The sequence below is a fragment of the Delphinus delphis genome, chromosome 4 (genome assembly GCF_949987515.2).
Source record: "Delphinus delphis chromosome 4, mDelDel1.2, whole genome shotgun sequence".
Lineage (NCBI taxonomy): Eukaryota > Metazoa > Chordata > Mammalia > Artiodactyla > Delphinidae > Delphinus > Delphinus delphis.
In genome coordinates, this window is record NC_082686.1 from 96,257,010 (window position 1) to 96,401,188 (window position 144,179).

Genomic DNA, 144,179 nt, shown 5'->3' on the forward strand with positions numbered 1-144,179 from the left:
ACAAAAATAAGCTCAAAATGGATTAAAGACCTAAATGTAAGGCCAGAAACTATCAAACTCTTAGAGGAAAACATAGGCAGGACACTCTATGACATAAATCACAGCAAGGTCCTTTTTGACCCACCTCCTAGAGAAATGGAAATAAAAACAAAAATAAACAAATGGGACCTAATGAAACTTAAAAGCTTTTGTGCAGCAAAGGAAACCATAAAGAAGACCAAAAGACAACCCTCAGAATGGGAGAAAATATTTGCAAATGTAGCAACTGACAAAGGATTAATCTCCAAAATTTATAAGCAGCTCATGCAGCTTAATAACAAAAAAACAAACAACCCAATCCAAAAATGGGCAGAAGACCTACATAGACATTTCTCCAAAGAAGATATACAGACTGCCAACAAACACATGAAAGAATGCTCAACATCACTAATCATTAGAGAAATGCAAATCAAAACTACAATGAGATACCATCTCACACCAGTCAGAATGGCCATCATCAAAAAATCTAGAAGCAATAAATGCTGGAGAGGGTGTGGAGAAAAGGGAACCCTCCTACACTGTTGGTGGGAATGTAAATTGATACAGCCACTGTGGAGAACAGTATGGAGGTTCCTTAAAAAACTACAACTAGAACTACCATATGACCCAGCAATCCCACTCCTGGGCATATACCCTGAGAAAACCATAATTCAAAAAGAGTCATGTACCAAAATGTTCATTGCAGCTCTATTTACAATAGCCCGGAGATGGAAACAACCTAAGTGTCCATCATCGGATGAATGGATAAAGAAGATGTGACACATATATACAATGGAATATTACTCAGCCATAAAAAGAAACAAAATTGAGCTATTTGTAATGAGGTGGGTAGACCTAGAGTCTGTCATACAGAGTGAAGTAAGTCAGAAAGAGAGAGACAAATACCATATGCTAACACATATATATGGAATTTAAGAAAAAAAAATGTTATGAAAAACCTAGGGGTGAAACAGGAATAAAGACACAGACTTACTAGAAAATGGACTTGAGGCTATGGGGAGGGGGAAGGGTGTGACAAAGCGAGAGAGAGGCATGGACATATATACACTACCAAACGTAAGGTAGATAGCTAGTGGGAAGCAGCCGCATAGCACAGGGAGATCAGCTCGGTGCTTTGTGACCGCCTGGAGGGGTGGGATAGGGAGGGTGGGAGGGAGGAAGACGCAAGCGGGAAGAGATATAGGAACATATGTATATATATAACTGATTCATTTTGTTGTGAAGCTGAAACTAACATACCATTGTAAAGCAATTATACTCCAATAAAGATGTTAAAATGAAAAAAAAAAACAATATGGAGTTACCTTTTATAATTCTTTTTTTCCGGTAGCTTAGTTTCTTCCAAGTTCAATGGTCTCCTTCTGATTTTTTCCTTTTTTTCTTCTTTGAGATGGCATGGGAGTCCGGGAGTGGACAGCTTGCAGTGTCCTTGTGGTGGAGGAGTTGGGGGAGGGATCTTGGAGAGTACTGAGGGGCCACATACTGCCCTTTGGTTCTCCTGATGCCTCTTCAGGCTGGAGGCTCTGTTGGCTTCCCATGTGGACACCATCCTATGGTCTGCTCACCCAGAGTCCCCACCTGCTGACTCAACATCTGACACAGCAGAGCCCCTGAGGTTTGGCTGTCCCTTCCCTGGCTTAGGTGGCCCTCACTATAGCCCTTGACCACAGAGTTATTTTTGCCCTGGCATTGGTGACCCACCCTAACAAGCTTCTCAGGCAGAGTCTCTGCTACTCTAATGTTGCCTAAGGGGAGGCAGGCACCTCCTTCCACACCACGCTGGGTTCCTCAGGAAAGCTAACTCAGGCTCTCTCTCTCTGCCTGGCCTCTTGGCACTCCGAGGTTGTTCGAGGGCACCCTGCTGGAAAGTCTTCTTCCAGGAAACCACACGAGATGTGCGGCAAGCGTGCTTCTGTGCTTAGCTTCCCCTCTACTCATCTAACACTGTTCTCCTCTCCGGGACCCTAGAGCACTCTGGGCGCTCCCAGAATCAAAAGCTAGGCCACTCTCTTCCTGCCTTGCTGGGACTTTCCTGATATACAACCGTGAGCAGGTCCTCCAGTCCTGGCTCTTGTTATGCTAACCAACAGAGATGATCTGCAATTAAGTTATACATTCTCTCTCCACAAAGTCTAGTTTTAAGGATAAAAGTCTCAACTAAGTAGATGAAAAAAGGAAGTGTGGGACTCAAAGCCAGACCACCCTAGTCTCTTTGGTGATGGGAGTTCTCACACACGTTCCATTCCTGTGGCCATGAGCCTCATGACTCTGCTGCTGAGGGGTCATAAGTGGCTGCTGGCTTTATAGCTTCACATTTTTGTATCACCTCCATCTATTTAAAAAAATATAAAGTTAGCTTTCAGGTTTTGTTTATTACTAAAGTTCTTACTGACTTACTGTCAGTGACTTATCTAATTGTGGTGAGGATACACTGAAAAATAAAGATTGCTTTAGAACTATTTTATAACCTCACTTGTTTTGATACTGACACACTTCTGATCCACCATGCACTTGAAATTATTTCCTCCTGTAGTGCTGAGAGATCTTTTTCTGTAAGATAAGCATCTAAGTATAGAAACAGAATGTAATACGATTAATTTCAAGGACACTTTTTCCATGTAAACAAAAGACTTATAAAGAAAGAATAGGAAATATTCCTTCTTCATCTGTTCTTCCCTTTCTTTGCCCAGAACTTCTATAGTGATTATTTCATGATCTAAGGAAATTGTGAAAACTTCAAATCTACTGAGTTTGTAAAAAACTGGAACCTCTAGCTTAATAAGATTGTGATTCTTTGTTAAAAATATGGAGACTTGGGACTTCCCTGGTGGTCCAGTGGGTAGACTCCACGCTCCCAATGCAGGGGGCCTGGGTTCGATCAATCCCTGGTCGGGAAACTGGATACCACACGCATGCCGCAACTAAGATCCCACATGCCACAACTAAAGATCCCACGTGCCAAAACGAAGACCTGGCACAGCCAAATTTAAAAAAAGATAGCATTAGATATGTTCTTCTGAAATTGTTATGTGCTACTTTATAATGCTTCTAACAATTAACAGAATACTGTATTTGGTATAAGCTTTGAATAAATGAAAGTATTTGCTTCTGGAAATAACTGAGTTGGAAATAACAAACATTTTCCATCAATTTGCATATACTCATATCAATAAAGTATATTATTTTTATAATGGCAATTTCATTCAGTCAGTGACCTTTGGTTCACCTCTTGCTCGTGTATATCATACAAGTAGATAACAGTTTGGAAATGGTAAGATAAGAAAGACAATCAGCAGAGGTTTTTGCTTCTTTCAATACTAGTTTTAATTGTTATTTTCCTTAATTTCCCTAATTTTATTTTATTTTTTTAAAGATTTTTTTTGATGTGGACAATTTTTAAAGTCTTTATGGAATTTGTTACAATATTGATTCTGTTTTATGTTTCGGTTTTTTGGCCGCAAGTCATGTGGGATCTTAGCTCCCCGACCAGGGATCAAACCTGTACCCCCTGCATTGGAAGGCGAAGTCTTAACCACTGGACCACCAGGGAAGTCCCAATTACCCTAATTTTAGAAAGTCTCACTTTCCTTAATATTCCCATTCAAAAATAAGATTACTTTTTTTTTTTTTTTTTGCGGTACGTGGGCCTCTCACTGTTGTGGCCTCTCCCGTTGCGGAGCACAGGCTCCAGATGCGCAGGCTCAGCGGCCATGGCTCACGGGCCCAGCCGCTCCGCGGCATGTGAGATCTTCCTGGACCGGGGCACGAACCCACGTCCCCTGCATCGGCAGGCGGACTCTCAACCACTGCGCCACCAGGGAAGCCCCTACTTATTATCTTATTACATAAAATCTTACTAAGATTTAGAAAGCCATGAACCCTGAAAATAAAAATAATACTAAAATATTATCTCCTGCATTGCAAAGTACCTTAAAAATATCATTTGATCTTAAATAGTGATTTTTAATGGCCATAAAATGCCAAACACGATGAGAATTGTATGCTGGAAACATGGTTCTTGCTTCTGGCTTATAATCTATGACTTTTTTTTTTTAATCAAAAGACCCTTGTTTTTTGCTACATGAGTCCCCTGTTCCTCCCTCTTCACTACTGATATAGCATAAGAACAAGCATGAAAAATAACTGCCAAGGTATAGGAAAGAAAGTAGTCTAGGAAACAGAAGAAATGGCATTTCATCTTCAAACAGGAAAATTAACTTAAAAGGATCATTAAAACAATTGCACTTGTTTGTTGATGGTGATACTTTCTTTGGTACCAAGAACACAGGATAAAAACTCCTCCAGGGAATTTGAATCTAGATTACTTGACCATACCACAAACACTTCTGGAATTGAACACATTTTTGTTATGTGGATATTAATTGTAATGGAATTCGATCCCCCCCAAATTATTTGCATTTCTCTAAATAATAAAAGTATTTCCAACAAAAAAATGACCATGAAAAATGAGAACTACAGTTACTGTGCTCTTATAACTTCATAAAATGTTGAGCTCTTGTGCTGAGTGTCACCATGATTCACGGGTAATATATTTTTACTGCCATTAGAACACTTGCAAAATTAAGGTAGAATTACCTCTGTTGACTGCTATTAGCCAAAGCTCCAGGATCCAGTGCCAAAAATAAATCCTCGTAATGATAGACTTCAACAGTTGTACAAAGCAGGCTTTTAAAGATTGGTTTCTGGAAACTAAATATTACTTGCTGTGACAAAGGGCCTATCATTAATAGATATCTAGCACAGACCATTAAATGGACAGATTCCTTTTAACAATGTAACAATGTTTATAGAATTAGCATAATAACACTAGTGACACTTTTTTTTTCTTAAAGTCTTCTTTTTGGTAAAGAGCCTCTGTAGTTTTACAAATATTACCCCATTCATACTTAAAACATCTAGTTTTTTTTTAGAAGGCAGTAAGAGCATTTGATCAAATCCTCCAAAGGTGCAGTAACTGTACTTCACACATGGCGTATCGTTGATAAAACCAGAAGTGGTCTTGGGTTCCCTGACTCCCCTCCAGTTTACTGCTCTGACTCCTGGCTTGAGCAGTACCCTGTTTCAAAGTAATCTCAGATGTCAATATTTTATCCTGTTTCAAAGCAATATCAGATGTCAATAATGAATCAGTTTTATGAGTGCCACATGACATGAAATATCTTTTTTTGAATTGTGGTTTAATACACATAACATAAAATCTACCATCTTAACCATCTTTAAGTATACAGTTCAGTAGCAACTTTATTCACATTGTTGTGCAACCAAGTCTCCAGAATTCCTTTCATCTTGCAAAACTGAAACTCTATACACATTAAACAACAACTCTCCATTCCCCTTCCCCCAACACCTAGCAATCACCATTCTACTTTCTGTTTCTAGGATTTTGACTATTCTGGGTACCTCATATAAGTAGAATCATATTGTATTTGTTCTTTTGTGATTGGCTTATTTCATTTAGCATAATGTCCTCTAGGTTCATCTGTGTTGTGGCATGTATCAGAATTTCCTTCCTTTTTAAGGCTGAATAAAATTCCATTGTATGTATATATGATCTTTTGTTTATTCATTCATCCACTGAGGGACACTTGGGTTACTTCTATCTTTTGGCTATTTCGAATAATGCAACTGTGAAAATGGGTATGCAAATATCTCCTTAAGACTCTGCTTTCAATTCTTTTGGGTATATACCCAGGAGTGGGATATCTGGATCATAAGGTAATTCTATTTTTACTTTTTTTGAGGAAATTTTATACCTCAATAAAGCTGAAAAAACATTTATAAATACTGAAAGAATATTCCCTCAATTTTTTATGCTATTCTCTAAGCAATGGCTTAGAGACATGATGTGCACTTCTAAAGTTTTCGTCTGGATTATTAACATTTTCTCCATCATCTTATTAAGTCTACAATCAACAAAACATATCGAGCACTGATACAAAGCATTTTCTGATTTCCATGGCGTTCATACTCTCACCACCACTGATTTCAAGCCACCTCCATCTCTGAAGGGACACACAGCAGCATTATACGTTGCTTCCACCATTCTAATAAGTAGATGTAAACAACCTCAAAAGCATACAAAATAGTAAAATGTGGTAAAATAATTAGCAAGTGATAAGTTTTGAGTATGTATTACCTAATTTTAATATAATTGATTCAATAGTGTGTGTACATAACTTGATTTTTAATAACAGCTATGTTTAACAGCAAACTTGAAAAATTCCTACAAATTTAATCATCACTATTGTGAGTTGGTACAAGCTGGCTCCAGCACATCTCTGTTTAGACCACTTCTGCTCTCAGCCATGAACAGAGTCCTTCCCTCCTCCAACAATGTAAGCATTTTGTTTGGGTTTCTAAAACAGTGTATAACTTTAGCCTTTCCTTAAAATCTTTCAAGTAAGTCTCAACTAATTGGTATTCCAAGTCCTTCTAAATCTGGGCCCTGTACACCTAACCACAATGTTCCCACACCTCGTTAACGTGAACCTTGCTGCACTTCCAGTGGAGCCGGGTGCCTCCCAGCCCTGTCTTCACACAGCCCTTGCACATTCTTGACTCTGGGCCCTGCAACCTCTCAGTTTCTCTGGAAAGCCTTCCCCTATCCTCATACAAGTTCAATCCCTCCATTAGGGCCCAGCTCCAATTCCACTGACTCTATGAATTCTCTGGCTACCTCAGTAACTTCTCTTACCACTTTATTATACTTATAGCTTCTACCGTAAGATGCGCCTCTTAGTGAAGTATTATTTTGTACTGATCTTTTATTGTTGTCACATGTTGTTCTTAATTTCCCAATTAGAATGTATTGGAAATGTATAACATCTTCGATTAGAATGTAAGGAAAAGACTCATGTTTTATACCTCCTGAGTATCCTTCCTATATGTATGCATATACTCAAAAATATTCATTGAGCATCTACCATATATCAGGGGCTATGCTAGGCATTAGGGATAAATTTGTAAAAGTCCTTGTAAAGGATCAAGACACAAGTTTATCTTTGCCTACCTCGTTGACAAGGCACACACTAAGAAATAAAAATAATTAATTAGATTAAGTTTGGGGGTAAAGTATATAAATAGAACCACTGAATTCCAGAGCTAGCAGGGATCTTAGACCAGGGAATCTCAATGGGGACAGTGGTACCTCCTCAGGGGTTCTGTGGAACCCAATGGAGGGTTTTGGGTTGTTAGCTTGTTTAGAGAATGCTATGGCATTTCTGGGTGGTTCCAGGGATAGGCAACATCCTGCAATGTGTGGACAGTCATGCTCAACAAAGAATCACATTGTTTCATACACAATTTTAAAGTGTTTTGCTGGGAATTTATGAAGATGAATTATAATTAGCAGAACTTAGAACTGAACTCCACTTTACATGAAGAACTTTCTCTTATATGGTTTTTGGCATACACTGAATTTTCCAGATATTCAACTAGGCTGTAAGTTGAGGGAAAATTGCTTTCTTCCATTCCAAATTTTTTTGAGTTGTTCATCATTCCAAAAATAATCATATCATAATCAGCAATGTCCTTCATGCTATTTGAGTCACAAAATCAACACATCATATCATTCTGCATTCTTAGTCATTATATGTCTACATCTCTCTCTATAAAATCTTACAACATGCTAATCTGTACAATATACTAATTTAGTCCTGATTTCAAAAAGTCGAGTACTTTAAAAACTCAAAAGTATTACATTGACTATAAATAACATTATAATTTAAATATGTTGATATAATAAAGTATTAAATAATGTAAGCACACATAAAAATTAAATAAAACATTTTCAATATAAGTGGGTATAAGCAGCTGACTTTTCATGTATCTTACAGTGTAGTTGTGCTGGAGTATTTGCATGTTAAAATACATATGACTTTTTTAATGTTATTTTCCTTGCTTTTCTCCTTCCTATTACACTTAGGACATTACCTTGGTTTTCTGGAAGTGTGTAAGCAGGTTATATAATCTAGGAATTCCACGTCAGGATGTTAAGGGGTGTTCCAAAATGTCTGTTATGAGAAGGGGGCTTCGGGTCTGATGAGGGTGAGCACAGCAGCTGCAGGACCACACAGACATGAGATCGCTCCAATCACTCCAAGTGTTTTTATCTCTGCTGTGACCCTTGTTTCATTGCTGTGGGGTTTTGCTTGCCCTCCTGCCCTCCTTGAGAGCACCTGCACCCCTGGGATAGGGTCTGTGTTCTCTTGAATCTGAGAGCATTAGGCACACTGAAGTCAGATAGCAACATGCATGATGAGATGGATGTCGAAATCATGGTAACCATAAAGCACAACAGAAATATTGGCAAATAAAGCGAGAGCTTGCCTGACATGTCACCTACGATGTAATTTTAAAGATAGTCATAAGGACAGTATCTTGGAAGGATAATAATGACTAAAGGAAATAATGTCATTGGTGTTGGGTGTAGTTCTAAGAACTGGGGCTCAGACCCCAGGGGAATCAAGCTAAATTTTAGTGCCTCCTGTCCTTGCTTGCTCGTGTCTTCGAACCGTGTCTCCTACAACAGAAGGGAGGTTTTAAAATTCATCACCTAAGGGAAGGTTCTAAATACTTTGTAGCTTTGAGTAGGTTTGGAAAATGATTAGAGACGAAATGCTTGAAAACATGTGTAGGAAGCGTTGAGGGAAAAACAGCCTGGCCCTTATTATTATTCAGCTGACAAATACCACTGCAGCTTCCCCAGGCACCACCCCCTGCCCCCATCACCAACACACACAAACACTTAAACACCTTAGTCACCATTTTGCACAAGCGCTGTTCTGTTTTCATTTCTTTGCAGTGTCCCCCTCTCAGGTTTCCAGTCAAAAATGCAGCAGAGGTTCACCAAAAAATTAATAATCAAATGTACCCAATTTTTATCTAAACAAAATCACCCTTGACACAACAGGGACAACCCCTGACCAAAGATAGGTGCTTCGTGCTATATCCTGGGGTCATAAACCCAGGTGCTCTCAAATGGAAAAAGAAATATGCTTCAGAGCGAAAACAAGCTGCAGCTGGTCTCCGTGTGGATCAACCAGGGACCGTGATTTCGTCCAGTTTCCCCACATGGGGAGGGCCCAGAGGAGACTCTGGGGCAATCAGGGACCAGCCAGAGAGCCAAGACCAGTCAGTCAAGAAGAGGAGAAGTGAATTGCGAATACAAGCAACTGCTGGCATGTCAAGTGATTTTTTCTGGGATGACTTATATATAATAGAAAAATAAGTAATTTTGCCTTTTTGTCCCTAGGGTTAATGCATCAGTTTTTCTTGTTACTAGTTTTTCCTACTTTCTATTCAACTGCTGTTGCCCTTCTAAAGACACACTGTGAGAAACAAGGGTGAGATATGATCGTTTCCATCTATTAGTGCAAAATGGTATTGCTTCTCTATGCCTGCCTCAGCAACCATGGCAACAGCCCTTCTCGCTGGGCATCTGCAGCTAGTGTTTCACCCTATCACTCAGGAGTAAAAGGCTGCCTGTGTCCCTGTTCTCAATTAGAGAAAGCTCCTTCGGATCCAAGTCTTTCCAGCCATGCATTTTGGGACACAACTCCGATTCTGTGGACATTCTGTCTTATTTGGTGAGACGGATGAGCTAGCCATACTCATCAAACTGTGGGAGGTGTGAAGAGAGGGTGACTATGAAATGTAACATTGGAGAAAGCACCTCCATCTTACAAAATGCCAAAGAAATCTGGCAGTTCTGCCCTGGCCTTTGGGACAAACATGCCAGCGTGTTTTTCATAGGATAACACTGACCTCAAGGTGCCAATCTGAGTTTAGAGAAAGGAAATTCTTTGTCCATAAATGCAGGCAGCTAGGGCCAAAAGGGTTATCAATGTTCCTTCAGCAGAACAGAGCCTTAGGACACAAGGATGCCTCGGACTTATTACAAGAATGATGGTGACGGCTAACATTTACTGAGTGCTTACTCTGTTTTAAGCCCTATGCTTTATATTTCTTACACATTATCTCATGTATTCATCGCAACAGACCTGTGAGGCAGGTACTACTATTACTTTCATTTTATAGATGAGGATGCTGAGGCGAGGATACAGTTAGGCTCCCACTGCCAGTAAGAGAACGGGGATTTGAACCCAAGTCTGCCTGGCTTCACAAGCTTCTCACCTTCACACACAGCCTTAGGTGGGAGTTGAGTGGATTGGAGCAGAACTCCCTCCTCCACTCCCCATCTCCACCCCCAGGTCTGAGCCATTGGAATTTCTGGGCCTTTTCCTGGTTATCCAGCCCCTGGTCCTGTCTCCCCAGGTTACTCATCTTTTTCTTGCAATTGAGGTCTCAGTATGCAATTATTAATATTGTGTGGTGACCTGGAGCATAACTGTCTACTCTTTGAAAACACAAGGTGAGCATAAGTTCCTTGAAGTTCTCTGCTAATGATGCTTGGCACTCTTTGGCTAAAGGAACATGAGTCCATAGCTGTCATCTTTCTAGCTCTAGTTGTGGAAGCACTGTGATTTAAGAATGCAGCCAATCTAGCTGGAACTCTACATATCTGAAAGGGTGAGGCTTTCCTTTGCCTGTTTGCTCTGAGCACAGATTCCAAACAGCAGGAATGATGGTTATGTGAAGATGTTGTTCACACACTGAAAGCTGAATGGACACCTGGTTTGCACATTGGCCACGGGAAATCTTGAATATCCTGGCCGGTTACTAGGACTCCCGTTTGCATGAGGCCCCCTTGGGGTCTTGGGAAGTGGGATAGTGAATTTTGGGAAGTTACAAACTCCTAGAACATCAAGATGAGTCTTAAACAAAGATGTGATGAAGGCTGCCTTTGATTTAGGGGGACTGCGGTACCCTGAAATGCAGAGGATGTATCATGTCTTGAATGAAGGAAGGAAAATTGATCCCTGGAGAAGAGTTCAAGGGCAATAGAGGAGAGGTGCGTTATTACTGGCCCACATTTCTCTAGATCTGGGAGATATATCCCAAGTCCCTCAAACAAGTGGGCTACCTTTTGAAGGAGGGCTTAAAGAATGTAATAGCCAGTATAAGACCAGGCCACTGGAAGTTAGGTCAAAAAAACTGTGTTTGCTGGCAGGGGAGAAACTCTTCTATAGCTTTAAGGATTATTGCAGTGAAAGGAGAGAGATGAGAATCATATTCCAGGGACAGGGAAGTAGTAGCCACAAACCCAGGCCACCAAGAGCTGGAACAGGCAACATGAACCACAGCTTCATCTGTTGAGAAAGCTTCAGGAACAAGACCAGGAAGCCTGCCTTATAGCTAATAGGAAAAGGAAGGAAAGCTTGGGGCCTTTGAGTCCAGTGGCTTCCTTGGAAAACTCAAGAGTTTTCATCCCCAAGGAAGCCTGGGAAAATAAGAGTCACCCCATGTTATGGGTTGAATTACATCCCTCCGAAATTTATATGTTGAAGTCTTAACCCCCAGTACCTAAGAACGTGGCTTTCCAGGAGATAGGGCCTAGTAATCAAGTTAAAAGGAGGTCATTAGGATGGGCCCTAATCCAATGACTGGTGTCCTCATAAAAAGGGAATTTGGGACACTGACATGTACACAGGGAGAAGAGCATGTGAACATGAAGGCAGAAATCAGAGTGATGCTCCTACCAGCCAAGGTACAGTAAAGATTGTCAGCGCACCACTGCAGGCTAGGGGAGAGACATGGAACCAATTCTTCCTCACAGCCCTCAGAAGGAACCAAGCCTGCCCAAACCTTGATCTTGGACTTTTAGCCTCCAGAACTGACAATAAATTTCTATTGTTTAAGCCACCCAGTTTGTGAATCTGTTACTGCAGCTGTAGGAAACTAATGCATCCAGTTAAGCCCTCAGAGCACCAGGTACTGGAACATTAATATCAAGGAATGAAAGGGACAGCAGTTCTCACTATCATGATGAGGTTATGCCCCATAAATTGTGTTCTCGGTCCAGGCCGTGTTTTGGTGAATGACTAGAATGTCTTCTCCCCTGAAGTATAAGTGTAAATCCTGTAAAATACTATATACACAAATATTCATTCAATGAACACTTACAGGCACTATTATATGCTCAGCAACCATTATCAGTTTAAAAACATGACTAATAAAATTGGGTCAAACACTCAGTTGTCTCCTTTTTAAAATATTCTGATGAATGGATCCATTGAAGCCTGTCTCCAGCATTGCTGCTCTGGCCAGGCCTCCAGAGGTCAGATAGGGATGGAGAGGGGCACTGACTCAGCACATCTGGATGAACAGCAAGGTTTCACTTATTTCAACAACACTTTATGGTTCCTGTATGGAATACTTAACTGAGAGCACTGAGTGCTACAGGATTTCCCTTTCTAGAGTGGAAATCCTGTATAGAACAATAATCAACATAATCAAGGCCTTTTTTCTTGGCTTTTCCTTAGAGGTGAGATTGGTCCATTTCATGTAATTTTGTTGGATTCCACTAGAGCCTTTGAAATTCTTGTTTCTGAAGAACATTTTCTTTGGTATGTGGTTTAGAAATACAAAGGGGGATGGTGGTTGGACATAAGCCCTAAACAAATCTTTTTATTGTGGATAACTTCAAACATATACTAAAGGAGACAGACTAGAAGGATGATCCTGAGTATACCAATTATGTTGCTACAACAATTACAAACTCGTGCCTACTCTTGTTTCAGGGATGCCGTCCACTTCTCCTTCCCCACACTGTTTTATACTGAAGTAGATGCCAGCTATGATATGATTCCATCCCCAAATATTTCTCTAAAAGAGAAAGACCTTCCAAAAATTACAATGACCCCATTACCACACCTAAAATAGTAAGTCTAAGTGGCATCTATTGCCCAGTCAGTGTTAAGTTTCCCTGACGGTCTCATCATTTTTTTTTTAAGTGTTTTTGTTTTTATTTAATTAATTAATTAATTTTGGCTGCGTTGGGTCTTCGTTGCTGCACGTGGGCTTTCTCTAGTTGTGGTGAGCGGGGGCTGCTCTTTGTTGCGGTGCGCAGGCTTCTCATTGCGGTGGCTTCTCTTGTTGTGGAGCACGGCCTCTAGGCACGCGGGCTTCAGTAGTTGTGGTGCGCGGGCTTCAGTAGTTGTGGTGCTCGGGCTCAGTAGTTGTGGCACAGGGGCTTAGTTGCTCTGAGGCATGTGGGATCTTCCCGGACCTGGGATCAAACCTGCGTCCCCTGCATTGGCAGGTGGATTCTTAATCACTGTGCCACCAGGGAAGTCCCTCTCATCACTTTTTGAAAAGTTGATTTGTTTGAATGAGAATCCAAAAAATGTCCACTTGTTGCATTTAGTTTATGTGCCTTGAGTTTCTATTAAGCTGTAAGTTCTCCTCTCCCTTCTTTTTCTTCGAAATATATTTGTTTAAGAAAACAGGTTATCTCTGTCGAGCCTCCCACAGTCTGGTTTTGCTGACTGCATTCCTGTGGTGTTAATATGTTTCACAGGCCTCTGTATTTCCTGAAACCTTGTTATGAGATTTAGATCCTTGATCTGATTCAGATTCGATATTTCGTCAAAGCTGGTGTTGGATCTCCTACCAGGAGGCACATCATGTTCAGTTCTCTCTCTTCTTGTGATGTTAGTGCTATTGATAGTCAGAGCCTAGATCTTATTTCATTTGAGGTTTGCCAGATGATGATACTTTAAGTCTACTATTCCTTGAGTGTAAGGATACAGCTCATACAGGAAAGGCAGGTTCAAGCTTTATTCTTTTCCAAATATTTAGTTGGTTCACTAACATTCTCCAAAGGTGACCAATGAGATTATTCTTAAAATGTCATTATGACTTTTATAATAAATTTATTTAATGTTTGTCTTAATGCTCAAATTGTTCCATCTTTGGCCAGTTGGTGCTGTTTCAAGCTGGTGTTTGAGTCTTGCACATAAGATTTTTAACTACTTTTGGGAAAAGGGCATAGACACTCTTTCCAGAACTTTCACTCATAGAGCAGTGGTGTCCAAACTTTTTTATTGTTAACTCCCATTATAAAATATTTTCAAGTGTGAATCACCACTGTATGTTTATTTATAAATTATACACATGTACTATTATTTTATATATTATGTGCATAATAACACCCCAAAAAGAAAATGTAAAGGATGAGATAAAGCTGAAATAAATAATGTTTTAAAAATGATGGCCACCTACGAGATCACTGGATATGGCTCTCTCAGCCAGTATCTTGGCAATGGCAGAGCGCTCCACCTTTGTCTGGTGAAAGCCAGCCATCATAAGAGAGACCAGGCTGCTGGCCTCCAATACTGGGGCCTGGAAAGCTCAGCCCAGTTTCCTGCCAAGAGTCTGGCCTTGAGCACAGCTGAGATTCCTAAAGTGTCCTGGCACCCCACCAGGCTCTTTCAATGTCCAACAATCTGGTGAGCAGGCCTGAGTTGGGTAAATGTTCAGAAGAGGAGACACACAGGCTGCCTTCACAGATATGGAAACAGAATCATATTCAACTCTCCGAGAAGGAAAAATTTTAAGTTAGAAAGTATGACTTCCTTTGAGAAAAGGAATCAGCTGATTAAAAAGAATTGATAAAGCAAATTACTGAAAAGTACTTTTTCACTGCCTTCCTATGCTGATAAACAAAGCCAAAGGATAAACAAATATTTATGACTCAGGCTGCTCAACAGAGGACTTTTTTAAGTAATCTGGTTGAGACAAACTCTCAAAGACTCAAAGATTTTGCTCCATCACGAGTAACAGATTTCCTCAGTTGTGCTTTTATGATATTCAGTTTATGAGGACTCTCTTACTGCCAAATTGTTTTGATATTCCACTACATTGCAAACCTTCATGCTTGTCAATAACTCTGAAACATGTTTAGAAATTGTTAAACATTAATAAGTAAGGCTGGTGTTGGAAGTAATGGTGGTTTATGCAAGGAGCCTACTGTTATCTCTTCAAGGTGTCTGAATATAAAATCAACTCTGATATTTACAAAAAGAATCTTTTGTTCTCCAAAACAATTAAAAAAAGTCAGAACAGCATCTGGCTTTTGAAATGGTACCCACATTCCCTGCCTCTCTTTTGTAAAAGTTTAAAAGCAAACCTGGATAAAAGAAAAATTTCTCCTTTGACAGTTTCTAAATTTGAACATGGAATTTTACTCATAATTTGCAATTGTGGCAAAGAAAGTTAAGAGCTGAAAGGACCTGAGAGAGTAAGATCATCTTTAAGAAGAAGCAGAAACTTCCAAATGGTTCATCACCTGAATTTTACTCTAAGTTATTCATTTCTATGAGTTAAGGGTTGCTAACCCTAGAAGAATGCAAATATGTCTAGGAAGCAGAATATAGTACTGCTAACATTTTGGGTGAATCAGTCAGTTTTCCTACTGATTGAAGGGACCAGGCAGAGAGAGGTTGCAAATTTTTTGTGACAATCTCTTCAAGAGATGGGAAATTTTTTCACCTACTGACTTTTTTCTGTACAAACACTTAAGCCCTGTTTTTGTAATGCCAACCACTCTTACTGAAAAATAAAATTTGACCAATTTTAGCATCTATACTAGAGAGCTATCCCAAAAGTTCAGTTCTCAAAGTTGGAAACAAAAGGCCTGAGCTTTTTATTTCATCACAATCACCTTCACCTTCAGGAGGGCTGGCTAGCTCTTCAAGTATGTGATGATAACCCACCACCCTTACTGCCTCGTTTATAAAATACCTCTAAAAATGCTCACCATCACTAATTTATCCAAAAAGGAGACAAGTAAACTACATCATCATGGAAAAATCTGTTCTGTGTGATTTCCCAGCTGGATTAAGTACTTAGAGGCCCTGGGCGGGCAGACAGACGTTGAAAAGACAACTGTGCTCTATTATGTAAACAAGTAAAAACAATTTCAAACTATAAAATACTTGTACGGAATCCAGCAAAGCATTTGTATTTCCCATGATGACCACTTCAATTTATTTTTCAAATATAAAATATCAAATTTTTTTTAAAAAAAGGTTTTTTGTTGCTTCTCTTTTTGCTGATCAGCATGTGCCTCTTCTTCTTCCCCTCAGCTGACCCAGTCCCATGTGTTTTCATCACAGAAGACAACTTGCTATAAAGCTGGATTCGTGTCAGGATTTCAGTTTCTTGGGAATGGGTTTACCAGTTAATAAACAAGTTTGTATTAAGCATTTGCTAATGCCCAGTACTGTGCTGAGTACTGCAGGGAACTCCAAGACTTGTAAGTATGAAGGTGGTATTTCATTCAAAGTGTTTATAACCTGGGAAAGAAAGGTGAGTACGTGAAAATGTCAGTTGTTACACAACATGGATCTGGAATTGAGTACCTGGGAGACACTCTGGAAAAAAGCTGGACTTGTGGGGTTTTTTTTTTAATTACTTAAATTTTATTTTCTGTTTTGAGTAAAAATATTCAAAATTCCAAATTCAAAGTTTCAAAGATCTTCCTCTCTCCCCTATCGTTCAACTCCAAGTTTCCTCCTCAAAGGCAATTGACATTACTGCCTTTTTGTATATTTTTTCAGCGATATCTCATGCATATATAAATAAATGTGAGTAGATATTTTCTCTCCCTTTGGAGTTACAAATTGTAGCTAGTCTGTGCCTTGAAACACAGAGGTAGTACGGTGTAGCAAGCTATCAAAAGCTGAGGCTCTGGGTAGGGGGCTGAGAGCAATAGATGAGGGAGATTAAGAGGTACAAACTTCCAGTTACAAAATAAATGTCATGGGGATGAAATGCACAGCCTGGGGAAGAGAGTCAATAATCATGTAATATCTTTGCATGGTGACAGATGGTGACTAGATTTATTGTGGTGATCATTTTATAATGTACAGGAATACTGAATCACTATGTTGTGCACCAGGAACTAACATAGTGTTGTAGGTCAATTATTCTTCAAGAAACAAACAACCTCACTCACAGAAAAAGAGATTATATTTGCGGTTACCAGAGGTGGAAGATGGGGGGAGGAGGAATTGGAGGAAGGTTGTCAAAAGGTACAAACTTCCAAGTATAAGATAAATAAGTCCTAGGGATGTAATGTACAACATGATTAACATAATTGACACCACTGCATGTTATATATGAAAGTTGTTCAGAGAGTATATCCTAAGAGTTCTCATCAAAAGGGAAAAACATTTCTTTTTCTTTTCTTTTGTATCCTTATGAGATGATGGATGTTCACTGAATATACTGTGGTGATCATTTCACGATGGACCTAAGTCAAACGATCATGCTGTACGCCTGAAACTTATACAGTGCTGCATGCCAACTGTATCTTAATAAACTGGAAGAAAAAAAAAAGCTGAGACTCTGGAGCCTGTGTTCCAGTCTTGGCTCTGTCGTTTTTTACCAGTGTGACCTTGGGCAAAAGTCACTGAGACAGTTCACTGATCTCTAAAATGGAGGAAAGTATGAGTATCTGCCTCTTAAGGTTGTTAAGGATTAAGTGAGCTAAGGTATATTAAATGCTGAGAACACTGCCTAGCATGTAGAAAGCACTGTAACATGTTAGACGTTACTATTTTCACATAATATGTCTTGGAGTTTGTTCCTTATCAGCATAAACAGAGGACTCTTATTTACGATTGCTTAATGTTTCATTGAAGGACACACTATATTGTGCTTGGCCTCGAATGATGAATAATATTTAGAAAATTAGGAAAATAGTGGTGTTACAGGGCATAAGGAGATAGAGAAAAAGTAACAGGTTATCACTATGCACCTTCAATTGGCTAAATTTTATTTATTTATTTGCCGTGCCTTGCAGCTTGCGGGATCTTAGTTCCTGGACCAGGGGTCAAACCCGGGCCCCCTGCAGTGGAAGCTCGGAATCCTAACCCCTAGACTGCCAGGGAATTCCCTAAAATTTAAAAGACTGACCATACAGTGTTGGCAAGGATGCAGGAACAAGCGGAACTCTCTCACACACTGCTGGTCAGTAGGTAACATGGTGTGATCATTTTGGAAAACAGTATGGCAGTCTGGCAATTTCTTATGAAGTTAAACACACATCTGTCACATGAGTCAACCATTGCACTGCCAAGTATTCACTTGAGAGAAATAAAAATATATATATGTTACTGGCAAAGCCCAGTGGGTCCCTGGAGAAAAATAAGATGGTATCTACGGGATAAGGTCTAACCTCTTCTTTTGTGCTTAGTCTAGTTTCACTTGCTTTTGGGGGCCGTGTGTAGTGGCCTTGCGCCTCACACATCGGATAAGGGTTCCCAGCACAGAACTGCTGCTCCTGACACCCCAACTTGGCAAGCTGTGTACAGAAGTGCTGCACACAGCACCTCAATCCAAGACAGTGACTGTGGACCGTGCGCAGACATGCTGCCCCTGCACTTCAGTGTGAGGTGCCGTGAGCCACAGAACCTCGCCCGACCTGCAAGCACTCCAGCCCTCCCTCTGCTCATGAGAACCCCAGAAAGCAACCCAACCAAAGGCCTTTCAGAGAGAACATGGACTTTAGAGCTTGAGCTCACACCTCTCCATTCTTTGAGCAAAGAATAAAGCCTTCCTTTGCTTCTGAACCAAGCTCAGTCTCATTCTACTGGCATGAAGTACACCAGGCACGAGGATCCTTTTGGAGACCTAACTGAAAAGGGTCGGAAACAATTTCTGGCGATCACGAAGGATGGACTGTGGCCTTTTCAGCCACACCTATCCACCAGGCTCCAGGCTCACCCCGGCTCCAGAGGGAGGATGGCAGAGGTTTTGGGAGGTTTGCATAAGGATGACTGACTCTGATCTTTGAGTTCACCCTGATGGGGTAGAATGGCGGCAGCCTTTGGCCAAATTCAGAGCAACTCTGTCCAGCAACCCAATACCCAGGTGTGGTTAAGCACACAGCGTGGCCCCCAGAGTCATCTGGACTGCACCTCCTTGAGGGGATCATACTGTGGCAGTGTTGGGGATTGGAGACTGAAACTCACACGTGTCTGCCCACTGCCTCTGGCTGGCTTCCCATGTTACCAGACAAGACGGAGCCAGGCAGTCTTGCTCACTGTCTCGCCAGTAGTGCCGGCCTCCTGATCCCTGTACAAGGCAGTAGCAGCTGCAACAGGGCTTCTTGCCCTCCTTGCCAACCTCCAGGGGTCAACAATGCATTCTCCATCATCACAGTTTGGTAAAGGAAAGTGGCCTGCCGCGTGAGTCAAGAGGCTAGATGGGGAAAACGCCCAGGTAATAAAGACTGCCTGACAAAACAGAATGAGGGCACAGCATCTGAGTTCAAGAAGAGGCACCAGGGACGCCTGATTATGAAAGGGCCCTGGGTACAAGACCGGTGACTTGACCGTTTCTGGTTAGTGACAGTCTCCCTGAAGTGGGCTGGGAAGCCCCATGAGCTGCTCGCGAGACCAGGAGCCCCATTATCAGGAAGCCCTGTGAGCTGCTGGCAAGAACAGGAAACACCCACCGTCTGACCTCTCTCTGATCTCTTTTCCTTCTAATCTTCCAGACTCCTTCCCCCTACTGCTTGTGAGGCAAGCCTTGGATGAGTCTTTAACAACTGAGGCTCCACGGACACTCCTCCTGGTATCAACCCTCGTGATCTGGTGAGTACCCTGATTGGGGGGGAATCCCTCATGCGTTTAGCTCTCACTTGGCAGGAAGTCTAAAACGCCTTTCCAGCTGAAAGAAGGAAAGACACCCGCCTCAGCTAAGCTGCTCTGGCCTGGAGGCAGTCCCGTCTTCAAGCACCGACTGAAAGTCAAGGGGAACCCCCACATAAGAGCTCACTCCTATTTGGGTCTCTTGAGGAATCCATTAACAGTTTGCTGCTGGTTCCAAATTTCCCAAACTGGAAATCTTATTTGGGTCAAATCTTGTGGCATTTGCGTGCCAATCACTCCAAGAGCCCCGATGGTAGTTGGAAAAAAGTCATAGTAAGGGGTTGAGGGAAGATCCAGAGGGGTTCCTGAATTTGATTAGTGGAATCTTTTAGACCCATGACCCACATGGGCTGACATTTAGAGCCTCCTCAATGTACTCCTAATGGGGAAAGAAAAGGCCATGGTCTTTTAAAAAGCCTGAGAGGAAGCAGACAAAGAATAGAAACAATGTAGGTCATGTTATTTTCAGACCAGGAAGTCAAGGGGTCCCAGATAACAAACACAACTGGGACCACTGAGACAATGGATAAGGGGGTAGAAGGCAAAGGCTAACCAATTATAAAAATATGATCCTAAAGGGAATCCAAGCAGCAGGAAAGACACCTGTCAATTAGAATAAGATAAAGGAAATCAATCAAGAGCCATCAGAAAACCCTTTGACATTCCTAGACTGCCTCAGGGAATGCCTTTGAACATATACTACAACTGACCCTGGGTCATTGGAAGGGAATGCAGACCTGAGGTTGTGTTTCATTTCCCAAAATGCCCCGACATTAGGTGCAAACCTCAGAAACTGGAAATAGAACCAGATACCTCTACCCCTTGCCTGGTTGAGGTTGACTACCAGGCGTTTAATAACTGAGATATAGAGGAAGAAAAGTCAGAAGATAAAAAGGTGTGGAGGCAAGCCCATGTCCTGGCTGTTGCCCTTCAATGTCAACTGGTCACACGGGAATCTGGACTAACTGCCCAGACTCCACTGAGTGACCCCAAGTCCCCACCGAGGGATAACAGGCCAAGGAGACTAGGACCTAATCAGTGCCCGTGTGCCACGTGTAAACAAGAGGGACGCTGGAAGAATGCCCTTGCCACTCCCAAAGGGAGACAGAAATGGCACATCCTGGCCACTACCCTTGAAGACAGATGGTCCAAACAAACGAAGAATGATGGGGCCATGGGGCTCCTAAGCTGGTGCTCCAGCTGGCCCCTGAGGAGCCCTGGCTAACACTGGACATAAGGGGAAAGCCTGACAAATTCTTAGTCGACACCAGTGTCACTTACTTGGTTCTGAAGACCAGATCAGGCAAACTTGATTACAAGAGTTGTAAATTTCTAAGTGAAATAAGTCAAACAGAGATAGACAAATATCATATGATATCACTTATATATGGAATCTTAAAAAATGATACAAATGAACTTATTTACAAAACAGAAATAGACTCACTGACAAAGCAGACTCACTGACAGAAAACAAACTCACTGACTCACTACCAAAGGGGAAGGGGGAAGTAGGGCTTTGGGATTAATATATACACACTACTATATGTAAAACAGACAAACAACAAGGACCTACTATATGGCCTTGTATATACTATATATACTTGAATATATACTATATTCAATATCTTGTAATAACCTATAATGGAAAAGAATCTGAACGAGAATACGTATACATATGCATAACTGAATAACTTTTCCGTACACATGAAACATTGTAAATCAACTATACTTTTTAAAAAATTGCTGGGCTTCCCTGGTGGCGTAGTGGTTGAGAGTCCGCCTGCCGGTGCACGGGACACGGGTTCGTGCCTGGTCCGGGAAGATCCCACATGCCGCGGAGCGGCTGGGCTCGTGAGCCATGGCGGCTGAGCCTGCGCGTCCGGAGCCTGTGCTCCGCAACGGGAGAGGCCACAACAGTGAGAGGCCCGCGTACCGCAAAAAAAAAAAAAAAAAAAAAAATTGTTCACCTGGATGTAGAACTCTAGGCCAACAGTTATTTTCCCTCAAAATTAATAAAATATAATAAAATTAGTTTTAAAAAGAGTTGTAAAATTATGGGGGTAACAGGGAAGGCCCAAGAACAGGCATTCATAGAGCCATTAGACAACCCAGTGGTTACTATAAAAACCTGCCACACACTAAATCCTGCCACTTTACTACCTACAGAAACAGTCCTTGGAACGTGATTGTGTAGAAACAATAGATACAGTCTATGCCAGTTCCCCCAACCTACGAAGCGAGCCTCCCCAAACCCTAAAGAGGAATGGTTCATGGACAGGAGTAGTTTTATGAGGGAGGGAAAAAGGCTGGCAGGATATGCTGTAACCTCCCAGACTCCAGTAATAAAAAGGGTTACAGAAGATAGACAAGCGTCCCTCAAAAATGAGGGGCAGGACAAAAGACACAGGAGGGCTTCGTCATTGCCAAAGCCCCTTAGCAATTCCCAGAAAATAAAAACAGAAGCTGGGTAATAAAAAAAAAGTCTCACCTTTTTTTTTTCCTTTGTGTTTAGTCTGGTTCCACTTGTTCATAGGGAGCCGCGAGCAGAGACCTCACACCCAGCACTTCAGCAGAGTTCCCACTGCAAAACGGCAGCACCCGACACCTCAGCTCCAGCCGTGTGCAGAGACGCTGCGCACGACACCTTAATCCAAGATGGCGGTGGTGGGCTGGGTGCAGAGGAGCTGCACCTGGCACTGATACGAATGAATGCCACGAGCAGCGCATCTGCGCCTGCCCAGTGAGGACTCCCCATCCCACCCCGCCCACCCCATCCCACCCCGCCCACCCCATCCCACCCCGCCCACCCCGCCCACCCCGCCCACCCCGCCCACCCCGCCCCCTCCACTAGATCCCGATAAAGCAGTCACGCCCAGGGCCTGTCCGCCTGTTGGAGAGAGTGAGTGCTGCGGGCCGAGCTCTCATCTCTGCATTCTCTAATCAAAGAAAAAAGCTTCCATTTGCTTCTAAACCGAACTCAGTCTCCTTCTACTGGCACTGGCGACACTGGGCAGGAGGACCCTTGTTGGGGCTTGACTGGGGAGGGTTGGTAACACAAGGACTTGTACGCAAGTGGACATAGCAGCTTTGTTTTCAATTGCCAAAACCTGGAAACAGCCCAGTGTCCATCAATGACTGAGTAGAATAAACAGGTTTTGGTGAATCTATACAGTAGAATACTACTCAGCAATAAAAATGGACAAACTAATGATAAATACAACGTGATTAAGTCTCAAAACAATATTGCAAAAGAGTATATACTGCAGTGAGTTCATTTATATAAAATGCTAGAAAATGCCAACTAATCTATACTAAACAGAAAACAGATTAGTGTTTGATGAGTGGAGGAGTGGGGGTGAATTATAAAAGGAGACTGGAGGGGATGATGAATATGTTTATTAACTTGTGATGACAGTTTCACAGGTATGTACGTGGGTCAAAACCCATTAAATTATGTACTCTAAATATGTGCAGTTTATTGTGATAAAATGTACCTCAATAAAATTGGGGAAGGAAAAAGAAAATAAAATTGTATGTATTCAAAACAAAAGGGTTAGAGCACCCATAACAAGCTAATAGAAAAACTAAAATTTTTTGAATATCCAAATACAGTTCGTTTGAGTATGCATACAAAAATAGCATAATACCAAATAACCTCCAAATCACTTGCATTTAGTTCTATTTCACACTTTCCCTTCCTTGCTCCCATACCCAAACTGAGTATGTTTGTAGGAGAGGAAAAATCTTTCCTTCTACCCTTCTATGGTCTCAGCTGGATCTCTACAAAGACAGGTTAATAGCAGAAAAACAAACAAGTTTGTTAACATCTCACATATGCATGGGAAAAACTTGGGGAAAGAGAAGAGTAACTAGAAGAGGTGGCTTAGAACTCCTGCTTTTATAGCATTTTCAACAAAAAGCAATAAATTTGTAGAGAAATGACAAGACAAAGGAAAGCAGTTTTAGGTTTCCAAGGGTGGCAAACTGTGGGAAGGTAAACATATAGGAGGAAAATAATGGAGTAAGGTTTGTTTGCAGATTCCTTGGGTTGTCTCTGGGCTCATAATTATGAGTCCAGAATCATCTCTAGTAAAGGAGAATTTATATCCTGCCTTTAGGCAGAAAAGGTGGACAGTACAGACAGGTTTTCCTCTGTTTGCTTCTTCTTAATTGCCTTCAGCTCAAAATAAATTTATGTCAAAGAGGGGTATTTAGGGGTGACATATTCTGTTTTCCTCTACCTTCATTACTCAGTTGGGGAATTTTTTTCTTTTAATTGCTTTGTTGAGTCACTTAATATTTACTTATTGAATTAAACTGTTTTTTTTTTCCTTCAGTAGGCGATGGGAAAGAGCTTGATTGGGATGTGTGTGTGTGTGTGTGTGTGTGTGTGTGTGTGTGCGTGCTCTTCGAGGTGGGATGTGTGGAGAGGTGGCTAGTAAGTGGCAGGGATATCTCTATTCAAAGCTTACACCAGTGATTCTCAAAGTTTTTTGGCCTCAGGATCAATTTTGCTCTTAAAATGTATTGGGTGCCTTAAAAAACTTTCGTTCAGGGCTTCCCTGGTGGCGCAGTGGTTGAGAGTCCGCCTGCCGATGCAGGGGACACGGATTTGTGCCCCGGTCCGGGAAGATCCCACATGCCGCAGAGCGGCTGGCCCATGAGCCATGGCCGCTGAGCCTGCGCGTCCGGAGCCTGTGCTCCGCAACGGGAGAGGCCACAACAGTGAGAGGCCCGCGTACCGCAAAAAAAAAAGAACTTTTGTTCAAATGGAATGTATGTCAATATTTACTGTGTTAGAAATTAAAGCAGAATTTCAAAAGCATTTATCAATTCATTTAAAAATAACAATGAACCCATTGCATGTTAATATAAATAAAATATTTTTATAAAAAATATATTTTCAAAAAAAGTTAGTGAGAAGAATGGCACTGTTTTGCATTTTTGCCAATCTCTGTAATGTCTGGCTTAGAAAAAGACAGGTGGATTCTCTTCCTTCTTCATTCAATCTATTGTGACATCACATATCATGTAGCCTCTGGAAAACTCCACATGTCATGTACAGTCATGAGAGCATAGGAGTGAACAAGGCAAATAACATCTTAGCATTGTTAAAGTGAGAATTGTTTTCACTCTAAGGACCTCAGTGAGAGGGTTCGTTTTTTTGTTTTTTATTTTAATTTATTTTATTTATTTACTTTTGGCTGTGTTGGGTCTTCGTTGCTGCGTGCTGTCTTTCTATAGTTGCGGTGAGTGGGCTTCTTATTGCGGTGGCTTCTCTTGTTGCAGAGCATGTGCTGTAGGCGCGTGGGCTCAGTAGTTGTGGCTTGCGGGCTCTAGAGTGCAGGCTCAGTAGTTGTGGCACACAGGCTTAGTTGCTCCACTGCATGTGGGATCTTCCTGGACCAGGGCTCAAACCCATGTCCCCTGCACTGACAGGCGGATTCTTAACCACTGTGCTACCAGGGAAGCTCAGTGAGAGGGTTTTTACCAGCCCCAAAGCTCTTCTCTGGGAGAGACCTTGAGCCCATGTCACTAGGACCACCCTTGTCACAGCATCCAGCTGACACTCTATCCTGTTTTACAAGAGTTACCATTGAAAGAGGGTCAACAATGTTCCCAGTTTTACAAAATATTTACCAGATAAAACAGCTGGAGCCTCAGTAATGTAGGGGAAAGTGGCCAAAAATTACAAGGAATGCTTATGTATCTGATTAATGCTTGTCCTCAGAGCCTTAAAGATGCATCTAAAACTGGATTTTAAAAAATCTTTATTATGGCCAAATTCCTCTGAAAACTGGCCCACTAAATGAAACGCCTGGAGTTGCATAAGCCATCAAGGGAACAGTCCCCTGACCGTATTTTTCTTGAATGGCACAGAATTTCACTGTTTTCGTAGACAACAATAGTTAGTCATTCAGGGCTCTTTTAGGGCAGAACATGGTCTTCCAGTCAGTCGTGCCTGAACCAGTGGGTTAATTTAATGTGATGTGCAGAAACCCGGTATTGTGTGTTAATGATACTGTTCCTCACCACAGAATTTGAGAACTAGTGGTAATTGCGCCTCCAGGAAAGGTCTAACTTCATTTAATGTATAAATTACATAAAGCCTGTTTAAGGAACAAAAAAGTCAGTAGGTTTTTGTTGTGCAGTGGTTCTTGAGGTTAATTGCTTACTTTCTCAGCAAGAAAAAAAAATTAAAAACCATAGTAAAATTCCAATGGCAAAATCCCTCCTTTCCTACACTCAGATTGCTTCTTTTTGCATTCGATCATGTTTACTTTCATCTTTTCAGCGTAGTGCAGAAGATACGTGATAAATAGGTATAGAATGCTATTCTTGAGGGCTTTACTGGAACTCGTGGTACAGTACTTTGTAACTAAAGAATGAGGACAGGAGGGTAAAGGAGCTTGTTTTTAAAATTTAGAACAAATAAATATATGCAAAAGAACTTGCAAAAATATAAATTGTTTTATTGTCAACAAATGTTTATTGAACCCCACTACATGCTCTGTCATCAGTATCATCAAAGGGTGCTGTGCTGGGCAATGTGCAGTGTATGCACAGGTATGAGGTGTCCTCCTACTCTGGCGTAGAGATAACACTTTGGTTGTAGAGATAAGCACTCAAGGTAATATTAGATCAGAACAGAGATGCAACATTGTATTATTATTATTATATTGCATTATTATTATCATATTAGATCAGAGCAGAGGTGTGGCAAAACAGTCAAAAGGCTGAGAGATCCCTTCTGCTATAGATTGCATGTTTGTGTCCTCCCAGAATTCATGTGTTGAACCTAATCTCCAATGTCATGGTGTTTGGAGGTAGGAACTGTGGGAGGTCATTAGGTCGTGAGGGTGGAACTCTCATGAATAAGATTCGTGTCCTATGAGAGACCCCAGAGAGCTCCCTAGCCCCTTTCGCCGTGTACCAACACAGATCAAGATGGCTGTCTATGAACCAGGAAGCAGGTCCTCAACAGGCACTGAATCTGCTGGTACCTTGATCTTGGACTTCCCAGCCTCTAGAACTGTGAGAAATAAATTTGTGTTTATAAGCCCCACAGTCTGTTAAAGCAGCCCAAAGGGACTAAGAAAACTCCTGTCTGGGAGAAGGCTTTGTGGATCTGGTGTGATCTGAGCACTCAAGTTCTAGAAGAATAGAGTCATGTGGTATCACTAACACCAGCAATATTCTTCATGATTTCCTGGCCTGAAACTAAGTTTGCAGTATGTTGAATGTTTGAAATACCTGCTAGTATAAACTTCTTTGTTTCCTACAACCCCACTCCCCAAGATCTAAAGAAGGAGAGAACCAAAGAATTTCCATTGTGAAATTTTTTAATGAGTTAAGTGTAAATGATTCAGAAACATAAGGATTTTATTTCCCTTAAAATAAACAGAGATCCCAGCCCAAGGGGAAACTATGTGGCCAGTGCAGCCTGCTGTTTGCCATGTTCGGGCAGGGTGTGAGGTTGGGAGGACCATTTGACCAGGGCTTCTTTGCGACATGTTGAGCTGACTGCTGTCAAGGACACTTTTTGCTATTGAGCAAACTGATGGTCATTCCCATTTTGCTTGATTAAATAACTATCTTGGGGAAAAAAATTAGACATTGTTAATTAGATATTTCCCTAGAAAAATCTAATGGAGTCAATTCTGTTTTGGTGTTGTGTACTATAGAGTCTATCTTTTACTGCAAAAAGAGGTCTGGCCTTTGTCCTCAGCTGCTGCTTTTTTAAAAAAATTTTTTATTTTATATTGGAGTATAGTTGATTAACAATGTTGTATTAGTTTCAGGTGTACAGCCAAGTGATTCACTTATACATACATATGTAACTATTCTTTTTGAAATTCTTTTCTCATTTAGGTTGTTACATAATATTGAGCAGAGTTCCCTGTGCTATACAGTAGGTCCTTGTTGGTTATCCATTTTAAATATAGCAGTGTATACCTGTCAATCCCAAACTCCCTGACTATCCCCCCCGTCCCCCCGGTAATCGTAAGTTCATTCTCAAAGTCTCTGTCGCTGTTTCTGTTTTGTAAATAAGTTCGTTTGTATCATTTTTTTTTTAGATTCCGCATATAAGCGTGATCATACGATATTTCTCTGTCTGACTTACTTCACTCAGTATGACAATCTCTAGGTCCATCCATGTTGCTGCAAATGGCATTATTTTATTCTTTTGAATGGCTGAGTAATATTCCATTGTGTGTGTGTGTGTATATATATATATATATATATATATATATATATATATACACACACACACACACACACACACACACACACACACACACCCCACATCTTCTGTATCCATTCCTCTGTCAATGGAAATTTAGGTTGCTTCCATTTCTTGGCTATAGTAAACAGTGCTCCAATGAACACTGGGGTGCATGTATCCTTTTAGACCACGTTTTTCTCCAGATACTTGCCCAGGAGTGGGATTGATTGCAGGATCATATGGTAGCTCTATTTTGAGCTTCTTAAGGAAACTCCATACTGTTTTCCATAGTGGTTGCACTAATTTACATTCCCACCAACACTGTAGGAGGGTTCGAAAGAAGGCATACAGATGACCAACAGGCACGCGAAAAGATGTTCAACATCGCTATTAGAGAAATGCAAATCGAAACTATAATGAGATATCACCTCGCACCAGTCAGAATGGCTGTCACAAAAAAATCCACAAACAATAAATGCTGGAGAGGGTGTGGAGAGAAGGGAACCCACCTACGCTGTCCTCAGCTTCTTGACAGGAGAGTCTTTGATAGCCTGGGGGCCAGGCAATTAGTCACAAAGTGAGATAGGATGGGTGTTTTGAGGTGGTATCAGTGGACCTCTTGAGGGGCTGGAACTTGAGGTTACCCACTGGATAAAGACTGGACACCGAGGCTGGGGTAAACTTTCTTGCTTGATGATATTCAATGCGTATTGTCACACATCAATGTCAAGAAAGTGACGGTGTCATGACTCCATGGGAAGAGGAAACAGAAACAGCATTTCGTACTCTCTTAGACTCTGTCCTGTGTACGTCTTCCCTTGCCTGATTCTAATCTGTAGTGTTTAGCTGTATTAAAGGATAACCATAACAGCTTTCAGTGAGTTCTGTGAATTCTTCCAGCAAATTATCAAACCTAAGAGTGGTCTTGGGAACCCCTGAACTTGCAACTTGTGTTAGTAGTGAGATTGGTCTCTCCTGTGGACTGTTTTCTTCTCACTTCTCAGTTGGCTAAACTCTCACAAGTTTAAAGGCACATCTGTATGGCCTGCAAAAATCCCTACCAGCTCGGCTGTGCTGCCTGAAACCCATCAATCCTGACCTATCCTAATAGAGCGCAGGCCAGGATATTTCTCCCAGTATTTTGGTCGGGAGAAATGATATTAAAACAAAGATAAAGGGCAGTTTGGGAAAAGAGGACATATACACAGATAAAGCTGTCCATCAAAGTATTTATCAGAAGAGTGAATAGAGAACTGGTTATATAAATTATGATATTCCATAGAGTGAATATTATTTTTAAAATCAGATAGATACTTTTGTCCTAACATGAAAAGATCTCCCAAACAGTTTATTAAAGTATAAGAGCAAGATGCAAAGAATTAGCCTTTTTTAATTTTAATTTTTTAATTAATAACTCTGAAGCAAAGGGGTAAATGCTTTACTGAAGAAGTAAAGAAGTTTAAACAGTTTTCTTGGGGGGGGGTGTCCTAACTTGGGCATAGGATTTGCTCATTGGGGGACATGGAATTGTGAAACAGAAGGAAGAAAAGTCAGTACAGTGTGTGTTAAACAGGAGGTTACTCTTCACAGTTTACTCCCCTCTGGGGAACTCCTGAGAAAATGTGTAAAACGCCTTCACAGTTGTCAGCTCAAGGGACAGAAGAGGGGAGCATGTAACTGCTGCACGGCCCCCAAGTTCCCCTTGGCCAAGGTTTGTCCAAGGGGGGTGTGAACTTCCTGGCACTTCCCAGGCTTGCACCTGCAGTAGAACTCTGGGCAGCTCCCTTCAGCCTCCCTCACGGTGGCGGCAGAGAAGCTCCAGGGCCAAGAAGCAGAGTTCCTGGGTTCGCCAAGGCAGCGCTGTCCCGTGAGGCCTGCACACACTCGGCTGTCCCAGCAACGCCTGCAGCAAGCTGTGGGCTCGGAGGATGTCAGTCGGGACACAAAGATCTCTGATGTGGAGTAGCATTCTCAGATTAATCCGAATGCTGGACTCCCAGAAGATGTAGAATTTCTGGAATCCCAGGTGCAGTCATGACCTGGGAAGACTCAAAGTCAGAACCGAGACAACTGGGCCGAGGGGAGGCCTTCGGGATTTCTCCCCACCACTTCAGCAACATGCCCCCCACACCCGTTGACGGCGGGGGCTCTCTCCTCTACAACTGTAGCTGATCGTCTTCCTCCCTTTCCCCCCTCTTTCTCCTGCCTCTGAAATTCTTTCATTGCCCGACAACCCATTCTGTATTTAAACATACACGGCCATGAATTTAGGTAGTAGTGGGGGGATTTACATCTCGTTTCCTCAAGGGTTAGCTCCTTGAGGACAAGAGTCATGAACTGTGTTTCTCTGCACCTATCAACACCTGGTAAAGGAACTATGGGTAACAGATGATCAATCCGTACGCGGTTGATTGTGGATGCTGGCCCCATGCTGCCAAGCTCCCAGAGCAGCTAATTTCAAGGCAAATGAATGAGAACAGCAGCACAGCCAGGGGTCATGTGTAACAAAGGGACTAAATGTGCTTGTCCTCATTGAGGCAATGAATAGATGATGAGCCAGCTTGGGTAAGCACATTCTGCTATTGGCCTAAAGTTCATTTTCACAGGGACATTTCTGGTAAAGCCCTGAGCTTAGGACTGCCTAGATAAGAATGCACATTAGCCAGTAGAGAACATGACAATAAAAGTGAAATGGGGAAAATATGCCTCAGAACAAAGAATATGATGTGCTTGCTTTAGGAAGTAAGACTCAAGTCACGAGTTATAGAATAATCAGTACTTTCCCCCTTCTAACCTTAATGTTTAGGTCAGCTTCTAGGGTAGGGGGCTGCAGCAGACCAGTATTCATAGCTCTCCTTCCCTTCCTGGATTGCCCTTTTGAAGCTAGGTGGCCTTGTGACTTGCTTTGGCCAACGAAGTATTCATGGAGGTGATGCATGTCATTCGCAGAAGCATTTAGGAACCGGTGGCCAAGTCTCCAATCTATCTTCGTTTGCTGCAACAGTCATGGGAGCAGGTTTTCAGATAGAGTTGCAACAAAACCGGAGCAGGAAGATGGAGTGCGTACACGTAACCTATACTTACTGAGCCCCAGCTGTGTGCAAATCACTTTTAGATACTGAGGATATGACAGCCTCTACTCTCACGGACTTTCCTGTCTGCAGGGCAGACATCTATTAATATTTTTGACTTATATAAATCAGCATTTAACTCTGGCTGGGACTCATGAAGGGAGGTAGAACGTGTCAAGAGAGCACATCACATGGACATCCTGAGGTCTAATGAGAGAGTTCATTTAACAACAAGTAAGAGTTACCAGTTAAAGAGCATCTGCAGCTGGGGTTCTGAGGCAGAGAAGGGAGTAGTGAATCTGAAGAAGAAAAGGCCAGCATGGCTGGACAAGAGAAAGTGAGGGCACAGTCCACCAGGTTCATGAAACACGTAGAAATCACATTGTATGGCCTGGTGGGCTTTGTTAAAGATTTCAATCTCTTTTTCTAAAACTTATTTGGGTATTCCTGAAACAATTAATGGTCATGTATCACCCTCCTATCATACTTTTCTCCACCCTGGAAGCCCTTGTGGAATGGCATGGAGTTCCTTCTTGCTGAGAGAGATTTAAGCAACTTGAGAGATTGAGCACGTACTCCTGTCCTATGAGGTTCCTGACTGGTGTCTCCCACTCCTCTGTAGCTCCCACCATCCCATCCACCCAGTACCGGGCAGCATTCTTCAGAAGAGACCAGGATCTGCTCTGATTAGATTGGCAAAGAGGGATTTGTTACAGGTACTATATCAGTTATGGAATCATGGGGAAATGGATTCTGAGTTGTGTTTCCAGGAAGACCCTAAAGCCACCCCATATTACTGGGCCACCAAGAAAACTGCTGCCCTGTCACAATGAGGCCACTGCCTGTTGAAACTGGAAGCAGCTGCTACGGCTGCAGACCCAAAACCACACACATCAGGAAATTGGACGTCACGTAACCCGCCCCTCTCCCCATGCACCTCAGCTGCAAATTCAAGGCTTGCACAAATGCAGCGGATCAGCAGAACCTAATCACATCCAGAGCCTAGCTCTGGGGGAGGCTGGGAAAAGGCATTTTAAGTTTGTAGTCTCTGCAGTAGGGAAAACCTGATGGACGGGGTTGAAAGAGATTTTGAGCATGTAATTCATGGTGTTCATCACACCACATATCGAAAGAATCGAAGTGAGATCCCCCTTTTGAAAATCTTCCAATTCTCACATTAGCTCTTTAAAATCCTATACTTATCTAGTGCCACTCTCCTCGTCTTTCTATTATCTTTTCCCCTATCAAGAATAAAGCCACTGTAAAAGTGTTATTACTCCACTTCTTTTGTATTTGGCTAAAGCATGTGCCTTTCTCTCCATCTGTTCCTTGCTTTAGGAACATTAGAAGCTGTAAGAGGGCAGGTTCCTTATCACAGATGAGCTTTGTCAGAACCCAGCACTGCATAAGGTACACATACATGCTTATTATACAAATGTTATTTGTCTCATTAAGTTCCTCTGTAAGGAAGCCGCTCCTGTTTTGAGAACATTTAAAAGGGAGCATAAGTAATGCAGTTGGGATGAGCTGCATTGAGCCTCCAGCTTAAGGACCAGAGGAAGGTAGATCCTTCAGACCTCTCCAGGCCTATATTATTTTCTGTGACTAATTGGACAGTGCTTTTACAACTCTCTAATTTTCTTTGCATTTCCTTTATCTTGGGCTGCTTTCATGATCAGGATATGTCTAGGTAGAACTTTGATTCTCAGAATTCTGTGAGTCTTGATGATCTCCTGGTGCTGGGCACAGGGAAGGTGATATCTAGGTAAGGAGAATGTTGGGAGCATTTAAACCCATCTGGTGACTTTTTGAGCTCAAATGGATACATTCCTTATGCTACAACAGCGGTCCCCAACCTTTTTGGCACCAGGGACTGGTTTCCTGGAAGACAATTTTTCCACAGACGTTGGCGGGGGATGGGGGAGGAGATAGTTGAGGCAGTGATGCGAGGGCTGGGGAGCGGCAGATGAAGCTTCACTCACTGGCACGCCGCTCACCTCCTGCTGTGTGGCCCGGTTCCTAACAGGCCGTGGACCGGTACCGGGGGTACCAGGGACTGGGGGTTGGGGAACCTCTGTGTCACAATTTGCCAATAAGGAGACGGGTTCACTGCAGGAAACAACTAATGACCAACAGCCCTAAAACAGGAGAGAAGATCCCATGGGCAGGCTTGTCACTACATCCTTCGTGATAACTCACTGCATAATAAGGGATGCGTGGGTGGATGATGATATAAGGGACTAAGTATTAGGGGCTGTGGAGAGGCCCGGAAGGTATTGGCTGCACCTAAGATCCTACACTCAAGACTGGTCTCTGTCCTCTGTTATCCTGGGACCCCAGAGGGGCCTTGGGTACAAGTGGAGGGCCTCACAGCAAAGACAAACCATCATTCCTACTTCCTGGTGGTTATTTCTAGATCTTCCCATGAGCATCCGATTAGCCCTAATGGTTGGAATAAATGCCAGCTACCTCATAGTCCTGGTGGTGGTAATGATTATGATCATGATGACATCAGAATCTATTTATTGAGTTCTTGCGATGTCACAGGCACTACAATAAGCATCTGACATGGATCATCTCATCTAATCATCACAAAATACTCTATTATATGTTACTATGATTTCTATTTTACAGAAGACAGCATTGAGCCTTAGAGGGTACAGATGTCCAGGATCACACAAAAAAAGAAGTAGTTGAGAAAAACTAAATGTAATAAGAGTTTATTCAGGCAATATATTCCAACTCTTTTATTCTTTTGTCTACTATTTACATCTGTATTTCTAAATAATACACTTACACTGTCATTTCAACTTTGGTACTATCTATTGTCTTCCTGGTAGGGCAGATGAGAATTTATTTCTGTAAACTTCTACAAATTTCCCCTTTCCACAGTCCTTCAATATGGTTATTCCAGTTTTGTAATATAACATTTACTGTTATATTATTACAGCTATGTAAAAACTGTTCACATCTTAACCATAAAGTATGTCAGAAATGTATATACATTTTTTCCTGTAGTTAATAATAGCTTCATTTTTTAGTAGCAGCTTTATCGAAATAAAATTCACAAAATATAATTCACTCATTTAATGTGTACAATTCACTGGTTTTTAGTAGATCCACAGAGTTGTACAACCTTCACTACATTTAATGCCTTCACATTAAAATTAGGACATTTTAATCTCATCGAAAAGAAACCACTTACCCTTTAACTATCACCTTCCCCTACCCCACTTTCCCTTACCCCTCTCAGCTTTAAGCAATCATTAGTCTACTTTCTGTCTCTATATATTTGCTTATTCTGGATATTTAATATAAATGGAATCTTATATGTGGTCTTTTGTGTCTGACTTCTTTTACCTAACATAATGTTTTCAAGGTTCATCAATGTTCTAGCATATATCAGTACTTCGTTACTTTTTTTAGGACCAAATAATATTCCATTGCATGAAATCACATTTTATTTATCCATTCATCAGTTGATGGACACTTGGATTGCGTTTACTTTTTGGCAGTCTGGCAGTTCCTCAAAACTGTTGACAAACAAATGTTGGTTTGTCTTTGCCTATCTTCTATTCACAGCTCTCGCTTTCTCTCTGGTCCTTTTGTATCTCAGAGCAGTTTTTAAATGCCTATCATTCTTTGATACTCCTTCCTTCAAAGAGTGGATCTCTTTCTTCACCTTGAGTATGGGCTGGACTTAGGGACTCACTTCTAACGAATGGAATACGGTGCGAGGGATGGTGTCATCATCACAGGCATCACAGCTTCCTCCTTGCTTTTACCCACGAATCATGTGCTCTGGCATGTCAGCTGCCAGCTTGTGAGAATATATCAGGCAGCCCTATGAAGAGGCCCACATGGTGTACCTTAGGAGAGGAGGGTACACCGGAACTGCTTTCCTAGCTCGATGGCTTTGCTGTTCTTATGCTAAAGAGTCAAACAATATTGCCTTATGCTTTTTTTTTTTAAAGGAATTTTGCCTTTTTTATTTTAAAATTTATTTATTTATTTATGGCCGTGTTGGTTCTTCGTTTTTGTGCGAGGGCTTTCTCTAGTTGCGGCAAGCGGGGGCCACTCTTCATCGCGGTGCGCCGGCCTCTTACTATCGCGGCCTCTCTTGTTGCGGAGCACAGGCTCCAGACGCGCAGGCTCAGTAATTGTGGCTCACGGGGCTAGTTGCTCGGCGGCATGTGGGATCCTCCCAGACCAGGGCTCGAACCTGTGTCCCCTGCATTGGCAGGCAGATTCTCAACCACTGCGCCACCACGGACGCCCGCCTTATGCTTTTTTGAAATTACCTTTTCTTCCCCTTCTCCCACTTCATCTGGATCTTCTCTTGCCTTTGCTCATAGTATCTCTGTGCTGCTCAATTTAGATTCTACTGCCAGCAGATCCTTCTCCGTGAGGGACTTTGTCCTGGAAAGGAGAGTCAATTGGTTAGTTCTGAGATTTAATAGGGCCCAGACTGTCACGCACCATCTAATCTTTCCTTTGCCTTCACCCTTAGAACCTAGCTCTGGCACTGTTCCCCAAAAACCCAATTAGCTTTCTATGCTGAGTGGGCACATTTAGATTTTAGGGTAAGTACCTTTGGCAGTTTGATTACAAGTCTGATGCCATTCAGTGCCACCAGAAGACCCTTTGCCTGCTTTCGACGTCCTCCTGCCCACTTGCTGATACCCTGTGGGTCTTTCTGCTGTCAGTTAATCGGCCCTTTCCTTGTATTCGAAGTTCACAGGATACCTTACTATTTTTATAGTAGATAATTGTTGTGCGTTTGTTGTGGTGGTGGTTACTGTTAGAGGAATAGGTAGATTCAAAACTACACGATTGCCACTTTAATCTTGCACAGAAATGATCACATTTTTAATCTCTAGAAGTTCCTTTATTCCCTAGATTTCCCCCTTTTTACATCTTCTAATTCTTGGTTTATGGGCCCAAGAACTAAGTATAATAGTGATTTAAAAACTTTTTTTTCTTCTCCTTACTTTGTCCTTATTTTCTCCAAGTTCCCTCTTTCTTAGGGTTTCTACATCTCATTTTCATATCAGAGTCTTTCCTCAACTATCTTGAGGTCTTTGGTCCTCCAAGCACTTGTAGAATGAGGGGCTCTGTGTATATAGGTAGGACTTGTCAATCAGTGGGCTTCTCTGTAATTGCTTGGGCAGCACCAGATTCATTTAGTTGAGGGACTCTACACAGTCAATATCTGCAGGTTTTTTCTCTTGGGCTGGTCAGTTTCCCAGGTAGGTGTGCCCGCACCTGCCTCTATTGGGCGGGGGAAGAGGGTGATTAAGCTTGGTTGCCAGTGTGTTCTTAGAGGAACTAAAGGGGGCTTCAGGAGAGATCTCATGCTTCCGTGCACAGACTTTACTTCACCCCCTATCCAATACGGTACTTGAACCATGACCAGTGTCTCTGAATCCAGAACCTCTGTGTTTCAACAGTTTCTGAAAATAAACTTTCTATCTTTTCCAGGGTGGGGACGAAGACGGTCTCCTGTCTGCCCCGGAGTGAGAAATGAAATTTAATAGTTTAACTTCTTATACTTTTATACTAATCATCCTGTTTTCAGCCCTGCCCATTCCTACCTCTTCCTTCAGAGTTACCTGGTATAATTACTGGTTCACTTACTGAACCTCTGGGGATTCTGAAATTTGAAAAATCTGTTACCCCAAATTTTGCAGGTAATTAACTGTAAAGTCAGGTAAACATACCCTCCTCATGCTCTCTAGATTCCAAAATTTTGTTGGAATCTGTCCAGTTCTCTTTATCCTTACAGATTCATGAAGTGATTGTGTTTTTTTAATTCCTTAATTGTTTAAATGGGGTTCAAAAGGAGCGGAGGTAAACACATGTTTACCTTTGTCATCTTTTTAATAGAAGTTTTGTCATCCTTTTAATACATCCCTTTTCTGCTTAAATTAATTGAGAATAGTAATACTAACTAACGCTAGAAAGATATCTACAATAATATGTTTTCAAGGCAAGAGGTCTGAATAGGGCTGAAGTAAGCCCATCAGACATGTAACTCAAGACACTGCCGCCAGAATGCTTTAGAGCTGAGTGACTGAAGTAAGTTTTTAAAAATTACCTAGGACTTTTACTTTATACTTATTAAAACTTATTTAGACATTCAGGTATGGATTTTTAAAAATCATGTCGTACTTGTACATACATAAGAAGAAAAATAAAAGCAGAAATTGATTAAGGTACTCTTAAAACTTCTTTACATTTAGAGTCCTAGCCTTCTGAATCATGTTTTTTAAATATATTTTTAAAAAATGTTTAATTGTAGTAAAAAAGCCCCACATAATATAAAAGTTGCCATCTTAACCATTTTTAAGTGTGCAGTTCAGTAGTGTTAAATATATTCATATCGCTGTGCAACAGATCACCAGAACTTTTTCATCTTACAAAAGTGAAACTGTACAGATTAGACAACTCCCCATTTCCTCCTCCCCCAAGCCCCTGGCAACCACCGTTCTACTATCTGTTTCTATGAATTTGACTGCTTTATATGCCTCATGTAAGAGGAATCATACAGTATTTGCCTCTTTTATGACTGGCTTTCTTCTCTTATGTCCTCAAGTGTCATTCATGTTGTAGCATGTGTTATGCTTTTTAATAAAGTAAGTTTTGTGGAGAAAGAAAATGCATTTCCCCTTAAGAAGCAACACTGAAAATATGATTCACTCTGAAAACACTGGATCAAAAATTTTAAGGCCTTTGAAAGCATTCCTCAAAAATGCTTTCAAATATACATTAAGCCTGAAGTGAGAGAGTGGCATGGACATATATACACTACCAAACGTAAAATAGATAGCTAGTGGGAAGCAGCCGCATAGCACAGGGAGATCAGCTCGGTGCTTTGTGACCACCTACAGGGGTGGGATAGGGAGGGTGGGAAGGAGGGAGACGCAAGAGGGAAGAGATATGGGGACATATGTATATGTATAGCTGATTCACTTTGTTATAAAGCAGAAACTAACACACCATTGTAAAGCAATTATACTCCAATAAAGATGTTAAAAAAATTAAAATAAAATAAAATATACGTTAAGCCTAAACCTAAGGATGGAAAAGAAAAAAACGTATACCTCACTTTTACAAAAACAAAAATCACTTCAGTGCAAGAGAAATTACATGCCAAATATGTATTATCCTTGGGGTTTCATGGCAAGTAACCTTACCTACTGATAATACAGTAAATATGATACGGTAACTACTCTGTTAAATGCCAGCCATTAGTTTTCCCAGAGGGCTCTTCAGTGAATGCCTCTGATCCTGGGAGGAGAGGCAAAACCCTTGTTTTTAGCTGCTGTAGTCTGGTTATGTTGTGATCTGAAAATTTCCCCAAATTCGGTTTCCAGGATTTACCTTCACAGAGTAAAACCCAGTGCAGAGACAAGGGGGAAGCCATTCTTAAAGCTCGAGTTGGTGTGGGAAGCCTGAGGACTTGCACAAGTTTGTATATAAAGAGAAATACATTTTGAAAAAAATTCTTTTCTAAGCACGCACATGGTAACCTACTGCTTAACCCACTGTATATTAAGAAACATGCAGGTGCTCTCCCCCTTGTTCTCACAAATCTGCCTTTCTCGCACTTGTTCCTTTTCTGGTTCCCTGTTAGCTCTCAGTTGCTTCCTTCTCTTGCCTTCCTCTCCTTTCTGCCTTCCTTGTTCCCTATGGTATTTTGTTTCCTCTCCCGATCACTCAAGTCCTGTGTACTTTCTGACCTTCCCTGGCTCCCTGGTCTTTCCCATCCTGCTCTGTGGTGTACTCATCTGCACATAGAACCCAGCGGGGCCTCACCAGCCGGGTGGAGTTTCACTTGGGGAAATTACCACATCCTGGAGCGCCATCCAGCAGTGTTTTCTTAAGACGTGGGAGATGGAGTCACAGCAACTGGGGGGGGGGGGGGGGAGTAAAAGCATTTACTGTGATGGCTCTCCAAAGAATAGCAGTGTATAAACCTCCCAAAGGTGAAAATGAGTGAAACTGACCATAGAGGTAAGTCTTGGGTGGGAGCCAGGGGACCAGTGAAAGGAAAAGCGCCCCCCGGCGTGACGGTGGGATCAGGATGGGGCAGTCAGGGCAGCAGGTTGTGGCTGGATTCACAAGCTGAAGGTCTCTCTTTCCCACCCACCCTACTGAGGCTCCGTCAGCTACGGGGCTGTGGCTGGGACACCTGTCTGGTTCCATTGCTGTCTGTTCCTGCGTGAACCTGGTGGGCCGGATCCTGCTTCTAGGTTGGAGAAAAAAAAAAAAAGGATGCCCAGTTGTGACTTCTAAAATAGTACTCCGGGTATATGGAACATTCCATCCCCCAAGCAGGGAGGTGGGCTCTGCAAAGTCATTTTGAGGATCCCCTTGTGCAAAATGTTTCTTGAACCATTCTGGAACATTGTAAGACCTATTTTATAGGGAGGAAGCCATGAACATTGTAACTTTAAGAATACCTATTAGGCCCTAGCCTAAGGACAGAATCTAAATTTTATTAACAGAATCTAAAATTCCATTTATAGTTTCATCCCTTTAAGTCCCTTTAAGTCTTGAACCCTCCCTTAAAATGTAAGCAAATCCCCGGAGGGATTCGTAGATTGACCCTTCTGAATCTTGAGCCTCAAATCATCCCAGAACTACCCCTAACCTCCATCCTCCATTCTTGCTCCAGGCAAACCAGAATTCACTCCTAGAGGCAACCCCAGGCTCCTTTAGATCTTCATACCTGGAAGTTTCTGAGCCTGATTTTTCTTCCTGGGACACTTCCCTCTCTCTCCTCTTTTTAGCTACCTCAGTTCTTCAAAACCCAGGCGATGCCACTCATTGTTCAAAGGCTGTGCTCCAAGACAGGCTTGGTCCAACTGTGGGTTCCCTGACTACGTGGGTCTCTCAGTGTAACCATCTTTCCACCAGGTTAAGACTTCAGTGACATGAGCTGTGTCTTGTTTATCATTGAATCTCTTAGCATCGAGAACAGTGAGTTCTGTTTATGGAGTGAATTAATTCTTTACTGCCAATGAGTTTTTATGGGGTGTGGGTGAAGGGCTGCAGCAGAGAAGGTGAGAATGCCACGAGAAAAAGAAACGGTAAGCCAAGAGATGCGACTGGGGTCCCTGGAAGCAGACTCCTCTGGCCCTTTGCAAAACTGTCGCCCAGACAACTCAGAGGCATGCCAAGTGCTCTGACACTCTCTCTCCCGGAAGGTAACTTTAACTGACTGTTGAAATTTTAAAAGTATTGACACATTTAATGCACTTGCCAAAGTGGTGTTTAATGAATTGTATCTCACAATAAAATAGGGCAAAGTTTAAAACTCAGATTTGCTTTGGATTTCTATCTGCTATCATCTGTTAGTTCCAGGATCCTGGGTTGCAGCATTCTTATTTTTATGTTAAACACTACCAGCAAGAAAAACAGAAAGTAAGGGGGAAATAAAGACAGGTGTAGGGAAGTTAGGATTTCACACAGGCTTGACAGACTCTTGTTTTCTTCTGAAATCCTAGAAAACAGAAAACCACAGGAAGATGGCTTATTGAGAAAGACCCCCTTCAACTTGTCCATGAGTCAAACAGGGAACAAGAGTTCCTCAGATGGAGAAACTAAACCCCAGACTTTATTTGTCAACAAATGCATCAGGCGGTCAAAATTCAGGTCCCCCAAAGCTGAAAACAGAAAAGAGAGCAATGACCTTAAAACAACTGCTTTTCGACCCAGCGACGAGACACCGAAACCTAATATGATGAGTCTGTTCTAAACATTTATTTTGTCAAATGCTTTAAATAATTTGCTCATTTTACTTTTTTGTTTTGGCCATGCCATACGGCTTGCGGGACCCCAACCAGGGATTGAACCCGGGCTCCCAGCAGCGGAAGCGTGGAGTCCTAACCACTGGACCGCCAGGGAATTTCCCTCACTTTCCTTTTAAATTATCAAAAGTAATATGTTGCAGAAAGGTTTAGAGAAAAATACCCTATTTCCTTTCATTCTAACACAAATGGTCATTTCTTCAAGATTCTTTTCAGCCTTTTATTCATATACATGCATTTATGGTCAACCAACAAGTCAAACACTGAGCATCTGTGCCAATCACTTTTGTTAGAAGGACAGCCATGAAAAAGAGAACATTTGCGTAAAGAACCAAAAGCAGATATAATTTCAGTGTGATAAGTCATATGAAGACAAAATAGGCTGAGGAGACAGAGAATGATGGGCTGGGGGTGCTATTTTAGATGTGGTTGGAAGGAAGGAGTCTCTGATTCGGTGGCATTTGAGCTGAGATCTGAAAGTCAGCCACGTAGAATGAATGAAGCCAGCTACACAGGTATTTGTGGGAGTAGTTTTCCAGGCAAAGGGATGTGTAAATGCAAAGGCCCAAGATGGGAGTGAGCCTGGAGTGCTTGAGAGCAAGCCAGGAGGCTAGGCATGCTGAAGCAGGATGAGAGATGGAGAGAGGATGAGTAGTAGACCAGTCAGAGAGGTAGCTGGGGCCAAACGGACGTACTTTGTACGGTTATAAGAGCTTATAAAGCCCTCTTGATCTGACACGGAGCTGTGATCCTACATATTATTATACTGCTCAGTTCTCGTATTGTTACGTGATGTTCATATGCTAATTTTGACAGTGGCATAATATTCCATTACATGCCTATGCCAGAATTACTTAAGTTCTTTTTCTGCCCTTTAGTGAATATCTTTGGCTTCCCCTCTCCCCTATTTTCTGCTTCAGTCTGTTTCAGCTAATTAGCACAAATTCCCAGAACAGAGGTTACAAATACAAGGGTTATGAAAATATTGCTAAATCTCTCTCTAAAGTTATGTCACATACAATGCCGTCACTATATTATTAGATTAAATGTATTTTTAAAACACTTTAAACTTTTTATGCAAACATACAAAAGAAGAGAGAACAGTATAAGTCCCCAAGACCACCTCCCTCTAACAATTACCAATCCATGGCCAATCTTGTTTCATTTAAACTTACCCTCATGTCCGTCAGATTATTTGCACCAAATACCAAAAATATCATTTTACCTGTAAGCAGATTGAATGCATTTTTGGAAGTAGAAAATTAAGAAGTCTACCTTTAAAAGAGGGCAGTCAGAAAGTTGTTGATATTTGTTCTAAAGTATGATTTGGAGCTTCAGGAACATGGTTCATGGATACCCACAACCATGATTAAATTAACCGCGCAAGACCAGTCAGCTGGTTACCCCAGCTGGGCAACACCATGCATGGCTTCTCCATTTCCATTTCTCCCCAAGTCCAGTGGCCCCTGGAGTCATGTGAATTCTGTCCTCCGAACAGCTCTGGGACCTCGTTCCTTCTCTCCGCTGCTGTCCTTGCTTTCATCCTCTCTTGCCTGGACCACTGCCACAGCTTTCTCCCTGGTTTCTTTGCTCCTGGTCTTGCTCTGTGGCCAGCCTGTCCTCCACACTGCTACCGGGTGCTCTTTCTAAACCACAGATACTGTGGTGTCTCTCACCGGTTTAAAATCCTTCACTGAGTCTTTCCTGCCTTGAAGAGAAAGTCTATACTCGCAAGCATGGTCTTCAAGGTGTTTGTGATCAGTTGAATATCTCTTCACAACCTCTGCCTTCCCCCCAATCTTATGTTCATCCTCTACTCCTGACGTTTTGACTGACTCTCTCCTGAACTGGCCACATTCCCCTGAAATGGGTACCTGTGCCTAGAAAGACCTTCCCTTGTGGCATCCTCCCTCTGCACCCCTCCCCCATTTATCCCTCTCTCATATCCACCCACCTGGCTGACTTTCACTCACCCTTTAAGGTGCAGTTTATCTACCACGTTCACCTGGAAGCTTCCCAAGACGCACCCACTGGACTTTGGACCCTCTGTGGCTTTCTTGTCTGCTCCATCAGACAGGTAGCTCCTTGGCAACAGGAACTTGTTACCTTGGTTCCCTGTACAGCATCACCCATGTTACAAACATGTAAAAATGTTTTATGAAAGCATCGGGATTCTTGGTTGTAAACAACGGAAACAAGCCCCTACAGGTTTAGCTTGGAAAGGAACCTAATGAGAAGATACTGCTTGGCTCACAGAATCACCTGGAGAAGCAAGAGCTCGGTTCAGCAGTAAAGCCGCCAGAAAAGGCCCCGAGTCACTCCATGGAGCTGCTTACGTGTGGTCACTTTGCACCCTCCATGGAGTGCCAGCCCTCCCTCCTCAGCCAACCTGTAGCAGCTCTGACTCGTCTGTTTTATATAATGAGGTATGACATAAGATATTTTTTAAAGGAAGGGATTTATAGATTAAAAAAAAGAAATATATGGCCTGTAAGGAGATGTTCAGGGGCCTCATAAATTGGTACTCATATTTATACTTAGGTGGTTTGATAAAGATTTGTCATCTTGATTTATTTTGGTTATTGAGGAACTGTAAAATTAGTATTCATTCATTCATTCAGTTATTTGCTCATTCAACAAATGTTTACAAAGTGCCTCTGATGTAAAAGGCATTGCAGAGTCCCATCTTCCTGGGAGGCCTCAGTAACTTTAAGTCACTATGCTCCTGAGAAATGAACCGGGCAGGAATTATAATTTCTATTTTATAGATGAGTAAACCAAGGCTCAGAGAAGTTAAGTGACTTGCTTACCTGATGGACCCATGAGTTGAACCAGGTTTTCCCGTTGTGCTGCCTTGGACTTGCCAATCATATAAATATTACAGAGCGCCCAAGTAGGCTGTGGTCTGAGAAGCGATTTCTGAATCTGTCAACTGGTTGGTTGGTGGACCGCACCCCACCAGCCTGCAAATCTTGTAGCTGCTCAGCCTTGAGACCAAAGAAAAAGCCTGGAGACAACAACAGAGACATCAAAGCTCATTGGTTAAGGGGCATCTTACACAAAGGTCCTGGAGCAACACTCCTTCCATGGATGGCCGGCAGCAGACAGGACATGGCAACAACCTCCACTACTTGGTGGAGAAGGAGGCTACCATTTATAGGGGGACTGATGTCAGGTGGGCTCATCAGTTACCACGGAAACCAGCAGCAGGGGCAGGGGGCAAGCACGGCAGGCAGTTACTGATTAAGCCCTATAATTAAGAGGATTGGAGAGTCATGTGAGTGAAGCAGGGCCTGGTGGAACAGGGGATGGACAGAGAGCAAGAGAACAGCCATCTTGAATGGCCTGACCATACGTAGGTCATTGGTGGTGACCCCTGAGAAACAATTTATTTGGCTAGGCCAGTGTGGCAACCAGAATGTAGAGGGTTAATTGGTAACTGTGGTGAAGAAGTGGGGTCAGCAAATACAAACCATTCTTTCCAAACATTTGACAGTAAAGGAAATGATTGACAGAACAGTGGTTTGAGGAGAAAACAAAGAAGAAGAAGGTTTGCTGAGGCTGGAACTTGAGCATGATTGTGGGTTGAGCCTATGGAGACAAAAAGCTAAAAAACAAAAGAAAGAGCAATAAGATACAATGCAGAGAAAATTTTTTTAAGAACAAAAGTTTTAAAAAGCACCTGCACATAATGGGCTTTGGAGTCGATTGCTCTGGGTTCAAATTCTGCCTCTGCTGCTTACTACTTAACAGTCTCTCTGAGTCTCAGTTTCCAAATCTATGAAATAGTGTACTTGTGACTCTTTGCATTAAGTTTACACAAAGTGCCCTGTACTCACATCCTCCATCCACAGCTCTCCTCACCCAAAATTAGGGTTGCCAGAAAAAATACACACAATATTTGGGACATACTTTTACTAAACAATGATTCCTTGTTTATCTGAAGTTTAAGTTTAATCGGACGTGCTATTTTTATTTTTCCTAAATCTGGCAACCCTACCCAAAACAAAATACCTTGTATCCAATGTACCATAATAAAAATTGAAGGTCGAAATGAAGAGGTAAATGGTAGGTGGATGATGCTGCCTCCTACTGGTAGAATGTGACAACACCAACTATCCCCACAAAGATGTACAGCCTGTAGGTGGTTTTCTTAAAAATAGCAAGCCACCAAGAAAACAAAACAAAACAAAGCAACAAAACAAAACAAAACAAAAATAGCAAGCCACCAGACACACTGTGGAGGAGAGGGGGAATTTTTATTATCCTGCTAATATTTTAGTCTAAATTTACTACTACTGTCATGCCATCATCTTTTCATTTCCACTGGTACTAATATATTTCTTTTTTGCTATGTGGTTGTATACGTTTTGTCAGGGGTAGTAGAGTATTACTGCACATTCAGAATTTATGCTTTCCTATTGGATTCCAGTATACTCTTTGCATGTGTTTTTAACTGTGCATTTTCACTTGCAAAACCTCTTTAAAGTCACTGTCAATACATGCCTATTCATTTTTCCTTACAAAAGTATGATGTGTTTCACATGTGTCTTAAATGTTGACACATTCAGTGGGTAAAGCCCTGGTACATAGTAGGCATTCTATAAAATCATAGCTTTTTATTTTTATTTATTTAACTTTTAAAAATTGTAGTGATGGGCTTCCCTGGTGGCGCAGTGGTTGAGAATCTGCCTGCTAATGCAGGGGACACGGGTTCGAGCCCTGGTCTGGGAAGATCCCACATGCCGTGGAGCAACTAGGCCCGTGAGCCACAACTACTGAGCCTGCGCGTCTGGAGCCTGTGCTCCGCAACAAGAGAGGCCGCAATAGTGAGAGGTGTGCGCACCGCGATGAAGAGTGGCCCCCGCTTGCCACAACTAGAGAAAGCCCTCGCACAGAAATGAAGACCCAACACAGCCCAAAATAAATTAATTAATTAATTAATTATTTTTTAAAAAAAGTAAATCCTATTTTTAAAAAAAAAGTTGTAGTTATATCATGTAGTGTGGTATTATTACAGTGGAACTTGGTAAGGGTGCCACTTAAAAAGTCCCTAATAACGAGGACACATGAGGCTTTCTGAGTGTATTCTCTGGCAGGAGTTGAGAAAATACAAAAGCTCTCCCAGGGACTACTCTCTCCGGATGCGTCAATTGAGGGGTCTAGGAAATGAGCAGCAAGGGTTTCACTCGCTCTCTTTAGCCATCTGAGGCTCATCAGTGGTGACTGCAGTGCTTCCCCTTCCTCACCTGTCTGGTTAGGAGGCCAGTGCCTGGGCATACCCCCAGCATTACATTCACCAAAGATGTTTGTGCATCCTTCCAGCAGCGCTGTCTTAAACGCTGTAATAACAAGTTTACCTCTTTTTTTTTTTTTTTTTTGCGGTACGCGGGCCTCTCCCTGCTGCGGCCTCTCCCGTTGCGGAGCACAGGCTCCGGACGCGCAGGCTCAGCGGCCATGGCTCGTGGGCCCAGCCGCTCCGCGGCATGTGGGATCTTCCCAGACCGGGGCACGAACCTGTGTCCCCTGCATCGGCAGGCGGACTCTCAACCACTGCGCCACCAGGGAAGCCCAAGTTTACCTCTTTGTCCAGGAGCAAAGCTCCATCTACATGCAAGAAGCCCAGGTCAAGCCAGGAAAGAAAAGCCACTGAGTTCCTCAGGCTCCTTTGTAGGAAACGGGTCACTGGAGCGGCCAGTGTTGAGCACTGACCGCAGGAACAGAGGTCAGGTTTTGTCCCCTTCTGAGGTGAGGTTTCACAAGGGACCAGTTCAGGGTTGTTGTCCGTCTTCTCACTTGTCTTATGGTGATCATTATGCATCTTTAATACACTCTGTCATTCACAGCAAATTTTTCTTTATTTTTATAATACAGCTAAGACTATCACTTCAGAAATGGAATTAAGACCCAGGATGGAGAAAAAAACTGTTCCCGCCGAAGTTGGGCAAAAACCCTGTCGACAAGTGTCTAGATTTGAACAACTGTAGACTAACAACAGCGGATGTGAGGGAGCCAGGTCTGTATGGAATTGACCTTGCGCAGAGGCACAGAGGGCCTCCGGGCTGGGATGAGCAGGGAAAGTGCTCGGTCCTCACTTGGTAGTGCTAGGTCTGCAGGGTGGCCCAGACAACTCAGGAAGCGCAGATGCAACGCTGTTTTTTTTTTAAACAAGTTAATTGATTCTTCCTCAAGCTTCAAAGATTTGAGCCGAGTTTAAGAGGGAGGTTTGTTTGTTTTTCCTGAGCAATTTTACTTCTCTACTGATTACCTCTAGCTCCCTGAAACACACCTGTTCCTGCATAGGATGTATACTCATCCATAAAACTGAGCCCTGCTCGGAATTTAAAGGGGCATCTCGTTGTTATTTGTGGAATGAAAACTATCACTACCAGCAATTATTGCTCACACCGTTTTACACAAAAGTGCAACTACTGTTTGTGACACTGTAGCAGGAGTTTGGTTGTGAAGAACCATCTTCCCAACACCACTGTCACCACCTTTTTTAAAAACTCTCTTTTTTCAGATACCTTAAATCAAATCTTGAATCAAATTAGGTGTGTCTACCAACAGAGGTATCAAAAGAACTGCGTTTTGAGTGAGGGGTCCTTGAGTATTTTAATTAAAATCCATGCCATTATATTTGAGACAGATCTCTTACGAGGGAGCTCTAACCATGTCTGTGATTCTCAAATGCCTATGTACATGTCAGAATCTCTTGCAGAACTTGTGGAAATGCAGGCACTTGAGTCCAACCCAAACCCACCGAATTGAAGTCTTTGAGGGTGGGCCCCGGGAATCCTGTTTTTTTCCTTCTTCATGTGTTCAATAGTCTTTCATACTTTATCAAGTTAGGATCGTGGTGAACAAGATGAAGTTGTTAAAGTGCTTTGAATGCTAGTAGAAAGAAAACATATTTTTTTGCCCCCTAAGCATGTTTTTAGAATTTCTTTGGAATGGTGGAAGGTCAGGAATTGCTATGTCTGTAACTCTAGAAGCTCACCATGCAGCATCTGACTGCTGACACTATTTTAACATTCAAGACAGATGTTTAAAAGCAAGCAAGCAAAGACACTTTCACCCCCTGACTTTGGCATTTCCACTCTTAAGTCTTGTTGCTGCAGGAGATAAAGATGACCTTTGAGAATCTTGTTCACAGAGAGTAGCTTCAGTTTTCGTGAGCAATGGAGGAGACTCAGAGAAGATTCTGGTCAGGGTTTGTGTGTCTAAACCTGCACATGTTGGCCCATGTAGGTATAACAGGAACTTTATAAAGTGGTGACACCCAGGTGATCAAGATAAGAAAGAAAAGGTAACGGGCACCCTCAGTCTCAGCGGTCCTGCCAACGGAGTATTCCCCAGACCTTCAGCCTGAGGGTCCAATAGGACAACAGGGTGACGGGCGTCAGGGGGGTTTGCGAAATAAAAGGACCCGTATACACATTACAGTGACGGTGGTAGTAACAGTCCTAGCAGTAGAATTACAATTTCCACTACAATAAAGGAGTTCTTATGAAATCTTATGGAAACACCACCGCATTTTCAGAATGCAGTTATTTGGCAGAAATAGAAAACGTCCCAAGAAATAGGTAAAGTAAATGTCACAATGTCTCCAGTTGTGCGGCTGAGAGAACCCTGCTTTGTGGAAAGTCAGCAAGTCCACCCTCCTTCTATCCGCTTACCAGAGCAACAGGCAGTGGATCCTATTGACTACAAATCACAAATTACACATGCAAATCTGTTTTTTCTTGTGTTCCCTTCTACTTGCTTTGCTGCCTTCTCTTCCAGACTTGGAAGAACTGGATATTTCCTGGAATGATTTCATAGGCAGAACCCTTCATTTACTCATGCAGCAAATGCATCTTGTCAGCAAGTTAAAAATCCTGAGGCTGGGTAGATGCAGACTTACTGCTGATGATGTTCAAGCACAGGGTATGATGAATGCTTCCCTTAAGAGATGGCTCCCCTGGAAGGATCTTTGCAACCCAAACCCTCAGGGGCGAATTATCTGGGTCACCACCCCCTCAAGTGCCCATGGACGAGGATGAGAGTGCTGCCTGTACATGATGTGATGCTGTGTTGAGCTCTTGTATACCTTCTAAGGAGCTGTGTAACCTGCACCTAGCATCGTGCTAAGCCCTGGGACAGAGAAGGGAACAGGCTGACCAAGCCTCTGTTCTCATGGAGTTTAAGTGGAGATAGTAACTGTAGAATTTGCTCACTTTGGGTCTGTTACCTCATCTGTAAATTAGAGGAGCTGGGATAGATAATAATTAAGTTCTTTTCCAATTCCAAAATAGTATTTCTCTCTTCTATTTTCCCATTCCTATTTTTTAAAAAATGATCAAAACAAGATCTTCCAATTAAAAGCAATGATTTAAATAGGACTAGAACCTCAATTAAGTTAGTTTATAGTATATCAAACATTGGATAACATAGAACATAAGATAAAATTTGTCATGCTATTAACCCAGCTGCTTTACTGGGTTATGAATGCTGGGTTATCTAGAATGCTTGCTGGTTTTAGATGCAATTAATACTTTTTCTGTCTTCTTTTTGTCTGAAGTTTCTTATTTCGATCATGTATTTTGATCATTTAAATCTCTGCAAAGATTTCTGTAAAAGCAACAAAATTTATGCCAATGTCTTCTCTATAATCCTTCCCTAGAAAATAGGGGCCAGCTGATGTTTCCTGGTTCACCCTTCCTATAGCTAAGGAAAAACGTTATACATCTCAGAGCTGGCCAGATCCTTTCAAATCCTAGTCCCACTTCTAATTCTCTTTGTGACCATGGACAAAATACTTAACTTTCTGAGCCTCAGTTTTATTATCTCTGAAAAGGGGTGATATCCACCTCAAAAGAAATTATGGTGAGCATTAAATCATTTCTGTAAAGTACCTACTATGTGCTTGACACATTAGTAGGCGCTCAATAATTCTTTCTTTCCCTGTTCCCTCATCCAAAATTACCTTTCTGTGGTTTTTCATGATCAATTTAGTCCCACTGGTTAGCAGCTGGTTATTGTGTACCAGGGTCTCAAATTTAACAAACTGTTACTCAGTCATGAAGAGAAGTATAGATTATTTTCTATGACTAATCTAATCTTTTTTCATGATCCACCATCCTTAAGAAACCAGGAAGTGGAATTTCTGCCCTGGGACCCACTCTAAACTCATCTGGTCCAGGAGAGAGTCTGCACCCTTGTCACTAACGTTTTGTGTCCTTTCCCCTCTCCCCGAGATGTTATCCTCTCTGGAAGGACTTCTGCATCCTCTCCACCAGGAGGGGCTATCTTATCATCCATACTCTGCTTAGCCTTAATGGCAGATGGAGTATAAGGAGAATGAATGGTTTACTGATAAGAAAACGTAAATCAGAGGCATTTCAACATTATTGCACCTGTTACAGTTGCTTAGTGCAAGATTGCAAATGCCTAGGCCCTCCAGTACCATATGCGCTGCAGACAATCATGTACTCTTTCTCCCTGATCCTGGGGGATGCCTCAGGGCAATACATATCCACGCCCCTTTGACTGGCCACGGCATACAAAATGACACCTTTTTATCCCTGGCTTATGATATTATAACTCCTGGAGAATTTGCATTTTAACCTGAGGCTCCTGGACTCCAAAAACCTGAAACAATGGAATAAATAACCAGTGGCAGAAGTTCCAGACCAGTAGTGGACGGTGGAAGAGAGGCTTCTGGACACAGTGGACCTTCCAACACTCTTAACTGGTGCTAAAATTGACTCCAGACATTGAGAAAGCACATTTGTCATGTGTGTGGCTCACCATTCTGTTCTGCCCCCAAAGCAGTGGAAATTATTCCTAAGGGCTGATCTCCCCACACTTGCCCTGTTCTCTCCCAGCTTCCACTCTGTAGCCCTCAGATGTTTCCTGTGTGAAATGGTATCAGAAATGTCAAGCTTCACCCCCCTCACTGTATCCTCCTCCACCCCAAGGTTGCTGAGCTGCTAGTGCCTGATGCTCTCTTACTGGTTCCTCCCCGCAGTGGTTGGATCAGTTGTATGTGATATTCTTGATGTCAAAGTGAGCTTTTCCTCTGTGGTGGCCAGTGCCCTGCTTTGCTTCTACCAATCTTCCTCTGGCCAAAATATAAACAGTGGTTATGCTGGGGGATAGTATTATGGGTGATTTAAATCTTCTTCATGTTTTATTTTCTAAGTCTTTCACACTTCTACCTCTGGCCGAGCTTCTCAGCAATGCTGATCCCAGGAGAAGGTGGATGAGAGAAAGTAGATGGATTGGTAGAAATATTTACTACCATGAAAACAATTCGGTAAAACCACCCCTACTAACAAGTGGATTTTTTTTTTTTTTTTTACACAACGTTTGCTTACGAGCATGGCTTCAGAACTCTGGAGGGACTAGACTTGCTGTGCCTGTACCTGTATGTAGAAGCTCACCGTGCTGGGAGTGGGCAAGAACTGGGTCCTTTTCTCCTCCCTGTTCCCTGGCATCTAACCAGTAGCTGGCCCGGCTTCAATACTCCGTAAACAATGGCTGTATTGATTTTGAAACGAATTCCCTGCTTTGCGGATTAGCGATCAACCTGATCTTTGGGCCATTTTGTAACAGGAGAAGCACTTAAAGCGCTGCCTGAACTTGAGTTGAATTTGTCCTGGAACAGTAAAGTGGGAGGAAACTTGCCTCTGATCCTCCGGACATTCCGAGAAGGGAGCAAGATACAAATGCCTGAGCTTGTGGACTACGCCCTCACGTCAGAAGATGGGGCGTTTGTGGGTAAGTGGAATTTGGAAGAGTCCTTCCCAGGAAAACATGTGAAGGCACCCATGATTGGATAGCTTGGAAATCAACGTTGGCTGTGTTTTCTCTCACCCTGAATTGAAGGAGTGGTTCACTATATCCCAGGTCACATGAAGACGTACCTCCCTCCTGCCTGCCCCAACTTTCACACCCTGCATCTTTACTGAGTTGTCTTTTGGATTTCCTTCCTTCCAGGTCAGTTGCTACTTAGGCTGCAAAACCTTGAAGTACTTGATCTTTCTATTAACAGAAACATCGGTGGCAGTCTCAACAGTATTGCTCAGGGATTAAAAAGTACCTTAACTCTGAAAGTCTTGAAGTTACATTCATGTGGGTTATCACAAAAGAGTGTCAAACTACTGGGTGAGTTAGGAATGGCTAAAGTTTGTATATAACTTTATATTATACGGAATTACAACAAAACATAAACAGTGGTTATGTTGGGGAATAAGATTATGGGTGATTTAAATCTTCTTCATGTTTTATTGATTTTCTAAGTCTTTTACAGTGAGCATGTACTTTCATGATTACAAAAATAATCTTTTAAAACAGCTGACTCTGAAAAGGCCGGGATAGTTTAGGTCTGAGAGAGACACTGTGCAAAATAAGTGTACTACTAAAGCTGTCCATTTTTCTCTTACTTTTGAAAATGGCAGCATTATTTTATGCTTAGTAGTAGGAAGGAATTGGTATTGATAAAAAGAACAGCTTCAGTGACATCTGTAGTTAAAATTGACTCTGCTATAGAGTATCCACATTAAAGAATAGGAAATGAAATGTGTATCTATCCCTTCAACTTCTAGAGCCTGTAAAATCCTTCTCCCTGGCAGTTTGAATAAGTCTAGAATGCTATGACAGCACCAATGCTCAAGGATAGCAGGGGAAGATTCATTAGTTGAAAGATTTTGATCAAAACCATTGATGATCAATGCAGATCCCAGGGAGTGTGTATTTGAAGCCATTGTCAGGTCCGAAGGGGTAGATGGTACAAAGTGGACAGTTATCCCACTGTCTGGGCTTTTGTCAACATAGTGTACATATTGTCTCAGTCTCCCTTCTCCACACCTGCCCCCTCTCCTGCCGACCGCCTTGTAATATGTCAGAATGGGGTTCTGACCTTCTTTGTAGATGCTGCTTTTAGATACTTGTGTGAGCTGAGGACGCTAGACCTTTCCTGCAACAAGGAGATGAGTGGAGGGTTTGAAGACTCCCCGGGGCTGGCCGTGCTCGAGCATCTGGAGGGGCTGGATCTTCACCAGTGCTCGCTGATGGCCGACGACACGATGTGGCTGAGTAGGTACTGCAGAGCCGAGGGAGGACGCTTGGAGCCTTGCCATGTGTTTGCAAACCTGGCAAATTTGAGATGTGCTGTTTATGAAGTTACCAGAAGGACCACATCATAAAAGTTTTGTGAATGCCCCAATATAGTATTAAGTGCCCAGTAATTGTTGGTGAATCTAAACTCCTCCTAGACACATCTGTAAAGGATGGATGTGGCACTTGAGGGAGAAAATTTTTGAATGTATGTGGCTGTTTAGAAACGGATCTGTTACTGTTACAAAGTGGATTACACATAGGGATGTAGAAGGAAAGCCAAAACGGAGGGTGTTGAGTCTTTCTCGCTAATCAAGTGAAGCCGAGGCACTTAGAAACAAATGAAGTTACAGAAAGTCGGTGGGACGGTGCATAACGGGTGTACGTTACAACTTTAGGTCACTACGCTTACTTTCCTACCACAGACATAGTCCTGTGACCTGTCATGTATAAGTGCAGTTTCCCCTAACAAACAGCAAGCGTACGCTTGAGATTATGGATTTTATTCCACCTACAGCCAAAATAAACCTTCAGAATGCATCAAGACTCTGACCATGGCTCACCATCTAGACCTCTGCTACCCTGGTCCAGCCCGCTGTCACCTCATGCCTAGATTATTACAAGAGTCCAGATGGTTTTCCTGCTCCTCTGTCACTCTGACTGCATTCTCTCTTCCTTCCCCGCATTGGCTACTCCAGCCACAGCATGTGTGCTGACGCTCGTGCACACCAGCCGTGCTCTGCTCTCCCTCCGTACTACGGGCTCCTCCTGCGTAGGGATTTTTTTTTTTTTTTCAGTATCTCTCTGTTGCTCATGCACAGGGTCTGGCACATAGTTGGCAGCCAGTAAATGCTTGTTGAGAATGTGATTGATTGAATGAATCAATCAATAAAGGACGAGAAAAAGAATTTTTTGTTGTTTTTAGTACAACTGGGGGAGAAAAACAGTAAAATAGGTCTTTAGGTCTCATATTGATTTTTAGCCCTGCTAAGTTATTTCTTAGACTCTTATCCCTCAATTGGGGAAAATGAGAAGAGTTCAAGGCTTTCATGAAGATTTTAAAGTAGTAAACCATCCCTTTTTGGGCTCCAGGTGGAGACTGTGAAGTGTCACCATCCTCTTATGAATGTCCTACCCGTGGAGACACTCCTGAATTACCAATCCACCAGATTCCAAATAATGAATTTCCCATGCTACAACTGAATAACACGAACGTCCTGTCTCATCTTATTGCTCAGAGGAGGATTAAAGTGCTAGAGGATCTGAATTGTTAACGCTAGTACAACGGAGGGATTAGCCTCTCTTATCTAGATCTGCCACCAACACGGGTAAATGGCCCCAGAAAAGTAATGGTTATTTAATAACTGTAGTGAATTGCATTGTTCTCCTGCTTAAGTTTGAAAAGATGGAATTGAAAATACATCCTGTTTATACCTCATGATGTTAAAGAATTGAACATTCTTTTATCTGATCATTCTCGATAGCTCCAAAGGCATGGAATTACAGGTCATTTAGCCAACAACGTTTGATTGATCATCTAATTGTTCGAGGCACTGTTCTGTGGGCTGAGGGAAATTCACAGGCAGAAGCTTCAATCTGGTGGGGGCAGCAATAAACCAAATACGAGGTGAAGTACAAGGTGCTGGGGGCGTTAGAAGAGGGAGTCACCGCAGCAAGTACCTGCCCTTTTTTCCTTCCCTTCCCCTTCCTTTCTCCTGTCCTTTCGTCTTTCCACTAACATTTGTGCCTCTGGTTTCCAGGCTCTGAGGCACACTCCGGGCACGAAGCAGCCCCTACACACAGAGCTCACCTTTGGGGAGGGAGGGCAGAAGACAAACACATACGCAAACAAATCACGTAACGGGGGTGCTGGGAGGAAAAGAAAATAGGGAGATGTAGTAGTGACCAAAGGGTTACTGTGGGTTTGGTGGCCCTGGAAGATTCTGAGGAGGTGAGCCAGCCCCACAGAGATCCCAGGATACTGCATTTCCCACATTCGAAAGAACTATGGCAAAGGTCTAGAAGCAGGAAAAGCAGCAGGAAGATAGCGAAGCAGGGGTAACACCTGGCACAGCAAGGGCCTTCAGGGCCCCACTCCAGTGCTGCTAGCCACAGATATCTGTTCTGATTTCTTGATTTCATTGCCTTTCTAGTACTTCTGACTTACATTCTGAGAAAAGAATGATCGTATCAAACATTAATTGAGCAATTAGTGTGTGCCAGGCACTGTACCAGGCACTTTACATATACCAAGTCGTTTTATCTTCCCATTGCCTCTGTGAAGTAGTAGTGTTATTCTTATTGAGAAAACTGAGGTTCAGGGAAGTTAAGTAACTTGTCTGAAACCACACAGTTCTTTAGTAGCAAGTCCAGGATTAGAATCACCAGTTCTGTCTCCAAAGTCTTTGCTCTTAACTTCTAGCCTTGAGAGAGGCTTGGAGAAGAGCCCAAGCTGCATACTGGGAAGAATGGCTGGTGTGTATGTGGTGTGTAATTGTGCGTAAGGCAGGGCAGGGGTCAGAGAGGGAAGAGCTGTGCTTGCTGATCAAGAAGACTGTGGGGGCTTCCCTGGTGGCACAGTGGTTGAGAGTCCACCTGCCGATGCAGGGGACACAGGTTCGTGCCCCGGTCCGGGAAGATCCCACATGCCGCGGAGCGGCTGAGCCCGTGAGCCATGGCCGCTGAGCCTGCACGTCCGGAGCCTGTGCTCTGCAACGGGAGAGGCCACGACAATGAGAGGCCCGCATACAGCAAAAAAAAAAAAAAAAAAAGACTGTGGGACCCAAACACCCAGAAGACCCTTTGTGAGATGCTGCCTAAAACATGTCACTGTTGATGTTTTAGTAGCCCAGGTATCCCTTTTCTCTCGAGTTTTCAAGAATTGGACTTATCTGCCAACAGAAAGACGGGCAGCTCTTCTGAAAAACTACTCAGCAGGCTCTGATTTTTACCAGCACTGAAGCCATTGTTAATCAACAACTGTGCTTTGGAAAGTGAGACTTTTACTGCCCTGGGTCAGAGCATTCCCCAAATCCCTGCAGGCGCTGGTACCATAACATCTGAGAGGGGAGGCCTCTCTTTGCCTACAAATGAATGCTCAGCTGTAGGCAACGTAAAGTATTAATTTGTCTTTCTTTCAGGAAATATGCTCTCTTGAAACTGACTTTCAAAGCCACATGAATGATTTCTAGCATTGTAAATTTAAAATTTAAAGTGTACACAGTTGGCCCTTTGTAACCATGGGTTCCAAATCCGTGGATTCAACTGACAGCAAATCAAAAATATTTGGAAAAAAATTTCCGGAAAGTTCCAAAAAGCAAAACTTGAATTTGTCTCATTCAGGCAACAATTTACACAGATAGCATTTACATTGTAATAGGTATTATAAGTAATCTAGAGTTGATTTAAAGTATATGGGAGGATGTGCATAGGCTATACACAAATACTGTGCCATTTTATATAAGGGACCTGAGCTTCCATGGATTTTGGTGTCTGCAGGGTGTCCTGGAAACAATGCCCCTGTGGATACGGAGGGACGGCTGTATAACCAACTCTGAAGGCTCACATTCCTGGTAACTTGTACAGTATAATTTGGAATTGCTGGAAAGGGAGGCGTTTACTAGTGTGTGAGCCTAGCTGGCTGCCTAGCACCTAGTCCCAACAGGGTTTGTTGTCCTCTGTCAGGAATCTTGGCGTGCCTGAAGACCATGGATACAGCCTGGCCTACATCAGGGATTTACTAAATCTGACATTTCTGCCTATGCTGGGGCAAGGGCACTGTCAGCGAGTAGAGGGAGACATTTTGAGGCAAAGGGACTTTGCCCAATTTTCCCAAATATACCACCCAGGCATCCAACACTTTAAGCACATGGTGCCAGGGGTCCTCAACCACATCCAGCTTCAGTGATTCACTGGAGGGACTCACAGATCTCACCGCTGAGATTTATGACAACAAAGGGATACAAAGCAAAATCAGCAAAGGGAAACATGCATGGGGCAGAGTCCAGAGGAAACCAGGCCCAAGCTTGCAAGATTCCTTTCCCAGCAGAGTAACAAGGATGCGCTCCGTTCCTGCAGCACGTTGTGACGTCATGGTCTGAAATGTTTCCTGGGAAGACTCGCCTGAACCTTCAAGTCCAGGGTTTTTAGTGGGGCTTGGTCATGCAGGCACCCTCTACGAAACACATACCAACATTCCAGACTCACAGAAGGAAAGCTAGTGTTCAGCATAAATCATCTTATTTGTACACAAACACTGTAGGCACGACAAACCACCCTGATAAGTTAGGGAATGGTGACGACACTTCCAAGTTCCCAGATGTCAGCCAAGGGCCAACCTTGCCAGCAGGACTTTGTACGGATAGTGGTCTCAGGCCCGCTAGGTTAACTCTGTTTTGTACACATGCGCAAGACTAGTGTGGTTGGATTCTGGTGCTTCCTGGGTAACAGTGAAAACAGAGCCCTTCTCTCTGGCCTTCCCTCAAGGGTTATGTTTGTTGACACTCCCTTAAAAATGAATTGTCCTATGGACCCAAGAGGGCTATTATTAATGAAAAAGAGGCATTCTATTAATAAAAAATAACAAGTAGTTATTTATTAATATCTGTTAATAAAAATAAGTACATATAATTTATCCCAAATTCTAAGAACTCTCTATTTAAGGTATTCTTGCTCTCCTTTTCATCCCAAGTACTCTGTTCGACCCACAGGGTCTTGGTCCTTGCCATGTACTGCTCCCAGCCCTCCCCCAGCACTGCTCATCTCATTGGCCACGTGTCTGGATGGGGAAAAGTAGCAGGATATGTACGTCTCTTAATCTGAGGTCCACGGCTCCTCCCTTAAGAGAGTCAGTCTATAGTTATGCCTGGGCAGGGGGCTGTGAACTCCCTAAAACTGATTCCAATTCTTTTTTTTTTTTTTTTTTTTTTTTTTTTTGATTCCAATTCTTTTGTCGGTGGGGAATGTATGGTACATTTTTCTGGCTCCAAAGCACCTGGGATCAGACATCTGAAAGCAAATCCTGGCTCTAGCTCTCATGACCTGAGGTACTTAACAACTCTGTGCTTCAGTTTCCTTGTCTGTAAATGGAATAATAGGATCATATCTCATAGGGTTATAAGAATTAAACAGGTTATTACATATGAAATTCTTGGAAATGTGCCTGACTCATAGTAAATGCTCAATATATGCCAGTTGTGAATATTATTATGGGGAGAGAGTCTATAAATTTTACTTAAAAAGTAAATTTGGGGACTTCCCTGGCGGTCCAGTGGTTAAGACTCCACACTTCCACTGCAGGGGTGCAGGTTCCATCCCTGGTCAGGGAACTGAGATCCACATACCACACGGTGTGGAAAAAAAAAAAAAAGTAAATTTTATTGTAAAAGCCAGCGGTTGCCTGGAGAACCTCTGGTAAAATCCAGATTCCTTCATGTGATCTAACAGGCCCCCTGGCGGCTCTCCCCCTTGCTCCCTGAACCCAGCCTCAGTTGGCTTCTTTCTGTTCCTTCATATCACCGAGCTCTCTCCTGCATTTGACCTTCCTGTCCTCTAGAATTCCCTACCCCCCAGTCTTTCCTGGGGAGCTCTGATTGCAGGTCTCAGTGTAAATGTCCCCTTTTAAGACAGCCTCTCTCTGAATTAGAAGTCCCTGTATCTTCCTTATAGCCTTTATCAGTATTTATAATTATGTATTTACTTGTGTGGTTTTTTAATGTTGATACTTCTCCCAGACTGTTACCCTCTTGAGGGCAGGGATTGTGTTTATTCTTCACTGCATCCTTCAAAGCACGTTTTTGGTATTAGTTAAGTAAGTCAGTAAGTAGATAGGCAGGTTAGTAGATAGATAGACAGACAGACAGACAGACAAATTTCTCAAAGGGGGCTATAATCCACAAAATGGCTAGGTAAACACACACACACACACACACACACACACACCCCACATTCCACTGCTCAGACTAATGTTGTTAGGAAAATTCCACAAAAAATAAATTTGGGGACAACATGAGATTTCGTAAATATACTTCCTAGATGGAAAATGTTGAATATTTTTAAATAAAATTTTGTTTTTAACTTTGTGTCTTCTGCCATCAGAAGGCACAACTCTTTTCAATTATAGCTACACAATCAATGGATCATAATCAAGTAGATATTACACAAAATTACATCATCTGACATAAATCTTTAGACAGTCCCTGACTTACAGTGGTTTGACTTCACACTTTTCGACTTTAAGGTGGTGTAAAAGCAATACACCAGTAGAAACCATACTTAGAATTTTGAATTTTGATCTTCTCCCGGCCTAGTAATATATACGTGGTGCAATACTCATGCCATCACGAGGGTAAACTTAACAATCGCTCTGTACCCAGACAACCACTCTGTTTTTCACTTTCAGTATGGTATTCAATAAATTACATGAGATATTCAACATTTTAGTATAAAATAGGCTTTGTGTTAGATGACTTTGCCCAACCATGGGCTAATAGAAATGTTCTGAGCATGTTTAAGTAGGCTAGGCAAAGTTATGATGATCAGAAGGTTAGGTGTATTAAACTCATTTTTTACTTAAGATATTTTCAACTTATTGGGACGTAACCCCACTATAAGTCGAGGGAGACCTGTTTAATTCAATTTGAATTAAGAAGTAAATCAACAATAAAAAAAAGAAGTAAATCAAGTAAATACATATTTCTCTGCGTCACTTTGAGAAAATCAAGTTCAATTTCTTATTGATGGGTCTCTGTACCATAGGAGTGGGAGGGTGCTCTTGTTAGATATTATAAAAAGAATATATATCTACCCTTCAAACAGATATTAGTTTTTAGAAAGAAGGAAGAATAGTTTAAAATGTAATTAGTGGCTATACCTCGTGGATAAGTTGCTCTGGTTAATTTTTTTTTTTTTTTTTTGTGGTACACGGGCCTCTCACTGTTGTGGCCTCTCCCATTGCAGAGCACAGGCTACGGACGCGCAGGCTCAACGGCCATGGCTCACGGGCCCAGCTGCTCCGCGGCACGCGGGATCTTCCCGGACCGGGGCACGAACCCGTGTCCCCTGCATCGGCAGGCGGACTCTCAACCACTGCGCCACCAGGGAAGCCCTCTGGTTAATTTTAATGTTAGGGGAAACCAAGAACTAAGCAGAAAATCTTTGAATTTCCTTTAAAAATCTTTCCAATATACACTATTTCTCTTCTTTGTCTCTGTTAACTGCAGTTAAGTAAACACAAATACATTTTGGTGTTTCAGAGTTCTAGGGAGGTTTGGCCTTGTCTCTGAATTTCAGCAGCAACCAGGACATGTAAAGCCAGGACACACTCTGGAAATCGTGACTGTGAAAACTGTTCGTCTCTTTCTCCCTCTTAAATGTGAAGTGAAGGAAAGAAATCCCAGTCAATAGTGAATTCCATTTAATCAAGTTTTTTAAATTTTTATTTATTTATTGGCTGCATTGGGTCTTCATTGCTGCATGTGGGCTTTCTCTAGTTGCAGTAAGCTGGGGCTACTCTTAGTTGCAGTACGCGGGCTTCTCATTGCGGTGGTTTCTCTTGTTGCGGAGCATGGGCTCTAGTCGCACAGGCTTCAGTAGTTGTGGCACGGGGGCTCAGTAGTTGTGGCTCGCGGGCTCTGGAACACAGGCTCAGTAGTTGTGGCGCACGGGCTTAGTTGCTCTGCGGCATGTGGGATCTTCCTTGACCAGGGCTTGAACCCATGTCCCCTGCATTGGCAGACAGATTCTTAACCACTGCGCCACCAGGGAAGTCCCCATTTAATCAAGTTTTACTTTTCTAAAGTTTCCAACATTTCTCCCCAATAAAAATAGACAACATAAATTGAGGCCATGAATTTCAGGCAGGAGAAACGGTCTCTACAACTGTCTTAATCTCACTGATAGAAATATGTTGCCCTAGCCTAGGTTCCTCAAATTCAAGGCTTATGGCCTCTAAGGAAACCTAAATTATTGCTATTCTTATCACTGTCAATTTCAGCTGAAGCCTCCGTTCACCTCCCTGCTCTGGAAATAGTCAGCCTTTCTTGGAATAAGTGTGTTGGCAGCAACCTAAAGCTGCTCCTGGAAATGCTAAAGCTTTCAGCGTCCCTTCAGGTGCTGAGGCTGAGCAGCTGTTCCCTGGTGACAGAGGACGTGGCTCTTCTGGGTTTTACCTACTGGTTCCATCCAAAGCAGTCCTGGCACTCAGAGCCCAGCGCGCCTGCTCTGGCAGTCCAGGACAAGGGAGGTGGAGAAGGCAGCGAGGCCTGGAGCTAAGCCCTCTGCGCATCTTCCCTGCTCCCTGACATCTGCTTAGGAGAGAGCTTGTTAAAACAGACAAGGGCAATTCTGAAACCAAAAAGACAGTGGAGCGTGTTTCATAAAAGGAGATGGAGGAATTTCCCTGGCGGTTCAGTGGTTAGGACTCCACGCTTTCACTCCCGGGGGCGAGGGTTCGACCCCTGGTTGGGGAACTAAAATCCCACAAGCCATAAGGTGCGACCAAACATTAAAAAAAGAAGAAGAAGAAGAAAAAAGAAGAAGATAGACATAGATATGGTGGTGGAAGAAGGAGGATTACCTGATGTAGAATAGAAGGTTGGAACACTGGATGTGGATGGGTGGGGCTCCTTGTCCTTGAGAGGTGTGTGCATGTGTGGATTTTGTTTACGCCTGTACCCACCTTGGCTCAGCTGGGTGCAGTTTTCTGTGTTCACCTACTGTTTCCTGTGGATAAATTATGCATAAGCAAACAAGAAATTTGTGTTATGTTCACACTGTTCTCTGATATTTCAATCTAGTTGGAACAAATATGTTTTCAAAGCAAGTGTTATGGCCAAACACTGTAATTAGAAGATGTGGACAAATCATTGTGATTTTATTTTGCATTTCCCTAATGACGGTGAGCATGTTTTTATGTGTTTATCTGTGTTTATCTGTAAACTGCATATATGCCTTGGTGAAGTGTCTGTTCTAATCTTTTGCCTAATTTAAAACACTGGATAGTTTGTTTTCTTCTTAATGAGAGTTCTTTAGATTTTCTGGATACAAGTCTTTTATCAGATCTATAGCTTGCAAATATTTTCTCTCAGTCTGTAACTTGTCTTCTCAACCCCTTAACAGTATCTTTTGCACAGCACGACTTTCAGTGTTGTTTTTTTTTTTAATATTTATTTATTTGGCTGTGCCGAGTTTTAGTTGCAGCATGTGGGACCTTTGTTGCAGCGTGAGGGAGCTTTTAGTGTGGCATGCGGGATCTAGTTCCCTGACCAGGGATCAAACCTGGCCCTCTGCATTGGGAGTGCGGAGTCTTAACCACTGGACCACCAGGGAAGTCCCAAGACTTTCAGTTTCGATAAAGATCTATTTATCTATTTGCTAATTTGATGGATAGAGCTTTCTGTGTTGCATCTTAGAACTTTTTGCAAAACCCAAGTTCTCAGGGATTTTTCCTAGATCTTCTTCTAAAAGTTTTACATTTATATTTTACATTTTGACTTATTATCCATTTTGAGTATTCTTGTACAAGGCATGAGATATGGGCTGAAAATATTTTTGCATATGACAGCTCAATTATTCAAGCACCATTAATTGAAAAGACTCATTGAATTGCCTTTGCGTTTTTGTCAGAAATCAATTGGCCAGTTTGTGAGGGTCTATTTTTGGTCTGTTCTGTTCCATTGGTCTATGCATCTATTCTTTTACTGATACCATACTGTCTTGATTACTAAAGCTTTATAGTAAGCCTTGAAATCAGGTAGCATGGGCATTCTGACTTTGTTCTTCTTTTTCAAAATCATTTTGATTATTCTAGTTTCTTGACATTACTATATAAATTTTAGCATCAGCTAGTCAATATCTACAAAAAATCCCTCTGGAATTTTGATTGGGATTGCATTGAATCTATAGGTAAATTCAGGGAGAGATGACATTTAACTATATTGAGCACTCCTATCCATGAACACAGTATATCTCTCTTTTTATTTAGGTCCTCTTTGATTTATTGCATTGGTGTTTTGTAGTTTCTACCATGCAGATCCTGCATACACTTTGTTAAATTTATATCTAAGTATTTAATTTTTTGGTGCTATTATAAATGGTACTGGTTTCTAAATTTTGATTCCCAATTGGTCATTGCTAGTATGTAGAAATACAATTGATTTTCATATATTGACATTTTATACTGAGACCTTGTTAAACTCATCTATTAGTTCTATGAGATTTTTGGTAGATGCTGTAGGATTTTCTACGTAGGCAATCATGTCATCTCTAATTAGAGTCAGCTTTATTTCATCCTGTCCAGTCTCTATACCTTTTATTTCTTTTTCTTGGTTATTTAACTGGTTAGGATTTCCAGTACGTGTTGAATGAGGTGAGAGCAGACATCCCTGCCTTGTTCTTGATATTGGGGGGAAAGCACTCAGTCTTTCCCATTAAGTATAATGTTAGCTATAGGTTTTTGTTTGTGTTTTGTAGATGTGCCCTTTATCAGGTAAAGGAATCCTAACCTGGCTAGATTTCTTATAATGAATTGAAGATGTTTTGTTGAGGATGTTTGTGGCTATGTTCACGAGAGGTAATTGCCTACTAGTTTTTTTGTAATATCTTTGTCTGGCTTTGGTATCAGGGTAATAATGACCTCAGAAAATGAGTTGGCAAGTGTTCCTGCCTCTTCTAGTTCCTGGAAAGATTTTGTAGACTTGGTATTATTTTTTCATTAACTTGAAACTTTATAGAATTGACCACTGAACCTGTCTAAACTTGGAGTTTTCTTTGTGAGGAGTTTTAAATTACAAATTCAGTTTAAAAAATAGATATAGCACCATTCAGGTTATCTTTTTCTTCTTGAGTTTTGGTACTTTGTGTCTTCCAAGGAATTGGCCCATTTTACTTAGGTTGAATTTATGGAAATAAAGTTGTTTTCTTATAATCCTGTTAATGTCTCCTAATCATTTTGACTACTTCTTCTGTGACCTCCTTCCTCTTCAACCACCTGCTGGAGAAAATTCTCTGCTTTTAAAGGGCTCCTGTGAGTAGGTTAACCTCGCTTGGGTCTGCGTTTCCTAAACTCAGGTGTGCCATGTAATATAACCCAATCATGGGAACCCATCATATACACAGTCCTAGGAATTAGGGTGGAAATCTTGGGGTCACCTTAGAATTCTGATTACCACAAGAGGTTTATCAATATTACCAATCTTCTCAAAGAATAAGCCTTTGGTTTGTTTTGTTTTCCTGACCTGGACACCATTAAACATATTTAAATTATTTCATTTAAAGTTATTAAAATTTGCTTCTTCAATTTTTTATTTTTTTGGTCTGCATCATATTTTATTAATCATAGCTCCAGCCATTATATATTGTTTCTTAATTTTTACTACCAGGTTTTCTTCCTCAGGTCAAATTTATACTTTTACATTTTGTCAAGGGTATTTTTTGTTCTTTCAATTTTTAGTCAATGATAAGTATTGCTGTGTGTGGCTTTAAGCATTGTCACTTAACTGTTTTGATTATTTCTAATAGAAACTTTAAGAATTTGTTAATCCCTAGTAGTTTGTGTTTTATTCTTTTGTAAATAACAGCATTGGTTTTTTTTCATATAGTAAGCTACAAAAATAGTATTTTCATGACCTATGATACTATTACCCAGATTTTAAAAAATATAACGCATATAAAATACTAAAATATAATAAATAGAGTACTCACATCATTGGAAAATTCAGATAGTATAGGAAAGGTAAAACAATGTCTGAGATTTGCTTTAAAATACTAAAAAACAAACAAACAAAAATTAGGGGAAGGGGACTGGATGAGCCAAGATCAGCGTAATGAAAATAGCGTTGAAGCTGATTGATGGGAACATGGGAGTTCTCACTCCTATTCCATCTACTTTTTATATGTTTGAAAATGTCTGTAATAGAAAATTTTCTAAAGGGAAAAAGCATGCACATTATCTTTAACACTTAGCTAGGTCTTGAGAACATGGTGAGTAATGTTGTGAGACAGAAAGATAGGAAGGGACACGATCAACATGAACACCTAGGGACCAAATGCAGCTGTTGAGTGTCCTGACCGGGATGATGAAAATGATGGGGATGGAGCATCCCACTTGGTGTGGAAGCCATGATGTGTGAGGAATGATTGAAGGACCAGGGCGTGTTTAAGCCTATAGGGGGGACATTTGAGGGGACCTGACTGTTGTCCAACACTGCATGGTTGGCACAAGGAAGGAGCTGAGGTTCCCAGCAGGCTGAGGTGGGCAGTGGGGAAAGTCAGATAGGGCCTAGAGACATGGCTTCCTCCTGCTGAGAGTTGCTTCCCTCTGTTGGGGCAACCTGAAGAGGGACTTCAGGCCCTCTGTTGGGCTGGTCCCCAGTGGAGAAGCTGTGAGAGGGATTTCTCTCTGATCATTGATCAGGTTGAATGAGGAGCCCTCCAAGGTCCCTTCCAACTCTGAGATTCTACACATCTCACCTCTGTAATCCATTCCTGTTTTTGGCTGAAAAGGGAAGCATGTCCTGTCTGCTTTGGCTGTCTCTCCTAGCTCCTTTTCTTAGCTTCATCATTAACTGTTATTTATTGAGAGCCATTATGGGTAGTACTGTGATATGTGCTATTCAAAGGAAAACTTGATCCATGTATTAAAGTCTCTAATTGACCCATGAATTAGAAATTATCCAAGCATATTTTGCCCATGGAAAGTGCTCAATTAAATAACTGTTGAATGAAGAATGAATAAGCAATGAATAGTTAAACAGCATTAAACAGCATGAAAACTATTCAGAAATGGTCCTGAGTTAAAGCCAGTGAGCCATCACTCTTCCCCTTTAATTAGAGAAAGTCTGCAGTAAGAGTTGGGACTCCAGAGGAGCAGAGAGCAGGAACTCGACAAAAAAGACACTCTTTGGAATGGGATTTGGAAAGAGAAAGAAAAATCCATTTTCAAGCTGTACATGAAATGCAGAGAGGAAATTTGTTAGAGTAATTTCAGATGCCCTGAATAAAACTGCTAGCTAATAACATTTCATTACTAAGTATCAGTCTTGTCATTACGAATCCTGGAGCTACTGTGTTGTGTTTTTGGAAGTGGGAAATGGTCACACTAGAAAGTATCCTTGGCTTTTAGCATTTAGAGTGATTTTGTTTTTCAGCATCGGTAATCCAGACAAGTCGCCTGGCCAGGCTGCGGAAGCTGGACCTGAGCTATAATGACAGCATCTGTGATGCAGAATGGACCATCTTCTGCCAAAACCTGTGGCTCCTCAAAGAGTTAACCGAGCTGGATATTAGCCTTCAGCCATCAGCTTTTCAGGAGCATGGACAATGGTTTTAGACACTTGTTATGTGCCGTGACCAAACTTCCTGAGATCACCGAGATAGGAATGAAGAGGTGGATCCTCCCAGCCTCACAAGAGGAAGAACTAGAAGGCTTTGACCAAGATCACAAAAGCAGCATTCACTTTGACCATGGTGGGTTTCAGGAAGCTGACTTCTCAAGGCTCAACTAAGCTACACACCATCCTAAGGGGGAGGAAAAGAACAAGAGTGAATCCCGGTGAAATCAAGGAGTACCAGCTTCTGGGCTGTTTGGTGGGATTTACAGTACAAGAGCTTTGTAAATATATATTGTCTATAATAATCTAATGTGAGCATGTCTTTATTCTCTATTTTATAAAACAAGAATGATACTTTTCAATGGATTTTCATTTGTTTTGATATATAGTTAGTTCACTTGCTGTTTAGAAGCCCTGACAAAATCGCTTAGATTCTGGTACTGCATCTCCCTTTGTCTTGCCCTGGAATTTTCTGCCTCTCTTTTCCTAAATATTTTAAATATAAGGGTGTGTGTTTATGTGTATGTGCGTGTGTGTGTGAAATTCTAATGTGAAAGGCACAAACTGTGGAACATTTTCATATTCTTTACCATTATACGTATCTTAATGTGGTCCACTCACATTTTTATCAGAAAGTATTCCTTTCAGTGGTATATTATTTTTTGTTCTCTTGGCTTTTATCTCAGCTATAAACCATGAACACTAATAATGGCCACTGACATACAAATCTTCATTAAAAGTGGTTGAAAATTCAAAACCCAGTATCAAAAAATACCTTGTGAAAATAAAGTAAAATATTTTATTGCTAAAATAAACAAATTAACATATTACCTCTGGGCATTTCTTTGGCATGGAATTTGCCACATAAAACCTACTTAACTCATTAAAGTTTCTGTGCTGCTCTAAGTGATTTTTGGAATTTTTTATTTTTCTCTTACTAGAGCATGAAATTCATTGCATGGCAGAGGGGTCTGTTCACACATTTCTATTCTGATATGCTCCAGTCAAGTTATGTTTTGCTTTCTTCTTGCTACACTAATAATTCATACTGCAATCATTGCTTGAAAGACACGTAGAATTTGAAATCAATACCACTCTAAAAGAAAAAGTCATCATGGGAATTCCCTGGCAGTCCAGTGGTTAGGACTCGCTGCTTTCACTGCTGTTGGCCTGGGTCCAATCCCTGGTCAGGAAACTAAGATCCCACAAGCCATACAGTGTGGCCAAAAAAAAAAAAAAAAAAGGTGAGGAGGTCTTGAGTGGTATAAATGGGGATGTTTTAGGTAATGATTCTTCACTTCTTTCAGCATTCCCATGAATTCCATGAACACCTGTGCTCATGCAAAACCCTATGAACAAATGTTCATAGCAGCTTTATTCATACTAGCCAAAAACTGGAAACAGAGCAACACCCTTCAAAGGGTGAATGGTGAAACAAACTATGCAATACTACTCAGCAACCAGAAAGGAATGAACTATTGACACTTGCACTACTTGGATGGACTGGAAGTGATTTATACAGTATAAAAAGGCCAGTCCCCAAATGTTACATACTATGTGATTCCATTTACGTGATCTTCTTGAAATAACAAAATTACAGGTTAGGGATTGGAAGAGGGGTAGGTGGTAGGTGTGACTAAAAGCAATAGCACAAGGGAGATTGGTGGTGATTGATAGAACAATTCTGTATCTTGACTGTGGTGGTGGCTTCACAAAAGCTACATGTAAGAAAATTGCATTGGACTACACACACACACAGACACACACATGCACACACACAAAAGTGCATGTATAAGTGATGGAATCTGAATAAGCTCTGTGGCTGGTAGTGAGGTCCATTTTCTGGTTTTGTTACTATACTATAGTTATGTAGGATGTCAACACTGAGGGAGGGTGAAGGGTGCATGGACCTCCCTGTACATTTCTTTGGAACCTCCTGTGAATTATTTCATAATTAAAAGTTTTAAAAGTAGACATGATAGTACAGTGAACCTCCATGTACCTATCACATGCTTCTTTTTGGCCAATCTTGTTTCAGTTGGATTCTTCACATTTACCTCTCCCTGATATTATTCTGAAGCAATTCCCAGTCATCATAGCATTTTTATCCATCAACATTTCAGTAAAAGAACCTTTATTTTTATATATAACCGTAACTCTGTGAATAATTTTTGTGTGGTAGGCCTCTAATTCCTAGAGATTCTTAATCCATCAGGGTTCATTACCTCAATTCATACATTTATAGAATTATTTCTTATTTTTCTTGACAGATTTTCCTTTTACATCCTGCTTTCCTTTCTTATCTTTTGGAGAATTCCTCCCCTTCTTTTGCAATTTTAGCAGGTCTTCAAATTTCCCAAATCCTTTGCGTACCATTATTCCACGCCACCATGCCTGAATCTGAAAACAAGAACAGCATCAGCTCGTACCACAGTGGACTGGGGATGGTTACAGCTCTTTGTTCTGGTATGTAGTTTTCAAGATGTGGAGAATGAATGTCACTAGAACTCTGAACCTTATTTTCTCTCTTTCTCACTTGGCCAGTCATCCAGGCAAAGCATTTTTCAAGTATTTGGTGCTTTATGTGCCAAGCACTGTTCTAGACATTTGGGAAACAGCAGCTAAATACCAATGTCACTGACTCTGTGGAACTCACATCCCAGTGAGGGGAATAGACGATAAACAATAAATACATGACTGTATAATTTGCCAGATGGCGGAGGTGACAGTGCACAGCAAGGGGAATGGGTATGCCTGTACCCCGCCTTCCTCTTGTTCCTGGACTACCTGCGCTCCTACCTACAGGCGGCCCTTACCTGTTCTTGAGATCCTATTCCTTCGCACCTGTTCAGGAAATCTCTTCTGTAGTAGACTCTTCGAACCTGCCAGTGGCTCCCTGTTTCTCTCAGAATAAAAACTCAAGTCCTGGCCTCTCACCTTCTGAGATGGCCCACACTCTGTCTGTGGAGTATGTTTCTACCAAGGTCATTTTCACCTCTTGAGATGGACGGCATTCTGTCTATGGAATGTGTATCTCTCTAAATAAATCCACGTCTTAAACAAAAACAAACAAACAAACAACCACCCCCCCCCCAAAACTCAGGGCCTTGCAATGGCTTACAAAGCCCTATCCAATCTGCCCCTCCCTCCTGATCTCTTAACTGTCTCCCCCTTGCTCACTTGCTCCAGCAATGCAGACACACGCAGGCACTGCTCCAGCTCAGGGCCTTTGCCTTTACTGCTTCCTCTGCCTGGAACACTCTTCCTAATATTCAGATGGTTCACCCCTCCACTTCTTCAAGAATTTGCTCAATTGTCATTGCTATGGACTGAATTGTGTCCCCTGCTCCCGCAATTCGTATGTTGAAAAGCCTTAATGCTCAATGTGGTGGTATTTGGAGATTGGGCCTTAGAAGGTAATGAGGTTAGATAAGGTCATGAGGGTGAGGCTCTCATGATGGAATCAGTGCTCTTATAAGAAGAGACATCAGAAAGCTTGCTCTTTCTCTGTCATGTGAGGACACGGTGAGAAGGGCAGGAAGGGAGCTCTCACCAGAAACTGACCATGCTGGCACCATGGACCATCCCGGACTTCTAGCCTCCAGAACTGTGAGAAAATAAGTTTCTGTTGTTCAAGCCACCCAAGCTATGATACATTGTAATGGCTGCCTGAGCTAAGACAGTCATTTTCCCAATGAGGCCTACCCTGACCATCTCATTAAATTGAAACCCTTATAAATCTAAAAAAAAAAAAAAAAAGATGCAAATGAACTTATTTACAAAACAGAAAGAGACTCACAGACTTAGAAAACAAATTTATGGGGCTTCCCTGGTGGCGCAGTGGTTGAGAATCTGCCTGCCAGTGCAGGGGACACGCGTTCGAGCCCTGGTCTGGGAGGATCGCACATGCCACAGAGCAACTGGGCTCGTGAGCCACAACTACTGAACCTGTGCTCTAAGCCCGCGAGCCACAACAGCTGAGCCCATGTGCTGCAACTACTGAAGCCTGTGCACCTAGAGCCTGTGCTCCTCAACAAGAGAAGTCACCGCAATGAGAAGCCCACCTACCATGATGAAGAGTAGCCCCTGCTCGCTGCAACTAGAGAAAAGCCTGCACGTAACAACGAAGACCCAATGCAGCCAAAAATAAATAAATGTATTAAAATAATAATAATATTGATGTTGGCTCTAAAGACTGGGTAACCAATCCTTTTATAAGTCAGGTGGTTTCCGGCTCTTTGCCTTCAAGAAAAGTGAAGTTAATTTGTCAGCTTAGAGCCTGCTATCTATTTGGGGGATATATCTGGAAGAAGTTCAGAGATATGTGAGGCCCTGTCACTTAAAACAAAACAATATAGGCAAAAAAAACACCTTTTTCCATTCTTGTCAACTTAAGAATTTAAACGAGGTTTAAATTGAGAGGTTTCTCATCTGTAAAATAAAAAATAAGAATGGAACTGATGCCAAACTTTATCTCATTCTAGCAATAATTAATAGTTATGCAAGAATGTATAAACTATGTGAAAAAGTCTTTCCAAAACTCCTGTAAGTCAAATAATTAAATATCAAAATTTATAATAGATTTTATATTGTTTTGGTCAATTTTATACTACTACTAATTTCACTAAGACTCAATCCAGAACATTACAACACTGTGATCATAGAAGAAAATTTTAATTTAAAATTTTAATTTATATAAATATTTTTGTAGCCTAGAAGTATGAGGTGATCCGTAAATGACATACACACACACACACACACACACACACACACACACACACACACACACACTAAGGTTAATTCTGAGGGGAAAGTGGAATGGAAATACACGTTCAAGAAGAAAAAGAAATGACATAAAATTTTTGCATGTAAGATAAGAACTTGTCTACTGACATACCAAATCATAATGGTACTTAGATTCCATTGGATACATTTAAAATACTGATATAACAACTCTATTTTAAGATGTCAGTATGTAAAATTCACTGGAAAGTAAATCCTTTGCAATGATTTAAACTTAGTGACAAAAAAGGTTAAATATCAATTTTAAAATGTGCAAGAGGGTGCATGGCTTTTCAAAATGCTTTTAAGAAGTATCCCCCAAATATTATTTTCATTCCTGAGTATATACATATTAAAATTAATATTTTAACATAAACTTTTTTCCTTTATGTTGCAGCTCGGGCATTATTTTGATTTATTAAAATTATGTTTGTGGTAGCTTATATTATCTATGAGTTTAATTTCAGAAGCGTAAAGGAGGTATCACACAATATTTACCAGGAAAGGGAGGATGTTAGGTCTGATATGATTGAGGGCCATTGATAAAGGGTCTTACAGACCAAAGACTAACTCTTATTTCAGGTAACATGGAGAGTTGTCCACTTCAGCAGAGGCATGGCAAGATCTGACCTAGGTTTTAACAGCGTAGGTCTGACTGCTGAGTGGAAGATGTATCACAGGGGAAGCAGGTGAGGAAGTAGGGACACTAGTTGGAGGGCTAATGCAGTCATCTGGGTTTGAGATGATGGGGGTTTGGACCAGTTGAATGAAGAATACTGAATACTGACTGAAGTGGACACGTTCCTGGGCTGTCTGGGATATCCTTATGTTTCAATGGGCTTGGTGGGCAAGGAGGAGAGTGACAGGGCTCTTAGCCCTTTGATGCTAAGTTAGGGGCAGAGCAGAACTCTGGTCTCTAGACCTCTGATCCATAAATGCTTTCATTTCTAATTTTTCAGTCTCATCTTACTGACGTTGTTAACATAAGCTTTTCACTCCAGTGAATAGTCCAACAGTTTTAGATACTTTGGGAATTTGAAGTTTTGGTTTCTTTTGCCTATTTGTCGGCTTCTCATCTGACACAGAGAAAAGGAACAGAAAAGACAAAAAATGCTAGGATGATGTTAAAAACTCTCTCGCTTAGCCCTGGGGATATAAAAGTAAATAAGAATCTCTATTCTCAAGGTATAGATGTGTAAAGAGCAGCCTCATATATCTATAGTTTAACACTAATCCCACTCCAAGCAACTGTGAATACGTTATACAAAATTTTTGCTGATTTTACCTTTGTCGCCATTGTCTTCATATTTCTTCTTTCTTTAAGGTACGCCCGTACAGCCTCAGCGCCTTCGGCACACACTGTCATTGGGGGTTCTTCCATGGGATTGCCCATCAGTGTCAGAACTTTTAGATTCACTAGACTATCCAAATTCTCTGGAAGATGGGTGATCAAGTTGTCCTCGAGCCGTAATTCTTTCAAAGCTGAAATGATTTTTTTTAAATAATGAATTTGTCTTAAAAACAAGCAAAATTAAAGCATGCATTCTTGAGTCCAATCACTTTGAAATGTTTCCTCCTATGCCATGTAACAAAAGACGGCACATTTAATGAGGCAAACCAAGTTCTCTTTTTCATAACAACTCAAAGTTGTTGGAGCCAGTGTAAATCAGCGTTAGAGACAGGAAAATAGTAAATACTAAAAAATGTTGAGAACTTTCCATTGCTCCAGGGATCAAAGAGAGGATAAAAATGCATGGTCTGGAGCATGACTAAGGAGTACCTCATACCCACCCCTGCCGCTAATCTTTGAATTATGTCCTATGGGTATGGGTAGGCAACAGCTTCCACTCATATTCCTTCATCCTCCTTTCATTAAAGAATAAGTCATAGCTTGAAAACACATCTATAAACCTGAAGATTCAGCACATTATGGCAAAGAAAAAGTTTTTGTTTGTTTCCTGTAGGATCTCAGCAAAAGCCTGTTCAGTGAATGGATGGATTTACAAATAGTGGTTTAGCCTAGTGGAAAATGTTTGCATGTTCAAATACGAATCATGTATGATTTCTCATGTCAATCATGTAGCTCCAAAAGTCCCCCCTTGCTAATTTCATTACTCTGGGTCAATCCTTTTCCTTTTATTCAAGTGACTTATTGACCTAAAGCAAATTTAATACAGGACCCCCAACTCCAAATTCCGGCAGATAGTAGGTATTCAGTAAATTCTTGTTCATGGCATAATGACTCTATGGATGAATGCTAACTTTCTTAGCAGTTGCTATTTTCTTTTCAATTCTTAATAAACAATCTAATTGCCTTTGTGAGGCTCTTAGCTGTGCTAACCTGGCACCTGGCCTTCCCCGCACTACTAGGAAGCTCTGCAAGGAGGTGATGGGGTAGGTCTAAGCTCTCGTCACTGAGATTGATCTTTAGTAGGGCAAGGAAGCCTTCAACGCTGGTCTCAAACTCCACTGGGCTGTGGATCTACAGAGATTCCTCACCTTGTGCTTGGCAAATGGCATCTGGAAGTTGCTTAATCAGATTGCAGCGGCAATCAAGAATTTCCAAGTTGGGCATCGATCCCAAGGATACAGGCAGGTACTCGAGATGATTGTTCTCTACATACAGCTCTTTAAGACTCTGAAATAACATGAGAGTATACCATAATGACCCTTACATTGATAAAAGAATTATGGTAACCAGAATCACCTGTGAGTTCCCATGTTCTTTCTTTTTTTTCTTTTAATATTTATTTACTTAGGCTGTTCTGGGTCTTAGTTGCTGCATGTGGACTCCTAGTTTCAGCATGCATGCAGGATCTAGTTCCCCGACCAGGGATCAAACCTGGGCTCCCTGCATTGGGAGTGCAGAGTCTTACCCACTGGACCACCAGGGAATTCCCTCCATGTTCTTTCAATGGGGATATTATGCATTGGGGTAAAGGGAAAAACACACATTTAAAGAATCATCATCAAAAACTACAATTATTTTTGAGTTAAGCCATCAGTTGCGGTTCTCACGTATGCAGGGAAAAGAGAACATGGGAATCTAGTGTTTATTTGGTTCACGAGAACTTTATGGAAAAACAGTTTGGATCATTTAACTACAAATATCATCTGCTCCCTTTCAACAGCTAATTCTCTGTGGCAGTTGCTACAGAATTGCAATTGCCACAGACATCAATCCAACATTGCCCAAGTGGATGTAACCAAAATGTACAGAGAATAGGTTAACTATTTTCAGATTCACTGGGCAAGATTTTAATGTTTGCATTTCACCCTAAGATTTTGGAGAGTGTGGCGTGACATGTACAAGGAGCAAGTTGATGAAAGCAGTTCTGTGAACACAGGGCAAAGGAATAGAGAATTAGGAATAGGTGAGACGTACCTGTTCTGTACATGCCATTGCTCAGTTCCAGGACTGGGAGTTATGTAGTTACACCTACTTTATCATTATTAAAGTTACACCTAGTTTATCATTATTAAAGTGTAGCACCAGGAACATGAAAAAAAATATTTAAAGTACACATACATAAAGACACACTGGTATGGCTACTTTGAATGATGTCATCTTGTTGCTTTGCTAGGATTTAGCATAGCGCTGTGGACCCATCTTCAGCATGAACCTGGTGCAATAGTTAAGTACACCATGATACGCCTTCCACCATGCAGGGAGGGAAATCAGACTGTCCCATCCAAAATGCAGACTCCCAACCATGTCATCTGTATGATACCTTAACTTCAAAATAGTATCATTTTCAGGGAATAGTTTTTAAAAGTGGAAATTAATTGCAAAGTGGTATGGCTCAGTTTCTGCAAATAAAACATGCCAAAGCACACAGTAGAAACAAGTATGGCTTGACATATCCAAGAGCAACTACAATAAAATGTTCTTGGAGGATGGATCCCGGGGCTGTTTAGGAAGACAGTGGGAGCCTCAAAGTGCAACAGTGACTGCTTGCTGGGAGCTAGGAATCTTGTATGGATGATTCCACATGCAACCTGTGAGAACAACACCATGTCTTCTCAGTATCAGCCAATTTAAGGAATCAGGGCGTATAATTTTTTGCCTGCTCGTTTGGGGAGGCTTACCTGGAGTTTCCTAATGCATTCTGGCATATGGGTAAGCTTGGCTCCCTGATCTTGGCCAATGTATAATTTCTCTAAAGACTCTAAAGAAAGGATTTCTTCTGGAAAGGAAGGAAACTGGTTTCCGGTTAGTCCAAGAATCTTCAGTTTTGAAAGTAAACCAAAGTTTGACGGTAACTGGAAGTATTCCAAAAAGATAAGTTTCAGGTCAAGATTATTTTTAACAGTAAGAAAATAAATTGGGCTTTTAGTTTTGAGGCAGAATGTTTAAAAAATAAGTAGAGCAATTTAGCATCTCCTACTGATGAAAAGTTAGCCCATATGTTTGCATATATAGTATTTATACTCATAGATATATAAAGTCTGGAGTTCTACCTTTCCCCCCAGCCTCTCTGCTCTTTACTTTTACGCACTGGATAAAATTAGAGCAATTTTTAACCTACTTTATTGCAAATTTTTAAGCTGTAGTGTATCAAATGCTTGACACTACTGAAAGAAAAAGTACTACGCTTATTAGTGTAATATTGCAACTATAATATTCATAATTAATTCTGTTATTGGAACTGATCCATTTAGTGACATGACCTCTCACCCTTAAAGGCTTTAGCTCAGCAATTCTGAAACTTTAGTTAAAATCTCAGTTGGAAGGAAACAATGAATTACTGTTATATCTTCTGCCCTCCAGTGAATCCCAAGGCTATCTGTCCTGGTATTAGGCAGGCATTTCACAGACTCCCACTCCCAGACTTTCAGAGTTGGAAGGCCTTAAAAAGGTCTATTCTAACCCTCTAATATGGTGGTGGAACACGTTCCATGCTAGCCATCCAGCCCATATTTAAACACCACCTCCTGGGATGAAAAGCTCATTGGCTGAAGACCACTACTTACCAAATTTCCTTCTCCTGTCAAGCCAAAAATCTGTGTCACTAATACATCCACCTATTGGCCTCTTTCTGGCCCTCTGGAACCACATGGAAAAATCTCACTCTTAAAATATGTGACACAATCACCCTATTGATTATGTTACAGAAATACCTATTTTCTTGTAGGAAAAAAGGCCCAACTCTGTGTCTTAATAGCTTCTTAACTCATTTTGAAATATAGTTCCCTGGCAAATCCTTCCTCACGGGTCCCTGCTTCAGCCTTTGGGCTTTCCTCCCACCCATTCCCTAATCTGCCACTCTACTTTTCATGACAATGGTTAATAGGGTTTGGCTCAACCCAATCTCTCTCTAGATGGGTGGAATAGGTAAATAATTAGTGAATAGATTATCTCTATAGTGGGCTTTCTTTTGACCTACAGGCCAAAGTCTCATATACTTGGAATCTGCCATAAGCCATTTTTCTCTTTATTGTGTAGTGTGAGGGTTCATTTTCTTAAAAAGTTATAAACTGCTTACAGTTTTACTTATTTATTAACATTAAAAAAAAAAAAAAACTCAGAACAAGTCAACCTCCAGGGAAACTGATGTTTAAGCTTTCCTTCTTGGCTATTTCAAAATTCTTCATCAGGCCCTTAGATCCCTTCAATGGGAAGCATCTGCATTCAATGCAGTCCAAAATAATGGGGAAAGAGTTTTCAATCTAACCACTTCATTATAACCTAGTCATTTCACTCTTATTACTGTTTCCTTCGTTCATAGGTTTAGCTTTTCTTTTTCAAAAGCCCACTGAATTTTAAAGATTTTTTTCCCCAGGATATTTAAGATCTAATAATTAATCCCATCATAGTCATATCAAAGTATAGTGTAGGTAAACTTGGATGTACAGAAAACCTGCCGAGCGTCAAATGAGAACAATTATTGCTGACACTATAATTGAGCTGTAGCCATTCTGAGGTTGAATTTTCCCCCTTAATAGTGTGAATGAAAAATCTTACCAGCCAAATCAGTAAAACAAAAGATGTTGCAGCCACCTGACAGTGAGCCCTGAGGGAACTCAGGATGGAGACAAATGGGCTGCCCACTCCCAAGCCCTCAGCCACTGCAGTCACCCTCCACGGTGCACCCTGAGGAGACTCAGAATGGCCCTAGATAGCTGAGGTGCATATCAAAGGAATGATTTCAGTGAGCCCAGACTCTTGCATCTTCCCATACACAGAAATGCGCTAAATTCCTTAACTTGAGAATTTGGTTTTCTTTATTTAACAGTAATCTTTTGAAGTTCCGACTACCTGGTCTTTGTTGCAAAAAGTCCTATATATCCCGGCTCCTCCCTTCCCTCTGTGGAGCAGACCCTCTGAGCTATCTGAGAGGCTGCATCCCCCGCTTAAGTCCTCAGTTTTGTCCACCAAATAAAACATAATTCTCAACTTTTAGGTTGTCTGTCTTTTTTCAGTCAACAATAGAAATGTACCATACAAATAAAATCCATCTAGATACACACTGAAAGTTAGCTATTTTTGCCTCCATCTAGGAAAGAAAAAGCAACTGGCCAGGCTTCTAGCGCCAGAAGCCCATGAGGCAAATTTTGGGGTGTGAAAAGGCATTGGCTTAAAGGCAACGTGTCATTATGGAGAGAAATGCATTGGGAGGTTGCTGGAGGCATAATAGGAAATTGAAAAAGGAAGACAAAAGCCGCAGAAATACCATCATAAGAACTGAAGAATAATAAGCACTGGTACATGGAGATTTTCATGTTCAACATAATAACATTGAACGTGTTCACATTTAGGTGCAGTTTGACTTGCAGTAAAACTTGGTGTTGGGTGAGGCTAATCTTTGTTAAGGAGCCATCTGTGTCTGATTCCCTCCTCCACCCTGATTTCTTAAAATGTCTCACAGGGAAGGGTTATGTATCACTCGTGACTCAATAGGATTTAAGTGAACTTCCCAAGGGTGCTTTATATTTTGAGCCTTTCACTCCCAACTGTGGAATGACAGACTTTGTTCACTATAAAAGGAATTTCTTACATGAGCTGCAGAAGAATTGGGAGCCGGGCAGAGGGCTTCTCATAGAACCTCTAAAATCCTCCAAGGTGGGCTGCTACTTAAGTAGAGATTGATTCTCTTCCTAAATCTTAAAGTCATCATCAAAATATTTACTTCCTGAAAGGCAGTTTTGAAACTCTCTAGCAATGAGGAAAACAAAAAAAAAAAACAAAAAACCCAAAGTCCTAGAAATTGAAAGTCAAGTAAAAGATTAAAAAAGAACAAAAAACAACTTTAAGGCTAGGTCTTTTATAATGTATGAAGTACATGAGAGTGCTGTTCACGGCTAGGAAAAACAGACCTAATATCTGGTTACTGTTGTTGATTTCCAAACCTCCCTTTCTCTCTCTCTACAGTTGTCTTTTGCTTTTAACAGAACTCTGTTCTTTTAAATTTTCAAATATGAAAAAAAAAGATATATTCAATATCCGTAATAACCTATAATGGAAAAGAATCTGAAAAAGAAACATATATATACACAACTGAATCACTTTGCTGTACACCTGAAACTAACACAACATTGTAAATCAACTATATTTCAATAAAAACATAAAATAAAAAAAAAAAGCATCTGTACCCGCCATCCAAACCTTTCGTTAATGAACAAAATGAATTACTGCAATTAAAATTGAGTACTTGGGGCTTCCCTGGTGGCGCAGTGGTTGAGAGTCCGCCTGCCGATGCAGGGGACACAGGTTCATGCCCCGGTCCGGGAAGATCCCACATGCCGTGGAGCGGCTGGGCCCGTGAGCCATGGCTGCTGAGCCTGCGCATCCGGAGCCTGTGCTCCGCAACGGGAGAGGCCACAACAGTGAGAGGCCCGCGTACCGCAAAAACAAACAAACAAACAAATTGAGTTATGATCCCATCCTCATTTCCTTGACTTCCTCCCTCTTCCAAGAGGCAGCCATTATTAGGAATTTTGTGAGGTTTTTTTCCAGTACATATTTTTATACTTTTATTACATATAAAAATATCCATAAAATGTGTTGTGTGTTGTGTGTATGTAGTTTTGTGTGATTAAAGATTTATATGTGATATAATATTCTGCCATTAGGTGTTTTACTTTTTAATAAACATCACACTTTTGAGATCTACCCACATTGGCACGTATAACTCCAGTTCACTTAAGTTATTGTGTAGTATTCCATTTTACAAACATACCACAATTTACTTGCGAATTCCTCTACCAACTGACATTTAGATTATCTCCCGTACGTCATGATTATCAACAATGTTACCATGAACGTTTTTGAACACACCACCCTGCACACATGTGGGAGAGTTTCTCTAGGGACAAACTGATTTTGCAGTTTCCCGTGAATGGAACATTAAAGCCTAAGGCTGTATGTGTCAGAGAACTCTGCTGTTTCAGGAAACCCCGGTAGGAGGTAGTCTTGTTAAGAACATGAACCCTGCAACCCAGTGCTGTGGGTTGGCATCCTGACTCTCTCATGTACAGGTGTGTGGCCTTGACAAGTTAGTTAAGCTCCCCATGCCTCATGTTCCTCATAGATCATTGAGGATAATATCACCCACGTCGAAAAGTTATTGTGAGGATTAAATGGGATAATATCAATACATGTAAAACATTTAGCCCAGTGACCGGCACATACATATTGTAAGTAAACATCAGCTACCATTTATGATCACTATTGCTATTCAGAGCAGGAAAAGTAACATAAATGGTGACCCTGTTGGATATATCTGTTAACCCCGGATTTTCACTCGTAAACTCAGTTCGAATTTCCTGATGTTTAGACACAGAACTACACCAGCTTAGGGCCGGAAGGGCCCTTGGTGGGAGCATAGCGACAGCCAGGAAGGGGATCGGTACCTTGCATATTTTATTATCATCCAGCGCCAGGATTTCCAGGTTCTGCAGCTCACAGATCTGCAATGGACAGCGTTCCAGATAGTTCTGGCTGAGATCGAGGAAGCGCAGGTTAACCAGGCGTCGGAAGGGGCGGCGCAGCACCCGCAGGCCGGTGTTGTGCAGGTAGAGCAGGTGCAGCGAGGTCCACCTGCAAAGGACGTGCGGCACCTTCTCTAGGTGGTTCCCGCTCAGCCCAATCTCCGTCACCTGCGAGAGCTCGGCCAGGGTGTGCGGGACGGAGTGGAGGCGATTGTGGGATAAATCCAGCACCGACAGCTTGGAGCACTGGCACAGCGACTCCGGGAGAGCAGGCAGGCTGTTGTAGGCCACGTAGAGCTTCTTCAGCTTCGTCAGGTTCCCAATCTCTTCTGGGATGGCACTTAGCTTGTTCTCATCCAGGTCGATGATCTCCAGGTTGAAGAGACCACACAGCTCCAGAGGGAAAACTTCAAATTGGTTTTGCTTCAGGTGGATCTCCCTCAGTTTGGTCTGGTTCACTATTTCCTTGGGCAGAGATTTCAGGTGGTTTCCCGCCAGTCCGAGCAGCTCGAGGTGGTGAAGGCGTTTACAGACGAGGGTGGGGATCTCCGCCAGGTCCGTGCGGTAGAGGCGGAGCTCACGCAACTTGCGGATGCCGCCGAGGACCCGAAGGGACGAGGCCAGGAGCGGGTTGTCGCTCAGGTCCAGGCCCTCCAGGTTGCTCAGCTTCCCCAGCTCGGGGCACAGATTCTTCAGCTTGTTCTTGTTCAGGTAGAGGATCCTGACATCCCTTAAATGCTGAATATCCTTGGGGATTTCTGCAATCTGGTTGTTTTCCAGATGCACTTCCTCTAATTCTCGTAAGCCTAAAATCTCCGCTGGAATGGTAAGCAAGCTCTGATTAGAAGCGTCAATGAAAAATGTTCTATCAGAGACCTGTTGTGGATCATTTTTCTGATGAATTCTAGATGAATGTTCTGATTTTGTGCTGTCATTTGACATTATTCTGATGGAAAGTTCAAATATTCAAAATCTGAAATATTGTGAAAAGAAACAAAAAAATATTAGTTTACTTGCCACCAGATTTGGTATCCTTAAGAGAAATAAAGTTTAGTTAATTAAATTGAGTGCTCACTACGACACAACATAAAACGTAGGCTTTTGTGTTTCATGTTGGGAGAATACCCCTCTTTCTCCTAACAGGTTGACTTATATTTTAAAAGAAGGATTGTCTAATTTCAATTTTTAGAAATGCCTCTTTTGATTCTATTTTCAGGTTGGATGTGGAAGGTTGCAAAAGATCATTGACCTTACCATAAACACCGAGAAAACATTAGGAAAAAAATAGTACTTTAAAATACTGCATTTTGGGGAGTTCCCTGGTGGCTTAGTGGTTAGTATTCTGGGCTTTTACTGCCATGACCTGGGTTCAGTCCCTGGTCAGGGAACTGAGATCCCGCAAGCTGCGTGGCCAAAAAACGAAACAAAAATTGCATTTTTCCTTAAATCCCCCAGAGAGTTGTGGATGTAAAGAAGGCCAGTAGAGGGCTTCCCTGGTGGCGCAGTGGTTGACAGTCCACCTGCCGATGCAGGGAACACGGGTTCGTGCCCCGGTCCAGGAAGATCCCACATGCCGCGGAGCAGCTGGGTCCGTGAGCCATGGCCGCTGAGCCTGCGCGTCCGGAGCCTGTGCTCCGCAACGGGAGAGGCCACGACAGTGAGAGGCCCGCGTACCACACCCCAAAAAAAAATCCAGAAAGTTTCACAAAGCAAAACTTGAATTTTCCGTGCCCTGGCAACTATTCCATAGTTTTTACATGGTATTTACAGCTGTTTATATAGCATTTACATTGTATTAGGTATTATACGTGGTCTAGGGGTGATTTAAAGGATGCAAGGAGGACGTGCATTGGTTATATGCAAATACTATGTTGTTTTATATAAGGGCCTTGAGCATCCACGGATATTGGGATCCGAGTGGGTCCTGGAACTAATCCCTTAGGACACCGAGGGACGACAAGGAACAATGACATCCTCACATATTTTCTTTGGTTCTGACTTCTAGAAATCTCAGATTCGAGTTAGACCTCTACTCCGAGTTCTTGACACATAAGCACCCAGTGAATCCACTCAGCATCCCTCTCCCCTGCTCCCCTACCCTCCAATCAGGGAGGGTTTTTTTTTTTTTCCCAAACTACATCCCTCCTCCATACCTGGAAATCACTGGGGGTGATGAGAAAGGTATTAATGGAAATGAGCTATACATGTGGTGTCTTTTTGACCATCCTATTTGATATGCATTTTGACATTGCAGGCTGTCGTTCTGTGTAAATACTGTTTTGTTTTGCTAAGGCAGATGGGGAGAACAGTGCTGTAGGTGCTGTTTGCCTGGTTAAAGCAGCTCTTTCCTGTTTATTCTGTTCTGACCCTGTTTGTTAGTCACTCTCTAGAACAAAAGTCTAATTCTGCCCTTCTTGCTCCTTTGGAAGAGTATGCTTCCCTTCCCCTGGAGCAGCAATTAATTAATCCTCAACCTCTCTTTCCCCTATTTTCTTAACTCAAAATACTTTAAGGGAGGAATAGGGAAGGGCGGGTGCTGAATTGCACCTACACTCACACTTGAGTATTTCAGGCTACCTCTCAACTTTGTTGGTAGCACGTGGGATAAATGAAAATATAATTGTCTTTTCTATCATCATCATGTGTAATCTGAAGAAATACAAGTGATGCTTAAAATCTGTGGGTGATGCTTAAAAATCTCTTGAGGCACAGGGTTTCAAGAGACCTCTGCCTTGCCTGCCACAATTTCTTGGCAGTAGAGCGGTGGTCTGGAATTGGCTGGTGGGGTAGTGGGAAGGAGAGAGGACTCAGACATTTTGTTTTTCACCTTTGAACTGTCTTCCTAACTGGCCTGTTTTTACCTTGAGGATCTTCCTTACACCTTTGCTCAGGCCAAGGAGTCTCTGACTGGCTCCAGAGTCCTCTACAGCAGGGGTCCCCAACCCCCGGGGCCATGGACCGGTACCGGTCCGCAGCCTGTTAGGAACCGGGCCGCACAGCAGGAGATGAGTGGCGGTGAGTGAGCGAAGCTTCATCTGCCCTCCCCATCGCTCACGGTACCGCCTGAACCATCCCCCGCCCCTTTCACCCCCCATACCTCCCCCCCCAACCCCCGTCTGTGGAAAAATTGTCTTCCACGAAACCAGTCCCTGGTGCCAAAAAGGTTGGGGACCGCTGCTCTACAGGGGCCTTCCACTTCTCTTCGATCTATGGTAACCCCAAATAGAGGGCCTTCCTTCCCTCCTTCCTTTTTTTCTCTCCCCCAGGCCCAAGTACCAAATCCTGAACATGTTACCCAGTAACTATCGCTGGGTTCTGTCTCCTTCTCATTCCCCAAAGTCCAGTCTTAGCTGATGCTTTATGATCTCTCCTGAGCTGCTTCATACTGCATCTCCCCTAGGTCGTGTCAAATCCATCCTCCATCAGCTGTTCCCCATTTGAGAGCTCCCAGCGCCCTGCCCCATAACAGCTCTGCTTCTCAGAGGATGCACAGGACTCCACGTGGATCTGGCCTCGCTTGCCACACAGCTCCCCCTTCGCCCCCAATACACAGTCTGGGCTCATCTGGGCAGCCCCAAGAACCTGCACATCTCCAGAAACGCACAAAGCAGTTTTGCCCTCTGGCAGGTTCACCCCGGCCAGTCAGAATGATACCTCTTCCAAGAAGCCCTCCCTGATGCCCCCACCCCTCCACAAGACTGATCGACAAGCCTCTTTATGCTCCCTTACCTTCGCGCCCTATCTGTGCTAGTGCCACTCTGTGCTTTTGCGCCTGGTCTCCGCAGGTATGTGCACACTTTGGGGAAAGGACTGTGTCATAATCGTCTTTGTATCCCCGGGCCCTAGCCCATCAGCTGGGCCCCCTAAACCTCGAGAACTTCTCCCTGCAAAGGAGCCAGGGTGCCCTCCCTCAGTGTGTCTTTAACCCAGGGCAGGTGACCTGGACCCAGACGGGGTGACCTAGGAGCCTCCATAGCATCGGCAGTCACTGCCCGCCCAATCAGGCCTCAGGGACCAAGGGAGTAATGGCGAAGGTCGCCACAGCCGGCTGGTTCCGGCGCTCAGGGTCGCGCGGTGGATCCGCTCCCGGCGCAGATCGTTGGCTGCCTGGGGCGGCTGGCGCACGCGCGCGGTCGTCATGACAACGCCGCTGCTGCGGCCCGCGGGATGCAGAGAGCATGCAGCGTAGCCCGCAGGAGGCCAGGCCTGAGTCCCGGACCCCACCTTCCGCGCCATCTACGACCCCTACTCCGGCGTGGGCGGCGGCCGACGGTAGCGGTAAGAAATAGAGGGTCCTTTGGCGCCGGCCTGGCCCGGACAAAACGCGCGAGGGCCGTCGGGGCCAGGCCCATTCCTTCGAGCAGACTTCGGGCCAGAGGTGGTCCGGCGGGAGGGTGCCCCTGGGAACCCCAGCTGTGGCCGGAACTTCGGGGCGCCCCCAAACGCAGGCGGGAGCGGAGCCCCAAGTTCCCGCAGCGGATACGCTGTTCGCGCGGTGGGTTGTCCTGAAGTACTAAAGTGTGTGTGTCACTTTGCTCTTACGGTCTTTGAGAAGGTTGTCTGGATATACTTCTTGGGCCCCTTTTTGTGCAGTCTCCAGAGAGCAGGGCCCAGGTGGGCGAGAGGGTCTGGAAACCGCTCTTTGCACCTCGACGCCAGCTCGGTTTTAAGTATTTCTGCACCCATGAATTATCCGGTAGCAAGTTAGGTATAGTGTGAACGCCCTCTCCCTCCACCATTTCCATTTTGGACACTTGTTGTAGATATGGAATTGTGCCAGAAGCCTTCGTATTCCTCAAAGCACCATGAGATGAGCATTGATATACTCTGCTTTTAGCATAAGAGGAAATTTAAGATCGAAGAATTTAAGTAACTTGTTCAGCGTCACACAGACGTTCTGGATAGGCACCCAAGTATGACACCCTCAACCCTTCGATTTCCCAGTACTTGGCTGTTCCAGTATAGGAGGGCATTGGGAACCACCTCCAAAATGAGCCCTTAACTAGAATTTTTTAAACAGGCTGTTAAGTAAAAATTATTTGGAATTCAAGACTCCGGTGTGGATTAAAAATGAAATCTAGGTTAGAGTCTTGACATTTTCTTGTGTAATTGGTTATTCCTAGGTTTTGCTTTACACTTTGCAGACTGGTTTATTATTTTCTCCTAATATGAATACACTATAGGAAATAAATTATTGGTGTCGTAGAATCCTGACATACAATACTTAGGTGAATTTTAAATAAAAGAGAGAGTAGCAGAAAGATATAGCTGAAGCTTTAAAATAATCGACATCCATGGCCAGGTAATTAAATACAAATATTCTTGTAAATTTCTTTAGCTATATTTAGCTTGTAATCTAAGATTCCTTCATGTCTTCACAAAAACATGACCTGTAAGTCTGTCTGTCTGCATGTCCTGGATACGGTCGTGCCAGCTGAGGGCAGGCAGAATGAACGTCAGAGAAATTCTCAGGGCAATCCTCTCTTCTTTGATGACATACTTAAGATCGTTTAGAAATCAAAATGGAGTAACTGTGGTACAGGCATGCAACATGGAGCCAAGTAGCCACTGTGGATATGATTTCAGATGCATTCCTTCATCACTGAGAACTTGAATTTTCTCTAAACTGTATCAGACTCAAGGACACTACCAGCTGTTTTCAAAACAGAATCTGCTAGCAGCTGCTAGTTGCAACCTTGTAGTTTCAAATTACCCCCACCTTTGCAATTTTGTAATTGTTTCAGACTCCTAACCAGTCCTTGCTTACCAAGCACCCTTACTTCTTGCCAGCTCCAATCCTAATTCTTGACAAACAATTTATGTAACCTCGTGGGTTTTTTGCATTTATAAGCCCCCACCATTTTGTAGTCTGGTGGAACACAGTTCAAGTGCTTCTTGGATCTGTGTCTCCTGGGTTGCAGTCCTAACAAACCCCAAATAAACACGTCTTTATTTCAATCAGGTCTCTATTTCTGAAATTTTGTTTAACATTTTTAATACCGAGGAAAGTAGTAGCCAGAAGAGAGGAAAGAAACCCAGTGGGAGCCCAGCTGCAGGAAGTAAATCCGTTTGAGATCTACTTGCTTTGTTTTCTGTTGAGGACGCTAAACTAGCATTTTTTGGATTGCATTCCATGTTAACCATGGTCACGAAAGTCCTAAGTCTGGGAGCACTTTTAACCTCCCTCCCCGCCAGGCTCAACAATCTGAGGAATCTTGGAGCACCTGAGAGTTTTAAATGTCCTGAGAAGTGTTGTAGATAGGAATCTGTTTAGCATTGTTCAATTCATCATTTCCCAAACTTATTTGACAGTAAAACCTATTCTATTTGGAGCATCTTGTAGATTAGTATTCCACAAAACACAATTTGGGAAATACTGTGCTAAAGTATTATTTAAATACATGAAAATTTCCTAAAGTAAGTGAAAGATTTCTTTAAAAAAATTTTTTTAAATTGTAGGTGATTTACAATGTTGTGTTAGTTTCAGGTGTATAGCACAGTGATTCAGTTATACATATGTATATATAAGTATATTCTTCTTCACATTCTTCTCCATTATAGGCTATTACAAGATACTGAATATAGTTCCCTGTGCTATATAGTAGGTCCTTGTTGTTTATCTATTTTATATCTGGTAAGTGAAAGATTTCTTATGTACATCTATCCACAAGACAGAAATTATGCTGATATTAAAAATTTTCAGAGAATATCTAATGATATGGGAAAGCTGCTCACAATGTTAACTTAAGAAAAAAAGGATATAGAAAAAGAAAAATTATAGGGAAGAAATAGCCCCAGACCTCAGTTGTGGTGGTTCTTTGGTAGTGGGATTGCTGATGAATGTTTCTTTTCTTTTCTTTTTTCTTTTTGATATTGAAATTTCCAAGTTATCTGAAATAGTGTGGGTTAAATTTATTTATTTATTTATTTGGGCTGCATTGCAGTGCAGTGAAAGCACAGAGTCCTAACTACTGGACCACCAGGGAAGTCCCCTAAATTTATTTTTTTTAAGTTTATTTTAAAAAACTATAAGAAAAGTTTATTTGCTTGCACTTGTAATATGATGTTCCTCATCTTAAATCTTGTTTTGCATATTTGTTTAGCAAACTCTTTAGTTCATATAGTGCAGAAATCCACTCAGCAAATAAGATCTTTGAGATGTAGAGACTTAGAGAAGCTGGATCCTAAAGACCTCAGGCTGATTGAGTAGTGATATCTGAGCATGGACTCTTAAAGAGACATACCCAAAAGGTAGGACAGAAAATACAGACAGTGGTGTGTGCTTCTAAGAAAAGTGTCAGCATACCTTCTACCCAAGAAGGCCTGGGCCTCAAAAAGGATGCTTTTAAAGTAATAGCGAAGGGGAGGGGGGAGGGATAAATTGGAAGACTGGGATTGATATATACACATTACTGTATATAAAATGGATAACTAATAAGGAGCTACTGTACAGCACAGGGAACTCTACTCAATACTCTGTAATGACCTATATGGGAAAAGAATCTTAAAAAGAGTGGATATATGTATATGTATAACTGATTCACTATGCTGTACACCTGAAACCAACACAACATTGTAAATCAACTATACTCCAATAAAAATTTTTTAAAAAGTAATATCGAAAATAATAAGACCATTAAGGAAAAGTGCAGGTATAACAGAGGAACAAGTTCTTAACTCCTGTTTTGTTTCTGTCTTCCTTACTAAGGACTGGACAGGGAAAATCACCTTTAGAAAGAGGAAATGGAAGGCCTGGGTAGGTGAAGTGCTTCTGTGAGCTAGGCCTCAACTTGGTGTTGGGAAGCACAGACAGAGCTGTATTCAAATGCCATCAACGTGCATTGTATAGAGGGTCTCCAAGAAGCCTGTTGGACTTGGTGATTTTTCAGATCCCTTTTGAGTTTAGACTCTGTGATAAAATTGTCTTTGTTTGAAGCCATGATAAGCAACCTTGAGTCACCCTAACCCATTATAGCAGAGTAGGAAGAGATTTTGGAGTCAGTATGATTCTGTACTCTGCCCTTATTTATCTGTATGATTTTAGGCAAAATACGTAATTTCTCTGGACATCATTTTCCTCAGCTGCCAGGCCTGTTACATAACAGAGGTTAGTTCTCCCTTTGTGTCACTTCGAAGTTAGTGTCTGCCCACCCTCAGTGGGTACTTCTATGGCCCTAGTTCTCCAAACAGCATTTTTCTTCTCTCCCATTCCTTCTTATTTTTCTTCCCTTTCTGTATTCTTAACATCATCTCCTATTCTTCACCCTGCCCTCAACTCTATACGCACACATTTGTATCTTTGAAAGAAGTTTGATTTTCTTTTGGCGGGGGGGAAGCTCCTGGGATAATGTATATGTGATGAAGGGTAACGCATTTATTTTTCAGAAGCTGCAGAACCTATTGGCGGTCTACAGGAATATTATTATGAGCTATGTGTGGAAAAGTCCCAGGAAATTAAACCTTTTATATTGCATATACTCCAAAAAGTGGATGAAGAAATTGAAAAGGGGTAAGGAAGACAAATACTTGATCACATCAGTAACATTCACTGATATTCATCTGTGTGAAAATACTGGAACACTGAGTGATTTGAAAGCCATTTGCAAATACTTGATAAAGTGGACATACTTTTTGATTCAGCACAGATGATTGACACAGTTAGGTCTTGGAGGTAGTGGAGTTTACTGAGTTCCAGATTTGTCCTTAACTCCTGTGAGCTGGGTTTACTTATGCAAATCATTGAAGTCTTCAATGTCATTATCTGTCAAGTGGGAATACTTTGGTTTTCTTGTGGTTCAGAAATTAAACTATGCATATATATATATATATATATATATATATATATATATATATATATATACACACACACATGTATATATATATATATATGCAGGCTCAGCGGCCATGGCTTACGGGCCCAGCAGCTCCACGGCATGTGGGATCTTCCCGGACCGGGGCACGAACCCACGTCCCCTCCATCGGCAGGCGGACTGTCAACCACTGTGCCACCAGGGAAGCCCTAAACTATGCATATATTAAGGTGCTTTGCAAAAGCTGTAGCATATTCAGTAGTTTTAAGTTACTTGATATAAACCTGTACTGTGGTACATACTTGGTTCCAGTAAATTCTATCCATGATGTTACTAAACATGAAGGAAAAATACTTTTATTTCTTTACTGGATTTCTTTTTTATATTTTAACAGATTGGTAGGAATCACATTAAATGTTGCTGGTAACTGTCGCTTAATGCCAGTAGAAAGAGTAACAGGTGAAGATTTTTGGATTCTTTGCAGAATTTTAAAGAATAATCCATATATTAATGGTATGTCTCCTTAAGAATCATTCCTTCCAGCTTTCATTTTACTGATTTTAAGTGTTCACTAGAAGGAATATCAGCTTCTATTCATCTGTGTTCTTCAGGTTTGGATGTTAGATATAACCTCATAAGTGATGTTGGTGCATCCTATGCTGCAGAACTGCTTCAGGTATTATTTTACTACAAAATGTTCTTGGTTAATTTTTTTTTCTCCCAGGACCCAGTTAAGAACCAGCCCTTTCTTTGGAACATGCAGGGTTTCAGCACCCCTAGCCTGCTAAGCTAACCCTTTATTGCAGACTTCACTTTGGAGATACCCAAGCTGAAATGCTGTTTTATGGTTGCATTTTATTTGCGAAAGACAGTGTGGCCCACCAATCAGAATAGGTGTCGTTAAAGAAAAGGCTTTGTTTCAACCTCAGAAGATTGGCACATACGTATGTATGTCTGTATTTTCAGTTAAAATAAAATGTTTAAAGCAGCATATATCATTTTTTATCCTTCCCTTAAATTGGCTTTTTAATTTCCTATTTGTTCCATTCTCATCTGCTACAAGTGCTTCTAATGAGCTTAAAATGAACTTAAAATTCTCATGTCCATGAAATGGCACACAATGTAAGGACAGAGTGAGGATTAAAAAAAAAAAAAAGTGAAGTAACCAAGTTATTTTCATCAACCACAAATAAAAATGCTGCAAAAGCATCATCATCAAAATATTCTTAGTTCTGTTTACGGTGAAATCACCTAGTCTAATGACACACACACAAAACACTAGTTTTGCAAAATGTCAAGTGTCCTGACTCTGTGCCATATTTATAACACTTGAAATATACTAAAAACCCATTTGTGTATTTGGTCTCAGTAGAGCTGGTACCTAGAGCCTCCTGAGTCATCTTTTGCAAACTCATACACTATGGTTAAGTACATAAAGCACATCCATACTTTGAATCATTGATCAAAAATGAATATAGTTCTTTTCTTTATATTGCCATTATATTTGTTTAAATGATCATGTTGATTTTTTCCCTTAATGGTCCTTTCTTTTGCTGGACCTTGAAATTTCCTGGTTATAAAGATTTTTTTTGGAGGTAAACACTTTTACTTAAAAAGCAGCTCTTACATATTATTGATTTCTAATAATATATATGTAATAGCTTCTTTTCTCTCCTTATTTTAGAAACAACATAATCTCATTTACTTAAACCTTATGTTTAATGACATCGGGCCTGAAGGTGGAGAACTGATTGCTAAAGCACTACATGTAAGCATTCGTATACCTCAAACTAACATTTTATTTGGGAATTTTAACTTCTTTAGTTTTAGCTTGGAACCAACGGAAACAAATGTTAATGTCAACTTATTTTAATATTGTGCGAATGTATATTTTTTATTTCACTTCAGTTTATTAAAATCTGGACATTACATGAGCACTTTTGAACTCATTTTTAAAAATAAACAGCTTTATGGATAAACCATAATGGAAAATATAAAAAAAGAATGTATATATGTGTATAACTGAGTCACTTTGCTGTACAGCAGAAATTAGCACAACATTGTAAATCAACTATACTTCAGTTAAAAAAATAGAGAATAAAAAAATAAAGAGCTTTATTAAGATATAATTCACATATACAAAATTTACCCTTTGTAAGTGTTCAATTCGGTGTTTTTTTAGTATATTGAATACAGTGGACCCTTGAACAGCACAGATTTGAACTGTATGGGTCCACTCACATGTAGATTTCTTTCACTAAATACATGCTGCAGTACCACACAATCTACTGTCAGTTGAATCTGAGGATGCAGGACCTCGGATACAGAGGGCCAAATGTAATGTTAAACTCATTTTCAACTGCACAGAGGGTCGTCGCCCCTAACCCCTGTGTTGTTCAACAGTCAGTTATATTCACAGTTATGTGACCATCAGCACCATCACTGTTTTTAGAGCATTTTCCCCCAAAAAAGAAGCCCTGTACCTGTTAGTAATCCCTCTCTGTGCTTCTCTCTCTCACTCTCCAGCACCTGGCAGTCACATCTACTTTCTACCTGTAGATTGCCGATTCTGGCCACTTATAAATGGAATCGTACAGTTTGTGGCCTTTAGTGACTGGCCAGATTTTATCCATGTTGTAACATGCTTCATTTCTTTTAATTGCCAAATAATATTCCATTGTTTGGAAATATCACATTTGTTCATCCATTAGTTAATGGACATTTGGGTTTCCACTTTTGCACACATTTTTCTGTGCATGTATGTTTTCAGTTTTCTAGGGTACATACCTAGGAGTGAAATGGTTCATTTGGAAACTCTGTTTAACATTTTGAGTGACTGCCAAACTGTTTTCCAAAGTGGCTGTCCCTTTTTACAATTCCACCAACAATGTATGGGTGTTCTGATTTCTCCATATCCTCACCAGTACTTGTTATTGTCTTTTTTTTTTTTGCGGTACACGGGCCTCTCACTGTTGTGGCCTCTCCCGTTGCGGAGCACAGGCTCCGGACGTGCAGGCTCAGCGGCCAAGGCTCACGGGCCCAGCGGGTCCGCAGCGTGTGGGATCATCTCGGACCGGGGCACGAACCCGTGTCCCCTGAATCAGCAGGCGGACTCCCAACCACTGCGCCACCAGGGAAGCCGTATTGTCTCTTTGATTTGAGCTATCCTAGTGGGTATGAAGAGGTTTTGTGGTTTTGATTTGCATTTCCCTAATGAATAAAGATGTTGAGTATCTTTTTATATGCTAATTAGTCATTTGTATATCTTCTTTGGAGAACTATCTGTTCAAATCTTTTGCCCTTTCTGGAGCCCCTTATTAGATACGTGATTTGCAAATATTTTCGCACATTCTGTAGGTTGCCTTTAACTTCCTTAGTGGTGTCTTTTGAAGCACAGAATTTTTTAATTTTGACAAAATTCATTTGATCTATTTTTTCTTTTGTTGTTTGGGCTTTTGGTGATGTACCTAAGAAGGCTACAACTTCATGACTTTGCCTAATCCAAAGTCATGAAGATTTACACTTACGTTTTCTTTTAACAGCTTTTTGATTTGGCTCTTTTAGTTCTCTGATACATGTTGAGTTAATTTTTATATATGATGTGAAGTAGGAGTCTAATTTCATTCTTTTTCATGTGGATATCCATTTGACCCAACACCTTTTGTTAAGACTGTTCTTTCCCCATTAATTTTGACATCCTTGTTGAAAGTCAGTTGATTATAAATGTGAGGGTTTATTTCTGTACTCTCCATTCTATTCTTTTAATCTATATGTCTATCCTTAGGCCAGTCTCACAATATCTCGACTACTGTAGTTTTGTAGTAAGTTTTAAAGTCAAGAAGTGAGTCCTCTTTGTTTTATTCAAGATTGTGTTGGTTCTTCTGGGTCCCTTGCATTTCCACATGAATTTTAAGATCAGTTTATCAATTTCTGCAAAAAATGCAACTGGGATTTTGAGAGGCATTGCTTTAAATATTTAGATCAATTTGGGGAATATTGCCATCTTAATATTAAGTCTTCCAATCCAGGAACATGGGATGTGTTTCCATTTACTTAGGTTGTTCTTATTTTAGTTTTTTACTTTTTTAATATTTATTTATTTTTGGCCACATTGCACTACATGTGGGATCTTAGTTCCCTGACCAGGGATTGAACCCATGCATCTTGCAGTGGAAGTTCGGAGTCTTAACCACTGGACTGCCAGGGAAGTCCCTGTTTAGGTTGTTTTTAATTTCTTTCAACCATGCTTTGATGCTTTGTAGTTTTCAATGTGCAAGTCTTGCCCTTTTGTTAAATTTATTCCTAATGTTTTATTCTTTTTGATGTTATTATAAATGGAATTTTCTTAATTTCATTTTTGAATTGTTCATTGCTAGTGTATGGAAATACAGTTATTTCTGTATATTGATCTTGTGTCCTACAGTCTTGCTGAACTCATTTATTAGTTCTTCTTTTTTTTTTTTTTGGCCGGCTTGTGGGATTTTAGTTCCCTGACCAGGGATTGAACCTGGGCCCTCAGCAGTGAGAACACAGAGCCCTAACCACTGGACTGCCAAGGAATTCCCCATTTATTAGTTCTAACAGCTTTTGTTTTGTTTTGGTTTGGTTTTTTTTGGTGGATTCCTTAGAATTTTCCACATATAAGATCATGTTATATGCAAACAAGAGTTTTACTTCTTTTCCAACCTGGATGCCTTTTTTGTTTCTTTTTCTTGCCTAATTGTCCTATCTAGACCCTCCAGTACAATGTCAAATAGAAGTGGTGAGAGTGGACATCCTTGCCTTCTTCCCACTCTTAAAGGGGTTTGACTTAATTTTAAAGTTAATTATTTACACTTGTATGTCCAGATATTTATTCACTAGGACAATGAAATGTCTGTAATTTTGTGAAAGATTTATCAAAAGAAATGAAATAAGAGAAGGAATTAAACTTTGCAAATGTCTGAGAAATTGTATCACTTTCAAAATGATACAGGGGAATGTGAAGTGATTGCTTAATGGGTACAGGGTCTCCTTTAGGGGTGATAAAAATGTTTTGGAATTAGCTAGAGGTGATGGCTACACAGCACTGCGAATGCAGTAAAATCCAGTGAATTGTACATTTTCTTGCTTATTTTTTTTTTCTGCACCGTGCTGCTTGCGGGATCTTAGCTCCCCAACCAGGGATTGATCCCAGACCCTCAGCAGCGAGAGCAATGGAGTCCTAACCACTGGACCGCCAGGGAAGTCCCAAATTGTACAATTCAAAATGGTTAATTTTGTGTTATGTGAATTTCATCTCAATTTTAAAAGGTGGTATAATTTTCTTAGAAGATAAATTTATAGATTTTATAATGAAAGGAAAGTTATTAAAATCTGCTTCATTCACTGGTCATTATTTTTGGTATCTATTTCCTGGGCATTCTTTCTACTAAACTATTAAACTAGATTTTTATCTGTTATGGGAAATTGAATGTTACCTTTAAGGAATATATCCTGTTCTATCTCCATGAAAGGCTGATGAGTCTGCAAATAGTAATATAGTCTCCTAACTCATGTAATCTAAAGAGAATTCGATGGGTTAAAATTTTAACCAAGTTTTGCCTCTTTTCCTTTTCAGAAGAATACAACTCTCAAACACCTAAGAATGACTGGAAACAAGATTGAAAATAAGGGTGGAATGTTTTTTGCTGCAATGCTACAAATTAATTCATCCTTAGAGAAATTAGATCTGGGTGACTGTGATCTGGTGAGTAAAATTGGGTATGAGATAGTCACTCAGATATTGGATCATTCTCCCTGGAAACTAGCATAGAGAAGTGTCAGAGACCAGCTAAATGACAGTCCTATGAATGATTAAGCTTGTCTCTAAGGTCTAATATCAGAGAAAATATTTTTTTAAATAAGAATCAGATTATAATAATATTATGGAAGAATATCCAGTGTAATAAAAATCTTCCTAAACTTCCATCTGTTACCCTTCTTAACTTGTATGGGATTTTCTAAAGAAGATGATTATGTTCCTTTTAATTAAACAAATACTACTTCATTTGTATAATTTAAATTTTTTACTTATGGAAACATTTTGCAGTGAGTAGTTATGTTATAGCATAAAACCTAAGATGATGCTAAGAGCTGCTCTGAGCCTTCATCTGGACTGATAATGAGAAGTTTGTCTGTTTTGCACGTCTTCAAATTCTAGGCTTCATTTTCTCAAACATGCCTTCAAACCTTCAGGCCTACTGTTAGGAACCTATTTTTAATAGGTTAATGCAAAATTACTGGGACAGGAAAACAGTAAGATGGGCCAAGGAGGCTCTTTGGGGTAATAGGCTCTAAAGCTTAAGAAGCGGGTAGATGCAGCCAGTATGGTCTTGGGAAAGCATTAATCCAATACACAGTTGACTCTTGATAACACGGGTTGAACTGCTGGGGTCCAGTTATATGCAGATTTTTTTCAATAGTAAATACTACAGTTGCTACAGGATTCAAGGTTGTTTGAATCCATGGCTACCACGGTACACAGTTGATCCTTGACCCTTTAAGGGTCAACTGTGTATTGTCTACACATACCAGTCACAATTCTAGATTCTAAGGATACAGGAGTGCATCAGATATGATCTCTGCCCTTATAAAGGTTATATTTTAGTTAGGAAAACATCAGTAAATTAGAGAAAAGTGCTACAAAGTTGGCGAAGTACTCTGATAATGGGCAGAAGGTAATATGCATGATAGGATGGTTCCCCGAAGACCTGAGGAGGTCATACTTAGGAGTCGTGAAGGATGAGAAAGTGCTCCCTTGAAGAGGGTCCATGGCAGAACATTCCAGGCAGGGGGTCCAGAACCCACAGACTCTAGGTTAGTGCTTCCCCAAGTGTGGTATGGGTAGCATACTGACTGACATAATTTGAGGTAATTTTAATACATATTTATTTTTACAAATGCTTTCTATTTATTTCAAGGGATTGTGGCTTTCCATTTATGGTAGTGAAACAGGTTTAAAATAAATATAAGTGAAAAGTGAGTTGATTTAATGGAAAAGTATTAGGTAAAGAGTAAAACTGATACTCAGATATGGCAAAAATCATGAGGGGAGTACATGAATGATGCAATACTGAGTCTGAGAACTAAAAAGCCAGAGTAGCTACACAAAGGGAGTTAAATGCAAATTATGGAAAGGCTTTAAGTTGAAGGGTGACATGATATGATTGGTGCTTGTAAAAGATCACTCTTGTCTCTCTGTGGGGAATTAGAGGGTGGTGAGAGGAAGCCCAGTGACCACTTAGGCAGTTTCTGCAGTAATTCAGGTGGGTGATGAGGACTGGCGTTGGGGTGGTAGCTACAGAGATGGACTAATTTGAAACATCTTTTGGAGGCAGAATCTGTAAGACTTGCTGATCAACTGATAGGAGAGTAAGAGGACTGACTGGTGAAGTGGAAGAAAGCCCAGGTTTTCTGGCATAACAACTAGATGCGTGTGCATCACAGAGATGGCGGAGGACTAGGCCCTTCCAATAAGGTAGAGCGAGGCCTGTGGCAGCAGTGAAAAATGTGATTAGTAACCCTTTCCTGCCACAAACACACACCTAAAGTACTAGTATGAATGTAAAAGAAAGCTTGCATTAAGGATATACACTATAAGTAGTATAGAGCCCTAGCTGGGATCCACTTGTATGTCTGTATTTCTGTGCATCATATAGAACCTTGAGGGGTTAGGAGCAAACCTAGAGGTAAACACCGGAGGAAATGGATACTGAAACCTTAAGAAACTCCCCATGTATGTTACAGATTTCAGGGCAGAGAGAAAATAACACAGTAACAATTCATTTCTGAATTTGATCAACCTACAATTGAAGGATCAGGAAATTACTTAAACTTTTTAAAAACACGATTTTGATTTGTCAGAATCCAGATTAGTGATCTTGAAATATTAGGGGTTAATTTATATACTTTGTCAGTTTCCTTAATGAATTTACCTGTTTTTAGGGAATGCAGAGTGTGATAGCATTCGCTACAGTCCTAACTCAAAACCAAACAATTAAGGGATTAAACCTAAACCGACCTGTACTTTATGGTGAACAGGTATGTATTCAAAGTGAGCAGTTAATAAGGCTACATGTGAATAAAATGAAGGTACTACTTACTGAAGGTTATGTCAAGATTCATGAATGCATTGTATTTTTAGAACCGTAAAGTACTGTTTACAAAGAAAAACTTGAAAATTTTAAAATCTTGGTAAAAGTTTTATAAATATGGTTTTAGATGTTGCTTATTTAAACAGAAAACATGTCTATTTTTCTTATAAACTCATTCTCAGTGAGTAAACCTGTGAGGGGCAGAGGGCTTAAAATGAAAGCATAAATGATGAAAGTTTTAAAGGCTGGAGGATTATAAGAGCCCAGTGTGAACTGTTTTGTGATTTGTTTGTTCTTGTTACACTGATGTGATGAACCATTACATTTGAAATCCTGAGCTATAATGGCAAATTGCATATGAATAGCAGTCTGGGAGGTCTGGACTTGGTGCTTCAGGTAAGCTGCAGGCTAGAGACAGAAAGACGGTAAAAACATGGTTCCAACTCTCAAGGCTTCTCCTTGCCCCTTAACACTCTTAGGTGGCTCTCCTCTCTTATCAGCAAAATGCTAGGGAATAAGAACTCGTTTTACTATTGGTCTAAACAAAAACAGAATATCTACTAAAAGAAAAACTTCAAGGACTTTGGTCTTTAAATCAGCTACTTCACTGTTCCCCATTAGTATGCGTAACTGAGAATTAACCATATTTTTAAAATATTTTTCATATTTGTAAGTATATTTTGCATTCGTTGTCTACATAGATCTCTCCCTTTGAATTATCTCTGTACTTTCCTGTACAAAAAATTTTGGAATTTTACATCATGTTAATTGCTTCATGTTTACAAATTTAATCTCAAAAAGACAACCAGAATCCTCAAATAGAAGAACCTACTTTAAAGACCAGCAAAATACCTGGCTCAAAGTAAGCATTCAGTAAATTGCTTCATTTCTCATTCTTCACTCAGTAAATATTTGAATGCAACCCTAAACAAGAAACAATGCTGGTGCCAGGGATAATCTCAAAGCACATAGCCCTCATTTTCAAAGAGCTTTTTTTCAGTCCACATGGAGGGAGATCCACAAGTCTGGAGAGTGATATGCTCAGGGTGCCTTGGGAGCAGGAGAAAAGACATAGAAATCAATGCAGGGGGATGAGAGGTGGCAGGGAAGCTTCTCAGATTGAGGACATGTTAAGAGATATGAAGGCTGAGTCAAACTTTCCCGGATTAAAGCCCTGAGGAAGTATGTTAAACTATATGAAATTATATTAGAAGCACAATCCCTCTTTTAAATGTTGAGCAGTGTCATTACTCCTAAATCCATCTGAGAATAGTTATTGAAAGCCCAGGGCCCACCCCCCCACCCCCCCACCCCACCACTAGAGAAAGCCCGTGCGCAGCAACAAAGACCCAACACAGCCCGAAATAAATTATTAAATAAAAATTTTAAAAGCCCAGGGCTCTTTCTCAGGCCCCAGACCTTGCTCTTAGCCTGGTGCTTCTGGGCAGTCAGCTAAACTAGCCTGCTTTCTATTCCTCTCCAAGGCAACCACCATCTTCTATCCCTGACAGTACTATTCTCTTAAATGGTTGTGGAGTAGAATCCTCTTGTGCTTCCTCATACCTGCTGTTCCCAAATACAAGCCAGCAAACCTATTTCATTTAAGGGTTTTACTGTTCATTATCCGGGGAGCTTAGAAAAACGCTGATGCTAGGTGCCACCCTAGGCCAAACTAAGCCACAAACTGAGTGGAGCTAAAAAAAAACACCAAAAAACAAAAACCCTTTACTATTTGTGATACTAGTTCCCTTTCTTAATAAGGATGGTCCCTCTTTCAAATTTCTTGACCTAAAAATGCAGTCGAGACATACATCGTATCTGTATTGAGTATATCCTCTGCTCCAGCACTATGCAGAGCAATACTGGACCTCGTAAGTGGTCAGTTTTCATTTAAGATTTCAGACTACAGCTTCCCTCTGCATATGTATTTTCAGTGTCAAAGCAATAACTTAAATCAGATACCGTATTATAGAATATTGAACAATAATAAATGCTTTGTGGTTTTCTATAGAACACCAATTTTGTGCCAGGTACTTCTGTTAATTTATTTACTTCTGTGAGGGAAGTAAAATTTTACCTATTTTATATAGAAAAGGGAACTGGGACTCAGCTAGATGAAATAATTAGCCCAAAGTGATAAAGTTAGTACAAGGTAAAGCTAGCATTTGGACAGTTTTATTTTAAAGCTCATATACAATCTGCTATTGCTATATGATTTTATTTAACTTTTATTTTTTCTCAAAGTACTTTTAGATAATTCGAGCATATATGGCTATCCATGATCAGCATTTCCAGTGACTATAAAACTTATAAAAACAGCAATAATGCATCAGGACTTCTTATCATAAAATACTTTGGCCCATTCATTTTAAGACATGCTCTGATTCTGTTAAAAATTTAAAGTGCTTGGTGTTCAGATTCTCACTGAGGTTATATACCTTTTGCCTGGAAGCAGCAGAGGAAGGGAAGAAGGAAGGAAGGGAGGAAGGGAGGGAGGGAGGGAGGGAGTCTAAAAACTACAAAGAGTGGAGATCAAGAGCAAAGTTTAGAAACATCTGTAAGGGGCAAGAACACCTTGTCTTGAGTGGACAGCAGTAAAGGAGCTTTCATGCTCAATTTTTTTTTTTTTTTTTTTGGCCACACCATGCAGCTTGTGGGATCTCAGTTCCCTGACCAGGGATTGAACCTGAGTTCCAGCAGTGAAAGCTCCAAGTCCTAACCACTGGACCACCAGGGAATTCCCTCATGCTCAATCATGGGACCAATTATTTTGATTTATTTTTCCTGCTGAGATGATTGTTGCTTTTTTAGTAATGATTTTTTTTAACCAGCATCTCTTAAATCACTTAGTCACTGCACTTTACTAGTGCCTGCTGCCTGTTTCTAAGACAGTAAAGATATTTGTGGCAAAATGATTTTTTTAAAAAGCCATGCCAAACAAATTGCAAATCGTAGACTAATAATAGTCTTAACTGATAAAATCTTTTTAAAAAGCTAATTTAAATAACTTTGCATGTTTGGAATAAACATGTACTGCTTCAAAATTATATTCTAGAAAAAAGACTATCTATTTTTAGGAAGAGTCCACAGTTCATCTAGGCCACATGTTGAAAGAAAATCAGTGCCTTGTTGAACTACACCTGTGTAAGCATGACATAAAAAACTGTGGTATGAAACAGTTATGTGATGCACTGTATCTGAACAGAAGCCTGCGCTACCTTGATGTAAGCTGGTAAGTGATAACTTATATATTAATTCAGGAGTTAAATCATGGGAATAATCTCTGTAAATATTCACTGTAGATAAGATTCTTTGTTAGACACTAATTCCAGAAATTAGAAAATGCAGCCATTGTTGTCAACTTTTTATCTTGAGCCTTAGTATTTATTCGGCTTATACCGATATAATAACTTGAGAGCAATTTAAATATGTAAACCAGAATAGAAGCAACATTTTATGGCAACTTTTTATTAACTTTTTGGAAATTGAGTGATTAAAATAAATCTTAACTAAAATAGAAAGTACTTATTACTATATAAGTTTTCAAGCATGCTATCTCTATGAATAAAAGAATACTTCATATTTCCAAATATAACTACATATTTTTCCTTTCCCAGCAATAAAATAACTCAGGATGGAATGGTGTGTTTGGCCGATGTACTGAAAAAGAATACTACCCTGGAAGTAATAGATCTTTCTTTTAACAGAATAGAAAATGCAGGAGCAAACTATCTCAGTGACACTCTTGCTTCACACAACAGGACTCTTAAAGCGTTAGTATGGTTTTATACTTAACCAAAATAACAAAGAAAACCTTAAATTTTTTAGAATATTAACCTTAAACCTCTTACCTCTTAAGATTCATGGTGAAATATGAAAACTCAGTTTCTAAACTGACATATTAAGTTACAGGAAACATTTCAATTTCTTCTATTTTTCAAAAGTAATCTTAAAAATTAGATTGATTCTAGTTATGACTGCTTAAAATTAATGAGAAAACTCTTATTTTATCCTGAATTCTAACAGAAAAATTATAATCATTCAATATGATCAAGACTCTAAAATAAGAATGAATCAAAGAAAATATTACTTGGATGACTTTATCTTGAAAAATATATCTGTAATCCACCCCAAACCTTTACTGAATAATAAATAGAAAACAATAGGCTGTTTATTTCCAAAATGTAGGTAGCTCTACTTAGGTACATGAAGTATCCAATTAGAAAACTAAGTTTCTTGGATTTTAGGAATTATTAGGTCAATATTTTGATTATACATTAAATGTATTTAATGCTAAGACTTAACACAAAAAAATGTGTGTAATAAATGCTGTTGCTAGCTTACGCATTCTCTTTGTGGAACTGTTGGTTTCCAGGGTTATTACTTTTTGGTTTTCCAAAGGTTGTCAGTGGTAAGCAACAACATAAAGGGAGAAGGACTTGTTGCACTTTCACAATCAATGAAAACAAATCCCACACTCTCTAATATCTACCTGTGGGGAAACAAATTTGATGAAGCTACATGTGTGGTAAGTTTTTTTCTTCACTGAGGCTTTTTCTGGGGTTTTCCCTATAACGTCAGATGTTATATACAGATGCCTTAGACGTGATTACAAAGTATAATGAGACACTGCAGTTTTGATAAATTTTAATGTTAAGTCCTAAAAATTAGCTATTGGAAAGTTTTGTGGTTGAAATAGGAAAAGATATCAAATACTACATATTAGTATAAAGGTCACTGAATTACACAGTCCCAATTTCTCCAAAGTTTTTTTAAATCACAATTGTTGATTTATTTTAAATTTGCTGTAGCACAATCTCCAATCTGCTACCCAATAATTAAACCAAGACACAGAATTTAGAGAGATATAGTAAAAGCTGTCAAAATATTTGGTGTGTTGCTTATGTAAATACAGAGAACCCTTGATACTGCTTTCAACACACACAAAAAGCATAGTAACAAATAGTTTTCATTTGGAAAGAAGAGAAAGAAAAACAAGATGTTAGGGGACTTCCCTGGTGGCACAGTGGTTAAGGGTCCACCTGCCACTGCAGAGGACATGGGTTCAAGCCCTGGTCTGGGAAGATCCCACATGTCGCGGAGTAGCTAAGCCCATGTGCCACAGATACTGAGCCCGTGCGCTCTAGAGCCGGTGAGCCACAACTACTGAGCCCACGCGCAGCAACAAAGACCCAAGACAGCCAAAAAAATATATATATATATGTTCGAATTCTCAAAAATTGCCAAAAGACTAACCAGAATTCTATCACTAAAAAGGCTAATAAAATGTACACTATTAAAAAAAAAAATCCTTGGGCTTCCCTGGTGGCACAGTGGTTGAGAGTCCACCTGCCAATGCAGGGGACACGGGTTCGTGCCCCGGTCCGGGAAGACCCCACAGGCCGCGGAGCAGCTGGGCCCGTGAGCCATGGCCACTGAGCCTGTGCATCCAGAGCCTGTGCTCCGCAACGGGAGAGGCCACAACAGTGAGAGGCCTGTGTACTGCAAAAAAAAAAAAAAAAAAAGAAAAAAAAAAACCCTTGATTTCAGAAAAACATCATATCCACATTCTATACACTAGAGGCTGAGCTGAGTTGGAACTACTAATGACAAGCTACAGCAGAAAGCAACTAGACTTTTGAATCTTTTACTGTCTAATTTCTGCCTTTCTCTATAATCGCAACCTTACTGACAAACTAGTTTAACATGTTTGTACGACACTTTTATGTAGATATCAATGATCCATAAGAGATATACAAAGAAAATTCTACAATGAAGAAATAATTAGTGGCCAGCCAGGCCAGCATCTCATACTATGGTTATGGTCTCTAGTCTAAGCCTAAATCTATAGATTATCTTCAGAGGGTCCATGAACTCCATACAGTTGTATGCCAAAATCTGTGATTGTTTATTTTGCTGAAAAATGGATCCCTGGCTGTCATCGGATCTTCAAGGGCATATACAACAGCCCTCCATCCTTATTTATGAGTCAGTCACCTTAGGACTTGAAAATTTTGACCATGAGACCTCTGGTCCACAAAATTGGTAATACGTAGAATTGTTATCTCGGGGAGTCATGAAACAACAAAACATGCCTAATAACGTTAAAATGTAGAAATAAGTTTTGCAAGATTGTAATTACATTGTGTGGAATTAATAAAAACTACAATGCCTGGAAAATAAAATTCAGCAGTGTTATACAGAATATTTTAAACTATAAATTATCACATTTAATTTGAATGTTGATATTTGTTTAAGCACTGTAAAATGAATAAACTGTTTTCTTAATGATACAGTTTTTCTTAAAAATCCTAGGCATATTCAGATTTAATTCACATGGGCCGTCTAAAATCAGACAATACAGATGTGGAGCCGTATGTGGTGGATGGACACGTGTACCTTGCAGAAGTCTCCAATGGCCTTAAAAGGCATTATTACTGGACACCAGGTTATGGAGAAGCTTGCAGCCTATCATCTAATGCAGGTCTTACTCTTGTACCAGTAGGTCAATATCTATGAAAAACAAGCTTTAATTTTCATATATTTGTCTTATTACTCTTCACGGAGATTACATTTTATTGTCTATTAAATTTTCTTTCATAAATTAGAACAATGAAAAGAGATACTAAACTGTGAGTAACTGTCCATTGTGAAAAACTGAGTAGTGTAATTTTTTCAAAGAAATTTAGCAAAAGAGGACTAAAATTTGAACACCTGGAGAAGGAAATCAAGGAACTAATTTCTTTTTATAAAGAAAATATACCCAAAGAGTAAAGTAGCATACAAGGAAAGGTCATTATAGGTATCCTAACTGAAAGTTGTCATGAAGTGGTAAAAAGGTTTCAGGTGGCAGATTCCAGGGACTGTCAAGGGGTTTAGAGGTTGAAAAAGTATTTTAGGTATTTTACAAATGGGTATTGATACAATTTCACAAATACAGGCAAATATATATATACATATACAAATACATATAAATGTATACTTTCCAAACAAGTCAGTGCTGCCAGTGAACTTTTAAAAAAGATAATTCTCTCTTTTGGAGGATGCCAATAACATTTTCATGATTTGATGGCAAACAATTACTGTTGTCTGTGGTCAATCCTGTTTTCAAATTAAAATTTCTATGAAGAGGCAACAGACACCACGATCCTTTGATTACACACCCATGTTCACAAATTAATTCATACATACCACTTAACTGTTTAATCTGAATGATTTATTACTGCTAAAGCTGGCAAAGTGTGAGAAAAAAAATTTTATGTGAACAATTTAAAGAGGTTACTTGAAGTTCTGCAGTCTAAATGGAAAAACCATCTGTCTCTAAATGTTGAGAGGAATAAAGGTGATAGCTTTACAGTTGTCAAAGTATTGGCCTTCACTTAAAGTACTGGGAATTCCTCAAATCACAGCTGTATTTATTCAAAAAATTTAACATTACAGAAAACCCCCACATCTGTCATTGTCCATTCCTTTAATAGATTAAAGAATTAAATATGCCCTACTCACTACTTAATGATTCTTAAAGTTTAACAGGTTTTTCCTTATATTCAGCACCTCATACCACACTTCCATACTCCCTGGGGAAACTGGGGTGGTGGTGATGAAGGGGTGGCACAGATGGTGGTGGTGGTTATGAAATGGGAAGAACATCTGAATAAATTATATGAGCCATGATTTACATTTACTGTTCTAGAGCTACTGAGCCAGAAAAGACCTAAATGCCTTACCAAATCCATTCTCATGCTTTCAGAGAGATGAATCTTATTTTACTTAGTTATTAGCTTTTATCAAACTTTAGTTTCCAGTGTTCTCTACATGTTTCAGATCTTACTTTCTTTCCACTTTAAGATCTCTCCTCTGCAGATATAGAGACTAGCTGTTTTTTACCAAGTTCTTTTACATTATTACATGCTGAATATAGCTAGAAATAATTAACTGTATCTAAAAAAAAGTTGTGTGTCCGAGGAAAGTCATGTCTATAGTGTTAAAAATGCAATAGGAAATTTAAAAAAATTTTGTCTTTTGATCAAATTTGAAAAACTGCAGAATTCAATGAGTGCAAGAAAACCATGGTGTAGGAAAAAATACAAACATTTCTAACAACTGTCATTACATTTGGAAAACATTAAGCTGGTGAGGAAATGCTACTCCTAGCAATTAGATAGCCAATAAACTCAGACTTGAGAAACACTATGACAGACTTCTGTCACAGACACTTGAACATCTGTCCAAAGAGTAAAGACAGTTCAAACTGAAGATACTAAATCAGCATTTTTTAAAGTATGGAGCATCAGAATCACCTGGGGCAAATGTTAAAAATACAGATTCTTAGAGTGAGAGCTACTGAATCAGAATTTCTGAGGACAGTCTGGGGAATCCGCAGTTTTTCAATCCAGGTCATCTTTAATCTCACTGAAGTTTGAAAACCAATGCTCTGGTTTTCTTTCTTCAAATTAGTTTCTTTAATATATACTTCTTTTAAATGGAAGTATCTAAGTGAATAGCGAGATGAATTATCACAAAGCTAACCCATCTGTGTTAACCAGGACCCAGATAAAGATAGTAAATGCCATAAGCTTCCCCAGAACCACCTCCAACCATCTTCCAATAGACAACCACTATCATGATGTCTAACATCACAGAGTAGTTCTGCATGTTTTGGAATTTTATATAAATGGAATCATACAGTATATATACGCTTTGTTTGTGTCAGACTTTTTTGTACATTATATTAGTACAAGTCGTTCATGTTGTTTAATGTAGCAGTGTCTATTCAGCTTTCATTGTTTTGAAGTATTCCATAATATGCTGGGTAGTAGAGGAGTCCACAGGATTCTGGAAGAGATACTCCCAGGCTAGGACACAGCCATATCAAAGTAAACCTTCCTAATGCAGTTTGCTTTCCCAAGCTACTCTCTGTTCCTCTGTACTACAGAGGGGACCCACAAGTTCCTCTATTCTCCCAAGGGGAGACTGACAAGGTAGCTGAGTGGGAAGCAAATAGGTAAATGGGAAGTAGGCTTATCTGGAGCCTGCAGTGGAGTGGCATGTGCTAAACCTGCAACCTGACTTACACGGGACTGCTTGAGACATCTTTGCAGAAGTCTCAGAGCTCTCTTCTCCACATGCAAGAGAACTAAGGTGAAGCCAGGTCAGCCAAGAATTACTGGGCTCTGACCAGGCTAAGGAAAACCTGATGACATATTTTACAAGCTGTTGCCTATTGCATGAGAGGCCAGCAGGATGCTCAGAGAGTAGAGTGAAGACAGTGTCTTCCCTGATGCCATTTTGTCATGCAAGCCTCCTCTCCTCCCCATATATGTGGACAGCATTTTAGAGAGAAGACAAAGGGTAGAAATAAGACAGCAATTTTCAAAATGTTTAAGCACTACCTTAAGATATTATAAATTCTAGCTGCTTTGTATCAGATTAGGTTTTAAAGTGCCTAGGACTAAAAGTTAATTTTTTTCTAGACTTCCCACTGGGTGCAAGAGTTCTGTAGGAAAATTCCCCTTCTTCTGCACATCTGAATTGTAACGAGCAAATCTGCAATCATATACATGTTATACATTTCCTTCCATTTTCCTCTTAGCAATCATCCTTTAAGATCCAGCTCAAATTACAGTGTTACAGACTCTATTATGCTCATCATTTAACAAAGTTTCAAGTTTGAAGCAAAAAAGCAAGAAATGAAGTGGTTTGTACCTTTTAGATATTTGATAAAATGATCTTGTTTGCTGTACGCACTCTGCTTTTCAAACTAAATGGTAGTATTCATTATGTCTTATCTGCTACTCAAACCATATCAACCTGGGTTCTACTCCCACTATTATTACTGCAGCTGCCTTTCTCAGGGGATCATCATGCTCCAATTACCCAACCCAATTACTCAACCCAATGTTGTCTTTGATTTGCATCCTATCTAATTTCTCTGTACCACGTGATCAGTACAAAGCCACTTTTGTCTTCGTGAAACTTGCATCACCCTGGTTTTCTTCCTATTATCACTTTCCATCGCCTTTTCTGTCTTTTGCTCATTCTTACAATGCATTTCCCCCAAGATTTTGTCCTCATCTTTTGTTCTTCTTTACCATCTCCCAGGGTTGCCTAAATCATTTCTATCACAATAATTATTAGCCTTATGCTGCAAGATCTGTTTCTCTAGCTTTAAACTCTGCTGGGTTTCAGTCCCCATTTCCAACTACTGCTAGACATTTTCACATAGGTATCTCACCACTGATCAAATTCAGCACATACAAAATAAAGTCTTCTCTTCCATAAACCTCCCCCTTATCTTGCCTAGCAGTTAATGGCACCTCCATATACTCAATCGCTGAGGATCAGAACTTAGGATTCTAAATTGAAACTGCCTAACTACATGCAACAGAAACTGACTCAAGCCTGCTTAAGAAAAGGTGGATTTAGGGAATTTGCGGGTTCAGTCCCTGGCTGGGGAAGTAAGATGCTGCAGGCCGCGCGGCACGGCAAAAAAAAAAAAAAAAAGAGAGAGAAGAAAAAGGAAATGGGGCTTTACTGTAAGAATTTAATAGGCAAAAATCACTGGCATGCAGAACAAGGAAATGAAGCATAGCTGTGTGACCTCAAGAAAGGTCTGCAAAGCCAGAAACCAAGCCACTTCTCTCACAGGGCCTCAGTCGCTTGGTTCTGCAAACCTACTTCATCCCCTTGCTTCGCTCTACAGGTCAGCTTTCTCTGCTTCTTCACTATTTCTTTTAGACTTTGGCTTGCTTCAGTGACTCTGGACCAGATCTAAATGATCTTTTCCATGTACACCAATACCTAGGAAGTCTCTGAATTTCATAGCTCAAATTCTTAAGAAAGTCGCTCCGTTTGGCTAAGACTTGTTTCTCCCTGGTAAGCTGTTCGTCAGCTGTGGTCACAAGTATAGAATCATATGTTACAAGTGTGGCTGTCTAATCCCTGCCCTTCAGCAGTCAACTGTAGTTGAGTGTGTGAGATCCTGGATTATAAACATGGCTATCTAATCCCACTCTTTCAGCACAGGCTAAAGGTAGAGGACTATTTCAAGGTGGTATAGATAGTGCTAGATGTGTCTTTGATTCCTATCTCTGCCACCACCTTTCAGACTTTCTCTCCATTCTCCCTACCTCAGTCAGCTGTGTACAAATTCCTCCCATTAGCAATCTCCTCTTGTTTGCCTATCCAGGGGAGTAACAGCCCTTTCTCTGTCCACTCAACTTCCATTGACTGCTCAGCATTTCCTTTCTTTCCTTCCTCCACTATAACACTTGGCATTCAGGCTTGTCTTTCCCACTTGACTGTAAACTTAAAAGAGGAGATCATTTTATTCATCTTTACAGCTGTATGTATTCTGATTTCAATAATTTTCCAGCATTTGAAATAATGGCCAGATATTTTAATCCAAATATCTGATTCACATCCATGGTGTTTATTTCAGTATATTCTTGAAATTAAATACCCTATTTCTGAATGATTACTGTGTTTACATGATAATTATCTAAATTCCTTAAGCAAATACACCAAATCTCTGTTCAGTGAAGGGGGGGCAGGGGTTGTAGAGGACAGGCGAGTAGACCATATCACTGTCTCAAGAAATGCTCCAATAACTAAATATCGGTATTGTTCATACATAATGAGTAAAAATGTAGAATTTACAGAAATTGCATTAAAGTACAATTTCTTTTTATTTGGTGGTATTTCTAGCCAAGTTCTAAAGACTCAAAATCTCTGAGTAAAAAGTGAAAAGTTATATCAAGAGCTTCATTTATCAAGAGCCCACAGAGAGACTTCCCTGGCAGTGCAGTGGTTAGGACTCTGCACTTTCACTGCCGAGGGCCCGGGTTCAATCCCTGGTCGGGGAACTAAGATCCCTGCAAGCCGCGTGGCGCGGCCAAAAGAAAAAAAAAATAGAGCCTACATATCACATATGAAGAGCCCAAAGGAAGAACACCAAGAAATGTTTAGGATAATAGTTCTCAGTGTTTGGTATGCATTAAGATTACCTATGGAGCTTTTCAGCATGTTCTGGAGATCGTCTGATTCAGAGAGCCTAAGGTGGGGTGGGGCTTGGACACCACTATTTTTAAGCTATGTTTCTCATATGCATCAAATGTCAGTTACTGTTCTAGGATATTTAAAAAAATGAGTACATGTAGATTGTCTTTATATAAGCACATTTCAACTACTCTCATTTGTACAATTGCTGTAGAAATGAAACATACAGAAAAGTGACACACTATTGTTGCAAGAGAAATGACAGAACCTTTTCTTTTGAAAAAAATAAAACAATTTTCTAAAATCTGTCTATCAAAATCATTCTATGAAATTAAACATAAAACAAATACCAGCAAAAAATCATTTATATATAATCTATGGTTTTTTAAAAAGCCTAAAACCTAACGATACAGAAAGAATAATCTAATACAAATACAAAACAAAATTAACTTAGAAAATAATTTCTCAATAAGATGTTCAGCATCCTAAAAAGACTTTCAAAAAACTTAGTAATACTTACATAATTAAGAATAGAACTTTCCCAAAACACTGCATTGTAGCAAATATATTTAAAGATGAACTTAACTGATAATTGTGAGTGTTACAATGATAGCAGATACAACTAAAATACATGCATATTATGATAAAGAATAATACAGCATTATGAGAAGAATGACAAGACAAAGATACTCAGTCTTCAAGCTTTCTTTACATGTCATTCTGGAAGAGCGTCAAGCCATGTCAATTTAAAATAAAATTATTTTAGCTAAGAAGCAGATAATGTGATGAAGAGAATAGATCAACTTAAGTCACTCCAATAATCCTAAATATAATAAATTTAAAGACTAATTTATGTAAAGGCAAATGCTAATTATCATCATGTTAGAGGAAATTTGGTAACTACTACCCTTACAGAATTATGACATCACTACAGCAGCTTTTAAAAAGAAATTTTGTTCATTAGATGCTTGGATTAATGAAGATGTGAATTAAATATAGCCTCTCCATTTCAGCAGACTTCTTAAAAAGGCTGAGTCTTAATTTTCTTTAATTTCTTCACATTCCAATAAATTCCTATTGAATTTAAGCCAGAATAGATTAGTTGAACATTTTTATAACTTTATAAATTGTATTTAAACCCAGTATATTAAATTAATACATATGCATAATTAGATTTCTTAGATAAATTAAATACTAAGTTTGATGTATGTTATACAAAGGCAGTATTTCAAACTCTATTTAATTAAGTCAATCCCACTGGTGGCAATTTATTGTAAAAATGCTGCATGTGCTGTAAAATGGTGATGATCTCTACAGTTTAGAAGAATTTAGTTTTACTAAGTCTTCTACTTGGTTCCTATGACTAGGAACCCCAGAGAAAATACAACTAAAGAAATCAATACCAATAGAAAATACATTAATTTTGTTACAGGTATAGTTTAAAAGCAGAAAACAAATGATGCACGGCAGAAATAAGAAATAATGTCACCATGGTGTCTGATCAGCAGTATAGGAACTGACTTTGAGGAACTGATAATTTACTGTCCAAAGATTAGGCAGTGAAATAAATCAATATGTGGGAAAAATGGGAGGGGGAAGAGTGGTAGTAAATATCAGAATAAATCTGAATTTTCTAAGTTCATTAGGAAGGAAAAGGACTACTGTGAAACTACGACCACCATGAACTGTTGTGGTTTAATCTATAAAAATGTAAAACTCGAAACTTACAGAAAACTCAAGTATAAAATGTTTAATAAACTGGCTTTCTGATAACTCAAATGTTCACTTATAACTGAAGTTAATTTCTTAACTATTTATGAATATAATTACAAATTCAGAAGACAAGTGTTTTATACTATGCATTAAGTTTCTATTTAGAAAATTCTTCTTAGGATTTTATATTTTAAAAAGTGCATAAGAATATGAGAGGCTTATCAAAAATTATCAAAACTCAGTATATTTTCCTCATCTCCAGTAATCTAGAAACCTATTAAAACAATCTGCATCAAATCTGAAACTGTCTTTAATAAGATAAAAACACCAAATATCTATTTAAAATTCACTTTGAAAATGTAGTCTCAGATAATTCAAATCAAAAGTACTGACCATTGGTTTTATCCAGAATACTGAGTTCTAAATGAACAAAATTTATACATAGTTTTCTAGTTTTTAAGAGAAGCACTTTTTGTTTCATTAGAAAAGTTACCTCCAATGGACTATATTAATAGAGAAATAGCACAATTCTTACTCAGTACCTAAATTTTCTTAGGCAGAGATACGAATTTTTTTTCCCCATAGTTTATGTACTGGTCTGTGGCGCTTAGTAACAGCACCACTCTTGGGCTGATACTATTATGGATTTTGTTTAAATTTTGAGGGGAAGAAAATAAACACATCCCACAGGTCATAAGTGAATCATAAACTGATAGATTCCACTTGAGTAAATGAAAGGCAATTCTAAAATGAAAATAAATATGGAATTAAGGCAGCTCTAAAAGATAGTAAAACTTATCCACCCCAAATAGTGCTACTGTAGTATAATTCATTCCTTTAAAAGCTGTGTGTATAATGTAGACATAAAAGCCAAATATCAAAATAAGCATTGCACAGTTATGATGCAGCATCAGGTGCTTTTACTTCAGTGAATGAAAAATAATGGCCACAACTCAAATGAAGGGTTAATTTAATATGAATATATGCACCTTACCAGAGATGTTTATGTTTACTACCAGAGACGATTTAGCAATTCCATATTCCTCACAAAGTCAGTATAATTGTTGTAAAAAAATCAATTGTGGTTCTGAATACCCGTTCACAGTTGACCTCAACAATGTATCTGATGTAGGAGACTGATTATCTGTAACAGGCAGAAGCATGTGGTGGTCCTCAGTCCCAAGTGGAAGAGTTAGTGGTAAAGTCATATCAGAAGGCTTCACATCCAAAGTTTCTGATAAAGGACTTTTTTGTATGGAATCTTGTTCACTCAAGGGATGATCCTCTATACTGGAATCTAGAATTTTATCTGTACCTGAAATGGAAGATAAAAAAATTCACCATCTTTAAAAACAAAACAAAAACCATGAGGAAGACTCAATCTATTTACCACCCCCAGAACTTGCATTTCAGCCCCACAGCTTTAGTCACACAGTTTCCTTTTTGCTGATTTGCCCTTAGCATTATCTATACAAATCCATTACGGGGCCTCAAGATTAGGTTTAAGCACCATTATAAAAATGGACTTAACTGTGCTAGACCAGGGTAAGCTGTTTCCTATCTACTTTATCACTCATTTGTCAGTTTTTCATATACCACCTTGTGACATCTGTCTATCTTACTGGTATGTAACATTCTACTTAGGTGTGCCTTGAATGCTCAACAGACTATAAATTCCTTCAAAGTAAATGTCTAATTATACTTCTCTGATTCCTTCAAAGTACCTTATAGTGCTACACACATAGTAAGTACCCAGTTTATTCAGTGAATGTATTAATGAATAGTTCATATTATTCTGTGAGTTCAAGTTCAGAGGTATGGCACTTTCATTTATTTTCAGAAGAAATTCTGTGTTACTCAAGGGAGTAATTACCCCACTGACTAAAGATACATTTTTCCCTTCAAATTTTCCACTAGCTTTACCACGCACGCTCTTCTCACTTCCAAGTACTGACGTGATTTCAATCTCACTAACCTTGTTAGACAAAACTGCATATTTGCTTTTTTAAAGTTATGATTCTGTTTTTGCCAGACTATTCTTCAGTTCAGCCAGCCAAGAATACAACCTGCGCTCTCTTGTTGCGATGACTCTCTTCACAATATTCTCTCTGCCTGGGATGAACATTCCCTTTCCCATCTCCACCCTTTGAACTCTTCTCCACCTTTCAGTTTCCCTAGAATTAAGCCTTTCCAATACTCACCTCAGAAGGGCTTAATCTCTTCTTCAGTATTCTTGCATCTCTATTATATCCTGTATTTTGTGTTGTAATCAGTTATTTATGTAGATTTCTGGTCTCCCACACCAGATGGTAAGCTCTCTGAGGACTAGGACTATGCCTTGCTCAACTTCATGTACCCTGCATAGTTATGTGTACTTTAGAGGTATTTAATAAATGCCTGTTGAATTAATGACTCACTGAAGTTTTCAGACATCACTACCTCAATCCTTACGATGTTTATATTTACTATCAAAGACTATCATCTCTACACAGTGAAGAAGACTAGTGTTTTGTTTCTAATCATGACAGAATGGTAAGCACAGTGAAACTTTCTCAAGGATTCATTTTAAATAACAGACTAAAAATTATGTAGTCTGGCTTTCCATTTCATGCATCATAACAATTTGGGGATACCTGTTTCCCTATTTCCTCTTATACATTTTTGGACTAGCGTTCATGATGCTCCTTTCTTCGCATAACTACAGTAAACCCCAGTTAACCTAGATTCTAGTATGGGAAAGAGTGATATATAGTTGTTTATGTATTCTCTCATTCTTGCAATCGTTCATATATCAGGTTATTTATTTATTAACATCTTTATTGGAGTTTAATTGCTTTATATATATATATATATCAGGTTTTTAAAGGAGGAAGTATTTCAAGCAATGTTTATTACAAGGTCAATATGGAAAGAAATTCAGAGTGAACTCATCTGCACATTATAAAGCTACCTTCCTCATACGTGTGCACCTAGTTTTTAAAAATATATATCTAATATAAACTGTTACAATGTGTATCTCAACATTTTAAGGAATAGTACAAATATGAGAGCACCAAATTTTTAAAAAACAGAAGCATTTACCAGAATGGACTTTTGTTTTGTGCTTCTTTAAATTTTTAATATCTGTGTAAGAATTTCCACATAATTCACAGATAAATGGTCTTTCTCCTGAAAAACAAGTTAAAAAATTAAAATCTCAGTATTTCAGAAGCTACTAAGGCAAAAATATCAATGTTCACGAACACAATGCAAACATTATATTGTTTAAATTTAGTTTCAAGTTACCATTTTAATCTCTTGGTTCTAATATAGTGAAATGAAAACTTCTATACGCATAGGCACTCCATTCCTTTATAATACAAAGTGTACCTATTTCAAGGAAAAATCGAGCATTTTCACTAACAGAACCTTCAAACTAAAAAAAACTTACTTTTTTATTTCTATCAGACATTTAGTGAGTGCCAATTATATGCCAGACTCTGGCTAAGAGATGTAGCTGGAGGAAAAATGCGTAATTATGGTTTCTGCTCTCAGGTAGCGTATAAATTAGAAAATCCTTTAAAAATACTCACAGAATAAAAATACTACAAAATTATAATTCTTTTGAAATGAGAACTGTTCATTGCTTTATAATGCAAAAGTAAGGAACTGAGGATATAGAAGTTGCCAGTAAACTTATTAACTGTTTACTACTAGGTGCTCACACAATACTAGATAGGGATTACAAGAAATAACTTTTAGAAAGAAAAAGTACAGTACATTTTCAAAGTGGTGTTCTCCTTTGTTTTAAAAATTTTTGTGTGTATTTCATATTTTCTTCATACTACTTATATACTACTTTTTACAATAACCATGTCAATATTAAAATATATTCCTAAAACGTGCATACTGAACATTGTTTAATAAGAAAATCTGATATTATCTTGGTATTATCTATTCCTTTTCATTTTTTGGTATTATCTGTGTAATTTTATCCAAATCATTTAAAAACCATTGATTATCTGGCACAGTTCTTAGAAAATCTACACAATTCTTGACCAAATTTAATCCATAATCCAAACAACTAAAAAAACAAAAATAAACAAATAAAAAGTTGATATTCATACATTAAAATATAGCTACAGTTAGAGTATGATTAGATACCATCTAGTCCATAATGGTTTAAAGTCAAGGTTTACATAAAAAGAAATTAGAGAGAACAAAAAATAATACGTTCTCCCTAAACACAGACCTGTATGGGATCGAAAGTGTTTGTTGAGCTCTCCTGAGGAAATAAAACTTTTCCCACAAATACCACATATGTATGGTTTTTCACCTAGATGGAAAATAAAAGATAGCGAAGTGGTGTACTATACCAATATAATATTTATCAATTACAATAATCTAAAGTAAGCTGTTCTAAAATATTATTTAAATTAAAACCTCTTTGTATTGTATTTCAGAGGTATTTTCAATGTGATCCAACTTAAATGAACATTAGTAATTACTTTACACTGTGCATGTAACCTGATGCTTTTCATATAATAAAACTTTCTCCAAATATCCTTCTAGTAGACTAGAGGTGGGCAAAAAGTCTGATTTTTATATAATTAAAAACATGAAAATTCATCAATCCATATTTCAATTTTTGCTATCTATAAGATTATTAAAGGGGAATAAAATCATTTAGGAAAGATCTATTAAAAAATTACCCTACAAAAAAATGAAAATTTTTGAACAACAGGTTTTGCTTCAAAATTGATACTTTGGGTTTGAAGTATCTATTTAATTTGCACATCTTACAATGTCTGTAGAAAAAGTCCTAAGAAGTTATTAAATCAACGTTCTACCCAAATTCACCCCAACCCCTTAACTCTACAGTTTTATCCAAGGGAAATGAAGCTTCAAGACCCTAAGGAGTTCTTCTAAGGTCATAAAAAATGTCTTATTAACTCAAGTTTATATATTGTCAAAATTATCTGATTTTAATGTATATAAGTTACATGATAAAAAATTTCACCCACTGTGTATTATTCTAGAAAATAAGTCTGCTTTCATATCTAATATTTATGTGAAAATCAGAAACACAAAAAGCTTCAAGAAGCACAGACACAACAGATATAACTACAAAGCCTATAACCTACTTTTTGTAAAGGCTCAATTTCCCTTTTTCTTTTATTTACAACTTTCCTTGTTTTAAGCCACCTCTGTGTCAAATCCTTACCGGTATGTTTTCGAGAATGAGTAATAAGAGAACTAGAGACAGCAAATGCCTTCCCACAGGTGTCACACACATAAGGCTTTTCTCCCGTATGCCTTCGAACATGATAGGTCAATGTGCTGGCTTGGGCAAATCGCTGTCCGCACCTATCACATACATATGGCTTCTCTCCACTATGCTTCCTGTTAGTAAATAAATATAAAGATACACGCTGGCAAGTAAAACAATCTAAGGATCATGCCACACAGCAAACATTTTTCATACAAATTCTTCATGCAGTATCTTATTTCATTTCATCTTAACAGATCAACAATATGTATTTAAAATCAACAGTTTTCAATGTATACTGTCAAGAATAAATGTTTTGGTTTTCAAAACATTAGTTCTGAGACTAGTTCAAAGTTTTGCCATCAGCCTTATGTGGTAGTCAAGTGTGCCCATAATACTGCAGGCAATTATTTTTGTCTGTCCATTCACTCAATCTTCAAAACTCTTTCCTCAAACCTTCAGCACCTCCTCACCCATCCTCACTCTCAGCTGATGTCCTTGCTTCCTGTTTCACTGAGAAAAATTTAAGGAATCAGAAGTAAATTTCTACCACACAAATCTCCACCTATAGGCATCTGTATCTATAGGGTTTGCTTTTCTTAACTCTAATATGAGAATGACAGTTCTTCTGAATCCAAGTACTCCAGTTTATATACTTAAGATACTATCCTCCTTGCCTACTCAGTGATCACTCTTGCAATTTCCTCCATCCTATATCATCTAGTTTCACCTCCCCTTTGGATCGTAGCATACAAATATACTGAAATATCTCCCATCTTAAAAAAAAAAAAGACCCCTGACCTTACTTGCTCCTCTATTTTCTGTTCCCCTTTAGTAAAATCTTGAGTCTCCAATGGTTCTACTTTCATTTCTTCTCTACTAGCCTCTGCTAACACTGCTTTTGTCAAAACCACTGCTAACCTCTCACTTTGCCAAATCCAATAGTCAATTCTCACTCTTAATCTCCCTATCAGAATTTGACACAATGATTACTCCCTCTGAAATCATTTCCTCCACCGGGATTCCAAGACAGCCCAATCTTCTGGTTTGCCCCTATATTGGTTGGTCCTTCCTAGTCACTTATAGTGACTTGCCCATCTCCCAGAACTCTTAGTTAGTGTGCCTTATGACTCCATCCTTTGATCTCTTTTTTATCCATCTTCATTCTCTTGGTGACCTCATCTAATGTTATGACTTTAAATACTATCTACTCAAACCAGTCCCGACTTCCAGACTTAGATAACCAACTATCTAATACACGTTTCCATTCAGATGTCTAATAGTCATCTCAAATTTAACATGATCAGAACTCTACTCAACTCCTGTACTCCTACTTCAACTGCTTTGTCCACAAATCTCCACTTCAGTTAATGGTAATTCTATCTTTTCAGATGCTCAGGCTCAAAACCTGAGAATCATTTTTAATTCTACTCTTCTTTTTTTCTTTCATACCCCACATCCAATGTGCAGCAAATTCTGTTTGTTGTACCTTTAAAATACATCCAGAATCTGACTACCACTTATCTCTTCCACTGCTATCTCTCGGACCTGAACACTGTCACTCTCACTTGGGTTTTATCTATAGCTTCCTAACTGGTAACTTTGCTTTCACTCTGGCAATCCTACAATCTTTTGCTTAACATAGCATCCACAGTGATCCTCTTACAATGCAAGCAAGATTACATCACTTACTTCTCATTCTCGAGTAAAAGCTTTATAATGACCTACAAAACCTTCACCATCTGGACACCCTAACACCATTCTGATCTTATTTCCCTCCCTCACTATTCCCCTCCAGGCACCATGGCTCCCTTGCGGTTCCTTCACTGTACTAAGAATACTGTGTAAAAAAAAAAAAAAAAAAAAAAAAAAGAATACTGTGTGGTGGTACCACAATTAGAACTCTACTGTCCTGAATTCTCATACAATAGTCTATTTAAGGCTATAGTGAATGACAGACTCAAAGATCAAACATCTGTTTTTTTGTTTTTATTTTTACCTTGCATGAATCTTGAGATTGCTAGAAGTTGCAAATTGTAAATTGCATACATCACATTTATAGGGTTTTTCCTCACCATGATGCATGCGACTATGGAAGACTAGCTGGCATTTCTGAGCAAATCCTTTATCACACAATTCACATTTGTATGGCTTCTCACCTAAAAGAAAAGTAAATAAAATTTATATTTAGAAGGAAATATTGTTTTAGTTGCTTAAGCCATACAAGCTTTCAAAAGAGTTCATCAACCAGTACTAGTTTCAGTATTCAGAAAATATTAACTCTAGAAGTAAAAAAGCAAATAGGGTATTTTTCCAGATTGATTACTGAAACCACCAGTAGAGTTAAAAGAAATTAGTGTTTCTTAGTCCATAATAGTGAAAAGTTATCAATCAGAGAAATACATAATGCATCTTAAAAAGCACAAATCTAAGTGTACCAATAAAGGTAAATATAGAGGCTGAGGAAGGAATGTATATATAATTTATGTTCAGAAGTTCGACAAAGAAACAGGTGGTGAGATGTGTTGGTAAAATCTGAGAATCAGCCTGAGTTGTAATTACTTTTTATCAGTTTTAATATATTGTCTGTTAAATATTTAGCAAGGTAGAACTAAATTTATGCTTATTTTAATTGTGAGGGAAAATGGTTTAAAGAGTTCACACACTGGGACTTCAGAGTATCAGTTACAACAAAACAAATAGCCATTAAATACTTGGTCACAATTACAAAGACATTTTCAAGTCTAACATGCTCAATACTTTTATGAATACAAGTATATACCAAATTTTGATCACAGTCAACACTGTATGTTAATATGTTTATAAAAATATTATTTCGGTCACAATATAAAAACAATTATACTTTCCACAAACCAGTCTTACCTGTATGAGTTCTTACATGCGTTTTCAGCTGGTTACATTGGGTAAATGCCTTTCCACACAAGTGGCAGACATAAGGTTTGACTCCTTTATGTATTCTCATGTGCCTTCGCAAGCTGCTGGCTTCTGAAAATACTTTCCCACACGTGTTACACATTGGTTTGGCCTTGGAATACCTCTGATCCAGCTCTTCCCCGGAGCTCTCCAGCTCGTAAGAGTTCTTGACACTGGCTATATTAGACATAGAGTGTTCTTTCAGAGCACAGTTTGGCTGTGATTTTCCACGTTTCCGTTTCACTGTGACAGTTTGCACAATATCTTGTGCTGGAAAAGTATTTTCCACAACTGATGTCAACTCAAGTTCTGAATTATTTCTTTGTGCAACTTGTTCTATTACAGGTGTGGACAATTTATTTGCATCTAGATATACTTCAACTGATGCATTCTCTAAAATGTCACTGGGATATTGCACTGTTTTATTCTGCCCTGTTTTCTGGGAGTTGAAGGCCTTCTTCTTCTTTTTACTTTGAGATGACTTCTTTGCTAAAGCCCCTTGTTTAGGATTTGCCTGAACTAAATCTGTAGACCCTTCTGATTTCTCCCGACTGTTATAATCTCGTAGAGTAAGGAGACAAGTCTGTTGATTCAATTCAATGTTTCCGGTAATACTAGATATCTCTGTAGAAGAGGGATTAGCAATAAAAGCAAAATCTTCCATCTTTATTTTACATTTAGTGACCACCTCTTCCACTTTGAGATAGTCAGCAGCCTGATGGATTTCTTTAACATTCCAACTGTAAGGAAACAAGGCTAAATGACAATGTTCTGATCAAAGAAAAAACGTTTTTGAAACAGAGCTACACAAATATTTGTCTTTTAAAGACCTAATGAAGTAGAATGATACAAAAGGCCTAAGAGAACAAATTTATAAAAAATTTATTCACTCAGAATGTTTAGGCAAAAATCTCCAGTTTTACAGAACTTGAAAAGATGAAAAGTAATGGATTATTCATATGTACAACCATGGAAAAACAAAATGTTAAAATTTCTACTTGTTAAGAAAACAGCTGGAACACGAAAGTGGCTGTTAGCAATTTACTGCCTCCTCCCATTTCTCCTGAGGCCTCTTCAGATACCAACCAACTTTTCTGGACTGGCAACAAGAAGAGTCTAAAGAAATTATTATCTTCCTCTGCTCCCCTGTGAAGAACTTCAACTGCACTTCTCAAACTTTCCTGTGCATGTGAGTCACCCAGGGATTTGTTAAATGTAGATTCTGATTCAGCAGGTCTGCTTTGGGCCTGAGCATCTGCATTTCTAACATACGCCCTGGTGATGCCAATGCTGCTGGTCCATGGATCACGTTTGGAAGAACAAGGTTTTAGAATGCATTAAGCTCTCTCTAGCAACCTTCCCAGCTTTTTTTGTGTATGATCCCCAATCCAAATTAGCTAGAGAGTTTGTCATATTAGAGTTATATAGAAAAAATTAATGTTCAACATTCGAATCAATATTTACTGAGCATTTCACTTTATAAAATGCTTAATCTGCCAACTCAGGAGCCTGCAGTGCGGGGTGGGGTAGGGTGGGCAGCTGCCCATTAGACCAGCAGAGCAGGACTGCAGGGGTGCGGCCCTCCCTCCCCTGCCCTTCTGTTCAGATACCCAAGGGGCCCATGTGCACCCCTGGGATCACATGGCTGAACACAGGACCCCAGAAGTTTCCAGAGTCTTTGCCTACCAGAGGGGCTGTGGCGGCCCTGCTGGCCCATCTCTGAGGAGAGCATCCCTGGATGGGGCAGAGCTACATGTGGCTGGGCTAGACAGGGAGGGGTGGGGCAGTGGGCTGTGGAAGGGGCTGATGGTAGCAGATAGGGTGTTGCCGCCTGCCTGCAGGTGGGGAGCACCCTGACTGAGTGGGTGGCAAAGCGTTGGTCACCAGGCCCAGACACCCAGCTCCTTTGGCTATAGGCTGACATCAGAGTAGTGGCTCATGGGAAGTGGTTAGCTGGAAGGTCTGAGGCCTGGCTCACACAGTCAGGGAGGAGCTGGGAGAAGGGGACAGTACTGTGAAGGCAGATAAGGGGCAGCAGCCTCAGGTTTATGCCCCCCACTCCCCTGGTATTTTCCAAGCCAAAGCCAAAGCCTGCAGCTTACTTTTTAAAAAAATTTTTTAAAAAGAAAAGCAATTTATAAAAGCAAAAAATTAAAAATCTCCTTACTGTTAAATCTTTTAATATGTATTGTTATATGTATTGAATAAAATATGGAAAAAAAAGAAAAGAAAAAGAAAAAAAAATTTACTGAGCATTTACCATGTGTGGTACTGAGAGCGATATTAAGAAATATCAAATAGTCTCTGCCCTCCAGAAGTTTACAATGTAGTGAAAGGCTGGCTGTTCAGTTACACTAGCAATGGCTCTGGATCACTAGCTGAATTAATTAGAATAAATCAGCATCTTTGGGTGCTTCTATTTTCTTAGCTGTAAAGTCAGAGAGCTGAGTTGGTATTAACACTAAAAATATGCCCTTTTAATTATCTGACAATGGATACATACATAAACATACACATATATACACACACACACACCCTCAAGTAACCTTCCTACTTGTCATTTTCCCCAGATATTATTTAATTCTTCAGAAAAATTAAGTAGATTTATAGGCTAGTTTGGAAACCTAATCACCACTTTTAGTGAACATTTTATTCTCTGGGAAAATCCATCCCAAGTTCCTAAACATACTACAAATAAACTTTTGGAAAACAATCTGTTTGTAAACTGACTCCCTTAGCTAAGAAAACATTACTTACAATAGTCTTTTCTTATGGCCTTTGGCTATAATTCTGGAGCAAATAACGAATGATCTTTGTAATCAAGTTAACTCCCTGTTTGCAAAGATATAGCATGAATGCCCCAAACATAAATACAATCTTATTCATCTTCCATACAAAATGTTTTTTGCATGTATATAGCACTGTCACTCTCTAAAAACATTACGTTTCTTAAGCATTTTTATTGATTCTGTTACACAGTCTATTATTAAGTTACAATAAATGAGAGAAACTATTAGAATGAAAACCAAATTTACTCCATCACTTATTATACTTAGGTCTCAAATTATAATTGTGCTTAGTGCTTCATAAAATGAATCACCAACAAGGTGAGATAGCCTTTAAGACCAATACAAACTAGTATTGAGTCACACACTAACTGTTCAGTACTGAAACAGTAATTCATACAAATTATTTATCTATTTCACAGATAGCCTATAATCTCAGTTACAGTTAAGAGAATCAGCATTTGTTTATGTCAATAACTGATCTGCTTTTGTTTATAAGCATGAAGTTAAAGTGCCTGCAAACTTGCTTTCACTTTTTGAATAGTCACTGAAAGTCATTTAATTACATATTGCCAGGTATATGGCTAACTGCTTTATATGAGCAATTATAATCCTCATTTTACATACAAATGAAGGATCAGAGGTCCAAAGAAGTTAAGCAACTTGTCCAAGATCACAGAGTGTTAGAACTAAGATTTGACCAAGGTAATCTAGCTCCTGAGTCCACTTAATTCTTTATTACTGTTTTCTTAATCACTAAATTGTACAGACTTTCTATTTTTGGTATATGTCTTCTCTTGCATTTGTGTCTGAGCTCAAACAATTAGCTCCCCAGCTCCCCAGGAAAGACATGTATCAAAAAAGACTGAGCCAGGGACTTCCCTGGCAGTCCAGTGGTTAAGACTTCACCTTCTCATGCAGGGTGTTCGGGTTTATTTCCTGGTCAGGGAGCTAAGATCCCACATGCCTTGGGGCCAAAAAAACAAAACATAAAAAGAAGCAATGTTGTAACAAATTCAATGAAGACATTAAAAATGGTCCACATCAAAAAAAAGAAGATTGAGCCAAACATCTGGCTCTTCTTCACATTGGTTTTTTGCATGAAGGGTCAAAGTAAGGCGCTCTTCATTGTGTTCCAATTAGTTCAAGATTTTTGGGGCTTCCCTGGTGGCGCAGTGGTTGAGAGTCCGCCTGCCGATGCAGGGGACACGGGTTCGTGCCCCGGTCTGGGAAGATCCCACATCCCACATGCCGCAGAGCGGCTGGGCCCGTGAGCCATGGCCGCTGAGCCTGTGCGTCCGGAGCCTTGTGCTCCGCAACGGGAGAGACCACAGCAGTGAGAGGCCCACGTACCGCAAAAAAAAAAAAAAAAAAAGATTTTTGGTAAAGTTATTTGAAAAAGGGAAACCACTAAATTGAAGATCAACCAAAATTCACTGGTTTTGTGATTATTTTATATTATGTATTCTAAATTTTTAGATCAGAGGCACTTGTATAGCCAAATATTCAGTAAATTTAAATAACATCATATGACATTTATCTATGACACTGCTTTATTCCTTTAATCAACTTACACGGAACTGACTCAAAAATTTCATTACATCAAAATTTAAAAGCAATTCCAAACAGCATGAATGGTTCCTTTTCAATAGGATTAAGGAACATCCTAATTCCAGCTTTTCAATAAGTATATTTCCACGATCAGCTGCAGTGTAAAGAGAGGGAAGAACTTTGCTTAATGTGTACATGCATGTATCTATAGAGATCATCTGGAAAACAAGGAAAGAATATTTACCGAAGTGTTAAGAGTGGTTATCAGTGGGTGGCAGAATTTCAGGTGTTTCCTTTTTTGTTTTTTCCCTAATTTTTCTCCAATAAATGCAGAATTAATGGGCTTGTAGAGTAGGATAGAGAAGAGGAAATAAAGGAAGGAAAGTAATGTTCATTGGGAGGTAGTAAATCCTAAATCTTCACAGTAACAACCAATGTAGTTATCATCTCATTTTTACAAATGGAGAAACTGAGGCCCAGAGAGGCTATAGCTTGCTCAGAGACATGGTGACTTGACAGGCAAGATCTAATTCTAAAGCCCATAATCTTTCTATGTCAGATGATGATCTATTCATGTTTACACTTTCATAAAAGATGGAGAAAAGAAGACAGGAGTAAGTTGATTGGTTTCTCTTTCCTTTTATCCCCACCACCTTTCCCTCAACAACGAGTAAACATATTAGTATTAATCTAATTATACAGTTCATCACGTATGAAAGACACAAAATGCCTGCATTATCAGATTCCTCAGAACCTACTTCTTGTCAGTGCAGTGACAGCATTAAGCATCTCAGAGAAGCATCCTAGCATCTTAGACCAGACTTAAGCATTAGCACTGATAGCTCTACCAGGCAACAGGAGTCATGGCCATTAACACGCCAATGAAGTTATTTTCCTAAATCAAGATCAGGAAGAGGTCCTGCAGGTTGCTATTTACAGCTGGAAATGGGAGCACTATTAAATGAACAGAGATTCTTCCTTCTTTCTCCACCTATACCTCCCCACCCCTAACACCTTAAGAGGTAGGGGATAGAGAGTGAGAGAGAAGACCAGAGGAACATAAAGACCAAAAAGCAAGGGGAAATTGGAATTCAATTAAAATTCATCATATTTTGATCTTTAACTTTACATAACTGAAATCACAAGCTTTGTTTCAGTAGATAAATCAAATGTATCAAAAACCATACTTTAATCGTATTAACATCTATACTTTTTGTGCTTATGAAATGTGGTCTGTTTATCTCAAATCAGAGACACTGACTTCTTTATTAAAAACAATACTGTGCACATCAATGTTTGAAGACTCAGAGTTCAGGGACTAAATGGAAAAAAACTAATCTGCTTTAGCTCTAAAGACTATTGACCAGCTTTTATAAGTGGAAATAAAATGTGTACCTTACCTGTCAAGATTTAAAGTTCCTGTGTATATAAATTCCAACAGTTTCTGAAATCCATCAGCCTTCACCTGACTCTGATCAAGAAAGACATTGTTCTCTGAAGTGCTTCTGTAGATCGCACCAAAATACTCACTAAACGAGGCAAGCACATTCCTATGAGCTTTAAACTGGAATTCCCCAATTACTATGGTGCAGTCACAAAGAAAACCTGCTTCCCGTTGTTTGTTCAGTCTCTCTAAAAGGTGCTCACAGTGGTGCGAATACTGCATTTTGATATCAGAATCGAATTTTACCCTTGCTCTAAAAAACAAAAAGAAATAGTAAATCAGTAACCCTAAGTTTTCATCAAACTTTTCACCCAAGCAATTGGTGAGTGAAGAGACACAGAACATGAACTAGAACAAAGTCTGTTCTCATTTTATATCCCCAGAAAATTCTTATCAAACAGATATGGATAAAACTGCCGAAGGGATAAATGTCTTTCTAGCTTTTATTTTAGCTTGGTAAACTAACACAATCCTTTGGACACGTCAATAAATGGCGATGTGCGAAAACATTTTCCACAAAGTGGAAAAACAAAAAGCACCGCAAAATTTCACGCTTTTGCATCAGTTGAACCTTCAGACTTTCAAGCTCAGCAGGCACACGTATATTACGAAAAAAATTAATAAACCACTAAGAAATGATTTCTTGGGACAAAGGGGTAAAGGACACGGTATGAGTTCTTTAAAATTGCTCTCAATCGCTTCTCGGCCTTTTGGCTAAGATCAAATGTAAAACTCTCAAATCACTGAAACCTGTTAGCTTCCTCGGAGCATAGTGGCTTCAAACGCAAGGTGGGCGCCCAGGGGGCGGAGAACCAGCAGGGCCAAGAGTTGTCAAAGGTTAGGTCACTCGCCCCAGGAGGCCACACCCCTCCCTACCCCGCCTCCACTCGAGGTGGCATCGGAGAGTGACTGCGAAAGCCGGTCTCTCCTGGCTTCCGCCTCCCTGCCCTTCGCCGAGCTCCCACTCCCGCGAATTCCCACAGCAGAGGTTGTGGCCAAGGCCAACACGGGGGCTGCCTCGCCCAAGCTTTCCACACTAACACCTTCACTCCGACCTGAGCGCGAACTCCAAGGAGCCTGCCCTCCAGTGCCCCTGGGTCTGGAGAGAGCGGGGACAGCAGGCTGAGGGCGAAGACAGAACTCACCTATAGTAACCCAAAGGGGAACAGTTTCTTCACTCTCTCTCCGCCATGTTGGAAGGACGTCACCGCGCCACGCTCCACCTCTCCCTTCTTCCTCCACGGCGACGTCACATCCGGCTCCGGGCGTTCCGTGGCAACACCGTACGCAACATCGGAGGGCCGATGCCGGCCTGTGGGGAATAGTCTGGCGTACAGAGACACCGCTACCTAGCATGCCAGGAGCTAGGGAGAAACAGGGAGAGTCTTGGATACGAGATCTAAGGGCTCGCTCACAGCGCCACACCTGTCTTCCTCATTCTGAGCATTCTGGTTGGAGGACAGTCGGCATCTTGGGCTCCGCCCGCGTTCTGGGCCGAGGCTGAACCGCGCTGCACCGCGGGCCTCTTTCCAGGAGCCAAATAGCGCATTGCATGCTGGGGCTTGTAGTTAGTTGCTCGTCTTCTCCCATCATCCTCCCCTTCCTTGTGGCCCCACGAGTAGGAGCAGCTGCTGCGTGTACTCGGGCTCTGGGCCATGGGAATTTTTGAGCTGAAACTGATCACCCCTTTTTAGTTTACGTACCCGAAAGCTCTTGGGAACCCACGAGTCTTGTTTGCATCAGCCAACTGGAGCCCAGTTTCCAGGATACCCTTACGTGGTGATTGCAGTCTGAGCTGCATGAAAGCGGAGCAAAGCAGTAGGGTACACTGGGCATGCGCATGGGGAAAGGTGGGCTTTGTACCGGAAAGGGTTCTTTTGCGTCTGGACTAGAAAATTTTTAATACAATTATTTACAGATTTTGTACAGTGAGGGAAAGGGGTGCCAGTTATCTGCGTAATATAAAAAGACGCAGAAACGGTAAGATAAGTCGTGCTGATATGTTAGGGTGAATTCTTTCGTACTACCGGCGGACAACATAATCTAAGAAAACCAAAACGTCAACATTTTTTCTTGTTAAAAGTTGTAGCACAAAATAGATAGCTGGTGGGAGGCAGCTGCATGGCACAGGGACATCAGCTCGGTGCTTTGTGACCGCCTGGGAGGGTGGGATAGGGAGGGTGGGAGGGAGGGAGACGCAAGAGGAAGGAGATGTGGGAACGTGTGTATGTGTATAGCTGATTCACTTTGTTATGGAGCGGAAACTAACACACCATTGTAAAGCAATTATACTCCAATAAAGATGTAAAAAAAAAAAAGTTGTAGCACAGGGAGCTCAGCTTGGTGCTCTGTGATGACCTAGATGGGTGGGATTGCGGGGTGGGGTGGGAGGGAGGTCCAAGGGAGGGGGGAATATATGTATATATCCTGATTCATGTAGCTGATTCACTTCGCTGTACTGCAGAAACTAACAAAGCATTGTAAAGCAACTATACTCCAACTAAAAAAAAAAGTTGTGTCAGGACCACAGGAAATTTACTCGTGATTTTATATTAAAGGACAGTCTTAACTTGAATTTATTCTTTTCTTCTCTCTTGAGATTTTTTACAACTAGATTCTGTTTGCTCTCTTTGTAAATTCTTTCTTCCCGGTAAGAATCATGTTTGTGAAAAAACCCACAACCGTTAGGTTTATAAGAAAAAAAAATGAGGCTGGTTCGTTCTTGATTTCATTTTTATGAATATAATTTTTTTCTGATTCCACTTTATTTTTGTCAGAATCCTTTTCAGTAATTTATTAATTCAGAAATATTTGTCTCTACTAGGTGTCAGATACTAAGAATATGGAAAAAGCATAAAACATGGTCTCTGGCGTTTAGAGAAATCAGCAATCTCAGGGGGAAAACTAATGGAAAACCAAATGACTTGTAATACAAAGAGTGCTGGGGGCAACAGAGCTTATTTTTTACGCGGTGTTTGATTACTCTTATTAGGATGTACATTATATTATTTTTTCAGTATCAGGTTGTGAGTTTTAAAAACTTTTTTAAAGTCTGAAACACTTCTTCCATGTGCAAGCCGTTAATAAAAAAACATTTGGTGAACAAGCAAAATAACATCCAAGTTGAAAGTTCAAATTCCCAAGGTAGTGCAAATTACTATCAGGATTATGTTTTTTAAAAAGCCAACATAACCCAATCCAAAAATGGGCAGAAGACCTAAACAGACATTTCTCCAAAGATATACAGATTGCCAACAAACACATGAAAGGATGCTCATCAACATCACTAATCATTAGAGAAATGCAAATCAAAACTACAATTAGGTATCACCTCACACAAGTGAGAATGGCCATCATCAAAAAATCTACAAATGCTGTAGAGGGTATGGACAAAAGGGAACCCTCTTTCACTGTTGGTGGGAATGTAAATTGATACAGCCACTATAGAGAACAATATGGAGGTTCCTTAAAAAACTAAAAATAGAACTACCATATGACCGAGCAATCCCACTACTGGGCATATACCCTGAGAAAACCGTAATTCAAAAAGAGTCATGTACCACAATGTTCATTGCAGCACTACTTACAATAGCCAGGACATGGAAGCAACCTAGGTGTTCATTGACAGATGAATGGATAAAGAAGATGTGGCACATATATACAATGGAATATTATTCGGCCATAAAAAGAAACAAAATTGAGTTGTTTGCAGTGAGGTGGATGGACCTAGAGTCTGTCATACAGAGTGAAGTAAGTCAGAAAGAAAAACAAATACCGTATGCTAACACATATGGAATCTAAAAAAAAAAAAAAGGTCTGATGAACCTAGGGGCAGCACAGAAATAAACACGCAGACATAGAGAATGGACTTGAGGACACGGGATGGGGGAAGGGTAAGCTGGGACGAATTGAGAGACATATACATATGACATATACACACTCCCAAAAGTAAAGTAGATAGCAAGTGGGAAGCAGCTGCATAGCACAGGGAGATCAGCTCAGTGCTTTGTGACCACCTAGAGGGGTGGGATAGGGAGGGTGGGAGGGAGACGCAAGAGGGAGGGGATGTGGGGATGTACGTATGCATATAGTTGATTCACTTTATTATACAGCAGAAGCTAACACAACATTGTAAAGCACTTATAGTCCAATAAAGATGTTAAAAAAAATAAAAAGCAAACATAAGGAATATCACAAGACCCTGTTTAAGTGGACGTAAACAGGGGGAAAAGGAGTAAAGAAAAATAAAATAAAAAGCAAACGTAAGGATCATCACAAGACCCTGTTAAGTAAGTGGGCAAACATAAGGAGCATCATAAGACTCTGTTAAGTAAGTGGACGTAAACAGGGGAAAAATAAGAACACTGTTTCCGCCCGGTTTCGAACCGGGGACCTTTCGCGTGTTAGGCGAACGTGATAACCACTACACTACGGAAACCCGCCTGTCAACCATGGCTGAGAAAGTCCTTGATATCGCTGTTGTAACGTGCAATTCACGAGCGCTTAAAGGTAGGGTTAGCGTAACTTTTAATAGAAAGAACAATGAAACCAAAAAAAAAGGAAAAATAACCGTATGTCCAGTTGAACAGTATTACCATTTCAAAAGTTGGAATTTGCATACACTTTTTGCAAAGCCCCTAGTTAGAAATCGGGCACCCGTTGGTTGCACTTTTTTGCGGTTTACTTTCTTCTACGGAAAAGAAGTGTTATATTTTGCGTTACTCTGTTGAGAGTACCGGATGAGTTTCAGGGCTTTGGCGGGCTAGGAAGGGCTGGCCGCACGCGAATCCCGGAGTCCCGGCTCCCGCAGCGGGGCGCAGCTCCGCGCAGCACCAAACTCCCTAGCTGTTACTTAGCTAGCGAGAAAGCGATCCTTTCAGCCTCTGGTGGAGGGACTTTTGAATTTCCTCTGCTCTGTACTTGTTTTAGACGGCACTTGTTTTAAAATCTTCTACAGGGTGTGCAAAATTGAAGAGGTTAAAAAAGAAAATCAGACATCGAGATGCACCTTTTTGGCACGCAACATGAATAAATTTTTCTAAGCCTGAGCTTCATATGACCTAAGGAATATCGTTTTTCCTGCAAAGAGACAGACACATCCTTATGCCTAAAAATCAAGAATTTTTAGGGAATGAGAATGAGCTTCCATATTACACCGGGGGCGGGGGCGTGGGGTGGGTAACCTGATGGGATTTCTTAAAAAATTTAAAAGTGAGATTATACTTTTTTGGTTTTGAGTACATTTTGCTTAGAAAACACGGGGAAAGAAACACAACAAAGTACTGCCCAGAATATATAGAAATAATAATAAAAGTATTTAAAACCCACTTTAAGTCCTAGCACTTTTTCCCTTTCTCTTTTTACAAGTTGACGAAATTCTCTTTTTAGAAGTTCAGAAGCATGAACCGTACCTCCCCCGCTACGACACTTTACCCTGTCAAATCTCTCCACCTTTTTCCAGTTTCGAGGGCGCATTTCAGAGCTTCCCGCAGGCCCTTGGACAGACATCTACTAACCAGAATGTAATGACGTTGAGAAATAAAACTGTTTTTATGGCTCATCGAGGTATTAGAGAAAGCCTCTTGTGAAGGGTTAGATTTGTATCTAGCTTTCTGGGAAGAAAGTCAGGTTTTCCTGATATTGGTATTCCCGGATTCCAAGGGGGTGAGGAGTGGCCCAACCCGGGTGAGACGCAATCGTGGGTGGCACTTTAGAGTGCACCTTGCATCCATCGAGTCCCCGGCCTGGGACTCCCCCCCGCCTCCCCGCCAGCCCCCGGCTCCCTCCAGCCCGGCTCAGGCCCCGCGGGGCCGTGCCGGGGTCTCTATGACGCGGCGTTCCAGGTCGTCTGACCGGCACATCACTTTCCGCGCTCCCCGCCTAGCCCGCAGCCAGGGCAGCCCGAGCGGCCGGGCGACAGGAGGCGGCGGCGTCATGAGCTACTACCAGCTACCGGTGGTGATCGACAACGGCTCAGGAGTGATCAAGGCGGGCCTGGCTGGGTCCCGGGAGCCCCAGTTTGTCTACCCGAACTTTATAGGCCGCGCCAAAGGCCAGACCTGGGGGGCAGAGGGCGCGCAGGAAGTGTGCGTGGGAGACCAAGCTCAGCAGCGGAGAAGCGCACTTTCCATCAGGTACCGCCTTCTCCCGGCGGGCAGGACCCGCGTGGAGGCAAAGTAGGGGGATCCCAGAGGAGAGGCCCAACACTGAGAGAAAGGATAAGAAGTGAGGAACAGGAAAGTCTCTGCCAGCTATCATTATTGCAAACGCTCGAGCCGCAAATCTCTGAGGGTACCACATACCTAAAGAGTGAACATTGCTTGCTCGCTGTATCTATTCAAATGTATTCAAACGTACAAACACAGTTATCGTTCATAAAATACAAGTTCATTTAGGAATGTTAATTCAAGGTACCTTTGTCTTCCGGGCTATTTGTTTTCAACTAACTGATATTAAAACTGTGAAGATTTCCCTATATATATATTTAAAGTCAAAAGGGGTATTCCAAAGAGGCAGGGAAGATGGAAAGCAACAAAAATTGCAGAGGAAGGTAGCTGGGCTATCTTTTGCTGGCAGTTACCATCTCTGAGAGGTTCTGGCGGGCACTGCCCATAAAGTGCTACTGGTAATAAATACGGGGATTAACCCATGTTTGAAGAGAGTAGACACTGGAAAAATTTAAAGCTGCCATTTATCTTATTGCTTTTCCTACAGCTACCCAGTGGAGCGTGGTCTCATTACTTGCTGGGGGGACATGGAGATCATGTGGAAGCATATCTATGACGATAACCTGAAGCTAAAGCCCTGTGATGGCCCAGTCTTGATTACAGAGTCAGCACTGAACTCACTGGCCAACCGGCAACGGGTCACTGAAGTGTTTTTTGAGCATCTGGAGGTTCCTGCCTTCTATATGTCCATCCAGGGGGTGCTAGCTCTCTTTGCTACTGGCCTCACAACTGGCTTTGTGCTGAATTCAGGTGCTGGGGTTACCCAGTGTGTACCCATCTTTGAGGGTTATTGTCTGCCTCATAGTGTCCAGCAGCTAGATCTGGCAGGTCTTGACCTTACCAACTACCTCATGATGCTGTTGAAGGAGCACGGCATCATGCTGCTTAGTGCTTCAGACAGAAAGATTGTCACAGACATTAAGGAAACCTATTGTTATGTGGCAATGAACTTTGAAGAGGAAAAGGCCAAGAAAGCTGATTGTATAGAGAAGGTTTACCAACTACCTGATGGGAAGACAATCAAACTCCATGACCAGCTCTTTCATTGTCCAGAGGCCCTCTTCTCTCCAAGTCTCCTGCATCTTGAGACCCCTGGCATTGATAAGATGTGCTTCAGCAGCATAATGAAATGTGATACAGATCTGAGGAATTCCTTTTTCTCCAATATTATCCTTGCTGGGGGATCAACCTCTTTCCCTGGTTTAGATAAGCGGCTAGTTAAAGATATAGCAAAGGTGGTGCCTGCCAACACCCCTGTGCAGGTTATTGCTCCCCCAGAAAGGAAAATATCAGTGTGGGTGGGAGGCTCTATTCTTGCATCCCTCTCTGCCTTCCAGCACATGTGGATCACCGCTGCAGAATTTAAAGAAGTCGGACCCAACATAGTACACCAAAGATGCTTCTGAATACAGATAAAATGGTTAGAAGAAAATGTTTTGAGTACATGTGACAGAAAACTTTGGATATTATATGTTTCTGGGAGAACAAAATATTTCAGTTATTGGAAGGTCCATGTCTCTGTTTCATTTCTATAATGGGGGAAAATAATGATGAAGCAGTCAAATAACGTATTTATTGAGTAGAACCAAATTAAATGCTAGAGGAGACATTACTCTTTTAATTTTATTTCTTTGGCTGTGCCGGGTCTTAGTTGTAGCAGGTGGGCTCCTTAGTTGCAGCATGCATCTGGGATCTAGCTCCCTGACCAGGGATGGAAGCTGGGCCACCTAACATGGGAGCATGGAGTCTTAACAACTGCACCACCAGAGAAGTCCTGAGAAGATGTTATTCTTTACCTTGGAGATCTTACACTTCCTTTGGAGGGAGAGAGCAATTTGTGGTACAACATGATATGTGCCAAATGAGTGATACAGATTGAAGGTTGTTGAAGTTTATGGAAGGAAGTTTGCTATAAGGGAAGATTTCATAGCAGAGGTATGCCATCATGAATAGGGTGGTATTAGGATGGGTGTGGGAGCATAATAAAAGAGGGCAGATATTCAGAAGAGCATAGTGGAAATGAGCAAGAAGCTAGATAGGATGAACAAAGCATACTCAAGGCATGTTTAATACACTGGTTTTGTTAAAAATGAAGAGCTCATATCGAGCAGACTAAGAGCAATGACTAGGAAGGTAAATTAAGGCCAGAGACTGGAAGGCTTTGTTTTAAATGTCCTATAGGCAAAAAGGAGCCTTTAAAGATTTGAAAAGAGGAGACATAAGGAAATTAAGATGAATGTGGTAGTAGTTTGGAGGCTAAATTGGACTGCGAAAGGCCCTGGAGATTCAGTGATCAATTAGAAAGTTGTTAGTGTAGATATAAAGTAGTCAAGTCTTATACTCAAGATTATAAGCAATAGGAATTAAAAAGAAGAAATTATGAAAAACTGACAAGTCTTGGTGCCTAATTAGTTATGAAGGGGAAAGAAGGGTCTGAAATGACGAAGGTAGCTGAGAGAATGATGGCAATGTTGACATAACTCAAAGTATGTAGTATCTGCTCTATGGAAAGCACTGTGCTAAGTGCAGTAAGTGCTAAATCAGGAGTCAGATTGTGTCCTTAAGAAGACAGCAGTCCAGTGTGAGAGGTGAAATTCATACTTTAATTGCAATAATATAAGGTGGAAAGTGATTTAGTGTTCTAAGAGAAATATAAAATGGGACTTACAGGACTTCCCTGGTGGCGCAGTGGTTGAGAGTCCGCCTGCCGATGCAGGGGACACGGGTTCGTGACCCGGTCCAGGAGGATCCCACATGCCGCGGAGCGGCTGGGCCTGTGAGCCATGGTCGCGGAGCCCCTGCTCCGCAATGGGAGAGACCACAACAGTGAGTAAGCCCGTGCAAAAAAAAAAAAAAAAAAAGGGGACTTACAGGAGGGAAAACAACTTGAAGGCTCAGGGAAGGCTTTTGGGGACTGGGCTTGAAGCTGAAATTTAAACCTAATAGAGTGCCCGTCCTTCTGAATTTAGGGGCAGTATATGTGGGTTCAGGTCCAGGCCCTGCCACCTACCCGCTGCATGATTTAAACAAATTGTTTAAATATTTTGAAGATCAATTTCCTCATTGATAAGTGGGGTTGCTAATCCTAATCCCTATCTGTCTCACAGGGTCCTTATGAAATACAAATGAGATAATGTCTCTATGGGAACTTTCACAATGTTATTTTTTGCTTATAGAATTAGGTCCAGCTCATGCTACTTCCTCCATAGTCAAAATCATGCTTTTTATAGGTCCAGCTCATGCTACTTCCTCCATAGTCAAAATCGATTATTTGTATCCTTCAGCACATTATATTACTTGTACTTTTATTGACCATTTAATTTATGCAGCCTTATCTTTTGGTTTGCTTGTCTTTCTCCCTTACTAGATATGTTCTTAGAGGACAGGGATTGTGGGCTTTCTCTTTTCATCTCTGTCCCCTTCCCTGATGACTTCTGTGGTGCACTCCCAGTAGATATGCAGTTATATAGAATTGACCAGAAGCACACTGATGGCAGAGGGAACATGAGGGCAAAGCCTCCAAGGTGTAAAAATCATGGGCATGTACAAGCAGCAGGAAGTAATTCAGTTTGGCCTGAAGCATTTGTGAAGAGGTGCATTTCATTTTTTGACATGTGTTTATCATTTTAGTGATTGTAAGCAAAACTACTAGATTGGATAAGGTGTAGAAAATGATTATCTGAGAGCAGTTTGAATAGTCGATGCCGTACTCACTAGAGTCACAAGCACTGTAGAGAGAATTGTTGCAGGAAGGGGGACCCCTTCTTCCAGGGCCCGAGAGTGGGCTCTTGTCTAACACTCGGAAATGAATAGTCCGAGGAGACACACATGCTGACAAAGCAAGAGGCTTTATTGGGAAGGGGCGGCGGGGCAGAGAGCAGCAGGGTAAGGGAACACAGGAGAACTGCGCTGCCACGTGGCTCGCAGTCTCGGGTTTTATGGTAATTGGGTTGATTTCTGTGTTGTCTCTGGCCACTCACTCTGACTCAGGATCCTTCCTGGTGGCACACGCATCACTCAGCCAAGATGGATTCTAGCGAGAAGGATTCTGGGAAGTTGGTACAACACATGGACTGGAGTCTCCTCTCTCCTTTTTTGGGGGGGGGGCGGGTGGTTCGCGGGCCTCTCACTGTTGTGGCCTCTCCCGTTGCGGAGCACAGGCTCCGGACGCGCAGGCTCAGCGGCCATAGCTCACGGGCCCAGTCGCTCCGCGGCATGTTGGATCTTCGCGGACCGGGACACGAACCCGCGTCCCCTGCATCGGCAGGCGGACTCTCAGCCACTGCGCCACCAAGGAAGCCCTCCTCTCTCCTTTTGATCTTCCCCAAATTCTTCCGGTTGGTGGTAGCTTATTAGTTCCGCATTCCTTACCAGGACCTCCTGCTTAAGATAGCTCTTGCAAGTGGTTACTATGGTACCTGGCCAGGGCAGGCGGTTTCAGTCAGTGGTTCCCCTAACAGAATGATCCCAACCCCCTCACTTTAGAATTCTTAAAGTGCTTTTTTCCTAAAAGAAGTTTCGGCTAACCTGTTTAGATACATTTATCTAATTTAAACTTCAACATCCCAGAGAGATGGGCAAGACAAATAGTATTTCCATTTACAAATTAAGAAGTTGAGATGTAAAGAGGTTAAGAGATGTAAATTTAAAGTGTTCTCCAAAGTAGCTTGCTAGATTAGGCAGGGGCATGGTCCTTAACTGTGGTTTCTTAGGCAGTTAACCCAACAACTAGCCTGGAATATTCTGTACAGACTCTAGCCTCTTCATTGGGGTCATGGATGATCCTTTTCAGGTAATCTAGGGAAAGGAAATAAAATGTGAAATTTGCGTTTAGTTATATTTTCCCCTATCTTAAACCATATCGAACCAATCCCCTTAACATTTTACTTTTCTTTCAGATCGCGGTGCCGCTAGCGACAACTCCATGAAGTTCACCCAATTGAAGAGTTCAACTTTTAAGATTAGCCAGTTATATGAAAAACAGCATGTACCGGCCAATATAAAAACCTGCTACAATTTATGGTGCATTGTTCTTTTTTAACACTATCACGACACAACATTAAAGCAAAGTCAATGACTGAAAAGCCTTTATTTCCTAATAAAAGGGAGATTCAGTCCTCAATGTTGAGATCGAGAAGAGAGTAGTTATACGTAATAAAACAACCTCTGCTCAGGAAGGGAACAGGTCAGGATCGCGGAGGCAGCCCAATGAGCCAAGCCAAGATTCTGTTCGGGAATCTATTTTGGTAAAGTTCTCTAACAAACGTGATGATCCGAACTGAGAATTTGGCCCTACAATTTTTGTATGAACTCCATTTCTTTAAGATAGTAACGTGCACCTCGCCTGGTCTGTAAGAGATGGAAAACAGCGCTAAAAAGCATTCAAGTTAGTTTTCAAATTACAAGTTAATACGTCTGAAGAAAAGATCCAATCTTCCCGTAAGGAACATGTGGGTGGGGCGGCGATTGTCCTCATGGCGGGAAACAGAACTTTTGAAAAAAAAAAATTTTGCGAGACCGGTTCTCGCGAGAGCCGCGGCGGGCTGGCCCCAGCCAATCCGCGCAGGCGGCGGCCACTCCCTTTATAAGGAGACGCTGGAGGAGGTGCTGTGGGTTGCGGAGGGTGGGCCCGGGAGTGGTGGCTGCCATTTCGTGTCTAACCCTAACTGAGACTGGCGTAGGCGCTGCGCTTTTGCTCCCCGCGCGCTGTTTTTCTCGCTGACTTTCAGCGGGCGGAAAAGCCTCGGCCTACCGCTATCCACAATCCAGACCGAAGCAAACAAAAAATGTCAGCCGCTGGCTCGCTCACCTCTCCCGGGAACCTGCGTGGCTCGCCCGCCCAGGCCCCGCGCCCCGCCTGAGGCCGCGGTCGGCCGGGGCTTCTCCGGAGGCGCCCACTGCCGCCGCGAAGAGTTGGGCTCTGTCAGCCGCGGGTCGCTTGGGGGGCCGAGGCGAGGCTCTTACCGCAGGGAAAGGAACGGAGCCGGTCCCCGCGCGCGGTGCGCTTCCCTGAGCTGTGGGACGTGCACCCGGGACTCGGCTCAGACACTTGCAGCCGGAGGAGCTGCGGGGGTGGGGCGCGGGCAGTCTGTTTTCACCCTGGGAGGGACTCCGTTGGTGCGCGTCCGTCTTCCCTCGCCGTCAGTGGTGGGCCTGTGGGCCTCCAAACTTGCAGATTGGATCACAGTGCGTGCAAATCAACTGTCAGAAGGACACGTGGAGGCACCTCCAAAATTGGTCCCAGTGAATGGGCAGTGAGACGAATAGCCAGCTGGCCGTTCCTGTGTAGGGCTTTTTTGTCCTCCCTCTCCTCTGGTTTTGTTGCCCTTTATCATAGTATCACAACGCAGTTCCTGCTCTGCGGATTTTGTCGAGGTTTTTGCCTCTTCCAAAGTATATCCCGATCAGTCCCGACAATCGGGTATGGAAGAGAAGTGTTTTTTTGTGAGATTATTAAACACTTAATATTTGTTAACTGGAAGATCTAGTCTGTTCTTAAAACAGTGGAAATTCTGTTCCTTAATGGTCGTTGCTTTTCATCTTTGTCTCCGTCTTTGGGTGCAAAGTATTAAGTGGTGACGGAAAAGTGTACGAAGAAATATATATCCCACCCCCCACCCCCCCCAAGAATTGGGTGAGGTTTCTTTGCCAAGGGGGGGGGGGAAGAAAAAGGCCCATTAGGAAACAATCAACAGGTCATTCTGCCCATTCGTCTCCGAAATCTAACTTCCAGGTTTATGTGGGAATTGAAGTCAGTGCCTTCACTTCCTTGAGACAGCTCTTCTGGCGGCAATTGCTGGGACAGAGAGTACCCTGCAGCCTGAATTGTAAAGGCAAATTATCAGTGTGATATCCAGCCTGGAGCTGGACCCGACAATGGAAAAGAAAAATCAGGACCATGTCAGTATCTACATGAACATGTCTAGCATTTCATCCTGTTGCCTGAAGTAGGTCCCTCAGTGTCGTCTAATACAATTCTTAGCTTTCAGTTAAGAAATGTGAAAAACCTGGACTGCACTGTTTCTGGTAATGTTCTCTAAGAAGGAAAAAGTTTTCCCATCAGCATGGTTTTGTGGAAAGAACATGGGGTAAGTTAGTGAATGACGTTCTCGTTCTGATTTTGCCAAAGATTTTTCTTGGTTTTTCAGGTAACTCAGCTAGCTTCACTAAGCTTCCATTTACTCAGAAAGTGACCTTTTAAGATCGCTTTTGAAGACTGCCAGGGTTCCTTGAACTAGAAATAAATAGATGTCTTTTGTTCCTGCTCCATCTAGTGGTACTTTTGCTTCTCCACATGTACAAAATTTGTGATGGAGTCTGCCCTGAGGCAAGGATGGCCACCTACTGGGGACAAGGCTCTTTTTTTTTTTTCTTTTTTTCTTTCGGCCTCCTGAGGCCTGCAGGGTTTCCCAAACACATGCCCCCTGCAGTGGAAGCCCAGAGTCTTAACCACTGGACTGCCGGGGAAGTCCCTCTCTCTCTCATTTTTAAAAAAGAAAGTAGTGATTTAATAAATACAATTTAAAAGACCACAGCCGTTTTCTAGTTCTTATACTTGAAATCCTCTCCTTGACAAATGTCTTATAAACATTCCAAAGGAAAATTCTCAGTATTATGAACATCTGATATATTTTTTTCTGTTTTGGCAGAATGATTCTCTTCCTTAAATTATATAATTTTGGAGCAAGAAGGGGCCATAGAGTTCAACCAATGAGATAATTTACATGATAACATTTTGGAGATAATAATTATGGCAAATGTGACTTCTTATTGCTACAAGATTTGAGTCCCTCTACCAGATGAAGAAACTCCCTTGGCTAAGTTAATTTTTTGCGGAGTTGGAACCAGCAATTAGCCCCCTGAACTTTAAAGTCCAGTGTTCTATTTACTATGTGGCACCTTAATGCTGCATTGGCTTGTCTGGGAAAGATGATTAGTGTTAGCTCCACCACCATTTTCTGGTTTAAAATAAAATAACATCTTTAAAGGTTACTTGCCTGTGAGCTTAGTTTTCATCCCCTGCTCTCTTCCCTCCACAACCTTCTTTGATAGGATTTTGTGCTGGAAAGTCCATTGTGTGTTTCACTAGTTTACAAGTACAGTTTATTCTTGTTATTTGTGGTAGTTCGTTCTATAAAGTCACCGTAACACTGAATTAGTGAATACGAAACCATTTCTCCTAGGGGAAATACAAGATTAGGTTCCTGAGAGCCTCTAGTCACATCATTTTCATCAACTGATCAATGAATAATCTTGTTTTATGTGTGTTTCTATTTAAAGACACCTTATTTAATATATACTATTGATTCATTATCATTGAACTCATATTCAACGACTCTATATATAGCTCTTGCCTGTATATGAGCTTATCTACACATATATTTTCTGTAGGCATATCACAGCCTTCTTTCACTTAGGAACACCAGACAGCACTTCAGCACTATACCTGGGGTCATTTTAAACAGCAAAATCATCAATAAGCACAAAAATGAAAAAAAAAAAGTTCCACTAAATAGATCATAAAAAGGGCACTTGTTTACAGTGTTCTTTTTGGAATAAGTAGGCAGCGTGTCACCTTGTTGGACCTCAGTAGGGAAACTTTGTGTCAAGTGACTCAAATTTTTCACTGCTCAGCATGTGTCCATGAATGACTGTAAAAACGCTTTAGCTATTGATTTTGGGGTTACAAATAAATTTTAGTAGGTGGATTTACAAATATGGAATCTGCAAATATTGAGGATTGCCTATACTTCAAGGTCTGTGCAACCCCTGTACCTGAGAGAGACTGCATGTATCCACATGGCCCCTGAAGTACTTGGGGCTTATTTCATGCCTTTAAGATTATTTAAACAGTGATTTGCAAAGGGTTTTAATGGGGGAAGGGGTAAATGAAATTTGAAAATAACTATTTGTCTCATTTATTTATTTTTAGTTACTTATGATGAATTTCAAATAATAAAGGAGAATGTGAGAATTTAATGCTTGTGAAGGAAATTACAGCTTTAAAAATATTGAGAAACATGGGTTTTGTTTTGTCTTTAGAAAGAGAGGCTTCTTTTCCAAGGTCCTGGGTTGGCTGTAGTTTTTGATTCTGAGGATGATGTGAGTTTTAATTTAGTTTGTCCTGGTTCTGCGGTCAAAAATTCCATGTTGGCCTGGCTCAAGACATAAGAGACAAATAGAAGACACCTGCACCCTCACTCACACAAAGTGTAGAGGAAAAGTAGTTTTAAATTAAACTAAGGTGAGAATGAAATGACAAAAGGTAATTGTCATTCCTTCCCCATTTATTCTTTTAAGGTAATAATGTGTGATGGAAGTAAAAACAGCAAAAACACCCAAGGCTTAGGCCAAGGTTTGCAAATTTAAATGTCTGCAGTGCACCAGAAGGAAACAAAAGGAGTGAATCACACCAAGAATAAGACTGTGGAGATGGTGGGGAAATATCCTTTTTAAAGGGGAAGCAGCCTTGTGGGAACGGAGGCCTAAAATTGGAAATATTTCAGGGGGAGACAAAAAGTTTAGTTTACGTGAAGACTGATTTTAAAATGTTGATAGTAAATTTAAAATAAAATTACATATTGTGTGTGTGTATAATAAAGAACTTGGATGGCTTTTATTCCTGAGTCCTGAGAAGTAGCTTCCATATCCTTGGAATTTCCTGATTGGTAGGAGTGCCTTTCTTATTCCTGGTGGGCCCCTCAGACAACACCTAATAGCTTATGGGATGACCTAGATGGGACTGGTCACATCAACAAGACCAAACATGTCCTTATCAGCCAGACCTCCTAGGAGAGGAGTGGGGCTAGAGACTGCCTAATGACTCAACAAATCATGCTGATGTAATGAAGTCCCAGTCAAAACTCTGGACACTTTGAAGCTTGGGTGAGAAAGCTTCACATTGGGGGCCCTCCCAGACCTCACCCTATACATCTCTCTCTTTGGCTGGTTTGGATTTGAATCCTTTTTCTATAATAAAACTGTAATCGTAAGTATAGCACTTTTCTGAGTTCTGCAAGTCATTCCAGTGAATTATCTAACCTGAGGGTTAGCCAGCTGAATTGTAGCCAGCTGGTCAGAAGTGGGGATGGATTGGGGAACCCCAGACTTTAAGCTGGTGTCTGAAGTAAGGGCAGTCTTGTGGAGAACTGTGCCCTTAACCTGTGAAGTTTGGCCTAACTTGGGTGTTGGTGTCAGAAGTCATTGCAATGGGCCACTCAAAAAACCTTTTGAGGAAAAATCTGGCCCATCATAGCTACTGATCTGTGACCTTTGGCCTACGCAAATTCAATGATACTAGAAGTCAGGAATGATTTTCCCAGAAGTATGGGAGTTTGGGCCATCCCACCAGTTAAAGGCCTATGCAAGGTAATTGTATGTGAAAGGAGGCTGTGCTCTTAGCATCTTTTATAGGCCCCTGGGAATATCACTAAAGACAGAAATTTCAAAATAAAACTTTAATAATATTCTGAAAATAGAACTGGAACTCCTCCCCCACATTTAGGACACCTACGATATTTGCTCTATGAATCAGCCTGAGGCATAGGCCTGTCCTTCAGTGTCTATTCTGTCAGATCCTGGTGGGGCTGTGAGTGTAACATGGGAGAGCGAAATCTGACTACAAGCTGGATCTGTTTCTTTTACTTTAACCTTTGCTTCCGGTTGCTTTTGTTCACTAAAAGGATACTGTCTATACACAATGGCCTGCCTCAGGGAACACTGCCCCTCTGCCTGAATGTTTAACAAAAGTGCCTTTGTTCAGGGGAACATCCTGACCCTGTCCACCTGTAGATAGCTGAAGAAAGAAGAAATTAACATATCCCCTCCTCGAGGCTGGCCATTCCAGGGGACATATGTGAATCTTATGGCCTTCTTACTTTACTTCCTCCCCTTCTCTGTCCTACAAAAGAAACTGGCATCCAAACCCCAGTAAGATGGTTTTTCAGAGACACTAGTCTGCCATCTTCTTGGTCTGCCAACTTTCCAAATAAAGTTGTATTCCTTATCTCAACACCTCATCTCCCGACTCATTGGCCTGTCATGCAGCAAGCAGAGCGAGCTTGGACTTGGTAACATGAGGAGGCTTGTACCATCACCTGGTGGAATTGAGGACATTTCTCCCATACCCTTCCTCCACCTTGGTTTAGATCTCCCTTCTTAGAAAGTCATCACAGTGTGCAGTATTGAAACCAAGCAGGACCCTGTGGGGCTCCTGGGTACAAATCCTTTCTGTGTCGCCCATTTCTATTAGGTTGGCCATAACATTTTTTTTTTTTTGTCTGCATTGCGTCTTCGTTGATGAGCATGGGCTTTCTCTAGTTGTGGCAAGTAGGGGCTACTCTTCGTTGCGGGCTTCTCATTGCAGTGGGTTCTACTGTTGTGGAACACAGGCTCTAGGCACACAGGCTTCAGTAGTTGTGGCTTGTGGGCTCTAGAGCGCAGGCTCATTAGTTGCACAGGCTTAGTTGCTCCGCGGCATGTGAGATCTTCCCGGACCAGGGATCGAACCCATGTCCCCTGCATTGGCAGGCAGATTCTTAACCACTGTGCCTTCCATAACGTCTTATGGAAAAACCCCAACACATTTTTTAGCCAACCCAATAGTTTGTAGGAAATAGGCTTCACTTAGCCTCCATGAACTTCCCTGAGCTTCAAAGGGCAGGTTCAAACAGTTGCTAATCAGGGAGGAGAGAGAATGCAGAAACAAGGGAGGAGCAGTCAAGAAGCAATAGTGTAGCCTTGGGGCAGGGTCCCAGTCCCTCCTCAAGGAATATTTATAACAATATCTTTGAGTTCTTCGGCAGAACTAAGGTCCCCACCCAGATAGAGGATGGCAAGTTCAGGCTGAGCACAAGATTCCTGGAGCACCACCCTGGGTTACCTCACCACCAGCCAATCAGAAGAAAGTCATACACCCTGCAGCCCTCGCCCCAAATTTTGCCTATAAAAACTCTTCCCCAAAAACCAATGGGGAGTTCAGGTTTTCTGAGCACAAGCCACCAGTTCTCTTTGCTTGGCCCTGCAATAAACCTTCCTCTGCTCCAAACTCTGACATTTTGGTTTATTTGTCCTCACTCTGCATCATGCACACAAACTTTGTTTGATAACAGTATCTTCAAATTCTCATTTCTTCCTTGAGAGAAAAAGGAAACAGGAAGAAAAGGTCAAACGATTTTAACCTGGGTTCTGACCTGGCCAAAAGAATCTAGTATAAGTCTCCCAACTTCAGATTCCACATTTATTAAATGGATATACTAAGACTTACCTTCAATGGTTTTTTTTACATCTTTATTGGAGTATAATTGCTTTACAATGGTATGTTAGTTTCTGCTTTATAACAAAGTGAATCAGTTATACATATACATATGTTCCCATATCTCTTCCCTCTTGCATCTCCCTCCCTCCCACCCTCCCTATCCCACCCCTCCAGGCGGTCACAAAACACCAAGCTGATCTCCCTGTGCTATGCGGCTGCTTCCCACCAGCTATCTACCTTATGTTTGGTAGTGTATATATGTCCATGCCTCTCTCTCTCGCTTTGTCACAGCTTACCCTACCCTTATTTTTTTATTTCCTCTTTGATTTCTTCAGTGATCACTTCGTTATTAAGTAGTGTATTGTTTAGCCTCCATGTGTTTGTATTTTTTACAGATCTTTTCCTGTAATTGATATCTAGTCTCATAGCGTTGTGGTCGGAAAAGATACTTGATACAATTTCAATTTTCTTAAATTTACCAAGGCTTGACTTGTGACCCAAGATATGATCTATCCTGGAGAATGTTCCATGAGCACTTGAGAAAAATGTGTAGTCTGTTGTTTTTGGATGGAATGTCCTATAAATATCAATTAAGTCCATCTTGTTTAATGTATCATTTAATGCTTGTGTTTCCTTATTTATTTTCATTTTGCATGATCTGTCCATTGGTGAAAGTGGGGTGTTAAAGTCCCCTACTATGAATATGTTACTGTCGATTTCCCCTTTTACGGCTGTTAGTATTTGCCTTATGTATTGAGGTGCTCTTATGTTGGGTGCATAAATATATACAATTGTTATATCTTCTTCTTGGATCGATCCCTTGATCATTATGTAGTGTCCTTCTTTGTCTCTTCTAATAGTCTTTATTTTAAAGTCTATTTTGTCTGATACGAGAATTGCTACTCCAGCTTTCTTTTGGTTTCCATTTGCATGAAATATCTTTTTCCATCCCCTTACTTTCAGTCTGTATGTGTCTCTAGGTCTGAAGTGGGTCTCTTGTAGACAGCAAATATATGCGTCTTGTTTTTGCATCCATTCAGCCAATCTGTGTCTTTTGGTGGGAGCATTTAGTCCATTTACATTTAAGGTAATTATCGATGTGTATGTTCCTATTCCCATTTTCTTAATTGTTTTGGGTTCGTTGTTATAGGTCTTTTCCTTCTCTTGTGTTTCTTGCCTAGAGAAGTTTCTTTAGCAGCTGTTGTAAAGCTGGTTTGGTGG

General features: G+C 40.8%; 5 protein-coding genes and 1 non-coding gene across 9 annotated transcripts; 3 read left to right on the forward strand and 3 right to left on the reverse strand.

Moving 5' to 3' along the window:
• The first annotated feature begins 40,488 nt into the window (after positions 1-40,488).
• On the forward strand, positions 40,489-66,349 carry LRRC31 (leucine rich repeat containing 31). The gene is given in 10 exon segments (XM_060010000.1): positions 40,489-40,672; positions 46,647-46,751; positions 51,335-51,499; positions 51,719-51,886; positions 52,652-52,816; positions 53,429-53,434; positions 55,690-55,851; positions 60,831-60,998; positions 65,983-66,158; positions 66,160-66,349. Coding segments are annotated over 10 exon segments (1,479 nt in total). The 3' UTR covers positions 66,340-66,349.
• A 2,063-nt stretch (positions 66,350-68,412) lies between these two features.
• LRRIQ4 (leucine rich repeats and IQ motif containing 4) lies at positions 68,413-80,820 on the reverse strand. The gene is made up of 5 exons (XM_060010156.1): positions 79,801-80,820; positions 75,037-75,210; positions 73,447-73,585; positions 72,233-72,429; positions 68,413-68,565 (listed from the first exon to the last, which is right to left on the reverse strand). Exons 1-5 carry the CDS (start codon positions 80,818-80,820, stop codon positions 68,413-68,415), a joined length of 1,683 nt encoding a protein of 560 aa, XP_059866139.1.
• Positions 80,821-84,045: 3,225 nt separating this feature from the next.
• LRRC34 (leucine rich repeat containing 34) lies at positions 84,046-107,107 on the forward strand. Of its 2 annotated transcripts, XM_060011161.1 has the most exons (11): positions 84,046-84,156; positions 88,264-88,387; positions 89,083-89,201; positions 89,300-89,364; positions 90,373-90,456; positions 94,288-94,416; positions 96,654-96,749; positions 99,880-100,034; positions 100,420-100,575; positions 101,204-101,330; positions 103,118-107,107. In XM_060011161.1, the coding sequence occupies exons 1-11, from the start codon at positions 84,057-84,059 to the stop codon at positions 103,319-103,321; spliced, it is 1,359 nt and encodes a 452-aa protein (XP_059867144.1). In that variant the 5' UTR covers positions 84,046-84,056; the 3' UTR covers positions 103,322-107,107. The 2 variants fall into 2 exon arrangements, with proteins under 2 accessions (XP_059867144.1, XP_059867145.1); XM_060011162.1 differs by lacking the exon at positions 100,420-100,575.
• Positions 107,108-109,146: 2,039 nt separating this feature from the next.
• On the reverse strand, positions 109,147-125,715 carry MYNN (myoneurin). 3 transcript variants are annotated; one of them, XR_009519306.1, is made up of 9 exons: positions 125,621-125,715; positions 124,432-124,728; positions 118,644-119,434; positions 117,760-117,919; positions 115,716-115,894; positions 114,744-114,827; positions 113,594-113,680; positions 111,507-111,827; positions 109,147-109,873 (listed from the first exon to the last, which is right to left on the reverse strand). XR_009519306.1 is itself a non-coding variant. In XM_060011160.1 (8 exons), the coding sequence occupies exons 2-8, from the start codon at positions 124,695-124,697 to the stop codon at positions 111,565-111,567; spliced, it is 1,830 nt and encodes a 609-aa protein (XP_059867143.1). In that variant the 5' UTR covers positions 124,698-124,728; positions 125,621-125,715; the 3' UTR covers positions 109,147-111,564. The 3 variants fall into 3 exon arrangements, 1 of the variants encoding a protein (XP_059867143.1); XR_009519307.1 differs by lacking the exon at positions 114,744-114,827; XM_060011160.1 differs by having other exon boundaries at positions 109,147-111,827.
• A 3,125-nt stretch (positions 125,716-128,840) lies between these two features.
• Positions 128,841-128,913, reverse strand: TRNAV-AAC (transfer RNA valine (anticodon AAC)). The gene has a single exon. It is a non-coding gene; the product is annotated as a tRNA-Val (tRNA).
• Positions 128,914-130,409: 1,496 nt separating this feature from the next.
• On the forward strand, positions 130,410-132,108 carry ACTRT3 (actin related protein T3). Its single transcript, XM_060010001.1, has 2 exons — positions 130,410-130,609; positions 131,190-132,108. The coding sequence occupies exons 1-2, from the start codon at positions 130,410-130,412 to the stop codon at positions 132,106-132,108; spliced, it is 1,119 nt and encodes a 372-aa protein (XP_059865984.1).
• The last annotated feature ends 12,071 nt before the right edge of the window (positions 132,109-144,179 follow it).

Excerpts from the sequence above, each read along its gene's own strand:
- LRRIQ4 (XM_060010156.1), bottom strand. The coding sequence starts at position 80,820 with ATGTCAAATGACAGCACAAAATCAGAACATTCATCTAGAATTCATCAG. Across the intron at positions 75,211-79,800 it reads ATGATAATAAAATATGCAAG|TTACCGTCAAACTTTGGTTT; the intron begins GTACCGATCCCC and ends GAATACTTCCAG. Across the intron at positions 72,430-73,446 it reads TGCCATTTGCCAAGCACAAG|CTTTGAAAGAATTACGGCTC; the intron begins GTGAGGAATCTC and ends AAATCATTTCAG.
- LRRC34 (XM_060011161.1), top strand. The coding sequence starts at position 84,057 with ATGCAGCGTAGCCCGCAGGAGGCCAGGCCTGAGTCCCGGACCCCACCT. Across the intron at positions 89,202-89,299 it reads GAATAATCCATATATTAATG|GTTTGGATGTTAGATATAAC; the intron begins GTATGTCTCCTT and ends TGTGTTCTTCAG. Across the intron at positions 90,457-94,287 it reads TGATTGCTAAAGCACTACAT|AAGAATACAACTCTCAAACA; the intron begins GTAAGCATTCGT and ends TTTCCTTTTCAG.
- MYNN (XM_060011160.1), bottom strand. The coding sequence starts at position 124,697 with ATGCAGTATTCGCACCACTGTGAGCACCTTTTAGAGAGACTGAACAAA. Across the intron at positions 119,435-124,431 it reads GGAACTTTAAATCTTGACAG|TTGGAATGTTAAAGAAATCC; the intron begins GTAAGGTACACA and ends GTTTCCTTACAG. Across the intron at positions 114,828-115,715 it reads TCATTCTCGAAAACATACCG|GTGAAAAACCATACATATGT; the intron begins GTAAGGATTTGA and ends TTTTCCATCTAG.
- ACTRT3 (XM_060010001.1), top strand. The coding sequence starts at position 130,410 with ATGAGCTACTACCAGCTACCGGTGGTGATCGACAACGGCTCAGGAGTG. Across the intron at positions 130,610-131,189 it reads AGAAGCGCACTTTCCATCAG|CTACCCAGTGGAGCGTGGTC; the intron begins GTACCGCCTTCT and ends CTTTTCCTACAG.